General features: G+C 39.9%; 4 protein-coding genes across 9 annotated transcripts in view; 3 read left to right on the forward strand and 1 right to left on the reverse strand.

Annotated features, from left to right (window-relative positions):
* VSNL1 (visinin like 1) overlaps positions 1-13,705 on the forward strand; it is a 103,012-nt gene extending 89,307 nt beyond the window's left edge. Inside the window, exons 3-4 of the mRNA XM_042446986.1 lie at positions 11,391-11,606; positions 12,634-13,705. Of these exons, the coding sequence (XP_042302920.1) occupies positions 11,391-11,606; positions 12,634-12,831 (414 nt within the window). The 3' untranslated portion in view covers positions 12,832-13,705. The remainder of the gene's footprint in view (positions 1-11,390; positions 11,607-12,633) is intronic.
* Positions 13,706-18,419: 4,714 nt separating this feature from the next.
* On the reverse strand, positions 18,420-77,890 carry SMC6 (structural maintenance of chromosomes 6). Of its 5 annotated transcripts, none has more exons than XM_042472152.1 (28): positions 77,834-77,889; positions 73,704-73,896; positions 70,378-70,544; positions 64,498-64,615; positions 62,279-62,384; positions 60,309-60,445; positions 58,650-58,711; positions 55,735-55,815; positions 55,293-55,394; positions 54,603-54,722; positions 54,396-54,494; positions 53,222-53,368; positions 52,881-52,969; positions 48,387-48,551; positions 47,687-47,865; positions 41,502-41,703; positions 39,140-39,254; positions 37,440-37,600; positions 37,187-37,322; positions 35,470-35,550; positions 33,082-33,252; positions 30,641-30,778; positions 29,035-29,180; positions 25,652-25,777; positions 23,497-23,602; positions 20,930-21,082; positions 19,496-19,593; positions 18,420-18,981 (listed from the first exon to the last, which is right to left on the reverse strand). In XM_042472152.1, the coding sequence occupies exons 3-28, from the start codon at positions 70,519-70,521 to the stop codon at positions 18,870-18,872; spliced, it is 3,294 nt and encodes a 1,097-aa protein (XP_042328086.1). In that variant the 5' UTR covers positions 70,522-70,544; positions 73,704-73,896; positions 77,834-77,889; the 3' UTR covers positions 18,420-18,869. The 5 variants fall into 5 exon arrangements, 4 of the variants coding, with proteins under 4 accessions (XP_042328086.1, XP_042328104.1, XP_042328095.1 ...); XM_042472170.1 differs by having other exon boundaries at positions 77,830-77,848; XM_042472161.1 differs by having other exon boundaries at positions 77,704-77,835.
* A 1,563-nt stretch (positions 77,891-79,453) lies between these two features.
* GEN1 (GEN1 Holliday junction 5' flap endonuclease) lies at positions 79,454-116,571 on the forward strand. 2 transcript variants are annotated; one of them, XM_042445571.1, is made up of 14 exons: positions 79,454-79,565; positions 87,724-87,909; positions 89,596-89,782; positions 90,359-90,535; positions 91,431-91,541; positions 94,465-94,538; positions 95,827-95,918; positions 96,456-96,606; positions 96,697-96,733; positions 96,833-96,913; positions 106,740-106,870; positions 109,949-110,010; positions 110,845-110,988; positions 111,636-116,571. In XM_042445571.1, the coding sequence occupies exons 2-14, from the start codon at positions 87,749-87,751 to the stop codon at positions 113,060-113,062; spliced, it is 2,835 nt and encodes a 944-aa protein (XP_042301505.1). In that variant the 5' UTR covers positions 79,454-79,565; positions 87,724-87,748; the 3' UTR covers positions 113,063-116,571. The 2 variants fall into 2 exon arrangements, with proteins under 2 accessions (XP_042301505.1, XP_042301504.1); XM_042445570.1 differs by lacking the exon at positions 79,454-79,565 and adding an exon at positions 84,947-85,057.
* Positions 116,572-132,054: 15,483 nt separating this feature from the next.
* MSGN1 (mesogenin 1) lies at positions 132,055-132,603 on the forward strand. The gene has a single exon (XM_042445578.1). It carries the CDS (start codon positions 132,055-132,057, stop codon positions 132,601-132,603), a length of 549 nt encoding a protein of 182 aa, XP_042301512.1.
* The last annotated feature ends 11,576 nt before the right edge of the window (positions 132,604-144,179 follow it).

The following is a 144,179-nucleotide window of genomic DNA, read 5'->3' on the forward strand; positions in this document are numbered from 1 at the left end:
TGCTTACCACAGTGAACCCACCACCACAACAAAACCAGTAATCCACAATAATCCAGTAGCAAATAACTCGGTTCAGCAATATCCATTTTGTGGAGAACATTTCGGGACACTTCCACGCATAGATCTTACTTTCAAGTTACATAGCCTTTCCCTTAGAACTACTTAAAAGTGAACTACTCCTGGATCCTTACAGATGCTTTTTTCACCCCTGTTTTTTTTTTTAAATTCTAGTTTAGGACCCTAAGTTGCTCTTACCTCTCAGCAGTTTCTCTGCTCCTTGGATACTACATAGCCATCAGCAGAGTTTTAAACAGAGCTATTCCATACAGTCACTGGGCTGGAGGAAAATCAAAGGTGAAATTGTCCATAATCCCCTTCGCTGCCCCCCCCATTGACGTCATATCAGAGTAATTGTTTCAGTGATAATACCCAGTGAGGCCACGGGTGAGAAGGTTCCCAATGCACTTGCCTGTGGGACTGCTGCGACTGCCTTCAGCCTCTCATTGTTCACATCTAATTAGAGAACCCTGCCATTCAAAATCAATTCATTTCCTGCTGGATAGTAACTAATTCTCTATTAGGGTGAGGGAAGAGATTATTCCTGTAAATTAGAACATTATTTAAAGCTGCTGTTACACCTGAGACCCAGTTATGGTCACAAACAATAAGCAAGCACACTATCTCAGCTACTTCAACCCTTTTTCTTAGTTTAAAGCCTCCCCCCACCTTAAAAAAGCAGCTATGTAGGGTCAGATTTCAATTGTGCATGGCTGATGACCTGAATACCTATACCTTCCCATCCTGCAAATGCAAAATATTCAGCAGCTGTTGCAAGACAAAGATTGTTCCAGGCTTTGTAAGAGGAAAGTCCTTTTCTTCCAATTAAGGAAACCCTGGGTACCCTTTACGTTTAGAGGTTTGCTCTAGGAAGGATTTACTTTTCTGTGGACTGTGAAGTCGAAGGCTTTCACGGCTAGCTTCCATAGTTTTTTGTGGGTTTTTCAGTCTATGTGGCCATGTTCTACAAGAGTTTATTCCTGATGTTTCACCGGCATCTGTGGCTGGCATCTTCTCTGAAGCCACAGATGCTGGCGAAACATCAGGAATAAACTCTTTTAGAACATGGCCACATAGCCTGAAAAACCCACAAAAAACTTCCGTGGATTCATCCTATGGCAGATCTCTGTGTTTAAACTAAGGGCTCCTGCTATATGATTAACTCTGCCTACACAGTTGCAGGCCTTTAAATGCTACCTATCATAGTGGGATAAAAGATAGTATGGCATAGTGGTTTGCGTGTTGGACTGTGATTCTAGAGTCCATGATTTAATTCCCAGCTCAACCATAAAATCCACTGGGTGACTTTGGGCAAGTCACATGCTCTCAGCCTCGAGGGAAGGCAATACTACCTACCATAGTAGGATAAACCTCCAGCAAAGTGCAACTACAAAGTGCTGCTGTAACATTTAAGGCGTACTTCCTCCATTTTAAATAATGCATATATACCTGCATGTATTTGCATATGTATTTATGCAAACCTAGGATTAAGCAATCTTATTCTACTCAGAATAAGACTTTGGGAGTCAAGGTAAAAATAACAAAAGCAATTTATAATACAGAGAGTATCTTATTCTACTCAGAATAAGAGACTCTCTGTATTATAAATTGCTTTTGTTATTTTTACCTTGACTCCCAAAGCCATTTGCTGGGACCTGGAGTTGAGAGCAGGAGATTGCTGTTCAAGGAAAGACCAAAAAAACCCTCCTGTTCCAATACAGGCAAACCCCACCACAATTCTAAATCCTGTCCCATTGCCCCAAAACTAGTTTTACTGTTCTTAAAGACATTCCTTTCTTTTTAGATGGTACATTGATGTGTTGCAGGAGGCAGAGATGGAGTCACTGCCTCCTGTGTGTGAGATAACGGGAAGAAGAGAGATGATTCTTCACAGATGTAATTACCACCACCACCCCGATCTATATATATATATGTGTGTGTGTGTGTGTGTGTGTGTGTGTGTGTGTGTGTGTGTGTGTATTAAAAATACTTTCTCTAAGGAGCTGAAGGCTCTTCTCCATGGCTATTTACTCACCTAGTTTTATCATCATAACAGCTCTCTGAAGCAGGTAAGCCTGAGAATGTGTGGCATTACATTCATCTAGTGAGCTTCATCATTGACACTAGGCAGCCCCACCAGTCATACTCCAGTACTGTTAATCCCAGTACAGCTAAGGAGCCTGTGAGAGCTCTGATGTGGTTGAATTACAGCCCCCATGATCCCTGTCCACTGGTCAAGCTGACCGAGGATGATAGGAGTTGGAATGCCGCAACATGAAGATCCCACAAATTGGCCAGCCCTAAGAGCTGTGTCGTGAAGGCTTTCAGTCAGGTTGGTGCCATAGGTCCTTCTTAAAACTCTTGGTTTAAAAACAACTTAATTTTAGTACATTTACTCCTCAGTTCTTTGAAGAGGCACATGTATAAATCAAAGAGGTTTTTTATTAATTAGCCCAACCAGTTTTTAATCTCAATGTTGATTCCTGCATTTGCCATTTTCTTTAAAGTAACCTACTTCTGAGGCTTGTGTTTTGTTGATCATTAGTATTCTAGAAGAGACCTATTTACCTAAATAGAGGGTTCAGGATTTCTCATTAGTTAGACAGAGATTGGCAAAGCACGAGGCTGGAGCTGCATGTGGACCCCTTAGGCTCTTTTTGCAGAGTGTGGCCCCATACAGACTGCCAAAATAAAGCTGCTTCAGGTCTCTTTGGAGGTATGTTATTTAAATGATGCATGGGTCCTAAGAATCCGGAAGCTGCACCAAAGCTGCACTCCAGTGTTTAGGAAAGGAGTGTGGCTTTGGCGCGACCTCCGGACTCTTAGGATGCATGCATCATTTAAACGCATACCTCTAGTCCAAAGTGACCCGAATCAGCTTTATTTTGGCCCATCTGTATGGGGCCAGTATGTAGTATTATGATTGGACTAGGGCCAGGGGTCCAATCCCTGCTTTGACATGGCAACATGCCATGCAAACTTGAGTGAGTCCAACTCCCTGAAAGCCCTATCACACTACCATGTTATAGTGCTGTTATTCCACTTTAACTGTCATGGCAACATCATATACATTCCTGGGATCTGAAGTTTAGGGAGACACGTTTCAAATTCTCAGCCTGAGAACTCATCTTGTGCCTCTGACCAAACCACAAACCCCAGGATTCCACAGGAAGTTGCCATGGTGGTTAAAGTGGAATAATAGCACTGTATAACAGCGTAGTGTGATATGGCCCTTAGCTTCCAAGGAAGGCAAAGGCAACCCCCCTTTGAAAACCCTATGATAGGTTCACCATAAGAAACAACTTGAAGGCTCTCAACAACAACATGGTTCTTTTCGGCGCCTGTGACCCAATATGTTTCCCCTTTTCAGACCCTCAAAAAGGGATTGAATTCCCTCCCCTGTAGCTTTTTCAGATTGGCCTAAAGAAGCAGAAGTTTGCACGATTGTAGTTCCTTGAGGTTTTCCTGGATTTTGCTGGTTCTTGTTGCTTTTGTGTCCCCTTGTTCCATTCTTTGCAAGGGAGAGGACTTTCTGTAGCAATTCAATGGATCTACAGTATGATTCTTCCAAATCTTTTGCTTTTATTTAACTAGGCCTAGGGCATTGCTTGCTGAAGTGGACTATGGTTTAAAAGGAAAGTTTCACCGATTCACCACAGCAGTATAATAATAACAAAAAACTTTTTAAAAGGGAAGATTTTCTTCTGCATATGTCTCAGAATTTGAAAACGAAAGTACCACAAACATAGTCTGAGAGGACAGAAAGATGGTTTGGGTATTTTATTTTATTTTTCTTTAAAAGCAACAACAACAAATAACATCCTGAAAACTATAGCAATAAATACTAAAACTTCCCAATAATTTTGCTTTGTTTGGGCAAAAGCCTCCAGGAGAGGCAGTTCTTGAAGCGTTTAAGATGGGAGGAACCCTCTTTTCAAATCCAGGAGTGGACTTATGGTCATTCCCCAGGTTGGTTGGTTTGTTTTCATTTTAAGGCAGTCTGTGCAGACCCCAGAAGGTTCTAGATACAGAAAGCCGGCCCCCAGACCTGCCAGACTTGCCTACAACAGTATAGACTGTTACATTTTGTCTTTGGCCCTAACAAATAAGAGTGGTACATGTATTTATTTATTGTTGACATAGGAAGCAGGGTGGAAAAGGTACTGTTTTCCCAGCATGGAAGTGATGCAGTAGGATCAGTGTGTCTGCTTTTCTTGTATTTGTTAAATACAATTACAGACAAAGGACTTGCTTGATAGAACAGGTGAGGATCCAAATTAATTTAGGTTAGAGCTAAGGAACATGTAGTCCTTTGGACGTTGTTGGAACACAACTCCCATAATCCCCAATCATTGGTTACACGTAGATCTGATGGGACCTTGAGGGTGACAGCTACCACACCGGGCTGTGTGCCCTCACATAATTTCCAACTTCATGGCAACCCAAAGATAAACCTATCATGGGTTTTCTAGCCAAGATGTGTTGTGGTGGGGGGAGATGTGTTGCTTTCTTCTGAGACTGAGAAAACATCACTTGCCCAAGGTCACCATGTTGTTTTCCATGTGTGAGCACAGATTTGAACCCTGGTCTTCCTTCCAGTTTAAGCCAAACCACTACACCATATTGGCTGTCATGACATTTATTGATAGCAAGATCCATGTGCATATCACAACAGCCATCAAGACAGAAGTATAGATTTCCTCGCAAGGAGAGCCCATGCTGATGAAGCTTGTCTCAGATATCACAGGCACAGGTCAACAGTTTTAGAAGAGTCAGGTATCATCTGCCTACAGCATGTAGTTTAAATTTACAGAATGTGAGCCTTAACATTTTGACAGTTTTCCTCCAGTAAAAAAACAATCAATGATGGTGAACCATCTTTGTATTCCTACACGGATAGACATTTAATAGTTTTAGCATTAAGCAAACCCACTGAATACCCTCCAGCATTTCATGGATGAAAACTGAGACACGTAGTCAAACCACATCATAATGTCCAATAATATCTAAACAATTACACCTTTATTGGACCAACCAAAACACACAATTACATGTTGCAAGCTTTTGAAGTCACACTGGCTTCTTCATCAGGCAAACAGGAGAAAGAAATGCAAATGGACATTAAATTTCCTTGACTTTGTAAATCTACCAGTGACCACATGGCCAAAGGCGGAGGTGCCAGCCTGCAGATAGCCCTCCTTACCATCTGAACTAAGACCAGAAACAGAAAATGCAGGCCTGTGTCTTACAGCTTCTACAATTCTATGATTCTATCCCTTCCCACCAGCTCATTAACTAATTATTACTGTCTCACAATACATTAAAAATTTCCTTCATACATAAAATTTTACAAAACGACAGACTCTACACACACACACACACACACACACACAGCCTATTCTGTATACCTTTTTGTTTGCTATTGTTTGATTTTTGCTCTAGGTTTATGAATCAGCTGTGAGATAATAAAAAACAAACCAGCCTTGGAAATTTTGATTATCCCTGAAACTCAAAGAGGGCATTATACATTACAAGTGCATCAGTACGAACAAGGATAGATATTTCCCTGTCCTCTGTGCCAGCTGATCATCCACCTTAATGTTATTCCACAAGAGCCATGGTCACTAATTAACAAGCTTAGATGACAGATGAGAAGTCATTAAAAACAACAACCCTAAAATCCATACCCAAACATTTGCAGAAACATGGCAAGCATCCTCTGAGAGGCAGCAGCATATTGTCACATGCTATTGAGGACCAGACGTACTTTTGTTTTAATTGTGGAATCAGCGACGGCTTTGGTATTTTTTTTTAATGTAATGGGGGAGTTTCAATGGACTGAAGTGCATGCTAAAAGGAAAATTCGTTCTTCCCTTGACAGCCATAACAGTAATAATGTTAAGCACAGCAAAGTGTTTGGGTAATCTTCCATAGGTGCAGATTGCTGGTACGGAGCATTTTGAGGGAGATTATGGTTTGAGACTGCTCCCTGGAACAATCTCAGTTTTCACAAAATGAAATTTAATATTATTTTTTTTAAAAAAAAAAACACTGATGCTGATAAAACAAATAAAATTTTCAGCTGACCCACAGTATTACCTATATACCATCCTTTCCCAAACTGATCCCGATGAGTTGGGACAGGAAAGCCTACCATCCCTAATTGGGAATTGGTGGGTGTTGTAGTCCATCTTGTCTGGAGGGCCCAGAGTTAGGGAATGCTGTTTTGGCCTACCTTTGCCATAGTTACAGTGTGGTTTGACAACTTCCCTGTGTTCTGCTACATTTTCTGAAGTGGATCTGGGGAAAGGCAGCTCCTGAAAAGAGCAATTGGAAAATATTGACCTCTAGGATGCCAAGGGGGACAGCCACTTTACATACTTAAAGACCTAAATCCATGGAGAGGCTGTAGCCAAAAATGCTGTACATATTTAAGTTCCTGCCTGCCATATAGTACTTGTTTATGGAAAGAGTGATGCCTCTGTGTATCAGCTTTCTGCAGTGCTTCCTGGGATTCAAAGACTTTCTTTTCCCCTTTCTGTTAAAACTTGTGAGGGAAACCTTCATGTACGAAATAACTGTAACTGGAAATATCTTGCATCGATTTGACCCTGTTCATACAGCCAGGAATGGACTCAGAGGTCTTGTGCAGGTCTATGACAGTAATAAAAATAAACTGAACTAGTCTCCGAACTGATAATCTCATTTTGGTGTGATTATGACACTTGTCAAGAGCAAAAACTCTTTCAGCTTTTCATCAGCCACCTGAATGAAGCTGCCTTGTGTTGGATTCTACAGTATTATGAAAGTACTGAGAAGTGTAAAAGCATTTGCCCCTTCAGTGCATTGCACATGGAGCAAGAATAGCTGAGCCCCAAATAAACTCTACCCTATGTTTATCTGATATGTAAGGCCCTAAAAGCACCAGCTGCCATCTGATCTTGGAAACTAAGTATGGTTAGTAGTTGGGTGGGAGACGGCCAAGGAATACCAGGTGCTTCAGGCTGTATTTAAGAGGAAGATGCTGACAAAACAATTTCTGAGTATTCCTTGCATAAGAAAACCTGAGACATTCATGGGATCACTATACATTGACACATTACTTGAAGGCACATACACACTGCTCAGAGCATAATCTTTCTTTTTAAAAAAAAACCCCAATTCTGCCTCTGTAACTCAGAACTGGCGCCAGGCAGCATCCTCTATGAACACATGATTCACCTGACTTTCTTTGTCTCTGTGAAGCAATTGAACCTTTCAGGCATACCTGATACACCTCCACGATATGAATATTTCTCCTCCACAGTCATAGAATCATAGAATTGGAAGAGACATTAAGGACCATCCATTCCAAGCCCTTGCCATGCAGGAATACACAATCAAAGCACTCCCAACACATGGCTGTCCAGCCTCTGTTTGAAAACCTCCAGAGTAGGAGAGAGTGTGTTTCACTGTCAAACAGCTCTTACTGTCAGGGAATTTTTCCTAATGTTGAGGTGGAATTCTCTTTTTCCTGTACCTTGAATCTATTGCTCCATGTCCTATTCTCTGGAACAGCAGAAAACAAGCTTGTTCCATCTTCAGTATGGCATCCCCTCAAATATTTAAACAGGGCTATCATATCACCTCTTAACCGTCTCTCTTCCAGGAGTAACACACCCAACTCCCTAAGGCACTTCTCATAGGGCTTATTTTCCAGATCCTTCACCATTTTGGTCGCCTTTCAACTCACTTGAAAGTTGTAAGATCAGAGTCATGGATCATGCAGAGACACAGGAGGGAGCAACTTAAAACTTTTTTTAAAAGCATGTACACCCTACTTTTCCTTTACATAGTTTTCCTCTGGATAGACATACTTCTTGTTTTTGCCTACCTTCTGATCAGCTTTGACCTATGGAGATCCTATAAAAGAGGGACCTCCAAGAGCCCCCATTAGCAACAGCCCAGTTCAATAAACATGTCATTAATCTGCACAGTCTCTCCATGACGTAGATTGGGCTGAAAGGTCATACAGTGGGTGCTGCATAGGTGAATGGGAATTTGAACAAAAGCACCCACACTCCTAGTTCAAACAGTAACCACTACACCTCACTGGTCCAGGTTTGCATGGCCAACAGTTTATACTGTATATTGAGCAGCAGTCTTATTCCCACCCCACCCAGAGGAAAACGGTATACTTGCATCCTCCTGACAATGCATTCACGATGTCAAGCTGAATTTTCTAGTTTCCTATATGTCTACATATTAACTAACCAATGTGTGCTCTTCCAACCTTTGTGGCAAACCCCATGTCTTATTATTGGGACTTCTGCCTTATGCACTCTTCTTTGGGTGGTTAACCTGTCTTTCTTGCCCTTTCAGATTTATACTGCTGCTATGGATCTTGTTCCCCCTGCTTTCATTCTCTTAGCAGATATAAACAGGTTTCAGACTTGCTTTTTTAAACGCCACCCAGTCTTTCAGCTCCCTCTGTCTTCCCTGCCCCATAGTCTTGTGTTCTCACCCTCTCCTCTGTTTGGATGCAGCCATGGCTTACTGATCTTGGCTCAGTGCTGCTCCACAACCTTGCCCACCCCACCTTTGCATCTGGGATAGCCTTCAATAAGATGCGTTGTTGTTGTTGTTGTTATTGTTGTTGTTGTGTGCCTTTGAGTCATTTCTGACTTACGGCAATCATAAAGTGAACCTATCATGGGGATTTCTTGGCAATATTTGTTCAGAGGAGGTTCACCATTGCCTTTCCGAGGCAGAGAGAGTGTGACTTGTCCAGGGTCACCCAGTGGGTTTTATGGCCAAGCTGGGACTTGAACCCTGGTCTCCAGAGTCATAGTCCAACACTCAAACCAATAACGCCTTTTATTTATCCATTAATAACATCCCATCTTTGGGGGGAAATTTTGCTCTCAGCCCTTCCAGGAAGCCACCAAAGACATTCTGCTAACCAGGCCAAAGTTTTTAACATTTTACCAATGCAATAGAAATTTGGAAATCATTATAGTAACTGGAGCAGCAACCGGACCAGCTCTGTCAGACAGACAGCAGCCTGTTCTCTGGGAAGAACAGGGACAACTTCCAGTACTAAAATTGTCCCGGCCTCAGGTTATTCACTGAACAAAGGAATATATTTCAGGCAGGCTTAATCTGAGCAAGCATTGTTGTGTGCAGTATATATAGCACCTGTTTCAAAAAGGGAGGTTAGGAATTTTTGAAAGGAAAAGGGATAGAAATAAGTGAGGGATTATATTGAAAAGACTATTTTTTCTGCAGTTATCTGAATTTGAAGATTGTTCTTTCATGTCTTAGCAATATTTATCCACTCTAATAGTAATAATGCTTACTTCAAATGGCATGTGTGTGTGTGTGTGTGTGTGTGTGTGTGTGTAAGTGCCTTCAGGTCACTTGTTGACTTACAGCAACCCCATCAATTTCATAGGAGTTTCTTAGGGAAGGAATACGCAGAGGTGATTTTGCCAATCCATTCCTGTGAAATATTAGTTTACAGCACCTGGTATTCATTGGTGGTCTCCCATCCAACTACTAACCAGGGCTGGCCCTGGTTAGCTCCCAAGATCAGATAGGATCTTGTGCATTTAGGATATCTAGGCCAGTATTGTACTTATTTTAAAATTAAGCGTGGACAGCTTGTGGGATGTGGCCCATATATATTAGATTAGCAGCCTTTGAACCCTCTCTTCATGATGAAAAAATGTTCCAAAAAGGGTAGAAGGGGAGTGCTGCTCTTGGAAACCTTTGTGATGTTCTCCTCTAAAATAAGGCACACATAATACAGACCCAAAAGGTATATTGTGTTTTGTTGGTTTGTGTTGTTTTAGTATATGTTTTTGTGAAATTCAATAAAAATTATACGCACACACACAAATAAAACAAGGTACACAGCTTGACTTTCATGAGTTTTAAAAGAAAACATTATTGCTAACTTCCTTTTAAAAAATATTGAACAACATTTTTGGATTCAACTTCCTGTTTTACATAAAATGACAAATATTGTGAAACGTATTGTTTTAAAAACTGAAGCCAATTAAAGGACACATAATTAGATGGAATCTGACATATTAAGTAACCACACTTGTCAAGCAACTACACACCAAATCACAAACATTTCATGTGGGTTAGAGTCCACTGTTACAAGATAAAGCTTAATAGCTGCTATTATGCTAATTCCAAATATGTCCACATGATATCCCATATTGTTTCATCCCTAGCCAAGATCATTTTCTTTCATGACTCTTTCAGTACAATCATATATCAAAATATACACATACTGTAGATCAATCACATACTAAGCTGTGCCTTTAGTCTGGGATATTCCCTCTGCTTAACTATTACTTGAGAGCATCTTCATCCTGGAATATCTTTCACATTTTCATAGGGGAAACATCTTTCCTTCCACTCAAATAATTTTTGTGACATATATTTGGGTTTCATTACCCACCTCTCCAATTAGGCTTTTAGCATGTTAAAATGAACAGTTTCTGCTCTATGTTGTTATTATAATCATGCCTTCACACAAAAAATCATTTAAATGTTGGGCAGTTAGATCCATATTAAATAGTAAAAAGACAAGAGCATGAACAGAATGCTGTTGTTGTTGTTATGTGCCTTCAAGTCGTTTGCGACTTATGGTGATCTTAAGGCAAAGCTATCACAGGGTTTTCTGGGGCTAAGAGTGTGACTTGCCAAAGGTCGTCCTGTGACCTTCTTTGGCTGAGAGGGGAATCGAACCCTGGTCTCCAGAGTCATAGTCCAGTGTTTAAACCACTACACCTTGCACTCAGAATGAGACTAGACAAGGATAAATTGCAAAGAAGAATAAATATAAATTTATACCCCTTGGTTAGCAGATATTTAGGCAACCGTGAAATTCAATGCTACAGAAGGTCAAACAGACACACAGTAGTCTTCATCTCACAAATGGACAATTTCACAGTTATTAGAATTCATAGCTAAGGCAAGGAACAAAAAAATAAATGAAGGCCAATATGTCTCATGCTTCCTGGCATGGGCTGACAGCTGCTGGAAATAGCTAAGTCAGTCTGATTTATAATATTATAAATTCTGCAGACACTTCATAGAATTAGAGCCAAGATGTCATCTTCAAAGAGATCCAAGGCTAGAGACTTTAGACTTAGAAATTGTTTCATGGAAGACACTTCAGTTACAAAAGTGTCAAATGGACAGTGAACTAAACTACTAAAAAAAGGGAGAGAGTCACGTAATAAAGGCTGGGTGCTTCAGGGTTAGGATATAGATAGAAAATGGTCTTGTGGTAGAATTGTATTGACTTATATTTGTATTTGTCTTCAATTTTTCAGTTTTTCCCATATGGAGATGCTTCGAAGTTTGCCCAGCATGCGTTCAGAACCTTTGATAAGAATGGCGACGGAACCATCGACTTCAGAGAGTTCATTTGCGCACTCTCCATCACTTCCAGAGGCAGTTTTGAACAGAAACTAAACTGGGCCTTCAATATGTATGACTTAGACGGAGATGGAAAAATCACAAGGGTAGAGATGCTGGAAATTATAGAGGTGAGATTAAAAGTGTTCTTTCACATGCTTATGTAACTCTTCCATATTGTGCAGTTAGCAAAACTTGAAACCACTTTAATTTCCATGGCTTCCCCCTGCAACATCTTAGGGTTTGCCTCTGGCTTGGAACTTCAAATATGCCTCCCTAAACTGCAAATCCCAGTATTGCACAGCAGGTAGTCATGGAAGGTAAAGTGGAATCATAGCACTTTAATTGAAATAAAAACAAGAAAGGAAAAGGTTGTTTATTTGGATGTTGCACATTGTTGCATGTTTGGCAGGGGACTCTGTGTTACTAATATTATTATCTTAATTTATTTATTATGGCTGAAATCCTGTTGGGTGGTTATGAATGAATGCATAACCTAGAATCATTTCTAGGTCTATCTCTGGGATAATGCTGGCATCCCTACCTGTGAATGTTGTCCAAGGCCTAAAATCCACTCTACTGGTGTCCACACTCCACCTGGAAATAGTGGTCTCCAGAAAACTTTGGATACTATTGCAACAACAGCAAAATCTGCCCTGTGAACATAACACTATGTGACTTGGCCTTCATCAGTGCGGTAACCCATAGTCATCACACACTATTTACAGTCTTTACAAATACCTCCAGTTGCTCAAATGCATTGCCTTCTGTGAAATGCCCAAGCTACATTGGAGAACAGGAGGAAATGCTCATATAAAATGGTCAAAAGCTTATGGAAGCTGTATAGCAAAATGTAATCAGTTTGGAATTATGCCTGGATATAGCTGTTCACTCATTCAGAATGTGTTTCATATTCACTAAGGGAATATACTTCATTTCCCAATTGAAATGCATTGAACTTAGAAATACTTAACCTTGCCTGGATTGTGCGGTAAGGTTAAATACGCTATCCTGACCCCATTTACCTGGGGATAAGACTGGCTCAGCTAACAATACAGCTTACTTATGAACCAATACGTATAGTCTGCATGTTACGTTTCTCAAAGTCTAAGACTAATTCTGGTGGACCTCACACAAATCTTCCTTTTCTCTTTCAAGGCCATTTATAAAATGGTGGGCACAGTGATCATGATGAAAATGAACGAAGATGGCCTCACACCGGAGCAACGAGTAGACAAGATTTTCAGCAAAATGGATAAGAACAAAGATGACCAGATCACACTGGATGAATTCAAAGAAGCTGCAAAGAGCGACCCTTCCATCGTATTACTCCTGCAGTGTGACATTCAGAAATGAGGAGCTCATGTAAAATGCTTTCATGGACTGCACAGAAGTTTCAATGTTCCATTCGGTTTGCAGCTATTTCCACACACACACACACACATACATACACACACACAAACACAAAACAAACAAACAAAAATTGCTTGGACTACCTATCAATGGACTTGCTTCTTGTGTTTGAAACACTTGTGTGCATGAGAATGTCAATTGCTAAAGAATTTTAAAAGTATATATTATAAAAATAATAATAATAATTATGCCACGATGTGATGTGTGCAACGTCATTTCATAAGTCCTATTCCTCTGATGCCTGTGCAGCATTGCCATGCTGCAGTGAATTATACTATTTATTGTTCATGTTTTACTGATGCTAGCTATATGTCTCTTAAACTGGGTAATGTTAGTGACACTGAAACCCCATGATAGTGTAAAACCGTTCATTAGCAAATCTGTCACCATTCTGCTGTATAGTAGTAGTGGACAGACCAAGGGAAGCGCTTCAGTTCATTAAGTGTCTGATCCAGACATGTGCTTGTATTGTCGGTGAATATAAATGTACTTCATTTGCATGACTTTTAGGTTTGCCTTAATTCTTACCTCATTTGCATCCTTTCTATCGGGAAAACAGAAGAAGAAGAAGAGCTATGTCAGAGGAATGAAGTATAAGACAAAACTTGGGAGAAAAGCCAATCCTGTTAAAGTGTTCCCTCAGTGAAAGCCAACATATAAATATATATAATATAAATATATACAAAACACATTTAAAATACTGTTTTACTGGAAGTTTAAAATGTTTTGTTGGGAGTGTATTACTTTCTGCTTGAAATTTTCATAAGCTTCCAAAGAGGTTGAGATCAATGTCCCAAAATAAATTTATAACATTTGACTTCTCATTTGTTATATTATTTCACATGAGGATCTTGGGAGTCTTGGGAATAAAAGAGAAGATGTCTGAAACTATGATGTACCAAAGAGCTGTGAAGGGAACTTCAATTTATTTGCTGAGAACTTTTACACTCATATCCCTCATTTTGAGACCCTACCCCTTCCCACAGCAATATTTCCTATCTCACAGAAGTTCTAGCGTCGCTTAGGGTCACCATACGTTGGAAACAACGTGGAGGCAAACAACAACAACCAAAAGGAAAGAGGACTATGGTTGAAATTTAACTGCTCATGCGGCAATAAAAGCAATCAAATCTAAACGTAAGTACATCAGTGTAACTGGATTGTTAATATTCTAACAGTGGATTTTATTCAAAAGCTATTTCCCTCCAAAGAGTGCACTATATACAGTGGGCCCTTGGTATCTGCTGAGGATTGGTTCCAGGACTTCCTATGGCAGTGATGGTGAACCTATGGCACGCATGCCAGAGGTGGCACTGTGGGCATGCATGCTGTAGCCCTATCACAGAGTTTGCCAGAGTTTCTTACTAGAAAGCCAGAAGGACGTGGCACTTTGCAATAAATAAGTGGGGTCTGGGTTGCAGTTTGGGCACTCAGTCTGTAAAGGTTCACCATCACTGCCCTATGGAAACCAAAATCCATGGATGCTCAAGTCGCATTATATATAATGGGGAAATACAAATTGCCAAAATCAAGGTTAGCTCTCTCTCTCTCTCTCTCTGTGTGTGTGTATATATATATAATATATATATGAAATATTTTCAAGCCGTAGATGATTGAATCTGTGGATAAAGAATCCATTAATATAGAGGGCCAATACACCAGATTATGTTTTAAGCTATTCATTTAGTCTTTCCATATGCATCTGCAAGATCGGGGGCGGGGGGGGGGGGAGACAAAAATATTGATGAAGAATGCAAAGCCACTCTCATTAATAATCTGTTATTTAGTGTTACACTCATCATGACAGCTGCTACAGATTAATTTTACAGTTGTTAAAGATACCCAGATCTATTTATAAAATTGCATATAGTGCCAGATGGAAGCATTGGCTAAGGAGATGATAACTTTGAGTTTCAGATTACATAGGGTCTCTAAGGGCCAAACAAAACTCTACTGTATACACATATGTGTAGTATATAGTTGTAATATTATGGGGCCTCTGGAAGTTGATACAGATTAAGTTGCCTCCACTCTGATTCCATCTCACAGGTTGCAGACTTTCACTGGGAAGTACAGGCTCTACCCTTGAATTAGTTTTTACACAAATTCTTCAATTACCAGTATCAGGGATGATGGACTCTGACCGGGCATATGATACTACCACATTGCTGAAGCTAAGAAGACCTGGGCTCCTGTCAGTGACTTAGTTGGAGAGTGCTTATGGGAACTCCAAGCATGCCACCAAGAATTCCAAGATCAAAAAACATCAAAAGATGTAACAACTATTTTATAAATCAAGCCAGTTATCCTAAATTTCAGATGCAAATAAAGGTATTCTTAGGCACTCTGATGGACTCATAGGTAACAGTGTGCAATGTTCCTATTAACTCCAAGGTGGGGTATTCAAGGGCAGTGGGGAAGGGCCTCCCTTTCAGAAAAGGCCATAACTTTCATAGAAGCTGCATACTCTGCATGAAACAGGTTCCAGTTTCCATTCCTGGCATCTCCAAGTAGGATTGGGAAAGAAGGCTATCGGAAACGCTAGAGAGCCACCAAAGTAAGTGCAGAAAATCCTCACAGCCCAATTAAAAACTAGCTAGAAACCTGTTTTAAAAGGCATTACAATAATCTAACCTGGAAAGGTATGCAGGTCTGGACTACTTCCAACCTATAAACCCCAATTCCGCTGCATCTAGAACATGATTACTTGCGGGTTCTTCTTCATGGTCTCTGTGTCTCACACAAATAGGTTTCACATCTTCTCAGAGACCCAGAGAGCTGAATAGCTTGGTGGAAGGAAACCCCATCCTTCCCTATCTACTGCACATATCCAAGAACACCAGGCTACTCCCCAGTTTCTCTTTGGCCGCCGACAGAGTGATTTCTTTCTGAGTGGTTGAGTTGCTTCCTTCTTTTCCACTTTATCTTCTTATCTTTTTTATTCTTTATTTTCTCTTATCCAACTAACAAAAAAACCCACTTACTCTACTCTGAGGATCAGATCATCTCCGCTCTGCTCTTTTCATGGCCCTCAACCTCTCTATTTAAGCTTTGGTCCACCTGTGGACAAAAGGTTTCTTTGTCCGAGGAAACATTTGAAGAACATTTGATTTAACAAAATGCTATTTGCAGAGACTTCACTTCTCAAGCTTTAAAGAACTGAGTTTTGTGACTTAAGCTTTACTGTTAGCAGTCACTTCAGCTCACAAACCAGGCTGCCAGCAAGCTTTTCTGCACCCACAACTGCATCCAAATCTCATATAGACTCTGTTGCCCATCAGAAATCTATGATGACTTCTTTACCGAAAATGACCTCCTCAATACTGACACTGAACTTATTACTGCAAATCAGAGGCAGTACAGGGTATACTCACACTATACTATTACAGTGGTATATTTCACTTATTGTCATGGCGACATCCATTGTAATCCTGGGATTTGCAGTTTAGCAGATATTAATTCTCAGCCAGAGCGCTCCTCTAGCGTCTCAGCAGACTACAAATCCCAGGCTTTCATAAGATGCAGTCATGGCTGATAAAGTGAAATCTTACTAGTATTACAATGCATTCTTCTCCATCAAGCACTCATGGCTCACCTACTGGTTGTTTTTGTTACAAATCTATATTCTTATTTAGAAATGTGTAAAAACAAGAACAGTGAACCCTTGATATCCAATGTGGTTTAGTTCCAGGACACCCCATGTATATCAAAATCTGAGGATGTTCAGGTCCCATTATATACAATGGATACTAAAATGGTGCCCCTTATAATAAATGGCAAAATACATAGAATATTTTCAAGCCATGGATGCTTGAATCTGTGGATAAAGAATCCATGGATATGGTGGGCCAACTGTGTATGGAGAACATTAGGAGTCAAACCATCATGGTGATAGGCCTACCAAAAGTCATCATTCGGTTGTTTTAATCTGATAATAAGGATTCCCAGTTATCAAATAAAACTCTATAATGTTGGCATACCCTAACACTCCCCCAGCTGAATATGAGGTGTTCATATTTAATATCTAGTGTTGACTATGACTGGAAGTCATGGGTACCTGATATATGTTTCTGGGGCTCATAATGACCCAAGGAGGTTAAAAGCCACCAGTGGTGGGTCACTTGAGTTAGGGCATGCCAGGCCTAGATAGAAGGGCAAGCACCTTGGGTTATGCCAAACATGACAGTTCCCCCCACCTGCCTATTTTGCATTTCCTATGACAAAGGATACAAAGAAAATAAAAGGAAAACATTTGTCAAGATGAACAGAGACCAGACCCCATTTTGCCTTTTTGAAGTTAACCTAAATTTCCTCTGTCTGTCCATGTCAAAGGTTTGTTTTAGGTTCTATCAATACAATTGACATCTTGGTGCTAAAAATCAGTTTTATGGTATGTTTGTCCATTCCCGGGGGGGTGGGGGAATCAAAGCTTTTTCCAAACCTTTGGGGGTACGCAAACACATGCCCTGAGGGAAGGTTTGTGCATGTGTGTGTACGTGTGTGTGTGTATCTTGCAAGCCAACATTTTAAAGGAGACATTATCATTGCTGGTGAGACTTTCCAAGCTTCTCACCTTCTGGGGTAATACTGCAGGGATGAGCAATATTGGTGAGGTTCAACAACGTACTCTAGGCTTTAAAGGGCAACATCCATTCATATACGCTCCGCTAAGTGTGGTACTGGTGTTCTAAACTGAGGTAGGGTAGGTACCAATTGTACAACTGACTTCAACACACTGATTCTATAAGAGAGAAAACCCTGGCAAAATCGATTTATAATCTGAGGTCTGCTTGCTTGCACTATGGCCGCTATTTAATCTGTACTCCAAAAGCACAGTTGGGGAAGCTGACTTGAGTGATATATACTGTAAGACTAGTGTGTGTCAAACAATATACCTGCAGAGTTCCTTTAACAGAGCAGAAGGTCCACAACACACTGCAGAAATAATCCACTTTGAGGCTACTGGAACTGCCCTGGCTCAGTGCTAGGGAATCCTGGGAATTGTAGTTTATTGTGATACCAGAGCTATCTATGAGAGAGAAAATTCAATGTTTCACAGAACTACAGTCCCTAGAAGTCCCTAGCAAAAGCCATTATAGGACCAAAACACACTGGCTTAATAAGTCTCACAGAACTACAGTTCTCAGAAGTCCTTAACATTGAGCCAAGACAGTTAAATTATTTTTATCATTACATTTTCTTTATAAAGCATTATAAACTTGCTGTGCAATGTGTTGTTAAAGTGGTCCCTAAGAGGTCTGCTCTGAGGCGACGGGACAGAGGTCCATTCTGAGGCCCCAAATAAAGAAAAAGCCATTACAATACAATTCTCTAGAACTGAGCCAGAGCAGTTAAAGCAGTCTCAAGGTGGATTATTTCTCCAGTGTGTTTTGGACCAAAGATAACTGGGCTAAGGCATCAGACTAGAACCCACAAGATGCCTACTGTATACATTTATTTTTTTGCACTGATGTGGCGACAACCACAAATGTCATTAAACCAAAAGATAGTGAAAGAATTATGAACAAGAATTTTGTTTTTGCTGAAACTGTTTTATTGTATCAAAAAGTTCCAAAATATTATCTAAGCTTTATTTTGTTACCTTACTTTGTCATACTTAAAGAATAAAAAAATAAGAAAAATTTTTTATAACTCTTCAAAATATATTTCTATTCCATTCTTTGCAAGAGCAAAACAGCAGCTTCAGTTAAGAGGAGCTGCTAGTGCAACACAATATGTTTACTGCTGCAGTTCACCAAAATAGTTTTGGACACTTCCAGCAATAAAATGCAATTTTATCTGTGTTTAAATCTTGGGAACTGCAATAGGAAAGAAAGGCACAAGTACATGAGGAGAATTACAAAGACTTAGATTTCATTAACTCCAACAGGACATAAGAATATGTTGGAACTACTGTACATATTAAACAGATACATAACAATATGAACAAACTGATCAGGTGCTGTGCATTGCTAAGGCACTCACTCTTCATCTTCTCCTTCATCACCTTTATGATGGAAATTCAGAGTGGTTTGCCCCCTCTCTGGATCTGACATCCGGAGGATTCGAACAAGCTTGCTGGATGGCAATGAACTAGATACAAAAAAAGAGGCAATGTAGTCATGGCTTCTCCATACAATATTTTTACATTTAAATCATGCCAATTCTACAGTTAGAGCTTAGCTAGAAGGGACTAGGTACAAGAATTAAATTATAAATGTAACTGAAAGTAGGGATTTTTTTTGTATCACAATTCTGCCTTTGACTTTCCTTTCAGGAAATAAAAATGATATTTCCAGCATAAACACTTATTAAAGCATCAAATTAGCTTCTCTACTTTTTTGGGGGGGCAGTTTGAGTTTTTCTTTTTGACATCACAGGTCTCCCAGTAAGCCTCTGAGATTCAAGCTTAAAATTAAGAACAAAGAAACAAAAGTGTATTTTACCTTGCACACAAGGACAGTAAAAAGAGAGAAAACACCTGTATTAATATCCCTTGACAATTCAAAATACAAACAGCTGCTTTTGATGCCCTATAAACTTAAGACCCACATATGGCTTTTATTTCCACTCTATTTTAAAAGCTCTAATATTCAAAACAGATTACCTCATGTTCTGTGGGGTAATAAAAATAAATTGCCGGTGACTCTGAGAATTTGCCATCTGAAGCAGCATGTCCATTGAAATTCTCCTGTTAACCATGTCCTTAAAGATATCAAAAGATGCAATATGTCAATGTATTTTCATAAACACATTTTATTCTAATTTAATAACACAATGCCATGCCTTAGGTGAGAGTTGAGAGAGAATGAAATGACGTGCACTGTTGTGTTCAAAACGTATTCCAACACCATTCCCTTTTAATCCATTCATTCTCTAGCAACCTATAAACTAAACATTTTACTTTTTGGCTGTTACCATTAGTTCTGACATTTTTTACTTCCACTCTTGAGAAACACTTTCCTGTTGTTAAGAATGGGCAAATACTAAGTTTCTGGTTGTAGCAGTGTAACATCATATTAAAAGCAACTAGAAGAAAGCTTTCACTTCTTGAATATATCACCACCTCCCTCCACCTCCTAGTGGAAAATGAGCTCAGTTTCTACCTTCTTCAAAGAGGGAGCATTGGTGGTATAGTGGTTGTGTTGGTAGTATAGTGGTTAGCATAGCTGCCTTCCAAAGAGAGGGAGATCTTTTGCCCTCATAGACTGAGCCCAAAATAACAATCCATTACACAACAGAACAAAACTGGTTAAAAATCAGCTGGCTTGCTAGACTAAAGAACAGAACAGGGCAGTGTAAAATGCAAGAGGATATCATTGTCAGGCCCTGCCCTGTCTAAGACCTCCTTTCTCCAAGGTGAACAGTCAGTCAAGATTTGTGTATGTGGGACAGGAAAAAAAACGGTGTGAGCTTACAATGTACCAAAAATTAGACCACACACACCATCCCAGATTATGACACTCCACCTCACGTTATCGTCATTCTTTGCAGTAGCTTCTTTCAAGCACTGGATTTTGACGTGAATCCTCACTTTATCATGAGACTTGAAAGTGTATTCAGACGCTTAAGCACATGTCCTGTACAACAAATGTTTTCTCCCTTGAATCTAAAAATCTATTTCTTCTTGAATCTCCACTCCACTCAGGCAGCCTTAAACAGATTACTATCACAACCTAACATACATGCTATTAAGCAACATTGTAAAGGCATTTGTAGTTCTCAATACTGTAATAATTTCCAAGAAATATTAATTTGCAAAACAGCTCCATGGTAGCTTATTATTTTAAAAGGCAATGTTGTTAATGCACATTTCATTATGTTATTCTTTTATTTTTCTGTATATTTTGTTAGTTTAATAAAACTAGTTTTGTGGACTGCTTTTTTTTAAGCAAAAGGAGTAAGGTAGATACTGAACTACTAAGGTAGTAGTATTCTTCCCTGAAAACTAATACATTTTATTTCATATTTCTCTTAAAAACTGGTAAATGATTAACCATTCAGTAATTATACAAGTGTTAACAAATTCAGCAAACTATACCATATATACGTCAAATTCATCCAAGCATCTGAAAGGAGATTCTGCAATGGACCAGAGTGAAAGGATGAAGCAAACTGTAGAGAAGGAACGTTCACCTCCAGATAAAGATTTCATATCATCTAGAGCAGCCTTGTTTGCTTCCCCAGGCTGGACCTTAAGGAGATAGAGAAATCAAACTGAAACAACAAAATAACTAATAAATAAATAAATACATACATATCCTGGAAAAGACAAGATTTCCCTAACAAATGCTTGAATTCAAGAAAATAAGTATCAAACTTTACTGTGAAGGTTCCTTCTGTTTATGAAGATTCCTCCCAACAATTTCTGGAGCTAGGGCTTCTAGGGCAAGAATAGGCTTGTTTGCTTATATTCTATGGTCTTCCTCAAGAGTCTAATATGGGAAATAAAGTGCGGAAGGATGCTAAAAATTAACCACCATAGTAAAATTCTTCTGCTCTTTGGATGCCTCCACTGTCTCCTTCCTTGCTATCCATTTTAACCCTCTCTCTTTCTCTGTATCTGCATGCATACATGAGGTGGCCTAATGGTGTATGGTATTGGGATTTATCTTTCTACTAATACTCTACAACAAGCTCCAGAATACTTTACAAAGTTTTCCTTCTATAGCAGTTTACAGGACTTACCACTATTTGGCATTATCTGTAGGACATTGGGGTTTCATGTGCAGGCAAAGACTCAACTATTAGAGGGAGCCTGTCTTTTCTTCCCCATATAGCTCAATGGAGGATCCTATCTGGCTTTAGGTCCCCTTCTGCTGATTGTTGTCAGTATAGCATCTTTAGTTACCGATTTCCAAAGCCTGCTTGTAACGCAATTAGATGTAGGCTGAGTTTTTTAAAAAAACCTCTAAAAACTGGTATAAAGCTGGAGAACCAAAGTCTACCTGCTCAATGAAGTATATAGAGGGAAGATGTTACTTCCTCCTAGGATAATCAGAAGCTTCTAGATGTCCTGACATCATAAGAAGATGGAATTAACCATTTCAGGATGGCCTCCACAGTGAGGACAGGTTGCATACTTGTTACTGTAGTTCTTCCAGTGGCCATCTGTATACTTATAGAAATGGGTTATCTGTGCTTGCTAATTGCACCATTTGGAACCTTCTAGAGTTGTTATGCAAGTTTTCTGGTCATAAGTGCATGCACTCGCTTGGTGCCTTATAGAGCTCTTCCTGCGAATTTCTCTCAGCTCCATGGATACCACAACACCGGCACCCAAGGAGCTGAGGAGAAGCAAGACATGATAAGGGGAGGATGGGCAGTGTTCAGGAGTTTATAGATGACCACTTGAAGAACTGAAGTTACAGGTATGCAACCTGTCCTCCTTCATCAAGGTTTCTGTGATGCACACAAATAGCAGATAGCAAGCCACAAGATGGGACAGTCATGCAGATTCACCAAATGATATTTCAAACATGAGAACACTGCCCTCCCAAAGGCAGCATCAGTTCTGGTTCAAGTGTCCAGTCTGTAATAGGAAATAAAAGTCAGAGGTTGTGACCACACCGCAGTTCAGCAGACATAATCTAATGGTATGCCACTCAGGAAGGCAGAAGATGCAGCTACTGCTCTAGTCAAGTGTCCATAGAGGTTCCTTCCTGACCAGTTCATAAGCTAGGTGGACTGCAAAAACTATCTATTATGAAAAACATTGTGCTAAAACCATCAGCCCTCATTTTGAAGAACAACAGAAAATGAAAGTCTCTGGCTCATAGGGGAACCCAAAGTCCTATGACACAGAAGGCTAAAGCTCATCTAATGTCCAATGAGTGAAGAGGTCTCTCCAAATTGGATGTTGGATTTTGCATGAAGGCAGAACAAGACAATATCTTTGTTGACATGAAAGGAAGAAACAACTTTTGGTAAAAACGAAATTTAAGCTCAGTCTTATCCCAGTGGAAGCCTAAGTAGGGTTGCTCAACCCAGAGAGCCCAAAGCTCCCCAACTCTCCTGACAAAGATTATGACTACCAAGAAGGTCACACGAAGTCATAATTTTCTAGGGTTTCCAAGATAACTGGGACAATATCAATTCAAGAATTTGTGCAGGGATTGGTCCTGAAATTGGCAGATGCAAGTTCCAATAACTCTTCATCAGGGGAACCTGGAAACATGATGGTCTTCTGTTAATCTAGAAAGAAGAGGGGATGGCAGTGACATAGCATTTGAGAGATGAAAGGGAGATGCCCTTTTCGAGAGGAAGAGAAGGAACTTGAGAACAGCTGGAAGTGGAGCAGGAATTGGAGAACATTCTTAGTCCAACACAAAGGATAAGAATTTCCTCTATTTGTAGGTGTAAGAACAGTGGGTGTAAGGTCTATGTGCTGCCTTGATGAGCGCTTGAACAGTACTTGGTAGGCATGTTAGAGGAATAACCTCCATGAAGTCTATCTGAGAGTTCCCAGATTTAGATGCAGCACCCATCCCTTGTGAATGATGAGAAGATAGTCAGGATCTGATTTGCTGCCAATAATTCAAGAAAAATGTTTGATTCCGTAATCAAATAGTAAAAAGCAATCAACAAAGAAAATGGAAGATTACTTACAGTAATTGAGAGTTTTTCATTCTTGTGGTCAAATTTCATTTTTCCAGAAAATGATCTTTGACTTAGCAGGGAGTGAAAGTAGCACTTGCATCGCACTGTAAGGAATCTTTAGAATGAAAACATTAAAGTTACCAATGGAAACTGGAAATATATTTACAATGTTATGGGTAGGGGGTCTACTTCTTAAACAACAATTTAGAGGTACTCAATTTTTCAGTTTTATTCAATAAACTAAAAAAAGTTCAATTTCTGCATCTGCTCCAAAAGGATGTTATTATATCAAGGTATAATGAGACATCACTTGCTCGTGTAAGCAGCACCTTCATGGGGAAGCGTTTCAATAACTAGTTCCCCATTTCATCCAAACAAGGGAACAATGGTTACTAGTGTAAGCCAGGGTATTAATTTAATACTGTATGTTAACTTCTTTCAAAGCTAGTAACTGTTACCCAATTCCAACCATGTTAGAAAACATGGTTACAAGTTTCCTGATATGTTTGCTTGCGCCGCAAATGGATAAACGAAAGATCTATAATATGTGCAGGCAAAAGGCTCGCCATCCTGTTTAGGATAGCTACCTAATCATTATGAAACCTGTCCTACTGCAATTGCAACCTTGTTTCAAATGACTATATAAAACCAGTTTACTCCTTTACATCACACAACATTTATCTGAAGAGCTACATGTCAGTGGTAATATTTTTTGAAGAACAACAGTAATGAAAACATTTAGCCTCCATAAATTTACAGAGAGAAATGTAGCAGGACGGAGCTACACAGTGGCCACCCTAGTGTTGGTGTTACCCAGTGTGGGTGCCTGGTGCTGCTGGGGGGACAACACCCTGGTGCTTTGGCTTGCTTGACCCAGAGTGTTAGGGTAGAGAGGAAAGGAAGAAGGTGCGTAGGCTCACTCCTCTTTCTCTGCCACTGTGGTCCCTTTGAGAGCCTCAGCAGCAGAGAAGTGGCGGACCCTGGCAGCAGTTCTGCATGCCCCCTCACAGCAGGTGGAGGGACCAATCAGTATCTACCCTCTTTTGAGGTGTCACCTTGTGTACGCCACACCCCAACATGCCATCAGTGGAGCCACTCCATACAATATTATAAGCCATTCAGGTTTCCATCTGCATTTCTCATAAGAGATTATCACATGGGGAAAAGAGGGCGTAAAGTGGAGAGCTCCCATCTTTACGCAGTCATTATCGTGTCACACTTATCCCATCCATCTCCCATCAGTGAAGTGGAATGGTCCTGTCACTTTGTATTAACAGGAATTTCCATTAATACAAAGTGACGAGGGCCATTCCACTTCACTGATGGGAGAAGGACGGAATAAGCGTGACATCGTCTGATAATCTTCATGCAACTGCACAACAAGGATGGGAGTGATCGGCTTCCTCTCCTCTTTTTCCCCATGTGATAATCTCCATAGTTTCTTTTGGGACTACTAGTAAAGCTGTGAAATTTCAAAGGCTAAAATTATACACTCTGTCTCAACAACAACAAAAACCTCTCCTTGTAGCATGGAGGAATGGAAGGAAAATAAGCTCCCAGTATGGGATGTCATACCACAACAGCATTTACACACAGTATCTTAACAGTTGACATCTAGTACTTCAGCTTATTCAGTAGAGCTCCTGGCAAAATGTATAAGATATTTGAACAGCAATGATATCCCACAACCAAAAGCATAAAAGTACTTTTGTTTTCTGATTCGTCAAACTGGTTCTTTTTAACACGAAGCAGAAAAAAACACCAAATATGTTATCAAGGAACAAGAGTTCTCTACTATCAATGGGCTAGAGTGTTATGTTTTGTTTTAAAGTATATGCTCCCTGTGCCTCTGCCCCAGGCCTTCCCCAAAAGTTCCTGGATTCAACCAAAAATGTGTTGTTGGTGTTGTTTTAAAAAAGCTTGTTTTTCACCATAAAATGGGAAATCGTTGTTCCTGGGGGTCGCAAGATATAAGTGGACTGTGCTTCATAAACCAGATGAAGAATCCAAATGTACAAGTGGAAGTGATTTTCATTTGTAATTTTCAGTTAATCTTCATCCATAAATGGTGGGAAAATGATGCAGTCTAGACCACCATGGGGAATTAAATTGAACCCATGCATAACATGGTTGTCCACTATTCTAGCAAACACATAACACTTACCTTCTAAAATTCTCATAAGCTTTGAATCTCTCAACCATCACCTCGTCCACTAATCTAATGAATTTCTTCAGACCTTTGACTTTCCTTTCTGCAGTCTGATATTTTTCTTTTGCTTCTTGAAGTTGCCTGCATGTTAATAACAGGTGTCAAGAATATTTAGCTTCAAATTATTATTTACATATTAAGGTACCCTAAAGAGCCTTGTTGCAACACCAAAAAAAAGTCTCTCTAGCTTGGACAATGTGAGATGGAGTACCGGGGACTACAAAATGAGGACATTAGCCAAAATGATAATGTTCATCATCGTCGTCGTCGTCATCAACGCTATCAAGTGTAACAGCTACTTGTCTGCATGACTTTAAGTGGAGGGGGGGATGATCAAATATATTAATAACAGCAAAATATAACTTCATATTCAGAGGAAATTTCTAACAATAGGACTACTGACCATGACTGTTTTTGATTCCTAAAACACTTGGATAGCAACTGATAGAGATCAAGAATGACTAACTAGTTCAGAGGTGGTCAGCTTCCATGGGTTAGGGCCACATCCTCCCCTACAAGATCCTAGAGGCCATCCTTGAGTGGAGTTTTTATGCCTCCATCCTATCTGAAATTTTTTTGGACCAACCTCCATCCCCAAAAAATTCCCCAGCCTGCAGAGGATACAACTGGTCATACTGTTGAACCCAAACTGCTCCCACTATCCGATTTAAGCCCTACGGGACTTTTTTCACAAATGAAAATTCCTATTTTTCACAGCTGATTCCTATTTTTAAAAAAAATAGGGAAGAGCCTAATATATGCTGGAGCAGGTGAGAAAAGGGGGAAATAGTCAGTTATGCTTGGAGGACTTCGACTCATGGTGACCCTGTGGATGAGACTTCTTCAAGTCCCACTGTCCTCAACCACTCTGTTCAGGTACTACAAGGCCAGGCTTCTTGACCAGTCTACTACTGATTTCCTGACTGCAGTCTCTGTTTTGATGAAGATTTGATCTAAGATATAGGAACTCTTTGACTAGTTCAATTTTCTCAGTGTCTAGGATGAATCTTCTGTGATCTTCTGTGGTCATTATTTTTTATTTTTAATATTCAGCTTTAATCCAACCTTGGAACTTTTGTCCATCACCTTCTTAAGTAACTGCTCCAGGTCTCTGTTGGTATTTACTAGTACTATTGTGTTGTCTGTGTATCTTAGGGTTGTTGATGTTCCTTCCTCCTATCTTCACTCCTCCTGCCTTGGAGTCTAAGCCTGCTCTGCACTCTGCATATGGTTTTTTTCTGCATAGAACTTGAACAAATAGGGTGATAAAATGCAGCCTTGTCTGACCCCTTTGCTGACTGAGAACCATTGTGTTTCTCCATATTCTGTTCTGATGGCTGCCTCTTCTCCTCAGTACAGACTCCGCATCAAGGCAATCAGATGTTGTGGCACACCCATTTCTCTTAATGCAATTAATCACTTTTCATGATCTATGCAGTCAAAGGCTCCCCTGATGAAGAGTTATTGGAACTTGCATCTGCCAATTTCAGGACCAATCCCTGCACAAATTCTTGAATCAATAAAGCATATGCAGATTTTCTTCTGGAATTCCCTGGTATGCTCCATTATCCAACATATGTCTGCTATGAAATCTTTTGTGTCTCCTTTTTTATGGATAAGTATATATATTGCTCATTTCCAGTCTGTGCACCACTACTTTGTTTTTCATATTTGTTGGCAGATTTAAAGCTGAACTTGATTCTCTCTCTGTAAATTGCAGCGGTTGAACAGGTATGGCATCTGTTCCTGGTGATTTAATCTTTTCAACTGCTTTTAGAGTGGCTTCCACTTCATTTTGGCCTTTTCAGTGGTGGCCCCACAGATGTGGAATGATCTACCCGAGGAGCTCCATCTGACAACCCCCCTAGAAACATTCAAAAAGAGGGTAAAACTCTTTTTTGTCAAGCCTTCCCCCCTGAAGAATGAAGTTATCTACCCTGTTGCCATCGATTCCCTGCTTACCATTGAAGGCGAATGATTGTGATTAGAGTTCTGTAATTGTATGGTTTTATTATGGGATTTTATCCTTTTATGAAATGTCTGTATGGTTTTAATTGTCTGTACACCGCTTTGATTTGTGGAAAAGTGGTATATAAATAAAATTTATTATTATTATTATTATTATTTTCCAAAATTTGAGGTTCATCTTCATAAATGTCTTCTTCCTATGCATCACTCATCCTTTCACATTTTTATGTAGCACTTTTGTGTATTCTTTCTATCTTTTTAAAATTTCATCATGGTCATGTATTATGCTCCTCTTCTGATCATAAATCACCCCATCCTTGTTTTGAATTTCTCTCTGAATTCTTGGATTTTGTAAACAAGGTCTCTTGATCTTCCTTTTTTGTTGTTGGCTATTTCTCTGTATTGATTGGTGTAATTCTCTTTATTCTTACATACTAAATGTTGGGCTGTAACATTCAAGGTTCTGATGGTGTTTCTGTCTCCCCCTCCTTTTTCTTCTTTCCTTAACTGCTTGAAGCATTTCGTCTGACATTCATTGAAGGACTGGGATGTGGGAGCTACTAGCCATTTATTGGTGAATTTTTTTGCGAGTGGTAAGGGTCAGAATTTTTGGGAACTTCAAAATCAGCACTGAATGCCAAATGACATTTGCAGATCACACTGTGCCAATTCCAGGACTAGATGAAGTCTTAGTTTGGAGTGTATCGTCATAAATTTCTTCTTCCTATGCACCATTCATCCAATGGATTCTTCCTAACTGCGTCTTCATATTCAGTGGAAGCAAGGAATTGTTTTATATAAGCATTCTCTATTGTCCCTCAACTGCCAGAAGACAATTTGAAAAATATTTTAAAATACAACCATTAAAACAAATTGTCCACCAGAGTCAAGGCAAACCGGGATTTTACAGGCTTCCAGAACCGAGTCAGTACCATAAAAGAATATTAAAACACTCCTGTTTTAATTCATCACAAAAGGGAGGACATTGAGAACTCCAACTCTGATCTGACACATTCATATAGATTGGAAATCTTTCACATATTTTTACTGTTTGGGTTTTTCATGTCAGGGCCAACACCTAGAAACGCAAATCTAAAAGCAGTTGCAAAATATATTACCTATCAATATTAGTCAAAAAACCTGCCAGTGCATTTAGTTACCATAAAGATAAGGCCCTTTCAATCTTATCCAGCCCTGTATTTCTGCTACACGGAAATATTTTAACATTCTAAGAATACTTATCTACCAAGAACCTAACAGTGATACCCCCAGGATTTTATTATCTATATCAATAGTATCAAATGAATAGAAATTAAAGAAAGAAGAGTGCATAGCTTCTTATTCCTTCTTACCCCACCATTTATATTTACCTTATTATTTCTTCTCTATCTCCAGTACGCTGTCTTTCTGAATTTATTTTTTCTTTCAAGCGATTCATTTCTGTAACAAGACTTTTATAGGTTCTATTTACTTCTATTCGTTCTGGATGGATTTTTGATGCCTTTGCAATCAATTCCTAATGAACATGTTAAAATGTGGCAAAGATTACTTCCCTTTCATTCTGTACATTTTGCCTGAAAGCTGTATAACATTATTTTTAGAAATCCACATTATTTAAACACCTCCAATCTGTAAAGAACAGAGTTTTTTCCCTCCTGCAGTTCCTAGAATAATATTTAATGAGAAATAATTTACTTATTCTCTGACAGTAATCCATTCGACTGTCCAGAATAAACCAGCATTCTCTCCATGAGAGCTTACCTAAAGTCACACAGTAAGTTCACAGTTAAGACCAGATTTAAACTCTGGTTCACAGCTTACACTATTGGCTACTACAAATATTCTCTATTCTGCACCATGAAGAAATTAATATGTCTTCATCCTCAGAGAAAAGCTAATGCAAACATAAGATAAACTAAGTTAATACCTGTATAATTTAAACTCAAAGCACAAATATAAAGCGCCTGGCTGAAGATTCTTATGATACAGGTTGACGCATCCCTCCTTCAGAAATCTGAAAACTTACAAAACCCTAAACTTTTTGCTACTAGCCGTCCACTTCTGCCTCAACGTAGCAGTTGCAGCACTCCTGCTTGTTTGTCTCTCAGACCCCCAAGCCACAGTTTGAGACTTAGGCTTGAAACAGATGGGCAGACGGAGGCGGCTTCCAACCCCTCCGTGGGGCAAGGCATTTACAAGACACATGCCCCAAAGTGCTTGGAAGCTGCCTCGGTGCCACCTATGGTGCAGCTCTTTTCCACTCCTTGCCGCAGTCTATTTGGCCAGACCCCAAATGGTGATCGGGCTCGGAGAAGCTTATGGCTACTTCTTCCTGTCTGTCTGTTTAGCCCCTTAAACACCATAATATTCACCTGTGATAGTTTTGTGTATTTCTATACAGGTTTTTTGTTTTTGTTTTTGCAGAAAAAGCTGTTTCTTATCCAGTAAAACCTAAAATTAGGCACAGCTATGTAAAATTTGCATGTAGTTGATTTACATAGAAAACATTTTTTACAGACTTAAGAGCATTTTCTATGCAGAAAATAATATTTTTATGCAGATATATTTTCTGTGTAGAAAGTGCTATTTTCTTTGTGAAACATAAATATGCTAATTGTATCCAGAATAAATCCCAAATAAGGATCAAAAACTAGCTCTCACTTCAATTGAGCAATCTGCAAAAACTCTGATATGCTTCTACTCTCATCAACAGGGTACTCATGCAACACTAAACAAACCATTTGACCAACAAATCTGAAAGGGGAATGAATCCTGCTAGCACACAAGCAATGCATTCTGAAACTATGTCCTAATCACCATGATTCATTAGCTTGTGCTAATGAAAATCAGCTCCAGAAAAGTCTAAAGAGATGTAAATAGAAGCAAACAAGTCTACTTACACATACACACACACACATCATTTAGTGGACATTTTACTAATAAATAAAAATACATCAAATTAAAGAGATGAATTACCTCTAATTCTTTCTCTTTGGCAGCTAGATCTTTTTTACGCTTATTTATTGACTCCACGTGTGCTTTCTCTTTGTCTTCATAATGTCTCAAATTATTTTTACATTGTTGCAGTTCACAATCAGCTTCATTTGATCTTTCCTGTTAAGAACAATTTAATATGAAATGTATACTATTTTGTTAACATCCAAATGGTACTCAAAGTATTAATGACTTAAGTTCAGTTATTCATACAATTACATATCTAATACAACTACTGTAAACAGGGGTAACAAGTGTAGCTGTTGTTATTGCTGTGCCTCCAAGACATTTTTGACTTACGGCAGCCCTAAAGTGAAACTATGGCCCGGGACAGGCGGGCTCTTTGTGGCGTGACGGCAACGCAACTAGAGTTAGGGACCACACAGCAACCACATGGTCCCTAACCCTGGCACATTCTGGCGGCGCTATAATGGCGGTGCCCTGTGTACATGGGCGCCATCATTATGATGTAACGGACGCATAACATCTACACATCGCACAGTGCCAGTTACATCATGAGTGCGCCATTGGCGCACTCACAACATAACTATGGCAGAGGAAAAAGAACGCAGTTTTTCCAGATTCTTTTTCTTCCTGAGTGAAGCCGTGCAGTTTGGCGGCTGTAGCTTCCCTCCGGAGGAAATTAGGCTGCCGCCAGCCTGGACTTACCAACAAGTATGTACCGGGCGTATCACAGTTTTTTTTTGCTAAGTTTCTTCCTAAGGGGCTTGCCATTGCTATATTCTTATATCTATTAGAAAATGAAATGATCAACAACAAAAACTATAATAGCTTTTGGTATCATAAATACTGCCAAAATAAACTATTATACTGATCTGGGCAACTCTGCTGAGGGTATTATAAGGGCCTGAGCAAAAGGGGCAGGAAAAGGTGTCTCAATTCTGTTCTTTCCAAAAGCGGATTGAAACCCCACTGTCCACCAGGCCTGCTCCCAAGGCAAGCCGAATACGCATGGCCTGACCGCATGGCGCAGCATCAAGCCATGCCACTGGATTTTTTGTCTCCTCAGCATGAATGTGCACTGTCCTACAAACACACTACCTGCAATTTCCAAGTACCTCCCATGTCCATCCAAATGCCATCCCACTGGATGGCCACACCTTTGACCAGCCACACAGTCATACATGTGATGCTCTGCCTGTACAGGACATTGGTGCGAACAATCATGGAAGTCTCCTATAGATGCCACCTTCACACTCCTTCACTCCATGCACCTAAGTTGTAATTAAATCCATTGGAGTTCCCGCACTTTCATTTTTTTGCTTTGCTGCAGTGCTGCACAGGCGTCCTGCAGGCAGAAAAATGAATATTTTCCGAGCTAAGCTGGAGTATCCCGCTTCTTTTTACTCCAGTTTTTAGCCACGGAGTGCAACTTTGTTTCAGTTTCCACCTGCTTTAAAGGCATGCATCAAGTAAACACCTGTTTCATGCCCATGGTCCAAGTTCTACAGGGACTGAAAATAAAATGTTGCTATATTTTATTCAGGGGAAACTGGATTTAGTTTTAATTTAGATTTACCACAATTAACAAAGCCTATGATAAAGAAGCTTCGTTTTACTAAATCTTTTTTACACCTGCCCAACCCCCTTTCTCTTTGCCCTCTATCAGTTTTAGAGGTCTATGCATATTAAACATTCTAACAAGAGTCAAAAACCATCTATACACATCATCATAAGATCATAGCTAAGTATGTCCTTTAAATCCTTAGTCAAAAATTTTTTCCCCGACCCAGGCATTTTTTGACCCAGGCAGGCCAGAATACTGAATAAAAATCATTTTAGTTAAAGATGCAATGCACAGGAATACATTTAACAGTTAACTGAGGAGTAAAGCAGATGGTCAGGAAGAAGTTTACAGCGCTTTATAAATAAAGGTTAATAATAAGTGGCTTCCAGCTACTCTGGCCACAACTGGGCTGGGACTACAGAAACCACATGGCCCGCTTCCAAAGCAGGCCACTGCCACAGGTCTCAAACCGCACCAGCCAGGAGTCAGTCTAAACCGACTCTTTTTTGCAATGGTAGTGGGTTCATTTTTGAGATGTCAGAGTTGCTTCCGGAAGCTTTAGGGCCGTGCGTCATCTAAATGCCATGTCCTCAAAGCAGCTGGAAGTCACCTCTTTTGGCCTGTGTTTTCCGGGCCCGAATTAACCTGTACATTATGGGTTTTGGAGTTTGGCTCCACAGAAGGCTGTACAGTACTGAATTAATTTATTTCACATTTTCAATTTTCTGATACTGAGCCACTGAGCCACAAATAAGTCATACCACTAGCACAGGATGCAACAACCACTCAATTTAAAAATGCAGTCTGTTTTATTCACACTTTTAAAATCCTCAAAACTAATGTTTATCTTTCACATATAACTGTGTGTGTTCGTGCGTATGTGCTTGTGTAGTACCTTGAATGGAACTGCTTCTTCTTGCATTTGAAGGATTTTTTCTTTAATTGCTACCAATTTCTGTTCTGCCTCTTGCTGAACAAATCTCAGTTCCTCCATTTTCTTCTTCTGGGCATTTGTAGTCTCCTTAACAGCTTCCATCCTCAGCCTGTTACTTTTTATTTCTTCCTCCTATAAAAATACTTCCAAGTTATTTTCAAACTCCTCTGAACTGCTGGTCATGAAATTGGGTTTCAATTGATCCAAGACAATATCACTTTTAATAAAGATGTGTCATAAAGGACATAGCAAAGGGAGTATAGGATGTATCTTCCACAACCCCACTAGTGAATCTAGTAATCTTTTTCCACCATTTTATGCCACAAGACACCAGCCTAAACAATTAGGCCAAAGGTGTCATAGCTGAAAATGTGTGTAAACTATTTCTGTTCTAGATTGTAAGTAAAGTACTGTTAGTAATTTATTCAATATAAGCAGATGTGTTTGTTGCTTTTGTTGTTAACATAGTAAGGATGAATTCCTACATGTGACACAGGGGCTTACATCTGTGCATACAACTTTAGGAAATGTGGCAGTTCCAAGACTAATAGCTTTATTGAAACATGTCCTTTTGTGGTGCCTAGTCTACCAAAGTTAATATCACATTAAAATGTCAGTCCGTGAGTTACTATAAGTTTATTTTTTAAACTCGTCTATACATTTGTTTGGACATAAGAGATCCACAGTAGATTACAATACAGTTTTACCTCATGAGGCAAATAATTATTTTAGAACTCTAGTGAAAGACTTTCTGCAGCTTTCACTAATTGATAACTTCTATTTCACTTCACTTCATGAGAAACTGAGAAAAGTCTGTTTCAAAATTTCAGCTGACAAAAGGCTCCTCTAAGGATAACTTCATGTAAATACTATAAGAAGAGTATGCTGTGCTATATTTTAATCTACCTTACTCTGGCTGGCTCATAAACTTTCTGTTTCACAAAATGCAACAGTGCCAAGGCAAAAGTTAGATGTTATTTTACAAAAGAGTAATGAGGAATTGGTATTTGACTGTGTCATTCTTGAATAACTCAGAGCAGCAGTCCAGAAAGTTGGGTTATTCCCTGTGTGCCAGCAGAACACAGGGATCACCAAGCCCAAAATTCTATTCTGTTAGTAACTACTAATGCCTGCACCTTCCTCTGATATTTTCCAGTCTGCCACAATCCTATTTTATACTATCCTGTCTGCAAATTAACTACAGTTGCCCCCCCTTATCCACATTTTTTTATCTACAGATTCCAACATCCACAGCTTGAAAATATTCCAAAATCTTTTTTTACCATATGCCTTTTTTAAAGCTGGCGATCGAGAGTTTACTCTCTTTAAAAGAACTAGTGATACAGGCTCTGAATTGCTGCTGCTAGCTTTCTGGAAAACTCTCTTTAAGGCTTTATCTGTTTTTGCCTTAGAGATTTGTGGTCATCTCGCCTTGAGATATCAATTTATTGTCTGTAGCCGGGAGCTGCTGGGGTCAGTTCTCTTCTCTCACCACTTCCTCAGTGTTTGTTTTCTCTCTTTTTTCAATGTGCTTTATCACTAACATGTTTCCGTCTATTTTGGATAAACCTTTCCTTTTTTTTTGGAGATTCACCCTTTATTTTAACTTATCTGTGCTGAAGGGTTGAAAAACAGGTCTTACTGGCTGGTAGGAAATTAATAAACAGAGTGCAGGAACCAACAATTACTAACTGTATAGAATTCCTGCAATATTCTCCCGGCACATGGGGAAAACCCCACTTTGTTTTTAAAGCAAGAAAACATGTAAGTTAAAAAGAAAGAGAATAAATATATCAATAATATAAAAGTATACTGCCTACAAGATGCACAGAGTAGAAAAAAACCTTTTTAACTTGGTACCAAAAGGATGATTATGTTGGCCCACAAAGGTCTGACTAGAAAGAGTATTCCATAGAGGGTGGTTCACAAACAAACAAAACCCTCTTTCATATCTCTCTTAGAGCAGGTACTCTGATAAAAGTCCCAGTTATTGATATCAGATGCCATACTGATATACAGTGGGCCCTCCCCTTACATGGGGTATCTGTTCTGAACACACACACCCCGCATAAGGGAAAATCTGTGTATGCTCACGCCTCATAGAAAATGGGGCGCACGCACGCACCATTGTTTATACTGCCGCGCAACTTCTGCATAAGCAGGAAGTCACGTATAGTGTGCCCACATTTGACACTGACCCACTGTATGATATAAAAACTAGGTACTTGCTCAACAGCCATAAATGAACCCTGATACTCAGAATTCTTATTAAACTTAATAAAAATTACATTCTACTCTCAACATACACAGCATTATAATACAGATGTTATAAAGAAATACAATCCTTACCAAGGTAGAGATGACCACTGACTGATGTTCTTCAACATTCTCAAGATCCTTAATTTCTAAATTTATTTTTCTTATATTTACCTAAAAGAACCATTAAAATAAACTTTAGGGGGGGGGAAGCACATACTGGACACAAAATAAACATTTAGAGTTCAATTCTATCGAAATATAATACAGTAGGGACTCAATAAAAATAACCCATGTGCCCACAAGTTACATATACAGATTACACTGGTAATGTTTGGGATTAAAAAATCAGAAAAGCCTCTAAAAATGTCAATACTGCTTATTGGAAAAAGGAAAGCTGAAGTCTAATTATATGATCTGAGACTTAACAAAGATTTAAGACCTCTTGGTGTAATGGAGCTATAAAGACAGCACACGTCATTCTTGATGTATGCCTATAGCATTTTCCAATACCAGAACATCAGAAATGATATTGTTGGAGGAGGCATTTCTGCCCAAATCAAGGATGGAAAATCTGTGGGCCTCGAGATATGAGAGTACAGTTTCCATAAATCATAGCTAGCATGACCCATGATAAGGGAATGATGTGAACAATTTAGCATTTGGAAGGCCACATTTTCCTCATCCCTAAATATAGCCCAGGCCTGGTTCATACAGAGACATCTGAATTATGGGTTTGTTTGTTTTTAAATGGCAAATGATTTGCACATTATTTCTCCTCATGGTAGTACGTTAGTGTGTAGGTGAATAAGATTAAAATGTACAATGGTAAAACCTAGTAGGTGAAGTAATATTCTTCTAAGTTTTGCACTTAGAATTCATGAAAATATGAGTCACACTTCAATGTTCAATTAAGAATTGCCCATATGAAACCATAAAACATTGCCAAAAATCACACAAATCTGAAAAACAAAAGCTATTTTGGGGCTTCTCTATCTTGGAATTATGAGGTTCCTGGGTAAGTTCCCTAAGGAAGTTCTATACGTTACCCTCATGTATAAGTCGAGGGCAGATTTTTGGGGCCAAAATTATGGATTTTGATATGACCCATGGATAAGTCAAGGGCAAAACTTAGAGGCATATAACAAAGGACCTAAAGGATGAAACAAAAGAAAACAATGCCAAAGAACTTTAAAAATTCCAGCAGGCATAAATGTTTGTGCTTATATTAAAGGCTAGGTGGATAAGAAAATAGGAAGTGGGTTAGGCCAATTCTTCTAAAACAAGATTAAACACCAGAGGATGAATCCTTTAATAAAAAGAGTTAAAGTAATTACATTGACCTGTAGCTAAGTTGAATCAGATATTTTAGGTCAATTTTTTGACTGAAATTTCTAGACTTATACATGAATATATACAGTACTTTTATCAGCAAGCCCAAGAACACTCTGCACAAAGCAGCTTCCAACCTAGGGAAAAAGACACTATGTAGTGCCTGAGTCAGATGAAAAGCACCACATCTCAATGACCCTATTTTAAAACAATAAACATTTCAGGAGTTTATTAGCAAAGGTGCCAAACTTGCCTAAATCTCCAATATAACAAAATCAAAGAAAATCACTATGAATAATCTATTGACTCCTCAACTTCTTTTAAGCTGTTCCTTTGACATTTTATTGGCAGACCCCCCACACCACCACCCTGTTACCTCTGGCATACTGCTTAATGCACATATCATACAAGTTTACTCTTTCACATTCCTATACATCAGCTTTCAATACTACATATACATTTTCTATGTTTTTCCCACCTGTATGTCTTTTTGATGATGATAATGATTTGTAAGGAGACGATTGTTCTCTTTCACATCTTTCTCAATATGATGTACTTGTTGTTCTAATGTTGACATATAAATTCGTTTCTTTTCAAGTTCTTCCTCCAAGTGCCTGAAATAAACAAAACACTTCAAAAAACAACTTTTATAATAAAATTCAAAAAAGTGGAATTGGGTCCAGCATTCTGATATGTCTTACAGAGAAAGCTGGCAATTAGTTGAGGCTAACCTTATGTCTCCTTCCACATCTCGGCTGAGAAATCTGGGCCGAGTATATTCAGATGAATAGTACCGCCTTTCAAACACCTGATCACCTTCACCGGTAAAAGCTTCTCTACAATTTTTGGGAGGCTTGTTTTGTTGCATAACTCTACGGGCTTCAGCATTATTCTAGGGGAGAAAAAGAGAACCATAACCAAATCATCTTATCTAGTCATGTGATATTTAGAACTAAGATTTACAAAGGAACTTAATCTGAATTTTTAGCCATTCCAGCACTCTCCTATCTGAATTTGTTTTTATGCAAGGGACTCATTTTCTGGCAAAATCTTCTCCCACAATCACAAGCATTTACCTCTTCCCTCTTCCCCCACCTAAGACAAAACGAGAGCTGTTACAGATAAGCCAAGTCAGACTTCAAGGTACGTCTTACCATATGAGGCAAACCAGCAAGCTGTTCCCTTAAAGCCTAACCACTATCAAGTCCTCGCTTGTTAGCATTATTGTGTAGCTTCAACTAGTTTCCAACGCTAAGGCAAACCTATCACAGTGTTTTCTTGGCATGATTGTGCAGAGCAGGTTTGCCTTTGCCTTCCTCTGAGGCTGAAGGAATGTGATTTGCAGAGACCTGAACCCCCATCTCCTGAGTCACAATCTAATGCTCCAACTACTACACTACACGGCTCTCAGTTTGCACCAATGTAATTAGTTAGCCCAAGAATCTTATATCATTTCAAATTATTCCTCTCATAGGGCTTGTTCCCACTTTGAAATACAGCGAATTGGCATTCAGTGTAAATGATCCTCGTTCCCATTTGAAACCGGTTCCTGTCGCAATCTGATCAAATCCTGTCGTGATGAAGTGAAGCAAAGGCAAAAAAGCCAGTGTTTCCAGAGAGTACTTTGGTTTTTTTTTTATTGCATGAATTACATATTACTTGTTACATCATTTCTAGAGAGTACTTTGAAAGCGGTCGTTTTCAGATGACTCGATTGTGAAGCGAGTTCCATAAGTGGGAACGACAGATCAGAACTGGGACAAATAGCAGAGGGATGTTTACCATCCCTCCTCATTCTTTGACAAATCCACCATCCCCCCCCCAGGCTGCTGTTGAACATGTGTTTTTTTAAATAAAATAAAATAAATTGAATGTATATTCTATTGATTGCTTTTGCAACTACTTGCACAGGCATGTAGTTGCAAAAGCAATCAATTGAATTTTTGATGAATTTATCTTTTAAAAAAAAAGACCACTGCCATGCTTGGCTTGGGCAATCCAAGCATGGCTGGACTCCGGAGGGGGCCCCTGGGGGTCGCCCTCTCCCCTGCCATGCTTGGATCAAGCCTGTGGGTCCTCCTTCTCCAGGACTTGCCTTCCATGTCAGCCCCCCCAGGCTTGTAAGTCCGGGCTGCTGCTTACATCACTAATGAAGGACATATATTTTGTAGTAGGGCAACTAGTGGGAATGACAACCATGCCACAAAAAGCAGCAATTTAATTGGGATAAGAAAAAAAACACTTTCATAGTGGGAACAAGGGACCTTTTGCACTTGAATTCCAAACCGCAGCGAGGAATGGATTTAGATCGATTTAAACTGCAAGTGGGAATGACCTTGTATAGTAACATCATGTAGCCTAACAATGGATGAATTTAATTATCATAACGATGTTCTGTAAGCGTTCTATACAGGTAAAAGTTAAATCTTACTTTTATCAGCAGGACTGTTTCTATACCCCTCATGTCAATCAAACAATTGGCTACTATTGCATTATCGAAGTCTAATGCTGTCAGGACTGATGGGAAGTTAGGATGAACAACAGCCCTGCAAAAGAGTTAAAGCAGTAATATATATAGATATATATATACACACACACACACACACACACACACTATAAAACTTGAGACAGTGTAACAAAATAAGTCATGCAAAAGATGACAGAAGGCACAACTGCAGAACTTTTAATTAGTTTTAAAAGCAGAAAATTATCCATTATAAGTGTACATTGGGCTGTATCCAATAACACCAGCGAAGACTGTACTAACATTTTCAGGACAATCCTTGGAATAATGGAGGCCTCTTGTAATGGAACAGAATTTCCCAATTTCAGTTCTCCATCTCACATCTTGTAGACTTTTACTCTGAAATATCTCCCAATTAATCCAGCCAGCTGATTTCCTAGTAAACAGTGGCAGCCAGTGGCTCTGAGGTTAGTGGGCCAGCAAATCTGCTCTGGGAATTACTCCAATTTTTTAAAAATCCATTAAAGATGCTTAAGTTTATTCCATACACAGTCGACCCTTCATATACATAAGGGTTCTGTTCTGGATTCCACCACCACCACACCGCCATGGATGCCAAAAACCATAGGAACTCAAACCCCACCCATTTTAATGGTGTGTGCTGTGTGTGTGGCTGTGGCAACATGGCCACATGCACACACTGCTATTAGTGGGAATGGGGAGGGGGCATGCGTGGATGCTCAAATCCACGGATGGCAAACTCGCAGCTGGGGCAGGCAGATCCATCACCTTGGGGAGGTTTCCTAAAGTGTGGATTAAAAAACCAGAGTAGGCTTACAATCCACTGACATCAGAGCCACTATTCACTCATGGCTGCAGAAGTATAAAGTTAATTAAGCAAGCCAACTTAATTTGTACTTTCCAGACTACATCACGTTTCCTTTGAACAACTACAACAATTACAATCCTCAAACTACAATTTAGCCAGATGCGTAACAGGTTTAGTAAATACAACTGTCTGTCTAACTTAAAACAAGTTAACTTAAATAATTTTAATTTTAAATTTGTAAACACAGGTAATAAGAAAAAATGTCAGTTCTCAAAATGGAGGAATGTTAGTAGAGGAGTCTTTCGGGGATCTCTACCAGGACTGGTGCTTTTTAAATTGTTCATAAATAATTTGGAATTAGGACTGAGTAGTGAGGCAGCCAAGTTTGCTGATGACACTAAATTATTTAAGGCAGTTAGAACAAAACAGATTGTAGGGAGTTCGAAGTAGATCTCAAAAAACTGGGAGAATGGGAAGTAAAGGAGGAAATGAAATATAAAGTAACCAAATGTAAAAAGAGAGGCACACTGGAGCCAAAAATCACATACATACTAATGGGATCTGAGCTGGCAGTGATTGACAAAGTAAGGGATTTGGGTTTGTGGTAAACAGAGCGATGAAATTGTTGCTTGATTGTGCAGCTGCTGTAAAAAGGCAATTGAAAAAAGATTTGAAAATAAATTGCCACTATCACACTGCTCAAAAACCCACAAAGAAACAAAAAAGATGGCCAGAAGTCCACTTATGATTTTTTAAAATAATATGATTTATATTTCCCGCCTCTCCCTGCAGATCGAGGTGGGATTACAACATAGAATAAAACTACAAAATACAAACAGTCACATTATAGTGTCCCCTTACAACCCCCATCATTACATAATAATAAAACACAAGATGGTTTTCTTTCTTTTTAAAAAATGTTTAACAGTACTGGGGGAGCGCTTGAAATTGTTGAAAAAGTGAACAGCTGTTCCTCAAGACTTCAAGCAGAGGCATATTTACAGGGGGAGGAGGCAGAAAAAGGGTGATCTGTAGGGATCCCAAACCTTGGGTTTTTGGGGAGGAGACTGCATGCAGCTATAGAGTAGCACAGTCTTGAAATACACCTTTGGTTTGATGAAACTTGACTCTTTCTTTCTTTCTTACATAAATGTTAACAGACTAAAACGGCCACTTGAGAACTGACAGAAAGAAACGGATTAATGATTGCAGCTTTAGTCACTGTGCTTGAATAATTAATTTGCAAGTAAAATGCCAATAAAAAAAAATCAGGGAATTATTTTTATTTTACAAAATTGAGTATTTGAAAGTATTTAATCCCCTTATATTGAATTATTAATAGCAGTGGCAATTCAAATACAAAACTAGCTGAGTATGGAGCTCATTCAGTCAAAATCACTTTATAACCCCTAACTGTAACACAGAATAACATTTGCCATAATATCAATCAAAACACATACAAAAGCAATGTTCTAGGCCACACGTGCTTGATGCACTTACCTTGACCTTGTGTCATAAACATTAGTCCGAAATCTACTAACAATAATTTGAGGACGAGAACCAGGCTGGCAGAACTTGGACATCAATGCCTGTAACACTCTTTCATCTTTATGATTATCACAGCAAAATGCCAGAGACAGACTTTTTAAACAGGACTCAACAGCCAGAGCAAGGTCAGCATCTTTCAAATGAATAAAAGCACCTAAATGCAAGAATTGATATTCAGCATATAAAACATGTATTAAATTCAACTATTAAAGTTATGCAGACTATTGTTCTTAACTTCTCTCAAGTGAAAACACCATAGAAAAGGCAGCCCCTGAGAGCAAACATCCCCTTTGCCAAAGTTCCACTAATACCACCAAACCGAGAACAATGATGTGTAATACAGGGGTACTTTCGGATAAAAGACGAAATACCCCAGGTTTGAAGAAATTTTTCGGAGTACGAAAAAATCCCTAGGAAAACTTTGTTTCCGGTTACGAAATGGGTTTTTTTTACTTTTTTTGTTTTTTTTTTCGGGTTACGAAAAAACTATTGGTGCTTTTTTTTTTTTTTTCTTCGGCTTTTTTTTTTCCCGCACGGAATCGCGGGCTTTTTTTTCTCCCTCCCGCTCGTCTGTTTTTTCCTCTTCTTATTTTTTTTTTCTTTCTCTTTTTTTGTGTTTGTGTCCCCCCAATTTTAGCCGCCTGATGGCAAATTTTCGGCTGTACGAAGAGGCCTTTTTCGGAGTTTACGAACGGTGCCACGGAACGAATTTAATTTTAGTAACACGAGGCACATAGGTAGAATATTAGAATAACATGCATATATTGAAAAAATAAAATAAAATAAAAGGCTGATCTGGATATTTGAAAGCTGTTCTTAAGAACTAATGGTAGCTTTGGACAGATCTTCATTGGCACCTGGAGACACCAGCTCTCATCTATAGGTCCTGCACTGGTATTTAATATTTTTTTTTTAATGTACCAATTGCTTAAATATTATTACAACCAATCCAATTTAGCAGTGTGAAACAACAGATGCAATGCTAATCTAAGGTGAGCTTTACCTAAAATGGTGCACTTAATAATTTGTAAGTTAAAGAAAGACCTTCAGAATTACAAACAGCCTGCCATTTCAAATACATACTAGTTAAACTTGCATTTCCCTTTATGGCCACATTATTTTGTGAATTAAAAAGCCATTTTACTGTATACATGTTCAAATTCTTTCCTGTGGAATCTTCACGCTGCCTGGCCCTCGTGGCTGGCAAGATTCCTTTTTAGATTTCAGTTTTCGGAGGGAAGAAAAGCAAGCAAGCACTACTAGATTTAATCCCCTCCCCCACTACCATTCCCCTTTCCTTGTGGGTCATGCTTATTTAGATTGTCAATCTGAGGGAAGGGAACGGTCAAATTAACGATTGTAAACTGCTCTGGGAGCCTTTTTGGTTAAGAGTAGGGTATAAACACGTCAATAAAGACAATGAAGAATGAATGAATGAGTAATGTGTGTCCCTCCACCTCCTCAGGGGTTAGGGAAGAGCCACCCGCAAAAAGGGAAAAATGTGCAAATAAGGCATGGGAGGAGCCAAAAGCAGTGTCTGTGTATGCCCCCCTCCCAGATTCCTTTTTCAATGCCTCTGAGGCAAGCTCTTGAGGCATCGGAGGAAGGAGAGAAAAATGGCATGCAATGCAAGTCCCCTACCTTACTTCGGATGTCCCGACAGCTTGCTTGAAGTCTTTGAAGACATTGTAAGGGAGGAGGGAGAATGCACACCTTCTCTCGCTACTCCCTGAATAGGGATGCCATAAACCCGTGCAGGCGTGCCAAACCCGCTTTTGGGGGTGCTGGCACGGTCACGGTCCGGTTTTGTGCCAAAACTGGGTCTGCCCCCTGCACCACCTCCCGCCCCCATGCGCGCTTCTTTATGGCCGCGGCTGCTCATGCAGCCGCTGGCCACCACTTCCGCTCCTTTCCTCCTCCACTCCTCCTCCTCCTCCTATCTCCTCTCTCTCCCGGCCCCCTGCACGCTCCCTCTGGCCGCGGCCAGCCCATGCAGCTGGCCAGTCAGCCAGCCGCCTCCACCTCCTTCTCCAACCTCCTCCTCCTCCCCCAGGCGTCCCCCTGCCTTTCAGGGCCACGCGTGCTGCTTGGCCCCCTCCCCACTCCTCCTCCTCTTTGCCTCCTCCGCGGCGACCCTGGCCCTTGCCGCGCGCAGCCTAAAATAGGAGCTGGCCCCTTAAGGAGGCAAAGCCGCTCAAAAAGGAGGAGGAAAGAGCAGAGCGGAGAGGACTCTGGGCCAAGGGAGGGGAAAGGGCTCTTTGTCTTGCCCTAACCCTCCCTTCAAGACCAGGCCTCTGTGTAAGACGAATGAGTGAGCTCTGACTTAAACCCAGAGCTGAAGAACCGAAAGAACCAAGGAATTGTGCTTTAAAAACATAGCTAAAGGAACAAACAAGATGGTTTCCGCGCAAAGCACTGATGTGACGAAGGTATTTGGCAACCGGGCGAGGAAAGTCTGAAACTTGGAAGCTGAAGCGGGGTGCCGTCCAGGTGTGACGACATGACCGGGAAGAACCTTCTCTCCTGAGTCGCCATGATGAGGAACTGACAGGACAATGGAGAACTTTGAACAGAACGAGTTGCTTTGAACACGGACTGATCTGAACAACCTGTCTGTCCTCCCAGAAGAAAATTGAGTAATGGGCTGCAATATTGCAAGACTTCAGCAGCCAAGAGCCAGAGAGAAGAAAAAGTATAAAGAACCAGGACTTTCATCTCCATTTTTTGTTGGCACCAACCGCGCGCAACGGTGTCATCCCCAGCCTTCGAGAACAACTGATCAATGTTCGGCGGCGGAAGGAAAGTGTGTGTTGAGTATTGTATGAATGTGTGAGTGAAAGAGCTCTTGATAATCAATTGTTTGTGTTACTTGTGTGATTCAATAAATGTTACATATCATGGTTGTTTAAAAACCAAATTTGGTGTTCCATCTTTTTTCTCAGCCTTGCTGTGAATAGGTCTACGGAGGGAGAGGTTCTCATTACAACACGCTCTTCAGGATAACAGGTTGCCCTTACAATCTGCAAAATCTGCACTTGCCAGGGCCCGCACCAGGGCTAATGAGGAGACTTCCTCCTCAGAGTCTGAGGCTGAACAGCCCGCCCCTTCTCCAGGCCGGAGCCTGTGAGGGCTGGCAGGGGCGGCTGGTTTCCAGCCCCAGTCTGCCCCCATTGGCCAGCCAGGCTCCGAAGGAGAGCTCCTCCTCTGTTGGGCCGGGCTGCAGCCAGAGGGAAGGAAAGGGCCATTTCCTTTGCTCTTTTTGGCACAAGGAGAGAGGAAGAGAGAGAGGAGGAGTGGTGCCATTTACAGTTTTATTTTTTTGGTTAAGTGTGCTGTTTTTTAAAGTGTTTTTTTCCCCAATTTATTTAATTTTTAATTAAATGTATTTTAAAGTGTATTTTTTTTCCAGTATTTATTTTAATTAAATGTATTTTTTAAAGTGTTTTGTTTTCCCCAGTATTTATTTTAAATTAATGTAATTTTTAAAAGATGTATTTTTCAGTATTTTGTAATATTTTTTAAAGTGTTTTTTTTTTTTCCCAGTATTTATTTTAAATTAAATGTATTTTTTAAAGTGTATTTTTTTTCCAGTATTTTATTTTAATTAAATATGGTATTTTTTAAAGTGTATTTTTTCCAGTATTTTTATTAATTAAAATTAAATTATTTTTTAAAAGTTATTTTTTTTTCCCAGATTTATTTAATTATTAATGTATTTTAAAGGTATTTTTCCATTTTCTCCCCCAGTTTTATTTAATTTTTAAATTAATATAGTTTTTTAAAAAAGGTGTAATTTTCCCAGTAATTTAATTATTAATTAATGTAATTTATTAAAGTGTTTTTTATTTTTCCCAAGTATTATATTTGAAAAATTAAAATTTAATTATTTTAAAAGTTGTTAAATTTTTTATTTTTTTCCAGTATTATTATATAATTAAATTTATTTTAAAGTAGTATTTTTTTTATATGTAATTTTAATTAAATTATTTTTTAAAAGTGTATATTTTTCCAGTATTTATTTTTTTATTAATGTTTTTTATAAAATGATTTTAGTTTTTATTTGAATTAAAATGTAATTTTTTAAAAAAGTGTATTTATATTTTTTAAAATTAAATTATTTTTTAAATATTTTTTCCCAGTATTATTTATTTTTTAATTAAATGTTATATTTTTTAAAAGTTATTTTTTCCAGTTATTTATTATAATAATTATGTATCTTTTTAAAGTTATTTTTTTTTGCATATTGAATTTTCTTTTCTATAGTGTTATTTTTTTAAAAGTGTAATTTTTGATCAAATTCCTAAGAAACATGTATTTATATATTTACAATTTTTTTTAAAAATCAGATTTTTTTTTTTTTTTTTTCAACGTGTCCCTCCATTTTTTAATAAAAAAATGTGCCCTACAATTTGGAAAATGTTTGTCCAAGGAAAGGCTCTTTTCCCTTAAGCCAAGACAAAACGCCAAAATCCCTTTAGGCTGGAAGGTGGACACAGGCAAAGGAAAAAGGCCCTCGCTTCATGGCAAAGCCGTCCGGGGGAGGGGGGGAAATCTCGGGGGCAAGGGCCAAATCAAGGTGCTGGACCGATTGGAACCGCCCAAAACCTAGGAAATTTATGATGCAACTTACCACCTCTTATTCTACTTTTTCTCCATAAGGCTTAAAAAGAGTTTCATACTAGACTGCAATCATTTGTTAAAAAACTAGAGTAGTATTTAAGAAAAAACAACAAAGATCACATAATCTCGGACGGAAATCTGTCACCTCTGCGTTTAATAGTAACAATGTTCCCATGGAACAAGACATAACAGCGGGTTGACTTGATCTTTCTGCCATGGCTGCACTGAACATTAATTAACTGTAAAAAGAAACTCTGAGCAAAGCTTTATGTTGTGTGAACGTCATTTTGCAACAGAACTGTCACCCATAGAGAAGATAGATGACCTCAACTCATAATCCGCTGGGGCGGGAACAATCCCGGTTTTTTGACCCTTAGAGGGGCCGTCCTACAAACGGTTTTCCTCCTCTTGTCCCAAGTGCATTTTAAGCTGTATTTTTTAATTTTTTTAAAAACTGTATTTTAAAAAAAAGAAAAAAAAATTAAAAACAGTGCCATTTTAAAAGTGGGCCCTTTTCTTTCCCTGTATATTTTTTGGATGGTTTTTTAAAAATTGCTACCAGGCCTCCCGTTTGGTTGTGACACTGCCCTGGTGGGTTGCCTGATGCTGCTGCATGGTGACTTCTATTGATATCCGCCCCGACCTCATTCCCTGCATGGCCAATGTCAGCTGCTCTGATTTTTACAAACTCATGTGCAGTGAAAAAAAATCAAAGTCCCTTTACTAAGTACACACTTCTGAGACGTAGAGTTGGTGCAAGAAACCTGAAACGACAAATCCACTTCTTGTGAATCCACCTTGACATGTTCAGTATGCATAGCCATGTTAAACCATGCTAAGTGTTAAACTCAAGGGGTTTGATTATGGAATAAGCCTCTGAAATATGCAAGAGGCCATGTTAAGTAAAGCCACGTGAAGTGCCCAAATGTGCTGTTGTATGTGTTTTGGAATGGAGGGGGGTGGTTTGGGCAGAAAAGGAAGTCCATTTCCGCCATCCGTCTAGGAATAATGCCCAAATGTCCTCCATTTTGATCATGCCTAAGAAACATGCATTTATATTAACATTTTTTAAAAAGCATCAATTTTTTCGCATGTCCTCCATTTTTATAAAATGTGTCCTACATTTGAAAAGGTTGTCCTACATTTGTCCCGGTTTGGAGGTCCTGACTTATGGCAACCCTACCTCTGAGAGACCTTGCCTGATGTCTCTGAGGCATCGAGGAAGGGGAGAGAATTGTGTGCGCACCCTTCTCAGCTGCTCCTGGGTTCCTCCCCCCCTGCTCTAAGGGGAAAAGCCTGGGAAGGAGGAGGAGTGCGCACACACACAGCATGACTCTCACAAGTAATCAAATTCTGGAGTGTCAAAGGAGCAAAAGTGGAGGGATGACTGTAGTTTCTTTTAGCTAATCAGAATTAATGCCTATCTACAACTCTGAGAGAGAACTGCAAGCTTTCTATAATGATGAATTAAGACCAAGAGCTGGATGTCAATCTCAAAAACATAAGCAATTGATTACCTAAAGGTCCTACTGGTTTGGATGTAAATTGCCCCTGCTGATGAGCCCGTTCAATTTCTTCACAAAGAGCTGGCATATAGTGTCCAAATCTTTTTAGTCTGTTTGTTTTACTCTCCTTTAACTCTTTCAGCTGTTGTACTTGAAAATCCATGCTTCGTTTCAGTTCATGTTGTTCCTTCCTATAAAACAAATGAAATCGCACTACTGAAATATTATGCATTATTAAAAGACCAATTCCATTTCTAAAGGCAGAAGTCTGTTATAAACAAAACTGAGTAATTTGTGTCAGCTATATCTGTCAGTAACATCCCCAAGTCAGATTCCAAAGCATTCATTACTAAGAACCATCACACACACACACACACACACACACACACACGGGTGCCCTTATTCTCCAGTGCTAATTTCTAAAATTGCTTTGATTTGAAATAAACTGTGTATCATAAAGGCAGACACCCCCTTTACCTTTGCAGAGAAACGGTCAAGGAATCAAAAGAAACCTTTGCCTTTTCAAAACTTCAGAAGGGAAGCCACTGGAGAATACCCCTTACAGCAGATAGCAGCATTCATGTAGTACCTCTTAATCCACAGGAGAACTGTGTTACTTAAGCAGGGATATCTTTTTAAAAAACAATAGTTTTGATAAGAAGTTCATGACACAAATTAAATAATCAAACTCAATTACATCTATTAAACTTACTTAAGCCTATCAGAATCTTCCCTGTATGTACATATAGCATGCTGAAACTGTTTTATCTGGTGAGCAATTGATTCATCTTGACCATGAAGTGTCTTTAGCTGTTCTTTCAAGTTGTCGATTCTTTTCTGTTTTTCCAGCCTTTCAGGTTCTGAAATCTGCTCCGCACTGTAATATTACACATATTATTTTGTTTGAGAAATTAACTGGCAAACTATTTAGAGATACAAAGACATAAACATTAACATAAATGCACAGTATACATGGCCATATCTAGTGCAATATACTTTTTCTTTGGCATACTTTTCTTGTACACAATAAACTAGTAAAATGACACCATTAGCTGGCCATCGTTTCACATTTCCACCTTAAACAGCGTAGCTAAAAAAAGTCAGTTTTTAAAACGCAATTTACATATACAGCACGATTCACACAGTTAGAACAGCAAACAGCCTTTATACAAACAAGGAGCAGCAACCTTTTTCACAATTAGCAGATTGGTGTTAGAATGCACTGTCCTAGTATACCATATGAAAAGGTACTTTCCTCTAGTGTCATTACAAATCATACTCTAGCTCAGTGATGGTGAACATTTTAGAGACTGAGTGCCCAAACTCAGTGGCATTCCTGCACCAGATGTCATCAGGTGCCGGGGGACAGGACTTCTGGGGGCAGGACATCTCCCTTCCAGATTCGGGATTTCTGGGGGAGGTTCTTCTGCCTTCTGGCAGCGGGACTTACAGGGGGAAACCCCAAGGCACACTCTCTCAGCCTCAGGCTAGCTATAGCAAACCCACCTCTGATGAAACTTGCCAAGAAAACTCTATGATAGTTTCAGTTTAGGGCTGCCATAAGTCAGAAACTTGAAGGCACAGTTTCAATTTAGGGCTGCCATAAGTCAGAAACAACTTGAAGGCACCACACACAAGCCACGCTCTCTCAGCCTCAGGGGATAGCAACGGAAATCCTCCTCTGACAAAGCTTGCCCCATAATAGTTTCACCTTAGGGTCGCCAGGAACAAACAAACAAACAGCTTCATTTATATACCGCTTCATACTGAACTAACAGTGTCTAAGGGTTTACAACTGTAAGCTAATTGCCCCCAACAAGCTGGGTACTCATTTTAGTGACCACCTTGGAAGGATGCAAGCCTGAGTCAAGCTTGAGCCCTTTTGCTGGGATTTAACTCACAACCTTAAGGTTTTGAGTGAGTGGCTGCAGTACAGGCATTTAACCACTGCGCCACCAGGGCTCCCAATAGAATGCACTGTCTTGAGGGCACACAAATACACACCCAAGACAACTCTCTCAGGCCTCAGGCTACCAATAGCAACCCCCCCCCCCCCCGACAAAACTTGCCAAGAAAACTCCATGATAGTTTCACCTTAGGGTTGTCATAAGTTGGAAATGACTTGAAGGCATAACAAACAAGTCACGCTCTCTCAGCCTCGGAGGATGACAATAGAAATCCCCCTCTGACAAAGCTTGCCCCATGATAGTTTCACCTTAGGGTTGCGAGGAACTGGTGCTTGGAAGGGAGGGAGGGTCCTCTGGGTCCATAAGTTGGAAACAACTTGGAGACAAGCATAATAAAGCACAGATGGCACAGCACAATAACAAGAACAAAGAGAGCCAACAGTTTGGGTATGCGACTCTGGAGACCAGGTCTCGAATCCCAGTTCACCCATGAAACCCACTTGGAGAACTTGGGCTAATCGCACTCTCAGTCTCAGGGGAAGGCAATGGCAAACCTCTTCTGACGAACCTTGCCAAGAAAACCCCATGGAATATTTCTATGCTGGGGGGCCATTACCCTTGTTCTATTATTTTCTGACTTAGCCAGTCTGAATGATTTGCCTGCCTTAAATGTATTCTGCCACTATAGTTACTAGGCAATTCTCCAGAGGACATTTGCAATGAACCCTTGGTACCCACTGGTGTTTGGTTCCAAGACCACCACCACCCCACCATGGATACCAAAATCTGTGGATGCTCAAGTTCCATTAAATACAATGGAATAGTAAAATGGTGTTCCTTATATAAAAAGGCAAAATCAAGGTTTGCATTTTGGAATTTACATATTTTTGGATATTTTCAAACCATTGATGCTTGAATCCATGGTTATGGAGGGATGGTTGTACTTCCAAGAGGAAGCTATTGGTACAAATGCCCCATTGTCAGTTTGTGCAAACATCCACAGTGACACTGTCCATCTGTATTATTATATGGTTATGAAGAACAGTGTGAGAAGGCTTGTGTCCAGTGAACTACCCCCAATTCATCTGTAGTCCACAGTCCCAGCACTATTTAAGACTGACAGTGTGGTCCTGCTTTTGTCCCAATGAGCTGGTATTTGTGGTGATACAGCCATAGAATGGCTTCAATACAGACATCCCCTATTTCTAAAAGGGACGGACTGAACCAGCATTGGAGGAAGAGAGCATTTAATACCAAGTCTCATGTTCTTTGTGTACTATCTGGGGCTACTAACAAAGGATGAATCTACCAGGTAAGACAACTGTGGTCATGAAATAAGAATAACCATGTTAGCTCATCGGTTAATCTCTAAATCATTTTCCCTAGAAGATACAATGAGTTACAATTTTGAAAGGTGCAGCCATGCTACCGTGCCACAGTGGAAATAAAGAGTTCTGAGGCACCTTGAAAACTATTAAATTTACTGTTGCATGACCTTGTGAACTATTACCGTATTTTCTGGCATATAAGACGACTTTCTAACCCTGAAAAATCTTCTCAAATGTTTGGGGGGGGGGGTCTTATACGCCAGGTGCAGAAACTTCCGAGCTAGACTGGTCACCACATATGGTGGGGGGAGCTGAAAAACGGCCGCGGAGCTCTGCTCTGGGCCCCACAACAAACTCCAGCTCCCAGAACTCCATAGCAAAGAGCCAGACCTAGAGTTAACGCGCTGCCAAACCTCTTTATTTCTCCAGTGTGGATGCAGCCACAGTTCTCCTCCTCCTCCTCCTCTGTCTCCCCCTGGATCCCAGCCTCCATTTCATGCTCCTATGCTCCTTGGGTTCACAGCAGCAGCGGAGCAATGCAAAGCTCGCAGCTGCACCATTTTTCAAGCAAGGCAAAGCAATGCAAGGCAATGGGGAAAGCGGAGCCCGAGCGGCTGGGGAGTCTTCTTTTTTTCCCTGCCAGGTCCTGAAAGGGGGGTAAAGAAAAAGAGGCCTGGCTTTCTTTCTTTCTCTTAAAGTATCCTTCTCTGGCCCTTCTCTCACTCACTCACATAGAAGGAAAACCAAGAGATAGGGAAAGGGGGGAAAGGAAGGAGAAAGAGTGGATCTTTTATTTTTAAACCCCCGAGTGAGTTTTGTGGTGCTGCAAGGACCCACCTCAATGGCGCGAAATGAGGATTTTGCACTAGAAAGGGAGGAAAGGAAGGCTGCATCCACACTGGAGAAATATCCCAGTTCGGTACTGCTTTAACTGCCCTGGCTCAAGGCTATGGAATTCTGGGAGCTGGAGTTTGTTGTGGGGTCCACTCTGGGCCCACAACAAACTCCAACTCCCAGAATTTCATAGCCTTGAGCCAGAAAAAAAGTTAAAGTGGTGCCAAACCAGGTAATTTCTCCAGTGTGGATGCAGCCCAAGTGTGCTGAGGGGGAAAAGACACCCCTCTCTGAGGCATCTCTTAGCCTTAGCATGCGTTGGAAGAGGGGTAGTCTTATATGCCAAATATATGCCAAACTCTAACTTTTAAAAGGAAAAGTTGGAAGTCATCTTATACACCCAGTCGTCCTATACACCGGAAAATACGGTATTTATTACTGTATTTTGTTTATTGCACTTATACCCTGCCTTTGTCCCTAAATTGGATCCCAGGCAGCTACAGTGGTACCCTGGGTTACGAAAATAATCCGTTCCGCGGCGCCCTTCGTAACTCGAAATCTTTCGCTAGCCGAAAAAGCCATAGGCGCTAGCGCTGGAAGCCGCGATTCCGTGTGAAAAAGCGCCGAAAAGCACCAAAAATTTTTTTCGTAAGCCGAAAAAAAAAACGTAACCCGGAACAGTTTTTTCCTATAGAATTTTTTCGTATCCCAGAAATTTCGTAACGCAGTGCTTTCGTATCCCGGGGTACCACTGTATAGCCAATTTTATGAGAGCATAAGGTACACAGGTTGGAGTTGTAGATAGTGAAGATGGAGGGACAGTAATTGAAGAAAGTACTGACAGTGCAAATTGCATTAATGCCAATCATTTGCAAAACTGTTGCTTATAATCAAATATCCTGCCATTAAGTAGCTCAGATTGTATTTTTCATTATTGGTATTATTTAAAACATTTAATGAAGTTATGTATTTGAACAGAATTTAGACATAACTTAGAGGGAAGGAATGAACATCTCTTTAGAAGTTCACACAACACTGATGGAAGAAAAGTCTTTATTGTGTGATCTACGCAGTAAGATTTTGGGACCCATCTGACACAAACCAGTGAAATACTAATTTAGAAAGAGAAAATATTACCTATTTTTCAGTTCCTCAATTTTTTGGCCAAGCTGTTCATGGTCTTTTACCAATCGTTTCAGTTCAGCTTGAGATCGATTATGTGCTGCCTGAACAACAACAAAAAGATTCATGTTAAAAACTAACCACAGTGAGCTTACCGAGAACACTGACACAATTGAAGTAAACTACATTTAATCATGGGACTTTTTAAAGTACACTTTCACACTAGTTCAGACTACACAATAATAATGACAAAAGAACTGAACATCAGAAAAGCTTTGTACAATACAGAAGCCTGTCTAAGACATTACTCTCTCTTTGCACACAGCATTTTAAGACTGAACTTATCATCCACAAACCTCTGCATCATAGTATGCTTTTCTTTTCGCTGTCACATCTGTTTTTAAAGCAGTACATATAGGTTGCAGAGTTTGAGCTTCTTCAGTTATCTTTTCTAGCTTGTCTTGTATAGTTTTCTGTTTTTCTTCTGCTACATTTACACGATCCTGAAAAATAAACAGAAAAATAACACAAATCAGCAAATCTCATTACACCAAGGAATTAACATGAATCTTAAAGGAGGAGAACCCAATCCAAAAAAAGTTTTTTTATGCTGAAATCCCACTAAAATTACTAAAACAAGTTGGTCAAGTTTTTGTTAACTGGAATTACACAAAAGGAAAATAGGATTTAATCTCAAATATACCTTGCTATCCGTACAATCCTCCATTCTAGATTTACTTAAACTGCACTGAAATCTGTATCTGAACCTGACATAAACAGGTCAGCTGTCTAGGACAATGGGTTTTCCAGCCTCAAACTCTCTTTAGATATACAAGGAATCTATCAATGACAGGCAAGCAATATGACAGGCCTCTTGATGCCAGGCCTGGTAAAAACAGCAGAAGTCTGCCCTTCTTCCCATATCTGGTTAAGGATAAGTTAGCCTCTCCTGCTGCTATGTTTCAGACTTTGTCAAAGTGATGCTGATCAGAATTTGCTTGTTTGACCCTGACAGTTGTTTACAAGCAATTGGTCATGTGAATTTGTGATCATTAAAAATCAAACATAAATCTAATGATCACTTGGCCAAATATTTTAGTGTAATAACAAACTATGGACTCCTTTCTACAGAGTGACAAAATCGTTCTTATTCATTAGGTTCTGTGCAACGTAGCTCCAAACTGAGAAGACATCCAGATATTTACTTCTTTGTATCCAAATACCTTATTTTCCTTATGCAAGATACTTGCATTTAGCTACAAACACTCATTGAAATGCATATTTAATACCTGTGCAATCAGGTTCTTCTTCTTGTGGTCTTTTAGAATACGACCTGATAAACTTTGCAGACAGCTGACAAATAAATACTGATAATTAAGAAAAAGCTGTTCTATAGATTAAGGATGTGGTCTGAGTGGGGGAAACCAAATCTAAAAGACTAATCATACAGTTACACTTCTTAAAAGACGGATTATATTGCTTCACTTGAGAATCAAAGCAATTTAAGTTTGGAAGAAGAAAAGTATGTACCTTCCATTCTTTCACTTTCTCAACAAACTTCTCAGTCCTTGCTTCCTGACCATCAATATCATCTCTGATTTTTTTCATGTCATCTTCAGTATCTCTTACCTTAAATATAATACCAAGATCATCACACAGTAAATAATATCAGTACAAAATCAAAATTAAATTACACTGCATTGCTTTAAGTAGTAGATAGTGGAATACAGTGATTACCATTATCCAAGCCGTTTGGTTCTGTAACTCCGTTAACTCATTTTGCATTTCACTCAAAGCAGCAATACTTCTATAGCGTTCCTCTTTCTCCAAAAACTTCTTCCTAAGTTCTTCAAGAAACTTTTTTTACAAAGATGATGAAGAGAAATGGCAGCAAAAGGGATATTATGATACTTTTCAAAGTTTAATAGCAGCAAAACTGTTCAGGAACACTTAATGTCAATTGATATAAGGAAGTAGCAATACAAGCTGTAACAATATGTTAATAAAAATGAATGCATCCAATAAAAAAGCATTTGGCCCAATTCATATGTTAAAAGTCATAGTTTTAAAAAGGAGCTGTTCATTCCTCATTTCATCTCTTGTTCTTCCCTCACTTCCTATGACAATCAATCTGGCTAGTACAGAGCCCTTAAAACAGTTTTCTAGTATGGCTATCACAAGAAACTGTAGCTTAAGAAACCAGCTAACCATCACTAAAGCTGGGTGTGTAAAGTGTAAAGGAAATGGACAATAATGAAAGAGCATGTGCACACAGAGATTATTTCCAAACACAATAAAACATGATCTAACATTACTGATTTTACAATGAATTGGGCTTTAATTTTTTGTAAAAAAATGCACCTGAATTAACTGAATTTTAACTTTCTAGTATATTAAGATTACAAATTACATGAAAATGTTTCATACCTCCCCTCCTTGTTCAACCTGATCACTTGTTCTAGATTTGGTTGTCACTATGTATGAATAAGCTTCTTTCATCTGTTCCAGCTGTGTTGCTTTCATAAAGAACTATTTCAAGAAACATCAAGTTCATGTGTTAAATCTTCTTTCAAAATTAAGGGCACAATCATTTTAGTTGTTGTTCAGTAAAACCCCACTTTCTTTACCAACACCCAAACTCAAAATGTGCAGGTAGGTTCACAAAGCAGCAGCACGGGACTCTCCCAGGAATTCTGCACATGATTCCTAGATCGCCCATCTAGCCCTTTACTATTCCACTACTTGAAAATTGGGTATGGATTGCCTTCACAAACTTCCTGCTTCTCATACTGGTCTGTCATGCTTCCTCTGCACAAGAATAAATGACATGTTATAAGTACAGACTCTACTATATAGTACTTTTGATTACCTTGTATTTATCAATTTCATTTTTAGACTGCAAGAATTGTTTGCTCATTTCCTGGGTAAGGACAGACACGGGATTATCTACCTGCAAGGACAACAATATATATATCATATATTTAGTGTATATATATTAAAAAGTAGCCAAAACACATAACAAACTATAAGAAGTGTAAGTTATCAAACCTGAAAAGTTTGCTGGTACACCCTGTCTAACTACTCTCACCTGACTCCTCTGACAAGTAGGGATGGCTAAACAAATTATCCGCCAATCCATCATTTATTTTTGTTGTTAACTGCCTTCGATTCGATCTCAACTCATGGCGACCCTGTGGATAAGACACCTCCAAAACTCCCTGTCCTCCACTGTTCTGCTTAGTTCCTGCAAATTCATACCCGTGACCTCCTTAATAGAGCCCATCCATCTAGCATGTGGTCTTCCTTTGTTTCTACTTCCCTCCACTTTTCTCAGCATTATTGTTTCTTCTAATAAGTCCTCTCTTCTCATGATGTGTCCAAAATACGACAGCCTAAGTTTTGTTCATTTTGGCTTGCAGGGAGATTTCTGGCTTGATCTGCTCTAGGACCCATTTGTTTGTCTTTTTGGTCATCCACAGAATTCCCAGCACTCTTCTCCAGCACCACATCTCAAATGAATTTATTTTCTTCCTATCTTCTTTCTTAACCGTCCAGCTCTCACATCCATACATGGTAATAGGGAATACAATGGCTTGTATGATTCTGACTTTTGTGCTGAACTAGTTGTATATCTTTGCATTTTAGAATCTTATGTATCTAGTTCTTTCATAGCTACCGTCCCCATTCTTAATCTTCTGATTTCCTGACAGCAGTCTCTGTTTCTATCAATGTTTGATCCCAGGTATAAGGATTCTTCTACTATTTCTATTTCTTCACTGCCTAGGTTGAAAATGTGTAGATTTTCCGTGGTCATTATTTTTGTTTTCTTTATGTTCAACAGTAAGCTTGCCTTTTCATTTTCTTCCTTGATCTTTCTCGGTAGTTGTTCCAGGTCTATGAGATTATCTGCTAGTACTATGATGTCATCTGCCTATTTCATATTCCTTCCTACTATTTTCATTCCTTCTGCTTCTGTGTCCAAGCCTGCTTTTCTTATAATATATTCTGCCTACAAGCTGAACAGGTAGGGTGATAAGATGCAATCTTGTCTGACCCCTTTGCCAACTGGGAACCATTCTGTTTTCCCATGTTCTGTTCTGTTCTGAGTACAGATTCCTCAACAGGACTATCAGATATGTTGGCATTCCCATGTCTTTAAGGGTGCTGCACAGCCTTTCATGATCTATGCAATCAAAGGCTTTAATATACTCTATAAAGCACATAATTTGTTTGTTTCATGCTGATCTTCTTTTGGAATTTCTTGTTGTACTTCATTAGCCATCGTAAGTTTGCAATGTACAGTGGACCCTTGTCATACGCTGGGGTTTGGTTCCAAGATCCCCCGTGTATAACAAAATCCGTGTATGCTCAAGTCCCATTAAGTATAATGACATAGCAAAATGGTATCCCTAATAAAAAATGGAACATCAAGGTAAATTTATACTTTTTTTTAACATTTTCAAACTGTGTATGCTTGAATCCGTGTATAAAAAATCCGTGTATAAGAAGGGCCGACTGTAGTCCTGGATGCCACTTCCTTTCCTGAAACCTGTCTGAACCTCTGGGATTTCTCTCTCCTTGTATGGTGGGAGTCTATGCTGCAAAATTCTGAGCATAATTTTGCTTGTGTGGGAGATTAGTGCTATGGTCCTATTGGCGGGTTATAAACTGCTGCTTTGAGGCGGTCTGCCGCCGCCGCCATTTGCTCCGTGCGGAAGCCGCAGCAGCCACACCGCGCGGCTCCCACACGGACCGAAAAAGAAGCTCCAAAATGGAGCTTCTTTAAGCGGCGCCTCTGTGACGTCACGAGGCTCCAGGGACGCATTCGCAACGTCACAGACGCTGCGACACGTTCGGATGCACAGCGTCCGATACGTAAAGATGGCGCCAGCCGTGTGGAACGGCCGGTGCCATATTGTATTAGAGCCAGGGGCGTCTAGAAGAGACGCCCCTTTTTAAAAATGGGACGTCCTGCGGACGTCCCCAATGGCAGTTTGTAACCCGCCATAGTTGCTGCAGTGTTTGTGTCTTCTTTTTTGTGGATGGGAATGTATATTGATCGTTTCCAATTTGTTGGCCATCATTTGGTTTTCCATATCTGTTGACATATATTGGGTAGCACTACAGTTGACTGTCAATGTGGACTGCAGCAGTTCAACTGGAGAAACCAAGTAGCAATAATCAAAAACAGTAAGCGATGGCACCCTGAGAACCCTGGCTTATGGTATATCCAAACAAGCTAAACATTTGAATGTCCAGTTACTTGAGATTTAGAAATTATTCTCCACACTCGTAGCAGATACCAATGTTCTGACAATTTTAAAGTGCCTCAAATTTAATTGTCATTCATCAATTATATCCCATCTTTGAATTAGTAATTAGTACAATACAGAGTTTGTAAAACTGTATTGTCTTCTTTCACTGCTGTATGTTACTTTAAGTCTTTTAAGAGGCATTCACAACCAACTTCTGAATCAGCGGTCACAAGATTTCTAATTGGTGGGTAGGTTGTGGCAGTTATCTATTGTTTGTTTTAATTCAAATGTAAAGTCCACATAACCACACGCTACAATTCAAAAAGCTAAACAGTGCCCACTCCTTTTGTAAGGTATGACATGAAAAGATGTTTTGAGGAGTTGTAATGGAGATGCAGTTCAAGGTTCAGAAGACCTACTAACTGCATGCTCTCTCTAAGTGGATATAGGCTCTTAAGCAATAGATATCAAGTCCTTATTTGCTATTGTTGAAAACTATTTCTACACAGACTGCACTATGCTGAATTACCTGGATGTTGAAATGATCCAGGATTGCAGTAAGTTCCTCCTTCTTTGTAGAAACCATGACACCTGAACATATGAAATAATAATAAACTAGAATCAGAGTTAAAGTTACATTGGCGCAGCACAGAGTGCCAAAAAGAGGCACCAGGGAGGCACCTCTTCTTGCTCCGCAGCAACGCCATAGCAACCAAATTGCACAGCGCTGCTGAGCAGCAAGAAAGGACACTGCATGGCTGGCACAGCATCGCTGCGCGCACCATCTTCATGGTGCAGCACAGCTGCAGCGCGCCCATGATGTGCTAGGGTTGGGGCATGTACACGCCCCCGCCCTGCCCCTGAGCAACCCTAGCACATCATGGGCATGCTGCAAACGGCCCATCTGTACCGGGCCATTATATCTTTAATGTTGAACGGGTTCTTCACACTTTGCCCCATGAAGACAAAGCTGAGCTTTCACAAGTGTTCTGTTGCCAAAAGTACTATCTGCGAGGTCTGAGATTTTAGTCCCGTTGTTTCTGCTCTCACCTGACTCCTCTGATATCAGTTTAACATAAAATTACACTTTCTTCTACTAAATTCAGGTGGGATGTGCTGATAATTTTGAAAGCAAAACAGCCCAACAGAAAGCAAAAGGTAAGTAAATCTACATACTTAGGTGAGTGGAGATTCGCCTAAGTGTATTTTAAAAAGAAATCTACAACCAGCCAGAGAGAAAAACTCCAGTAACTATGCATACATGAAAGAGTAGAGAATAAATACAAAAGTGAGGACTCAGTTCAGACCAGCTGCACCTCCCACATTTAGACTACTGGAGCAAATTAGTGTGCTGGCTCTTGGTTATTTGTGTAGGGAGAAGGAGGCAAGAGGCAGGAAAAGATGTAGCCAAACCTTGGTCTGGTCCAGAATTTCAATGTTTTCAAACAGTATTTTATGCCCATGATGGTTTGTAACATGTTCTGCTACTGCTCAAACACTGCAGACTGTGCCAGCCAGAAAAATCAGCAGAAATTCTGGACCAGGCCAACCCGTACCATGTCAGGATGCACAGGGATGCAATTGAAATCCACAAACACCTGGACAATTTCAACAGGGAAGAGGAAACCCTTAAAGTAAACAAGGTTTGGCTACCACTCCTGAAAAATAGCAAGATCAAGACTTAACAAATGCAAACAAGAAATCTTCCAGCAGACAATGAGCACTAATCAAGCAGACACTAATCTTTTGTTGACCCTCCTACCCTGAGGCCTGCCATTAACAACGGAACAATACACATGCAAATTACTCCTGCCTTTCTAGGTCACACAATATATATACCCAACTCCTTTCCAGGCAAGTATTCTCTGAAGATACCAGCCACAGATGCTGGCGAAATGTCAGGAAGAAAATCTTCTAGAACATGGCCACATAGCCCGAAAAACCCACAAAACTGCTGGAAAAGAAGTTAGAAAACTGGAAAGAGGAACTTCAGATGAGATTAGACAGATGTGAATTTGGAAAACAGACATGAAGGAAAACAACCCAGAAAAACTTCACAGGAGGAAGGCAAAGAGGAAAAAAGGAAGGGCAGGGTGGGCAGAAAAAGTAAAAAGTAGCTTCTTTGTCAAATGTTTTGTTAACTGAGGTATGCCTGTATTTTTAAAATGAAAGTAATCTATCACCAAACCTGTACTGCTTTTCAGTTTGTAACTCCGATGTCCTTCCGAGGATATGTGCTGATTTACAATGATAGAACTGCCATAATGTTCTGGTTTAAATGCATCTTCACCTCTGTTTTGGAGAGTGATTGTAATATCTGCAGAACTAGAGCACATTATAAAATACAAAAAGAAATGTGTACACACATGTTCTGTGCCTGTGTGAAGTCTATTTTGAGAAGAATTTTGGAGGGAGCCCACTGAATCACATGCTTAAGGGACACAGTTTTACTCCTCAGCCAGAAGCAAGCTAAACAATGCAATCCCACACATCTATGCAAAAGATCCACTCAGTTCCAGGTAAGTGGATAGAGAACTGCAGTCTAAATTGAACTGAAGTCCTAGACTTTATCGTGGAAATGCTGCCGAAATGGGGAGGAGTGTACCTTGCATCATACCTGCAAGATATGGTACCTGTAAGGTATTGTCAAGGTAGGAAGGAGCATATCATCCATCATACTTACAATGTGGACAAACTGTATTTTCTGACAAGACTTTAAAAAGGGTTGGGAAACATGTGCTCCTCTCAATGTTGTTAGGCTGCAACTCCCTACTAGCTAGAAAAGCAAGTAGTGAGAAATTACAAAAGCTGCAGTCCAACTACATCTGGAAGGCCATAACTCCACTTTTGCCCTAGAGAAAGCAAGAAACAGGGCTTGTGAAAATTTTATTTTAAGACAACTCTTCAATTTAATTAGGTTGGTGAACATTGATCTGAAAGAGAAACTCTATCATATCAAGAAAAGAAGAAGTAAGGCAAGAAATTAATTTAAAAACAACCAAAATATCCTGAAATAGTGAGCTCATTTTTAAATTCTTTTAAAGTCTTAATCTGTCTAGATATGATAAACTGACAGGGGAAGGCAGCATAATTTAGAAGCATAGGCGCATTATAGACGGGCCTAAGCGGCGCTGTTGTTGCGCCGTGAATACGCGCGAAGGGCGGCGCTTCCGGATGAGCCTTGCCCCTCGCGCGTATTCCGTACGTCAAGATGGCGGCGCCCTATATGGATGGGCGCGGCCATCTTGACGTAACGGACACTGTGCGTCCGGACGTCCAAACCCGGAAGAGACGTCGCTAGCGCACGCTTTGGCACTTGCGACGTCTCTTCCGGGTTGCCGGAAGGAGCGCGATTTTCACGCTCCTTTTTTACAGCGCGGGGGAGTCGTGCGGTTTGGCAGCAGCGGCTTCCCTGCGCTGCAACCGGCAGTGGCCCAAGACCGCCCCTTTTGGACGGTCTGTAACGGGCCATAGTTAGGCAACTTCTGGAGGCTGGGGACCATACTGGCACACTCTGCACCCACATGTTGCACTTTCCCTAAAGCTGCTGAATGTATCACTTCAGCTGCAACAAAAATGTGCTTCCTCCATTCTATATCAAAATCCATGAGTGGCTGGTGCGTGGGGTTGGGCAAATGAATATTGCTTCTGCCAAGATTTTGAGTATTATAGGCCCAATACATACCTTATTGAAGGTCTGGAGTGGCAACGGCATTTTTTTCCTCCACAGGGAAGCCGCAGCCGCCAAACCACATGGCTTCCCTGCGGAGGAAATAGAACCCACAAAAAGCGGGTTCTTTTTCTGCCGTGCCAGTTACGTCAGAATGCGCCAATGGCGCACTCATGATGTAACTAGTGCAACACAACATGCGGACACTATGAGTCCGTTACGTGATAATGGCGATGCCTGTGTACACGGGGCGCTATTATGCTGCCGCCAGTATGTGCTAGGGTTAGGGACCGTGCAGTTGGTGTGTGGTCCCGTAACCCTAGCATGGCGCAAGCATGGCGCTTTAGAGCTGTCTCTACCTTGCCATAGTCTCATTCTCCCCAGCACACTGACTTCTAAAAGAAGTGTATGATTTTGGATATGAGCAGAAAGTTCCACCCCATCTCTTGCTCTTGCCCAGTCAGCTCCAAGACAGGATATTTATCTACCTCTGACCATCTTTCACAAAACATTTCAAGGATGAGCCTCGATTAGTCATTATGGCTTTTCCTCCAAGGCCAACAATAAGGGCAGTGAGCACAGCGCTTTTCCCACCTGAAAAAAGTGAACAAAGTCTTAACATTCTGAAACTATTTTAAACTCAGTTGTACTTCTCTTGAATTTGTTTAAGCTTCTTACAAAGCTACAAGGCTTGCAACTGCCTAAATGAAAGAATAATAAATAACTCTAAGATCAACACATTTTCCCATGGGGAACCAAGTTGGTGGTTGTTATAAGTTCCTATGAAGTTAATTTTACTTTCTCCTTCAAAGTTTGTTGCATAAGATATGGCCAAAATTCTGCATTTTTTACAGCAATATAACTTATTACCAGAAATTAAAAGTGTGTATTGTGCATGCATTTGAAATATACGATAATGATATCATCAGCTGAAAAATAAAAACAGATTACTTTTAACTACGATTCTTCAAGTGCTCATCTGTGCATCCACACATATGACTTTCCATCCTGGTACAAAATCTCATTCAGAAAGTGCTAGAGGTGAAATTTTGGAAGGCAGCACCATCCCATTCTAAACATCTACGGTAAATGTATTTCCTCCACAAAGCAGCAATGATGACAAGGGGATGATCACATGGAAAGACTATTTTTGAGCCTGTACAGACCGGCCAAAATAAAGCTGCTTCAGGTCACTTTGGAGGTATGCTGTTTAAATGATGCATGTGTTCTAAGAGGCCAGAAGCCGCGCCAAAGCCATGCTCCAGTTCTAAGGACTGGAGTGCAGCTTTTGGCCTCTTAAGATGTGTGTGTCATTTAAAAAGTATACCTCCAAAGTGACCCAAAGCAGCTTTATTTTGTCCTGTCTGTATGGACCCATTGTTAAGTTACTGACAATTCGTGTATCTCATAGGTGAGGGTGGTCGTGGTGGCAACCCAATGGGAAAAAATCACCACAATGGCATATGCTCACCTTTTCTGCACAAGAGATAAAGGGCATTGCAGATTGTCTACAAAGGAGCAGGAGGTAGAGTTAGCCCCAAACTCTCAGCTAAAAAACATTTTGAATGAGGTTTCAACTTATATTTGATGGACTGAAACCATGATGATGAAGAAACTGTTGTTGGCCTGGGATTCCCCCCCCCCTCCCCTCAAACATACCAGTGAGCTTTCTTCACATCTACCCCAATAGCTGAGGCTATGAGAAGGCTCTAACCTAAGCAATAAAGAAATTTGTTCTATAGGTAGCTATAGGAAAATAATGGGAGCCACAGCTTGTCCTTTGCTCAGGTCTGTAAGGAAAACATTGCCTTCCCAGTAAAATGAGCTTTGAACCCCAGCATACTAATGCAAAAGGAGCCATGTATGAGTTGAGATTAATCCGCAAACTACCCTGTCTGCTGTACAGCAGAAGAAATAAAAAGCCATGTGGCAGATGTTTGCACGAACCTGAGACACTTTCTGCATGAGCCATTGAGCAGCGGCGGATAATTGCCAGGTCAGAGAGGGGTGGGCTCTGGAGGGCTGCTCCTCATTTCTATCTCCCCATCCCCCCCCCAAAAAAAAAACTTTGGGTGACAATTTTATTTTGTGTCACCTTAGAATCATATAGAGTTGGAAGAGATCACAAGGGCCATCCAGTCCAACCCCCTGCCATGCAGGAAATCTAAATCAAAGCATCCACTGTTGAACAGCCCTTACTCTCAGGAAGTTCCTCCTAATGTTGAGATGGAATCTCTTTTCCTGTAGCTTGCACCCATTGTTCCAGGTCCTAGTCTCTAGAGCAGCAGAAAACAAGCTTGCACCCTCCTCAATATGACATCCCTTCAAATATTTGAACAGGGCTATCATATCACTTCTTAAAATTCTCTTCTCCAGACTAAACATTCCCAGCTCCCTGAATCTTTCCTCATAGGGCATGGTTTCCAGACCCTTCACCATTATAGTCACCCTCCTTTGGACATGCTCTCGTTTCTCAATGTCCTTGAAAATACCCATTAGCACACACAGACATGCTTATAGTCCCTGGATGTTGCTACTGGCCTTTTTGATGCATTGGGGCATTTCACTCTCCTTTATCTAAATTTTAATATTGTTCCACATAAAAGTGACTGAAGTGATATATATACCAATGAATACACAAGCAACATGTTAGGGCAAGAATGCAAGGCTGATCCTATGATCTTGCTTATAATGAATGAAAACTTACTTCCATTGTTTCCAACCAAAAAATTGACATTGGATCCAAACTCAAAGGGGCCCAGCATGGAATGGCACATGAAGTTCCTTAGTTTGATACTTTCAATTATTCCAACGTCTCCTGAGGCCTACAGAAGCATTATAAAAATATGGCAATTATATTTTTCAGTACTAAAAATGTTATCCTTTATCTTTTGTACACATGATAGAAAAGTCAGGCTGTCTCACACTGATGCAGTTGAAAATGACTATAAATTGACAACAAACTTTTAGGTGGTTGCAGGATTTTTTACTAACAGAAAAGCTTGCACAACTACCAGAATATGTTTGAAAGTAATGTAGGCGTGTTTATATTATACAGTGGAAAGGATGAATTCATGAAACTAATGAGATAACTTCTGCCAGTCATTTAGCACACCAGGCACAAAGAGAAGTATCACATTTTCTGAAAAATCATTCCATTATGTCATTTGTTAATTAAATAAAATATTTCATCCCCCACCTTATATCATAAAATCACTGTCCCTGATTCTTATATACCACTACCAACGAGCCTACACAGACCAAATGTGACATCCACTGCCTTCACACCTGGGAGGCAAGCCACCAGGCCATTCAACACAAACACAACACTGTTCCTAATAAAATAACAGCTAATGACTGGAAGTAACTCAACCCTGCCTAAGGAATTATTGCCTTCTTTGTAGGAACAATATTGTTCTTTCATGAGAACATTCTTTGTGATAGCAGAGAAACTATGATCCTAGAATACTACCATCATATATGTGAAGCTTTTTTTCCCCAAATATCTTTCTGCCTCTTGCTCTTCTAGCTTAACTAGTCACCCCTAACTCATGGATCTGAGATCTGTGATGTCAAAAATCTACGGAGGGGGCAACCTCAACTATTTTCAATGGGGCGGGTGCCTGGCGCACACACACAGAGAGCACACCCCATTCAAGCCTATGGGGCTTGAATATGTGCAAGCCTCCATTTTCATGGGAGGGGGTCCAGAATGGGTCCCCTATCAAAACAGAGCTAACTGTACTTTGAATTTAACACTCCTGTAAAAGCTTATTTCACCAAGAACAGATCCACAACTTTAGTTAATTAGGGATATAAACATGAAAATACACTGGACACTTCCCAAACCTTTGCTGACTCTTTATGTTGTTGTTGTTAACGGCCCTTGAGTGGGCCCGGACTCAGGCAACCCTGTGGATGAGACATCTCCAAAAACCCGTCCTCCACTGCTCTACTTAGGTCCTGTAGAATCAGGCCCATGACCTCCCTGATTGAGTTTATCCATTTGGGGTGTGATCTTCCTCTTTTTCTACTGCCTCCTACCTTCCCTAGCATTGTCTTTTCTGCCTTCTTATGATGTGGCCAAAGTACAACAGACTCAGTTTCTTCATCCAGGGACAGTTCAGGCTTGATCTATTCAAGGACCAATTTGTTTGTCTTTTTGACTGTCCGTGGTGTCTTCAGCACTCTTCTCCAGGACCACATCTCAAATGAATTTTCTTTTTAGATGCTTTTTTCACTGTCCAGCTCACACACTTGTTTATTGTGATGAAGAATACAGTGACTTGAATGACCCTAACTTTAGTGCTCTTTGTATATTTTCTGCATAAAAGTTGATCTGGCCCTAGCTCACCTTTCCCTTCAAATGACAGTGGCATAATATCTTATCTTGCAGGAAAATACAGAGAAAAAATCTGAAATTCTAGACAAGACATGAGCCCCACCATAAACCTACAAAATGATGTGGACCCTGTAACAATACAGGGTATATCCAAAACTTTGCTAATATAAAACTAAGGCTTTTTGTATCTGAAAATTGGCAAATAGCTAAATATTGCAATTTTACATACTAAATAATTTATGAATGAAAGATTTTGTGTTGCTGTAAAATTTATCGGGATTTAAAGAGGAAAAAAAGATCAGATACCTAGGAATCTGGCTGACAAAGGATAACTTGAAATTGTATGATAATAATTACTGTAAGGTTTGGAATAATATAAAGGAGAATCTCAGGAGATGGAATTTGCTTAATTTATCATTATTAGGCAGAATTGCGGCCATAAAAATGGCAGTCTTGCCAAAATTAATGTTCTTATTCCAAAATCTCCCGATAGTTATAAATGAAAAAAATCTTTAAGGAATGGGACAGTGAATTAAAGAAATTTATCTGGAGGGGGCAGAGACCCAGAATAAATTGGATGGTCCTAAAAGACGAAAGGGCAAGAGGTGGTTATGGGTTGCCTCACCTAAAGGTTTATTATTGGGCATGTTCTTTAATATGGTTACAGACATGGATTAAATTAGAGGATTATGCATTATTAGACCTAGAAGGGGTGCAATTGAGGTTTGGATGGCATGCATATTTATGCTATGGAAAATTGGACAAAAATCGAGATTTTAATAACCATCCAATTAGAAAATCATTATTAGAGACCTGGAAAAAGATTTATAAATTATTTTATTTTCATTTACCATTGTGGACCTCCCCCCAAGAAGCTTTTTTTGGTAGATGGCACATACAAAAAAGATGGCTGACATATAAAAATTTGCTAGAGGCAGATACGCAAGGAGTGCGCAAAATAAAGCAAAAGGATACCTTGGGGGAAGGGGGCTTCGAACTAACGTGGTTCAATTATATTCAGTTAAGTCAAAGAGCAAAAACAGACATTAAGACAGTGGGGATAGAAAAAGATCTAAATGAGTTAGACAAGATCCTGTGGCAACCAGACAAACATAAGATTGCAAAACTTTATAAGCTAATTTTGAACAGAGTCTTAGAACATAACACAATAAAGGACTACATGATCAAATGGTCCAAGGATCTAGGGTCTGTAATAAACTATGATGAATGGCAAAAGACATGGTTGAGAACAAATAAATTCACAGTGGGTCAGAGTTTGAAGGAGAACCATCTAAAAATAATGAACAGATGGTATACTACACCATGGAAGCTGAAAAAAATGTATAAGTCTAGTGAAGGGCTATGCTGGAAATGTAATCAACAAAAAGGGACATTGTACCATATGTGGTGGGGATGTACAGAAATAAAGAAATTTTGGAAGACTATACACGATTCTCTACAAAAGATCTTAGGTTTCAACTTCCAAATGGACCCCAAACTATATCTTCTCAACATAACTACAGCACTGAATAAGGAGGAAGCTAAGTTTTGGAAAATTACCCTGTATCTTGTTACTGCAGCCAGGGTAGAAATAGCTAGACTCTGGAAAGTTAAGGAGATCCCCTCGTGGGAAAGTTGGATGCTTAAGGTAAATGAGTACAGGGAGCTGGACAGAATGACCTGTATGGTACAAAACCGAGATGGAAAGAAGAGAAGAGAGATATGGGAAAAAGTGTTGGAAAATATGGGAGGGGAATGGGATATTAATGTTTCATTAATCAATATCTGAAACAGATTTAAAGTGGCATTTGAGACCACATTGTCTTCTTAAGGTAAATAGAGAATCCAGAATCCCCTAATATGTATCTCCTTTTTATCTTTCTTTCCCTTATGGATAGTGCAATCCAGAAATTTGAAGAAAAGAATCGACAAGTTTTACTTTCCCTTCGATTTCATGTGGTATCACAGGAATGCCTTTTTTATATTAGGAGGTTTATCTTCTAGAGGAGAATATGAAGGATTAGGATTGGTAAAAGGAAATGTGTGGTAAACGCTCTTCTAAATAGAAAGTGCAGGATAACTCTACGTGGTAAACAATGAGGTTAGAAGCAGAACATCACTTTCTATTGCACAAAGAGATCAATAAATCATATTAAGCAAAAGGAAAAATTGTCAATAAGTGAGGATTGGATATTTGTTATCAATGAGAAGTTTGGTTTGTGTTTTTTTTACTTTAATGATGAACAGAGAGTTACGACACTTCAAATAATGAGGTAAAATAAACAAAAGGTAACGGGAGAACCTCTAGGAAGATAGAGAAAAAAAAGAGTAGGAAGTCAGTGTTGACTCTTTGGAACTAAGTCCATACAAACTTCTGTTTTATTGTAGGAGGCATTATGGAAGTATTATATTGTAAGATTTATAAGTATGGAAATTGAAACATGTTCTTTTAATACAAAATGTATTCTTTTATTTGAAAACTGTTAATAAAGATTAATTAAAAAAATAAAAATAAAATTAGGTTAGGTTTCTTTGAACATAAGTAATGCATACAAGGGGGTATCCAAAAGTTTTAATTATCATAAAGAAGTTATAGAGATATTTACATGAAACTTTTTGTGCATAATCAGTGTCATTGTCATGCATACTTGTGCAAATATCAAATGTCTGTATAAAGTAGTTTTCTTTCCACAGGCTATAGAAGACATCAACCTGCATGATGAACAAAACGTTGTGGCATGATCAGCAAAGGCATCTGTCTCCTGGCTGACAATGCACCTGTCCATACGGCCCAAGCATCCGTTTTCGCCACCCACCGGTTAGGCTATGAACTTTTGCAGCATCCACCTTATTTGCCAGATCTTGCACCAAGCGACTTCTTCCACTTTCCCGTGATGAAGAAACCACTTCGTGGTCAGCGATTTGATGACAGAGAAGATCATTTTCGAAGTGGAACAATGGTTTTTGAGCAAAGCGGAGGACTTCTACAAAGAGGGCTTGAAACAGGTGAAGAAACGCTGGCAAAAATGTGTGACTCTGCAGGGAGACTACGTGGAGAAGAACTAACTTTGACCATTGCAAGTGACTATTGTATGTTTTTTATTTCATGATGATAATTAAAACTTTTGGATACCCCCTCGTACATTCCAATTTCTCCCAAAATTTCAATTGGTTTTGTGTGTGTGTGTGTGTGTGAGGGAAAAATATTCCCAGAGGCTTGAAAATTTCTGGACATTCTATGTTTCTAGAGCAAAATAGAGTAGACTAACTGATGCAACCACTGAATGTTAAGTAAACACTTATGTACATCTCACTGCATTACTGGACCTACACTAAACAGGACTAACAATTAGATATTAGCCTGTTTTAAAACTAAAAATTGAGTTCCTGCACTGTACTACAGTTTGCTTATAAGATTTAAAGCCTTAAATGGGTTTACACTGAGCTTGAAACAAAGCTGTTTGGTAACACTGAAAGTTATCTAATTATAGATCGACTTATGACTGCATAATGTTGAAGTGTACCACGTTCGTATTGTCAGAAGAGGAGCAGAGATGTAGCTGTGTTATCAGGATCACTATGCAAGCAGAGCCAGCAACATGGCTATGACATGTGTCCCAATGCACAATGGAACATCTTCTGTGGTACCCTGTTGTACATCATTGCAATTCACTAGCATGGTTGCATACTTTATCAGTGATAAAGCTTCATCATGAAGTTATACACTGTAGCCCTAATACAGGATCTTGGCCTTTGTTTATAAGCTGATTTTGACACAACTTAGGCTTGCATAACAGTCCTTGCAGAACTACGGATTAGTTTTATTTCCTTTTCAGAACTGAGTTTAAGTCTAGGCTTCTGGGAAGACTTCAAAACCACAGTATAGGAGGGGGGAAAATACAGCAGGAATTGCCCTCCAATTACTGCCTTACAACTCCCATCAAACATAGCTGGACAAGTGCAGTTTCAGTTCAACAACATCTGACCCTTTTCTACCTAATAAAATACCTACAGGATTAGTCTACAAGGATTCAATTCCTAACACTTAATGATCATGGTTAACTTATTTTAACATTGGCTAATGATCAATAAATTAAACAAATGGGGAAGGCTTACTTTGAAATGCATAAAGATGTAACACTTTCTTACTGGGATTTCCCCCTTTTCTTATACAATTATAATTAATTACATTTTTTTTCTTTCTAGGATAATTGTAAAAATAATGTTGCAGCACTTATAACTTACCATCTGTGAGTTAATACTGGTATCGCTCTGAAGCTGTGACAATTCTTCTTCATTAGGATCATCGTCAGAATCCTCTCCAAATTCTTGTCTTGATCTTTTGCTGGATGCTGGTGTTGAAAAGCTTCCTTCTTTCCTTTTTGCCATAACTACTAATGAATCAGATCAAACTAAAAAAAGAGGGAAAATCTCATTCAGTGCACACTTGAATGGTGAAACCATGTTTTAAGTCCTAGCCATTTCAATGTGATAAATGTAAGCATATGCTAAATAATTCAAAGGACCGGTTAAGATTTATCAAGTCCTTTATTGCTCAGGTTCAAGCTATCTGAAGGACCTCTCGTATGACACCCACATCAAGGTTTTGAGATCTAGAAATTCCTAGAGGTGTTCTCTCATGTAAAAAAAAAAATAGTATTTTTTTTTAATTTGCGGTTTTTCCAACCCCAGCAAATGTGGAGGGTCCACCGTATTGGAAAGACCATATCAATTTATATAAACCAGAGTATACATTGAGGTCTGCAGGGGAGAGCTTTCTCACAATCCCACAGTTGGTGAGGATGCAGATGAAAGCCTTCTTTGCGGCTGCTCCCAGGCCATGAAAATCCCTTCCATGAGGGACCAGATGGCCCTTCCACCTGTCTTACTGCTGATAGGTGAAGATATCTTTATTTAGGCAGGCTTTTGAAATTTATCTATGAAGTTGCAATGTGTGAACTGCTGTGATTGTGTGTGTGAGAATCTTTTTATTGAATCTGTGTTTTAAATATGTTTTAGGTGTTTTAGTCCTTTAGCTGTTTCAATCATGCTTTTTAATAATGTTTAATTCCTTTTTAACTTTTGTAAATTTAATATTTTAATTGGATTTTTTTAAAAATTATTGTAAAGCCACCTTGAATCCCATTCTGGGAGAAAAGCAGACTAACATTGCAATAAATAAAATAATACGTATTATAGTCTATTTCTGATTTAGTAAGGGAATTAGGTCAAGCACCACGCAACTGAATCCACCAATAAACACATCCAGCTGTCCAGTGTAAGTGTTACCTTGCGATGAGTTTTCTGAAATGAGTGAACTGGAAAAAAATTTCACTGCTCTCAATAATGTGATGAATGTAGGGATGCTTGATTTAAATCTCATATTCAAACACCTTCAAAGCTTTATATGAAAATTATTTTATTGGGATATTTGTAATAAATTAAAGTGAACAGCATATACTTTTCTTTAACAAAAAATGAAGATACTAGTTACCCCTCAACAAAAGAGCAGTATAACTGATAATATAAGGCCTGATACAGACAAGCCAAATTAAAGCTGCGTCAAGTCACTTTGGCGGTATGCTGTTTAAATGATACATGTGTCCTAAGAGTCCAGAAGCCGCACCAAAGCCACATTCCAGTCCTAAGGACTGGAGTGCAGCTTTGGTGCAGCTTCCAGACTCTTAGGACACATGCATCATTGAAACACCATACCTCCAAAGTGACCTGAGGCAGCTTGATTTTGGCCTGTCTGTATAGGACCTAAGATACCAAGTACTGCCCTCTTTCAGTATTTGTGCTTAAAAATAGTGTTCTTGCAGGTGTAGTCATTTTCTCAGTCTGCACAACTTATCAGTTCCATTTCAAGCTGGAAAAGATCTGATTCAGTACTACTAATTGAACATTCTGTTTCACTACACAGCAGATGTGGTTCTGTGGAGACAGGGAGTTTGTAATGTCTTGGCTACTTGTAGTTGTGATTGAGAAGCAGGAGATTTTGAGAAATAGAAACAAGCCCAATAGTGCATTCATTTATTAGTCTCTTCTTCTGAGTGCTAAGGTTTGTCAATCCTACATTTAGACCCACATAATTGATTGCAATAGTCTAGTTAACTGTGAATAAATGTATGTGTGGGTGGAAAAGTTTCCATGGAAAAATCTGGAATTTTCTCTGGAAATCTTTCCATGACATACCAGATCCAAAAGGAGTTAAAGTTAGAAGAGAGAGATAAGTGATAGAAGACCAAGGGTTGGAAACGTGAGGCCTGCGTGATTTTAAATTGCTTTCTGTTCTAATGTCATATTCAAAGGTAGCTGTGCTGCCTATGCAACAAAATAAAACATAATCCACAAAAGAGTGATGTCTTTAATGGACAACCAATAAGTAAGAACTAGGACTTAACCCTTGGAGGTTTCTGCCTCCAACAACGGTAAAAATTTTAAAAGAAACTTTTAAAAGAAAGCTTTTAAAGAATGGTCTGGGGTGTTATATTGTTTTAATATATTTTACACATTTTTATCTTTTTAAAGTTTGCAATACTTTAGCTTGGAATCTGTTTTAATTATTGTACTAATTCAATTTGGTTTTAATGTACTATTTTTGTATGGTTTTGTTTTTAATGTAAGCCGCCCTGGGAGAATGGCGGGGGATAAATAAATATAATAATAATAATAATAATAATACTTCTTTAGAATTATAATTAGCTGAGTTTAACTTTTACAGCACCTAAAAATGCGATTTTCTTACCCTCTTTTAAAACTCCCCTTACTTTTCTAAGGGGTTTTCTTCTTAGAGCAACTTCAATAATTGCAAGAAGTAAAAGAAAACAAAAGGGCTTAGGAACAGCAATGAACTGTAAAGAAGATGACATCTAATAAACAGTAAACAAAATATGTTTACAGTGGTGCCCCGGGTTACGAAAATAATTCGTTCCGCCGCCGCTTTCGTAACCCGAAAGGCTTCATAAGCCGAAAAAGCCATAGGCGCTAATGGGGAAAAGCCGCGATTTGGTGTGAAATAGCGCCGAAAAGCACCAAAAAAATTTTCGTAACCCGAAAAAACATTCGTAACCCAGAACAGTTTTTTTAAATAGATTTTTTTCGTAACCCGGAAATTTCATAAGGCGGCGCATTCGTATCCCGGGGTACCACTGTACTTTTGAAGAGCATGAGAACTCCCATGTATCAGCAAAACAACAGATAAACAGATGACTCATTGTTCCTGCACTGACTTTAATACAAACGAATTTAATTGCTTTGGAAAGAGGCTAAGGCATGCTTCCCTGTTTCAGGAGGCCTTGGGGGCAATAAAGAGTGTGAAAGGATGGTTGGGTTTGCCAGCTATGATGCAGGTACCTTGAAACCAGGACCAAAGGCAGTTTACATCCAATTAGAAATGAGGACCAACTAAAAACTATTCGTACAATTTCTTTTTTTAAAAAAATGCTGTTTAAAAACGCAAGCATCGTAACAGTGTAAAACAGGAATGAAACATGTGTGTTATGTGCTGCCCGTGGTTTCTGTACCAAAGACAACGCAGTTCCCTTTCTTCTGCATGTGGGCATACTCACAAATAAGCATCAAGGCTTTTGTTGAAGGACCAAAACATGCCAAACAGCTACTGGGCAGCAGCAGTTGTGACACCGGTGGAGAATCTCTCAGAGGCAACGGTAGCGCTGCTAACGCTTGTTAATACTCTGCAGGAGGAGTCGCAGTAAGCCTCATTTCAATGTCTTTACAATGAAAACCCTATGATGAGACAATCTGAAATGAAACAAAGACAGTGCAAAATAATAATAATAATAATAATAACAACAACAACGAAATTCCCAGGTCAGGAGGCACTGAACAAACTATTGTGGTACAAGAAGTATGTACAGTGGATACATGTTGGTCTCAACACAGTCCCTTCCTGTCCGACCAGCAGTTGACAATGCACTCCAGTCCACCTATCAGAGTCTGCCACCACTTTATTGCCTTTCATGGTCAGAACCCACAAGAGAGTGGGTTTAGGACTCTCCACACATTACTACTACCTCAGTAGCTGTGGCTTAATCTGCTCACAGTTCAGCCAAACCAGCACAATAAATCCAAAGCCTGAGGCTGCTGGCGAGCACATGTTCCTAATCTTACTCATATTCTGCTGTTTAGAAGCCTCCCAGGCCAGAAGCCAGGCAGACCTTGCTGCTTTTTTAGGCCTTCTCTCAGAATCATCTAGAAGGCTATCACTCCCATTTTATCACAGAGGGCTGCACAACACACTATAGGAATGTGGGATTTGAGAAGCATGAATCGGCAAAGCTAGATGTCATATAAAGCAAGAAAAGGAACATATAAACATTACAATACTTGGGGGGGATGAGCTAAAGGGGACAGGAATGAGATATTTTGAATCAGATGATTAAAATCAGATGATTAAACAGTATTTTACTCAGGAAAATCCAAGAAGAAATGGGGAGGCATTAATAGCAAGGAGAGATGTAGCAAGAGCAGCCAAAAGAATGTAATGCAAAGTCTGACTGAATCGTGTGAACAAGACCTCTGGGAAAACCTATCACTATGATAGAAGTTTATGCTGCAATTACAGAGGTAGAAGAAGAAGAAATTGAACAATTCTGTGCTGGAGACTAGGAGGAAATTGATCAAAAATTCTTGTTAATCGTAGGGGACTGGAATACAAAAATGGGAAAGGGAGCAGAATCAGGGATTTTAAAAGGAAAATTTGGCCTAGGTTCAAGAAACCAAGCAGGAAATTGAGGGCCCAAACAGACAGGACAAAACAAAGCTGCTTCAGGTCACTTTGGAGGTATGCTGCTTAAATGATGCATGCGTCCTAAGAGGCTGAAAGCCGCGCCAAAGCCACACTCCACGCCTAAGGACTGGAAGACAGCTTTGGCACAGCTTCTGGCCTCTTAAGATGCATGTGTCATTTAAACAGCATACCTCCAAAGGGACCCAAGCGGCTTTGTTTTGGCCTGTCTGTTCAGGTCCTGACTGACAGAATTTTGTTCGCCCAAAACACATTCTTCAAAGAAGCATTTGTATACATGGACACCACATGATGGCCAATACAGAAATCAAACAGACCACATAACTGGAAGCAGAAGACAGAGAGGCTCCATGGCCTTTGCAAAAACAAGGCCAGGAGCAGTTTGTGGCACAGATTTAGAACTAGTAACAGTAGAAGTTAGAGCGAAGCTGAAGAAGAACATAAACCAGGGCAGGGAATAGTCATGATTTGGGGGGTTATTCCTTGTCTCACTATGGAGTACATTATATTTTCTTAATGTTACTCCTACTTCTATAAATACCTCTTACTCCTACACCCCACCACTGAGGAAAAGCCCCGGTTGCCTTGCAAGGCTGGTGTGTGTATGTGTTTCTAAGTGTGTCTCTCCTTGCCTCCCAGTACCTTCTCCAGTGCAATATAATAAAAAATCATTTTGTTATTTCCATATACAATATAATAACAGGAATAAGGAGTGACAAATATCTTTTGTTATTCCTTATTCCTACTCCTATAAAAACCTCTTACTTCTTTACTCCTTACTACTACTACTCCCCAGCCCTGCACTGGGCAACCAAGGCCAAAGCCTTAGCTGCTCATCCAGGTCTTCTCTCAACCTTCTCCTCAGCACCATTTTCTAGAAGAGCGATCCCCAAACTGTACTCTTTAAGAGATGTTGGACTTCATCTCCCAGAAGCCTCAGCCACATTGGCCAACAGTCTGGGATTCTGAGAGTCCAAAACCTCTTAAAGGGCACAGTTTGGGGCCCACTCTTCTAGAAGGTTCTTCCTTCTCCTTCTGGTCTTCTATTCACCAGTGATATAAACTCTCCTTGCAAGCTAAACCTAACATACACATAAATTCAACCCTTTGTCATCTGAGAGAAGGCGCTGATAAATGGAGGAACCCCATTTATCACCATCTCTTACATTTTCCCCCTCCACTTTTCAGGGCCTTGGCCTCCTTTTAGGCTGGGGATGACAGGAACTGAATCCAGTTCCATTTCTGGAGGGCCACAGGTTCTTTCTTGACCTCCGTCTCAGATCCAAAACACACTGCAGAAGCAACCCAGTTTGAGGCTGCTTTAACTGCCCAGGTTCAGTGCTAGAGGATTCTGAGAACTGTGGTGTTTGTCAGGGACACTGAGCCTTCTCTGTTGGTGCCGCAATAAGCTACAATTCCCAGGATTCCCGAGCACGGAGCCAGGGCAGTTAAAGCGGCCTCAAACTGGGTTATTTCGGCAGCGTGGACGCTTGTAAGTTTCTCGTTCATGGGGTCAAAAGCAATCTGCAAAAGTAGACGTTAATAAGAACAAATAATAACAATGATAATAAATATTATATAATATATATAATATATAAAATAAATTTTATATATATTAAAATATACAGTATATTATTATTATATAATACTTAATATATATAGTAACATGTAATATATATATATATATAAAACATTAAGATTATATAATATATGATATATAATATTAATATTATTATATAATATATATCTTAGTTATTATAATGTATAATATGTCTATCTATCTATATAAACTAATATATATAATATTAACATAATATACAATATTATTAGTACATAATATATGTATATATAAAATATCTACTATTACAATATATATATATTATATAATATTAAAGATATAAAATTAACATTATTATAATATATATTATATATAATTATTATTTATTATTACTATAATATCTATAATATATATAATAATATATATCTAATAATATATTTTATAAATGTATTATTACTATATATCCATATAATATATTATTAATATTATTAAATAATATATCTATATATTATTATTAAATATATCTATATATTATTAACATTATTAAATAATATATCTATAATATATAACATAACATTGTAATATAATATATATGTGTGTTTTCTATACATATTAGATATTATATTATAGATATATATGTGTGTGTGCTTTATATATATATTATAGATATATATGTGTGTTTATATATATATATATATATATATTAGATATTATGTTATAGATATATATATGTGTTATATATATATATATATATATATATATATTTAGATAATATAATATTATTGATATATATATATGTTTTATATATATATATATATATATTATAATATTATAGATATATATGTGTGTGTGTTTTATATATATATATATATATATATATATTAGATATTATAATATTATAGATATTATATATAATATCTATGTAAAATAACTATTAATATTTACTATTGTTGTTGTTGCTGTTGTTGTTATTCCTATGCTGCACCCACAAAGGGCCACAAATCTGATCCCTGAGGGAGGGAGGGAGGGAGGGAGGGAGGGAGAAGCAGAAGCTACCCAGTCTCTCCCAGTGCCTTCCTTCCTTCTTCCCTAGTTGTTCCAACCTCCTCCTCCTCCTCCTCCTCCTCATAAATATACTCATAATAACCGAAAGCGAAACCATAGGGGCAGAAGTTGCGGAGGAGGAGGAGGAGGAAGAAGAACGGGACCCTGGGTTAGGAGACTTTTATTTTGTAAACAATACCTGCAAAGGGTCAGCGCGAGCTCCAGGCGCTAGTGGAGCCTCCTCCTCCTCCTCGCGCCAGCCCAGGCAGCAACAGAAACCAAAACCTCGGCGCCCGCCAATAACAAGCCACAGAACAACACTCACTCACCACCGGCCTCCCATCGTCTGAGCGCGCGCTTTCTTCTTCCAGCCCCAACCAGCCACTGCGCATGCGCAGCTCTCGATCCCGCGATGCCCCTTGGTTCTTGGTTCCCTCCCACATTTCCTGACTCTGAGGTTGTTTTGTGAATGAATACAGTACAAACAAACAAACACTGCAGCCAGCAATAATAATAATAATAACAACAACAACAACAACCCAGTTTGGAGACTGCTTCAACTGTCTTGGCTCAATGCTAGGCAATCCCCTAGAGACTGTAGTTTTGTCAGACATTGAGTCTTCTCTCTGGCTGCCTCCACACTGGGGAAATAACCCGGTTTGGCATCGCTTTAACTGCCCTGGCTGAAGGCTATGGAATTCTGGGAGTTGGAGTTTGTTGTGGGCCCAGAGCGGAGGCCCACAACAAATTCCAACTCCCAGAATTCCATAGCCTTCAGCCAGAGACAGAGTTAAAGCAGGGCCAAACCGGGTTATTTCCCCAGTGTGGATGCAACCCCAGTCAGAGAGAGAGTCAGCTCTGGTGCAACAATAAACTATAAGTCCTAGGATTCCCTAGCACGAGCCAGGGCAGCTAAAGCGGTCTCAAACTGGATTGTTATTGCAGTGTGTTTTGGATCCAAGGGTTCGATTGCCACCTAGGCCATGGAAACCCACTGGGAGACCCTTGGGCAAGTCACACTCTCTCAGCATCCTCAGGGGAAGAATTCAAAGATATAGCCGTGTTAGTCTGTAGAATCAGTACCTAGACAGACCTTGTGGCAGCTTTGAGACTGAAAGATAGAAGTTGGCAGCATGAGCTTTCATACACTTCAGTCTACTTCCTCAGATGCATTTAGATATGATAATAATGTAGAGTGTTGATTAATAGTAATGTAGAGGCCTTGTATCACCTTTGAGACTCACTGAAAGAAAGAAGTTGGCAGCATGAGCTTTCTTAGGCTTAAATAAATGCATCTGAGAAAGTAGACTGAGGCCCAGGAAAGCTCATGCTGCCAACTTCTTTCTTTCAGTGAGTCTCAAAGGTGCCACAATACCTCTCTACGTCCTCAGGGGAAGACAATGGCAAAACCTGCTCTCTTGCCACGAAAACCCCCATGATAGGTGTGTATGTGTTTGTGTGCTTTCAAATCAGTGGTCCCCAAACTGTGCCCCTTAAAAGAGCTTTTGGACTTCAGCTCCCAGAAGCCTCAGCCATGTTGGCCAATAACTTGGGATTCTGGGAGTTGAAGTCCAAAACCCTTAAACACACCATTTGTAAGGCGACAATATACTGTATAAAAAGATAATAATAAAGAGCCGCTCTTGCCTCTACTCTCTATGGTCTAGGCTAGGCGCTCTTGCTTCTTAACTCTATGGCGGCTGGGATTTATTGCTACTGTATAAAGATGATAAAGAGCCGCTCTTGCCTCTACGCTCTATGGTCTAGCCGCTCTTACCCCTTAACTCTATGGTGGGGGGAATGAGAGGCTTTTTGCGTGGGCTGTCGTCTAACTAGGAACCAGAAGTGTTGTGAAAACGCTATAGAGCCCGAACCCCTTTGGAGGCCGCTCCCTCTCCAAAGAGTCCGAACGTTGCCGTGTCGCGCATGCGCAGTTGGGCCCGCGAAATACAAAATGGGGCTGTTTTCCTTGCCTTGCTTTCCTACATTAATAATAATGGGAGCAGCCAGAGTTTCCTGACTCTGGGTTGTTCTGTGGCAGCAGCCAGGACGCAAAGACAGGTTTGGTTTCTTTTCCTTTTAAAGGCTTTTAAAACCCATAAGTTATTAGGTTGCATGGAGTTTCTCCCTAGTTCCATTGCACTGCAGAGATAATGCGGTTTCGCATCGCTTTAATGCCTCAGCAAACTACAAATCCCAGGATTCTGTGTCAAACTGCATTATTATTATTGTTATTATTATTATTATTTCCACAGTGCAGAGGCACATGGGATATGGATGATGTAGCTTCATCCTATGGGCTTTGTAGTTTTATAGGGTCTTTAAGCCTTTTCTGCCAAATGAAACTACAAATCCTCACAAAACTACAAATCCCAGGATTCCATAGCATTGAGCCAGGACAGTTGAAGGGGTGTCAAACTGCATTAATTCTGCACAGATACACTATCTTGTGTCCACACTGCAGAAACAACCCAGTTTGACACCTCTTTAACTGCCCTGGCTCAGTACTATGGAATTCTGGGACCTGCAGTTTTGTGAGACACTTGTTCTTCTCTGTCAGAGAGCTCTGGTGCTGCAACGAACTACAATCCCCAGGATCCCTTAGCACTGAGCCTGCGCAGTTAAAGCAGTCTCAAACTGGATTATTTCTGCAGTGTGGATGCAGCCTCTGTGAGGTGACTGTGTTAACAGGTAACAGGATAACTATGAAAGGAAACAAAATAGGACAATCCTAAATCTCTTGAAGGCTATCCAGTATTAGGATGATTTGTAAATCAAGGCTGCAGCCCTATGAAACCGGATGAACTTGTGGCCCTCTGATTGTTATTGACTTTAACTCCCATCACCCCATGACCCAGCATAGCCAATGGTGAGGGATGCTGGGAGTTGTAATCCAGCTAGTCTAAAGGGCTTCATGATTCGTGTCCCTAATATATGCACTTGTAAATCCCATTTAATTCAGCAGGATTAATGCACACCAAAAGGGCTGCATTGAGAAAGTGCACTCACAACGCTTATTTTAAATTTTATCTGTTGAAGCAGACTCACACTATAGAAATAAAGCAGCTTGACACCACTTTAAGTGCTGTAGCTCCATCCTATGGAATCCTGGGATTTGTAGTTATACAGGGTCTTTGGCCTTCTTGGCCAAAGAGTGCTGCTGGTGCCTCACAAAACTACAAATCCCAGGATTCTATAGGAAGTCCTGAGTGATGTCAAACTGCATTATTTCTACAGTGTAGGTGCATGCAGATTTTTCTGTGATGATTCCTTCTGAACCAACATTTCTGACTTATGGCAGCCAGAGTGGTGTAGTGGTTTGAGGGTTGGACTATATTTCTGGACACCAGAGTTTGAGTCCCTGTTCACTCATGGAAACCCTCTGGGTGACCTTGGGCAAGTCACACACTCTCTCAGCCTCAGAAGAAAGCAAAAACAACCGCCTCTGAACAAATTATGCTGAGAAAACCCTGCAATAAGGTTGCTTTAGGGTCAGTTGGAAACAACTTGAAGGCACACATCATCAGCAACAAGGGCCTGTTACAGACTGCCAAAATAAAGCTGCTTTGGGTCTCTTTGGAGGTATGCTGGAAGCTGCACCAAAGCTGCACTCTGGTGCTTAGGAATGGAGTGTGGCTTTGGCGCGACCTCCGGACTCTTAGGACCCATGCATCACTTAAATAGCATACCTTCAAAGAGACCCAAAGCAGCTTTATTTTGGCAGTCTGTAACAGGCCAAGGTGATCCTATCATGGGATTTTCTTGGCAAGACTTGTTCAGTAGGAAGCAAAGCTGTAGGGGAAGGCGTAGGAAAAGAGGAAAACCACATTCCTCAATCAAGGAAGCCATGGCCCTAAGTCTGAAAGACCTGACCAGGGCTGTACGAATGAGAGACCTGGAGATCTCTCATTCATAGGGTCTTCATAAGTCGAAGTCAACTTGACGACAGTTAACAACAACAACAACATCCTTATTCTGTGATCAGTGAGCCTTAGGTGACTTTAAAAGGGAGTAAAATATATTCATAGAAGACAATTCTGAAGGGAGATTCTGTATTTGGTTATGGCATGCCTCTCAACCCAGAGGTGCCTAGTGGTTTGCATGTCTGATACAGTGAATCTGCTGCAGGCTTTAATTCAGATATTAAAGGAGCTATCCAAGGTCCCAAACCTCATCGCCAATATTGTTTCAACACCTTTAAATTCGCACTATAATGCTAGTCCATTGACATTCTGTGAACAAATACCAAGAGAGGGCTATTGCTTTCAGATCCTGTTTTTTAACTTCTTCAATATGTCGGGATGACCAGGGTGGGAAGGAGATTATTTCTAGAATAGATTAAGTGAGGAGTCTTTGGCCTTATAGATGTTGCGCTCAACACCCACTGTCCTTTGTCATTGACCATACTGCTTTGGGAACTGATGAGAATTGTAGCCCAAACATGCTGAGGGTCAAATTCCCCCACTAGGACAAGATGGACATTTTGTTTAGTAGTACGTACTTACATTATGAGCACCTCTGAGACTATGGAAAGTATCTGTGGGCCTAAACAGATGGCCAGGATATCACAGGCCATCCCTGTGGTATCCTGCAGGTGGTTTCCACCTGAGTCAATCCACCTGGGTGTTCACATGCCCACCTGCTGCCACACCATTGATCTGCCACTGCACCCATCCCAAAGGCCCTTGGCATAGCCCATAAAGGCGGAAACGGCGTGCCTAGCTAAACCTACATTGCCAGATGCCCCCTTCCAACGCCAGAGGCTACAGCCTTTGGGACGGACACAGTGGCAGGTAAGGGGCACACAGGATCATCTGGTCTGCTGGCTATTGCTGCAGAACATCCAAGAAATTCAGTGACAAACAGCAGGTCATTTTGGACTGGATTAATGCTGCTTTGGACTGGGATCAGTCTGGGACTGTTAGATCAGTGTCCAGACCAGCCGATCCTGGTCTGGGGCTAATGGCCTGTGTCGTCCTGACAGGACAACACCAGGCCAGAGGTGGGGAACATGGGCCTTTATGCCCTGTTTCCTGTGGCACAGTAATTAAAAGCAGGATAGTAATTTCCAGGTAGCATTCTAAACCAATAAAATTGTGAAGCTAGTTAGTATGTGGTATGGTCCAAAACTCTCCCTTGTGTCTTAAAGTAAAGAAGATGAGGTAGCTTGAACTTTAGATATTTTCATCCAAGTGCATAGTTGTATTTGTGGAATTATTACTTCCTTATTGTAGGAGATATCATTGTTGTTTCTATTCGTTTTCCTAAATACTGTCGTATATTGTAGACAGTTGAGCAAAGAGGACTGTGCAGACATTAGCACAAATATTTAAATCAAAATGGATAATGATGACTGGTGATAGCATGCCATATTCTGTCCGGAGCATTTCGCTTTTTACGAAGAGCTGGTGTCCCAATGGTGTTAAATGAGATATTTTGGAAAATCCATACATGCTTTTTTCTCAAAGAAACCACCTGGATGCATGTCCTACTAAATTCATCGCACATGCATACATTCCCATTGTTTGGTTGTAGTCCTTCACACCTGGGGCTGGCAACATCTGACTGTACTTCTGGACTGCAACTCCTATCGCCCCTATCCGACATAATCAATGGTGGAGAATTACAAGAACTGGAGTCCAACAGCTTCTGGAAGGCCACAAGTTGCCCACCTCTGTTCATCCTTCTTATTTCTGTGCAGGCAAGCATAGGATTGCAATATAAGGTTACAGTTCTTTGCTTGCTAACTGATGGGCCAAGGAAAACAATGAGACATTATTCCAAGTAAAATGTACAAAATTGCACTTACATGTGCACACAGGGGCACCTACAACCACCTAATCCCTCTAACTTGCCACAGAGAATTTGAGATTAAATGGCCCTTGCTAAGGCATTTATGTTGTTAAACAAAAGTACATATGTGAGATCATTTAGCAGAATTCTGCCTTAACTGTTCAGAGAGCCTTAGCATTCATACTTGCTTTGTAAATTTAGCACAAACTGGTGAAACTTGGAGAAGCTGGGGAAAGTACAACATTCAGGATTGATGCCAATTCACCACCAGTGAGTAGGGTTGCTTTCTTTTTTGTTAGATCTAATGTTGTATAGGTAAGACTCCATTAGATGGCACTGTTTCCATCTTTTGGCTCAAAAGGATTAATTGTAGTGTTTTTTTGGTTTTTTCCTTCCTACTTTTGATTTTCGATTCACCTGGCCAAATTTCAGTTTACTAAATGTGCAATTTGATTTTCTGTATAGCAAGAGTTGGCACTGTTTCCGTCTTAAAGATATCTACTTGGAAACAAGTCCTTTTAATTTCACTATGTGAATTGAGTTTGTGTGGGATACTGGATTGCAGCTCCCATTATTACTTACCTTTATCTATAAGGGCTCGGGCTGATGGGAGCTGTATTCCAGCAACATGTAGAGGGCCACCAGTTGTCTAGCCTGTCTTAATGTCAATTGGATGATTTATTCCATACTTATGGGTCCACATAAAAATGCAGTTTATGTGCACACGCATACACACACACAGTAAATGCATATTTACAAGCAACCTATTTTACATGCATGCTGCAGAGTTCGAGTTTTCTGAAGGTCCATAGATACATAAGAAGAGCTATGTTGGATCAAGCAAAAAAAGATCTCTTTACTAGTTCAGAATTTCCCTCTCACATTGTGTAAGTACTGCCTGTGGAAATACAAAGGGAGTAGGCCTTGTGTACTTTGGTCCTTCAGCAACTGATACTAGAGGAATGGGGGCCTTGTGGCTTTCTAGAACCTAAGGGACTCCAACAACCTTTTTTTTGTTCAACTTTGGCCATGCTGACTTGGACTGATAGGAGTTGCAATCCCACAGTATCTGAATCCCACATATTTCCTGTAATGTTGTGTGACCTGTTGCCTCTGATACTGCAGGTCATCTGTATTCATTGTGGCCAATAAGTTTTGATAGTGTTATTTGTTCCATCCTCTTTTAAAGCAAGTGAGTACCATCATATATAATGGGAATGAGTGCCATAGCTTATTTTCTGTATGAATTTCCATGATTAGCTCATGGAACTGTTAGCCATTGTTTCTGTCTATGACATTGGTGGATAACGGACAGATATGCATTTGCTAACATAGGCAGGCTTCCATATGGCACAACATAGCTTTATTGTTCCACATGTGGAACCATATAGCTGGGAATTCAATGCCACTGTCTCTTACTACTGAGCTGCTGTAGCCTCCTGCTCCTGCTGCCCTTCTATAACTGGTTGAAAATGAGGGAGTGAGTATCTGGATATGTCCCCATAGTCAGCTGCAGAATGATTACTTAATCTGTTGAGATGCATTAGAGTCCTCTCAGCAAATGATTTAATATTTCTGTGCCTGGCTACAGAGACATAACAAGATGCTTACTGAATCACCATCCCTCATTCACACACTCTCCACCAGGTTCAGAATGGCTGCAGCAACTCTTCACTAAATCCAGGGACATGGGCTTTGGTCAGTGCAGAAGGAGGAAGGGAATGCTAAACTCCGAATCAAGCTAAAAATGGCATTTGCAGGTGTGTGAATGTATTCAAGTCACCTATTGACCCCATGAATTCAATAGTGTTTTCTTAGGTAAGGTTGTTTGTTTGTTTTGCTAGTTCCTTCCTCTGAAATGTAGCCTACAGCACCTGGTATTCGTTAGCAGTCTCTCATCCAAGTACTGTACCAACCAGAGCTGACCCTTCATAGCTTCCTATGGGATCTGGTGCATTTAAGGTATTTGGGTCTGTTATTTGCAGACAGACTTTTACAGTAGACGTTTGCCACCTTATGATATTAACTAGAGGCCAACCATAATGTGTGAAGGAAGTAACCCATCATGATATAAAATCTTGCATGACACCTAAGGATAGTTTTTGTTTATTTGTTATTAGCTATAAAGAAGACCAAATGAATAACAATAAAAAATGAGGTATTGGATAGAGTAGGTTTTTTGGTCAAATGTTTCAGTTGCCATCGTTTCCAGAATGTCCCAGATGATGCTTTACATTTGTGATCCTTGGCCTTCTACTCCCATCACCCTTAGCCAGCACAGTCAGTGATGTGAGGTTATGGGGTTTTTAATCCATCAACTTTTGTCCAATGGCCAGTAGTCTGTTTTTAATCCAGTATCTGGCATCCTTTTGGTTAGTCCCAACTAGAGTAACATCAAATCACTTGTTAAATGTTGATTCAATAAATAAGTAAATTGCATTGAGTCAATAAGTTTACTTTGCTTAGAACTAACAGCTAGATATAGGCTTATGTAGAATAAAAAGGTGTAAGGGAACCCAGTAGCATCTTTGAGATTAAATGGGGAAAATACATTTCTACCATAAACTTACTTGGATTGCAGTACATTTCATCAAAGCAGACTGTCGTCCACATAAGCTTATGCTGGAAATTTATTTCCCCCAGTTAGTCTCAAAGATGCCACTTGATTTCTTTTTATACTAAAAGAGACTCAGAGGACTCTCTCTTCCGAGTTTAATAGGAGAGACTCTCAGGTAAGTGTGTATAGGATTGCAGCTTTAATTTACTTTAATTACAGTTCTGAGATTCTGTGTGTGAAAATGAAATTGTGTTTTTAAATTCAATCTCATTCTGTTTGAATTTTTTAAAAGGCTGGAATGAAGAAAAATAACCAGAAGAATTTCAGTGATCTTATACTTGGAGGAGAGACCACTAGGGCACTTAGCACAGGAGAATGGCAAAGAAGAAAGGGGTGTTAATTTAGGCTGGGGATGAAGAGAGGAAAATAACACCAGGATGGATGGAACATGAAAGGCAAAACGTGAGAAGAATAGGAAGGTGTTAGAAAGGAAAAACCACAAATAGAAAGGATAGTCACAAGGAAGGGGAGGGGCAGAAATAAATTAAGGCTCTCATCCTGTGCAGATTTACCTGGGAGTCGACTCCATTGAATATAATGGGATTTATGCATGAATAAGTGTGCCTAGGATGGTGCTGAAATTAATGAATGAAAAGTAAGCAGTGGGCTGCCTGTTTAGGAGCTTGTTTTACATTTCAAAAATATGTGCCCTAAATTTGGTTTGCTCTAGGTGACAAATGTTAATTATGAAAAGTAGCAGTAGTGTAGGGCCAGAAATCCTGTTTTATAAATGTAGTCCAGATGTTGAAGGAAGATAGGTGCGTGCGTCTACCACTGATACCTTTATTATCATCTGGAAGATGTATATGCAGTATTCCTTTTCCAATATGAGATGATTCACACATTACAACCTTGAAACAAAATGCAATTAAACAATATATGAAATAAGAAACAGGGGAATAAACAGTGTCAAGTAAAAACAGTGGGCATATTTTAAAGTCTATTAAAAACTGCTTAGAACTACCAGGGCTTTAAAAATGTCAAAGGGGGCATGCTAGAGAAATGGAGCCAGTGCAAGGAAAGCCTTGTTTCTTATGCCCACCAACATAATGTATAGATAGAATTGTTATATGGGAGCTGGCTCCCTCTGATCTTAGGGGCACTGATAGGTTGATATTGGCTGCAGCTGCACTGCAGAAATAATCCAGTTTGACACTGCATTAACTGCCGTGGCTCCATTCTGTGCTATCCCGGGAATAGTAGTTTGCTGTGGCACAGAGCTCTGACATAAAAGGCTAAATGTCTCATAAAACTATAAATCCCAGAATTCCATAGCATGGAGCCATGGCAGTTAAAGTGGTGGCAAACTGGATTATTTCTGCAGTGCAGGTGAAGCCATTGCTATAATTGGTTCTTCAGATGATCTGGTGTCAAGCTGCATAGCATCTTAAAGATGACAACTGTTGCTTTAAATTGGACGCCCAAAGACAATGGTAATTAGTAGAGATGATACAGAACTGGTTATGTTTTTAACTTCTAGCAGTACTGTAGTGGTTTTACGTCTTGGGGCGTTCAGACCATTTTTATTAAAGGTTTCCATTTACAGTGAGTGCAGTCCCAAAAATGGGCCAGAAAGCAGGCTGGAATGGATCCAAATGATCATTACATTAACAGATAAATTAAGTAAAGAATACTTATGTCATTTCATAATGCTATATCCTGGATGTTTTAAACATGTTTTTAATGGCACTGCAACCCATGTAGGTTCAGGCTCTCATCCTTATAATATCCATTATCTAAAAGTCTTGCTGGTTGTAATTTAAGGTTCATTACCAGAGCCCTCAAATGTATTTATGTTGATCTTTGCAGGCAACGTGTCTGAATATTTGGAGTCATGGGAGTGACTAATCTGTGGCAGATCCTGGAACCTGTAAAACAGCATGTTCCCCTCCACAATCTTAAGGGGAAGACATTAGCTGTGGATTTAAGTCTCTGGGTGTGTGAAGCACAAACAGTTAAAAAGATGATGGGAATAGTCACAAAACCTCATCTTAGGTAGGTAAAATGATTGTAACTAATATGGATTACCTGTAAAACAAGTTGCCTACTTTATGTAGTAGAATAATGTGGACATTGGATTTATCTTCCCTCCCCCTTCTCCCAGAATATGGAAAATTACTTTTTAAAAGTAATTTGTTATCTAACTCATTACAATGTCCTCAGACAGTATTGTGTTGCATTTAGCATTACAAAAATAAGCTTTGAGACATTTTCCACATTTCTTGCTACAATCAGCCCTCTGGTTTGGAGTGTCCATGGCTAGCGCCACCCCATAGAAGTGAATGGCAGCACATGCATGCAGGCATGCCAATGCAGACATGCACATGTCACCATCCAAGACTTAGGGTCCATACAGACAGGCCAAAATAAGGCTGCTTCGGGTCACTTTGGAGGTATGCTGTTTAAATGACACACACATCTTAAGAGGCTAGAAGCTGCACCAAAGCTGCACTCCAGTCCTTACAACTGGAACATGGCTTTGGTGTGGCTTCCGGCCTCTTAGGACGCATACATCATTTAAACAGCATACCTCCAAAGTGACCTGAAGCAGCTTTATTTTGGCCTGTCTGTATGGGCTCTTATATGTATTTGAGATCCTGCAGTATTTTGGATCCATGAAGTGGTGATGGTTGAGAACTGAAATGGAAGACTGACTTTATTGTTTTATAAAATACATGCTTACACTTGTGGTAGTGTTGTGTCTACAGATTGTTGCTAACCTATGGCAATCTCAAGACAAACTGATAATGGGATTTTGTTGGCAAGACTTGTTCAAAGGGGCTTTGCCTCTAAGCTGAGGGAGTGTAACTTACCCACAGTCACCCAGCGGGGTTCTGTAATCGAGTGAGGATTTGAGCCCTGGTCTCTTGGACTTGTTAAATGACCTAAAATATTGGGGGGGGGGGGGTTGTCGTCCCAGAATAGCATCCGAAAAGTAATTTGAATAAAAAATGAGCAAACATTGTATGTTACATGGCTGCAAAGTAGTGCTGGTAGCAATTTTTGCAAAAAGGCACATGTCATACCAACGTTTATTTTAAAAACTTTTGGATTTGTTCTCATTTGCTTTTAATGAAAAAGCTTTAGTGAAAAAGTTGTGAAGCTAGTGTGAGAGCTGTAAAAATGTGTTAATGTGTTTAAGTTAATAATTGGGGGGGGGGGACAATGAAAATTTTAAGCATGAAAATAAATGAATCAGCCCTATATGGGTTACTGATGTCTAGTATGGGAGGTATCAGTTGATATTGATTAATTTATTTTTGTTACATGTATAAGATATAGGAAGTAAGGAATAAAGAAAGGAGCATAGTTAAAAGTGGATTGCTCTGGTGCATCCCCGCCAATACTTGCAGGGCAGCTGGTGATGCAATGAGTCTGTTCAGAGTTAGCCTGAACTTGAAAAGAGCTATTCAAGTTGTTGAACTGTAACCTCAAAATAGATTCAGTGCTTTGGATCGCTACATTAAAGTTCAGGCTAAATCCCTGAACAGACTAATTGCATCACTGTCATGAAAGTCAAGGTTCTTGAGACAGAGAAGCCACTAGCCACCACTGTCCCTTTGTGAAAATGTGCTTGCTTATGCATGCACCACAATAAATATTTAGTTAACATTCTGTTAACAATTGGTGTCTGCCAGCAATCATCTTGCACAAAAATGACTTCACTCTCTTATATTACAGGAATCTTTTCTTTCGGCTCTCTTTTTTAACACTGATGGATATCCATCTGGTGTTTGTAATGGAAGGAGACCCTCCAAAATTGAAAGCAAACACAATGGAGAAGAGGACAGAGATTCGCTTTGGACCATCTAAGAAGTCTAGGACTGCAAGAACAGGGAGATCTCGTTTTAAGTCTTTACTGAAAGAGGTAACTTGTCATGGTTGGTGGTAAGGCTGAGTCAACCTTGGAGCCTTGGGATCAAACTCACAACTTTGAGGCTGCAATACTGGCATTTAACCATTGTGCCACCAAGGCTCACAGCAACAAATAAGTGCAAGGTGACTGAAAAAAGGAGCAGTTTATTGTAGAATTCTTTAAAAGGGTAAATCTTTGCCTAGCATCTGCTTGATACTGGTGCCCTGGAAAGGTTACAAAGTTCATTTAGCACTCAGAATATACTCTGTAGGTTTTTATCACTGTAAATTGTTTAAGGCAGGAAGTGAGACCCATGTGGCCCAATACATGCTGTTGGACTTTAAGCCCTAGCAATCCTAGCCAGCACAGCCAATTGAGGAATGGTGGGAGTGGCAGACCAATGACATCTGGAGGGCTGCAGGATTTCCATCCTGCCCTACAGTGTTTTCTCTTTAAATATAGGTTTAGGGATCTGTGATGCTTTACTCTGAAGAACGTTTGGTGGCAGTATCTTTCAACCACCGTCCCCCAAAATGACTCATGCTTTAGCTCTTATTGCTTCTTCTCTTGACCTTTTTGCTTCCTCAGTGCCTTGAGATGCTGGAGTGCTTAGGAGTCCCTTGGGTTCAAGCAGCTGGTGAAGCAGAGGCCATGTGTGCTTACCTAAATGCCAGTGGCTTTGTGGACGGCTGCATCACGAACGATGGTGATGCCTTCCTTTATGGTGCTCTAACAGTTTACCGGAATTTTACTATGAACATAAAGGTAAATCCCTGGGGCTGTGGCAAAATGTGCTTCCTTTGGATTAAACAGAACAAAACTAAACTTGATAGGCTGAACAATATACTGCTGCTATTCTTCTCTTTTTTTGTGGAGCAGGGGGAGACTTCATATCATTTTGGATTCATTGAGTATGGGAGTAAGAGCCATTACTCAGTGGATCTTACATTTGAATAGACTTGTCTGAAATTGTAAGTCTTAGCAGTACTGTGTAATAGCACTGTAAAACAATAAACCCTCCTAGGCTACAGTTTGGCATTATTTCAGGAGTAGGTGGTTGTGTTATCTTAGATGTCACTGGATTGAGGTTTTAGCAGTGGTAGCTAAAATAGCCCATTAGTAAGGGTTGCTAGGAGCTGCAAGTAAATAATATCTGAAGGGCTAGGTGTGTGTGTCCCCCACCCCCCATGGCATGTGAAATATGAATGAAAAATGAGGAGCTGGCCTCTACATGTGCTGCAATTTCTATATGGTTCTGAGCAAAGCCTCATCTGCCAGTTCCCCCATCCACACAGCAGTCAATGGCTGCCCTGTGGCCATGTTTAGTGGTGATGTTACTTTTTTCTTTCCTTCTTTGCTTTGTTTTTGTTTGAGCAGAGAAAGCTTATTCAGTTCTCACTGAATAAATGTAGAAAGCAGCCATTATTAATGCTTTGGGTTACAGCTTTAATCAGAGCTGGGGGGGTGGTGGAATACTGTACTACTTCTTTTTTTGGCCTATAGCTTCCAGAATCTCCCAGCCTGCACAGGCCCTGGTTGTACAGACCTGAAGATTGTGGGAGTTGTAGCCCAAAAGTGTAACATTTCCAACCTTGATTAATGCCATACTCAAGATGATTCCATTGCAGATATAATTGCCATCTTGTTATATTTTTTACAGGACCCACATGTTGACTGCTATTCAATATCAGCTATTGAGAAAAAACTAGGATTCAGCAGAGAGTCTCTGATTGGATTGGCCATTCTGCTTGGCTGTGATTATCTCCCTAAGGTAAAGAGGCAGAGCAAAACAGGAATGTAAATGGGGTTTTTATTATGTGCCTTCAAGTCATTTCTGACTTATGGCAACCTGAAGTAAACCTACCATAGGTTTTCTTTTGAAAAAAATATAGAGGTGGCATTTACCATTGCCATCCTCTTGAAGCCAAGAGGATGTGAGTTGCTCAGGGTCACTCAATGGATGTCCATGGCTGGATTCAAATTCTGCTCTTCCAATGTCCTGGTCCAACACTCAAACCACTGCACCACACTAACTCTCAGCATAATATAACTGCTCTTGGTGTTTTTTCTGTCAGCCACTAACAGATTCTAGAGTAGGGTGGGGGGAAATGTGGCCTTTCAGATCTTTTGGCCTAAAGTCTTCATTGGCCCCAGCCTGCACATGATAAAAAGGATTGTGGGAGTTGTAGTTCAATTTATCTCTTCCCTGCCAATGAGACTTGCATTAATATGCAATGCACTCCCTGAAGGAGAAAAGAAAATCTTCCCCATGTGCTAAATATGAAGTTTAGCCCTATTAGTAGGTCACATTGAATCATGGTATTCTACCAAACCTTAAATCAGGAGTGCACAATGTATGGCTCGATAGATGTGGTTGAACAATCATTCCATCACCCTTTCTCCTGCAGCCCAATAATACCTGGAAGGTTTTGGTTGGGTTGCAACTATTCTGCCTTAAAAGTTTCAGCCTTCTGCCACTCATATTTAAAGTTGCCATTGTGTCCTGGCAGCTTCTAACAGTGATAACTGCAGGTGGCTGGTGAGGATTACCACAGTTTCCCAATTCTGTTCCTCTTCTCCATAAACAAATCATTCTTCAGTGGTGTCAACTTCATTTTCTGATGTTATTTGTACCTTAAAGATATCAATACACTGTATTGTTTGATAGCTTTGTTTTTGCTTTCAGCTGGCAAATACTGCAATGCAGGAATAGCATGTCCTACTGCAACATCCTTATGTGTCTCCTTGATATTTTTGTTTCTTTGTTTAGCTGATGCAGCTGTCTAAATAAAAATGTTCCAGTGTTTTGCTGCCTGCTTTCCATTTCAAAATATCATCAACCTTATCTAACCTGCTGCTTCCCATCCATTTTGCTCAGCTTGGTTTTGGTGTTTTATCTGCTGACATATCTTGGTCCAAGTATAGTTAACAATTCTATCCGGCCTGCTCCTGTATGAAAAGTGAGCTAAGCAGTTAATAGATTTTCAAATACCCCTGTTTTGTAAGAGGTGTAATATCTGAGAGACCATTCTGTAATGTGATTAATTTCAGAAGCATGCTGGGGCGAGGGATTTTCTTTGCTGTTATAATTCTTTGCACATTCTCTTAATAGTCACCTGTCGACTAGTAATGAATAGCACTTTTGTTAGCGGTGCATCTCTCCAGCTATCAGCTTGCCTTTGCTAGAGGATGTTCACTTTTCAATATCTAATCTGTATTTGTTGCACGTTTGGGTTTTCTGCCTGAGTTTTAACTTCACAAAAGGTCTAGGGTTCCCTGTTTCTCTGCCTGACTCTTAGAAGCCCTAGACGACCCAGTCCTCGGTGAGGGATTTTGCAAGGCACAGTACAATATATTCAAAGGGCAAAGGTCACAGCCTCAAAGGATGACATGAATGAACCTTGAAATCCGAATTCATGCCCATCAAGTTGTTATGGTTGCTTCTTTCTCATCAGTGCTTTACAAATCCCAGGTACCTACAGTCCACTGCCTCATGCTTCTGATGTCAAAGAAATGACTTTGGTTTCTTTGGATAACAGTTCTGATTGTATCTTTCAGATGTAGCTGACCACTACTTTCCTGTATATGTGTATCCATCTAAATCAGGGATGGGAATCATGTAATCTTTTAAATGTTATTGGACTGCAGCTCTCAGGGGCCCTAGCCAACATAGGCACTGGTGAGGAATGCTGGGACCTGCATTTCAGTAATGTCTGGAGGATTGCATGATTACCTCTTGTGTTTTTACTTCAGTGTGTTGGTGCACACTGCCCACTAAACTTCATCAGTCGTTACATTTGTATACAGCCTAATTCCTCTGGTGCCAGACTTAATTCCGTAGTCACCTTCCTTATGATTATGTCAATGCAGTTCATATATTTGAAAATGGCAAAGCTAGTGGTTTCACACAAATTTGTTACAGTACAAAATGAACTGCAGTCTTGCTTGAAGAAGCGGAGGTGTTGTATAATTTCTTGGGGGACATGCATTTTACTCATTTTGATTAGGAACTGACTTTTTTACAAAACTGGAAGTGACAGATACATCAAAGACATCCAATAGGCCAGAGAAAGAACCCCAAATTTGGTTGGTGGTTTCTTTCTCTGGCCTATTGGGTTGGGTAGCAAAACCTGAAAACTGGCTGCAACTATAGAGCAAAGCTCTGTGGTTTGTTTAGCCCAGATATGGGCAGCCCTCTGGCTACATGTGGCCCAGTGTGCATTTTTGTGCCCCCCTCCACATTTGGTGGTATTGCACCAAATTTCAGCTGTGTGACACTTTTAAAAAAAATGGTTATTGTTTTTTACACATTTCCCTGGCATATTTTGTTTTAGCTTTAAAGCCAGGTTTCTGAGAAACCACAAGTAAAAGAAACCACATATCGTTGCCACTATACTGCTCAGGCGGGTTTGCAGCCTGCAGAAGGACCCAGGGGGTGAAATTGGTGCCGGAAACCACTAAAATTGCCCTATCTGGTTTAGCAGCTCCAAATGCCTGTGGGAGCAAGTGGGCAGTGTGCCTCATTGCACTTTAATGCAGTAACACATACACACACCTTCATCAGGCTTATCATTATGTCCAAGCATACCTATTGCAAAAACAAAGGTATGTTTCCGCTGCAGCGGTTTACAGGGTGCTGTTATACATTTATCTGGACTGCTTCACTCTTTTTAATATTCTGTTTTCTCTAAAAGGGTGTCCCTGGAGTTGGAAAAGAACAGGCTTTAAGACTGATTAGCACTTTGGGAGAACAGAGTTTACTGCAAAGGTATAATTTATCTTGTCTTCTAAATTCAGCCATCTTTTCTGAACAAGTAGTTTCAAAGAATAAGTAGTTTCCAAGCTTTAGAATTTAACAAATGTGATTTATTCCTCAAACTATACTGTTTAATTGGGAAGCTACTTAATGGGAATAATGGGTATTATAAACCAGTTAGTTAGTTAAATCTTTTAAAGCTCCATTCTCCAAAGATATTTCCAGCACATGGCCACAGGGCTAAAAATATAAAATAAAAGGAAGAAGGTTTGAGGAAGTATAAGGAGAAAAGCAACCTCATGCACCCACACTTAAATGTAATGGCATAGTTATGGTCATGACCAGTTGGAATTGAAACTGTTCAGGAAGAGGAAGAATTACACTATGCTGGTGTTTTGGCTGAGATATTAGGGTGGCTCTGCTTCCCACTTCTTCTGAAGCTTCATGAATTCCTTTATAAATTTTAAACATATTTTCATGGTGTATCTTTTTGTAAGATATAATTTTATTGATACATTTATTTAGCAGAGCTCACATCATGTTATGATTTTATTTCAAAGCTAACCTCCTAATTTATTGGAACATATCTGCATTGGTTTATTTACCATATGTCCCAATTTTGGAGAGATAATGAGATATAAATAAAGTTAATAGTAAGTTGATAATATAAGTGTAGCATGTATGTTCAGACCATTCTCTGGGCTAACATTATATATATGTGTGTGATCTTCAGAGCTTGACAAAGCTAGTTTTCTGGACTATAGCTCTCAGAATGCCCTAGCCAGTGTGGCTAGTGAACAGCTTTTCCAAGCTCTGCCAATGTTTTCCTCTTCTTGGAATCTGAAAACCAGCTTTCTGTTTTACTATTTCATGCTGCTAGAAAGGATCCAGTTGCTTTGAAACATTCAATGCTCGGTAAAATTCATAAATGCAAATCCTTGTAATATATCAGGGGCAGCCAAAGCACAGCTCATGGACTATATGGTAATCTCCAAGGCGTCTGAGGACTCCACAACACTCCAGGAGAGACTAGGTAGTAACCTGGAAATTATTTTGATTTTGAATTTTGATAAAGGTTTAGAAAATTTAGGGATGAGAAGCATAGCAGAAGAAGGGGGATAGCTCTGATTTCCCATGGTGGTCCAACATAGCCCTCAGCTCCTGACAGTTGCTCACCCCTATAATACAGTACATGTACAAGAGAAGATTTATAAGTTAGGCTGTATGTAATACAGATGTGAACTATATTGTTTGAGCAGCCAATTATTTGTGATATACTCGTGATTTAATTTTGTTTTAGGTTTGAGCACTGGAAAGGCCACTTCCAGTCCAGTAATATCCCACCCATACAGCATAAAAAGTTGGCTCACTGTGCTGTTTGCCACCATCCAGGTAAGTCAGTCTATAACTTTTAAAAAGCAATACAGAGAAGAACAGTGTACAATAGCTTCCCCTTAAATTTATACAGAAAGTGGCATAAGAAGAGATTAACTTGAGCAGCCACTGACTAATAAATGAGAAGTGATCAGCAATGTATTTTCTCTCTAAAGAAAGATATAAGCTTCTTGCCAAAGCAACATGGTAGGGACAACTTTATAAGTATAATCTGTATGTAAGTATAATGTGTATATATTGGATGATATAGCCTACCATTTTGCTGCTCTTTGGTTAGCTGTGTTTCATCCTGTAAATAGTAGTTCTATGACTCAATCTTTAATATGACATTTGGTCCAATAGAGGTTGATTCAAATGTTGTGGTAAACTGTGATGTAGTATTGTTTCAAAGAGCCTTGGGATTATGTCCTTTCCTCCCCCCACCCAACTTTGCATATGATATTCAAACTCTGGTTTCTGAGGAATTTAAAAGAATGCAACTCTCCATTTCAACATGTGTATTTTACCTGTTGTCTTGCTCCCATTTCCCTGTAGGATCTTCCAAAGAACATGGGCAAACTGGGTGTCATCTCTGTGGCACTGTGGGGTATTGTGAACCCCATGATGCTGAGTACTGCTGTCCTTGTGACTGGCATGCTTCTGAGAGACACTGGAGAGCCAACTCAGTGGAGGAAGCTGTCAGAAAGTAGGTGTGCTTCTATCTGCTCCTAATTTCTTGGGGAATCTGTACAATATTCTCATGTTCACCTGACTAACATGTACACTTTATTTGCAGAAAAGCCATAGCATGTGAAGGCTTTCCATTTCCTGAGGTAATTTAAACACCCCCTTCCCCCTACAAGGCAAATGCATTCTTAGAATTTTCTTATCTAAACACCTGCTTCTTTTACCTTTTCTGTCTCCCTGTCAAGGTTATCAGAGAGTATCTCATCAGCAAAGACAAACTGATGAAGCTAAATGAGTGTCAAAGGCCAAACTTACTCACCTTTCAGGTACAGAAAAAAAGATACCAACTTTTACTGGCTAAAGTGGTGTCCCTTCAGGCCTCTTTATAGGTGATGAATCATAGAATTGTAGAGTTAGGAGAGACCACAAGGGCCACCCAGTCGAATCCCCTGCCATGCAGGAAACCATAATCAAAGCATCCCCAACAGATGGCCATCCATCCTCTGTTTAAAGACTTCCAGGAAAGGAGACTCCATCACGCTCCAAGGAGTGTGTTTCACTGTTGAATAGCTCTTACTGTCAGAAAGTTCCTTCTAATGTTGAGGTGGAACCTCTGTTCCTGGAGCTTGCATCCATTGTTCCGTGTTCTAGTCTCTGGAGCAGCAGTTATACTCAAGGCTTGGAAACATTAATTTTATTGGACTATGACTCCCAAATTCTGTAATCCAAAACTGTATAATTTCTAAGCTCTGGTTATACTTGGCATTTCATCTGTTAAAAGAATCTTGGTATAAATAGGAGTCTTTTAAGGAAATAATTGATGCACAAAAATACTAGTGCTGAATTGCATGGTTTTAAAAATGTGCATTAGTTAATTGTGCCTCTAATCATTGTAAAGAGAAACTACAGCACCTTCAAAGCATACAAAAATAAAAAGGGTTCAGCACAGTTCTGCCACATAAAGCACTTTGAAAGCCCATTGATTTCAATAGCAGAAAAACACACGCTTAGCTGATATCCATTGACCTCAGTGGTTCTTTATTTTGGTCTGGCCATACTGCAGAATTAATGCAGTTTGACACCACTTTAACTGTCACTGCTCCATCCTGTGGAATCCTGGGATTTGTAGTTTGTTCTGCCTGCAGAGTTCTCCAATTAGAGAAAATGAAATATCTCACAAAACCTCCAGACCAAAAATTCTATAGCATGGCAGTTGAAGCAGTGTCAAACTGCATTAATTCTGCGGTGTAGTGTAATGATACTGTAGTGTAATGATCTGCTGCCCGAAACACACCTCTTCACCTTGACTAATGGCATAGCCACCCCTGGTTGAAACTGCTAAGGAAACTATTTAGGAAAGATTTTCCTCATGTCTAATATTTTTAAAGTGTTCTTCACATATCTGTCCTAAAGGGATGGCTTATCACAATTTATTTATACTGTATCTTTATATCTTTCCATCTTCTGGATAAGTGTGCTCACTCTTTTATATAGGGGGCCCAAAGTCCTGAGACAGGAGAGTAAAAATAAAAAATAGCAGCTGCCATGGCTTGGTATAGGAAGGGATAAAATATATCCTCTTACTATTGTATTTCAAGAAGTGCTTCATTTGTACACACAGTGTTACTTCTCTAGTCCCTGTTAATGGTTAGTATTGCTGTGCCAATATCCTAAACTCCATATTAAGAACTAAATATCAGTTTTGCTTTGGGGCTTAATCCCAGATATGTGGCCATAGGCAAGAAGCCTTTGGCTGCAATAATTATACACTTACCAGAGAGTAAGTGCCACTGGATGTAATGGGGTTTGCTTCTGAGTAGACATATTTAGGCTTACATTGTCGTTATTTTTATTACTATTATTTTATTTACTTATACCCTGCCTTACTCCCAATGTGGTGGCTAAGAGCAAATTTTAAACAATTCCAAAGCATTAAAAAAGGTATAGATATAATTTTTTTAAACAATTAAAAAGTTAAAGCAATTACACATTAAAAATACTAAAATGTATTAAAAACTATGTGTTAGCTGTGGAAATAACTGAAAGTATCTACTGCTTTGGAATTTATATTGTACAGGTCAAGTTGGATGAAGAAAATTATGGGGAGTGCTAAGTTTTAAAGTGGGGGAAAATGATGTGAAAATGAAAAAAAAGAGGGAGCAACAGAATCCGTGTAGTATAGTGGTTGAAATGTCAGATTAAGTGGAGTTACACATGACACTTACTGCATGACCTTGGACCAAACATTCTCTCTTGACCTAAAATACATCAGTGACTTGTTGTGAATAACAATAAAATGGAGGTTCAGAAGAAATGTGTAGGCCATTCTAATCTCCCTAGATCAGTGGTTCTCAACCTTACTAACGCTGTGACCCTTTAATACAGTTAATTGATTTTTTTACTACCAGGGATAGGGAGAGGTGGCTGTAGAATTCAAAGGATGCAGAAGGCTGCCTTCACTTGAGAGACCACTGGTCCATCTAGTCCAGTAATTATCAACCTTCCTAATTCTGCAACCTTTAAGACAGTCCCTCATGTTGTGGTGACCCCTAACCATAAAATTGCGGTGTCTCAGTTCCTAAGACCATTGGAATTATGTGTTTTCTGCTGGTCTTAGGCGACCCCTGTAAAAATAATAATAGGATTTATTTATATGCCGCCCAATCATATTCTGCTAAGGAAGCAGGGACGTTGGAAGAGCTGCTGCCTGGAGAGTCACATCCTAGGCTTTTCAGTTTCCAGCTCCAGGGATCCAGAATGCCTTCCCTCCCCACACCAAGGACATCCATTTGCCCAGCCCTCTGTCTAAATATGGTTAACCTGGGGCCATGAAGGTGCTGAATTCCCCCCCCCCCCCCACTGGATTCATCCACTGGAGCGATCCTCAGCAGGCAAGAATAATAGTCCATTGGATGGAGCCATGCAATTCCCGTGGAATCATAATGTTGTAACTGTGTTGTGTGAAAGGGCTCCAGGTGAAGGGATTAAACAGCTCAACTGTGCTCATCTACAGGTTTTTATCTAGCAATGGCTGCCCCCGAATTAAAAAATAATTAAGAGGTGGGGAGCCCTATGGTTTCTGAAGGGACACAAAATTTCACCTAAATGGAGGGCATATGTTGTTCTCTCTGAACATCTAATACTCCAAGAGAAGCACAACCAACTGTATTTGTAAACACAAAAATGAAGAAACAAAAGAGAAAGAAGCAGAATAATTTCCAATGTTCTGATTTTTATTAATTTTGCATTATGGTTGTTATGTCTATTTGCCAAGTTTGGTTTGGCAAGTTTTAAAATCATAAGTTTAATTAGATTCCTATGAATCTCCTGAACAACCTAACAAGTGGCCCCTGCCGGATGCCCAGAGGAAGGCGAAAAACCTCCAGGGTCCCAGGCCAATCTGCCCTGGAGGAAAATTCCTTCCCGGCCCCAAAAGTGGCGACCAGTGTTACCCTGGGCATGTCGACAAGAGCCTTCCTTCTGCAAGCAAAGGGTGAAGCTCCCTCCTTCCATCTCTCCATGTAGAAGACATGCTGGCATCTTCCAGGGTCCATCCTCATCATCAAGGAAAAGCCATCCTGTCTGGACAGCATCATGTTTCTTCTGAATTTTATTTTAAATTTAGTAAACAGTGCTGCTGCTCTATCTAATGATATCTTAGGAAGAAGGATTTTTTTTTAAAAAAAAATGGGTCAGCAAATTCTTACTGGAGTAACACTTTGCAGTGAGTAAAATCCAGTATCTTGCTATACTCCGTTTCCAAATGGTAAGAGTTTTTTCCTATTTGGATCTCTGAAGACCTTGTAGCATTTCTTCTTGCGAAAGTGGGCTTCAGATTTTTAAAAATTTTCTATATATATATCTTTTCTTAATTTTCTTTCAGAGGCTTGTCATTCTCTGCTAAATTCAGCTTGGCAGGTTTTTACAACAGTAAGGATCACTGAGGTCTTCCATAAACTCAATCTAGAAAATGATGACATTGAAAAAGGCAAAGACTTCTCATAGCCTGGATCGATCAACAATCAGAATGGAGATTGCATTCAAGGAATCAGAAGCAGACTAGGACTGGGAAGGGCAGATATGAAAGAACTAGACAAGATCATCAAATGCAAAGCTATAATACTGAACACTAAAGTAAGGATCTCCTATACCATTGTATTTCTCATCGCCCTGTATGAATGTGGGAGATGGACAGTGAAGAGAGGTGATAGAAAATCAATTCATTTCAGATGTTGTTCTGGAGAGGAGTGCTAAGGATACCATGGATGGTCATGAAGACATGAATAGGGGAACATACCAAGTCTGAACCCTCCCTAGAAGCCAGGATGGGCAAACTAAAGCTGTCGTATTTTGGTCACATTATGAAAAGGCATGACTCACTACAGAAGACAATAATGCTTGGAATGGTAGAGGATAGGAGAAAAAAAGGTGGAACACATACCAGATGGATAGACTAAAGAGGCTGCGTCTTAGAGCCTCAAAGAACTGTGCAGAGTGGTTGAGGATGGAGGGGCTTGGAGACTGCTTCATTCAAAGGGTTACCCTGAGTCAATGTCGACTTGAAGGCAGTTAACAACAACAGTAACCAAATACATTAATTTTCCAAACATCCTAACAGGTGGACGCTGCTGGATGCCCAGAGGAAGGCGAAAAACCTCCAGGATCTCAGGCCAATCTGCCCTGGAGGAAAATTCCTTCCCGACCCCAAAAGTGGCGGTCAGTGCTACCCTGGGCATATCAGCAAGGACCACAGACCACCAACCTCCCAGCTCTTGCTCAGGCCAAACATATTCCTTCTTACCTTAAGGCACACAGAATAAGCCTTTTTCTGCATCGACAGGGTTCATTTCTGGACATCACTTATCTTATGTCAGTTTCCTTGAATTTGAATGTCTCCAGAAATTTTAGAATCAAAACATTTTCTTTACTTTTTAGTGAGTGACATTATGCTGCATTCAGCTATTCCCAGCTTCAGTCCTTCTGTTATCACCAAAATCTGCAAGATGGAGGTGAAGAATCATCAATGCACAGATGTTGGTTTGCAGAAAAACTGAAGGAAGGTGGCTGGGACTAGAAGTGAAGTGGAGAATACTCACCTGGAGGACTAAATCGATCTGGACAGCATTTGGTATTAAGGAATACTCACGTTTTTGGAAGCAAGGTTCCCTCCCTGTAATGAAGCCAACCAAACTGGTGGCTCTAATAGGTTCATAGCTTCAACTGTTCATATCTACCAGCCATGAGGAGGGTTTCATGAAGCTTCACTTGATTGGAGCCCTCTCTTATACGTTTATCACATTGAGGCTGATTTCAACCTTAAAGAGAGATTAAATCATTCCACAAATGATGTGGAAATGGCAACTAATTGCATGAATGATTATCACACACAATTGCACAAATAAATTGATAAGAGAAATGCACTGTTGCTGAAATCTCGAACATAAAAAAGATGTGCATTATGGCTTCTTTGTGACCACTTTAATGGCAGGTTTTGTGTGATGTCATATGAAATCATTACACGTAGTTATGTGATTTTTCCATAATATTCATGGGATAAACTCCCAATCACTTTCATGTGATAAACCCCTTACTTATACCAGCCACCAAGCAAACCAGGCTTTGTAGATGGTTTGGAAGAAGTGAATTGAAAGGAAAGAAGTTGTGGTGAGAGAGATCACAAAGGTAATAAGAAGGAAGACAGTTTTGAAGAAATGTAGAAATGCGTTTTTACTGGCATGGAGTCCAGTCAAAGCTAGGCTGGTGGTTATTGTCCTTAACCATTGTGATGCATTTTGGGGGCGAAATTTTCATTGATCTTGCAAATAATTTCCAGTAATTTTTTCATAGGTTTCTGGGCAAAGTTCCTTCCCTGGTAATGAAGCCAACCTAGCTGGAGAATCTGAAGGTGTACAACTTCAGCCATTTGTATCTTCTGGATGGATGAGACTTTCTCAAAAGGGAGATACTGAAGGCACAATTTCAAACCGTTCCAGTGAGAAAGACAAACGGGAGGTGTCTCAAGAAACCAGGATGAATGACTAAGAAACTTTCAAATGAGCTAAGTTTTAAACGGAACATGTACAAGAAATGGAAAAAGGGGGAAATCATGAAAAAAGGAATTCAAAGAAATAGCAGGCATGTGTAAAGTCAGAAAATCTAAAGCACAGAATGAATTCAGGCTTGCTAGAGAGGTAAAAAAGAATAAAAAGGACTTTTTTGGATATGTCCGCAGCAAAAGGAAGAAGAAGGCAATGGTAGGGCCACTGCATGGAGAAGATGGCAAAATGCTAACGGGACAGAGAAAAGGCAGAATTACTCAACACCTTTGTGCCTCAGTCTTCTCAGAAAAGGAAAAGGGTGCTCAACCTGAGGATAAAGGAACAGAGGACAGAATAGGGGAATTTCAGCACAGAATAAGTAAAGAGATAGTACAGGAATATCTGGTTAATCTAAACGAATATAAGTCTCCAGGACCAGATGAACTACATCCAAGAGTATTAAAAGAACTGGCAAATGTAATATCGGAGCCATTGGCAATCATATTTGAAAACTCCTGGAGAACAGGAGAAGTCCCAGCAGACTGGAGGAGGGCAAACGTTGTCCCCATCTTCAAAAAGGGGAAAAAAGAGGATCCCAACAATTATCGTCCAGTTAGTCTGATGTCTATACCAGGAAAGATTCTAGAGCAGATTTCCTGCATGGCAGGGGGGTTGGACTGGATGGCCCTTGTGGTGTCTTCCAACTCTACAATTCTATGATTCTAGCCATAAGGAGAATTTCATTCAGCTTCACTTGACTGGAGTAATCTCTTAAATTATGCAGACCAGCAAGGAAAGAAGAAGTGAGTCCAAAAGAAAGGAGTCATGGGTCACAAATAAAACTCTGCCACTGAAGACAAGTTGGTACCCAAGGCCAAAAATCCTGCAAACCACGCTTCCCTTCCCAGAAGGAAGGCTAAAATAACAAAGACTTGAAATAACCAGCCATTACCTGACACGCATCAGCAGTTAACTGTCTCATCGTGGGTACCTTACAACAGCCTTAACTACCATAGAACAATAAGCGCATCACAATGGAAGTCAAGGAGCATCATCCATGCTCTGTCCAGTCAAAGCTAGGCTGGTAGTTATGGTTAACCATTCTGATGCATTTGGGGTGGGGTGGGAGCAAAAGTTTCATAGATCTCACAAATATTTTCCTGTCATTTTTTGATAGGTTTATGTGTTCCATCTTCAACATATCCTCAGCTATGAAATGTTTTGTTTCCTCAAATATCTTTCCAAGTCCTGTTAACACAGGAGATATGAGAACTCCTAAAAAATGAACAGCCCCCACCACAAAATGGCTTGAGCTTGTACCAAGTGATGTCTTGCAGTGTTTTAGTAAATGCGATGTTGTTGTCTGCTTGACCTTGCCATGTTTCCATCTTCCCTGTTTGCTAGAGGTGGCATATTCACAAATCAAGCGCGGCTGTTACATGGGATCAATCCAACAAAAGGGGCTGGCGGACGAATACTTACCTGTGTGTTAACAGACATTCCCATCAGCTACTTTGTCTCATTGGATGTAGCATAGGTCTTGAGCCAGCACAAAGTGGGGGAAGAGAAGAGAACAACAAGCCATCCCACCACCCCAGGAAAGAGATGTGTAGTACCTCCTGCTGCTGTGTGGACTTGCTGCTTGCTACTTGCATGCTCCACCTCGCCTGGTGGACTGCTAGCCCTCCTGCCAGGATCAGACCCCAGGTACCCATCCATGAACACCCGTTCCCCTTGCGAAGGGGATAAAGGCTGGGTGCCTGCTGCGGCAGGCCTGCCACTGGCGGGCCCACCACCAAAGGGGGATGACACTAAAGGGGCTTTGCCCCTTTGAGGGAGCTGTTTCAGGGGGGACAAGGACAAGGACCAGTTAATTTGGCTGTTAGGGAAGGCTATATTTTAATATATTTTAATGTAATTAATTTTACCATATTTTGATTAATTTAACTGTATTTAGTTAAGGTAAGGAGATGAATTTTTACTTATGTATTTGTTATGTAATTGATTATGCATTTTTGTAAACCGCCTTGATCTGTTGGAAAGGCAGTATATAAATAAAAATTATTATTATTATCATCATCGTCATCATCATTGAACATTAACTATTAGTGAGTGATTGCATGGAGAAGAGCCCAGAGGAAGGGATCCTGCTGAGGCTTCCCGTCCTGGCCCTGGTAATCAGAGATGGCATAGACTCCTCCCTCCCTCCCTGCCTTCCCCCAGGAGCACAAGACATGGCCTACAGATGTGGTTCTTGTTCCAGATGGAAATTTAGGAAGCCTGGGTTAGGGATGATGTGGTTGCTTCTTCTGGCTGACTATTTTCTTCGAGTCTTTCTTCCAACGTTGCCTAGAAATGCCTTCAGGGCTTCTGGTCCTGGTGCTGATCTTGGCTGATAAGTCCGCCATCCTGCTCCCCCAACAGCCCTCCTGCCCTGGCCCTTGCACTCTCTGGCCCTCCGGGGACCAAAGCAGCCCAGTCCAGCCCAGACGCCTTGACGGCGTCTCCCTCCCAAGCGCAGTGAGACAAAGAGAGTAAGAGGAGAAGGAAGAGGAAGAGGAGGAAGATGAAAAGGAAGAAAGAGGAGGAGGAAGAAGTTGATGATGAAGAGGAGGAGGAAGGAGGTAGAAGATGGAGGAGGAGGAGGAGTAAAAGAGGAAGGGAAGAAGTAGGAGAGGAGGAAGAAGAGGAGGGGGAGGAAGAGAAAGATGAAGAAGAAGAAGAGATGGAGGAGGAGGAGGAGGAGGAAGAACTCTTATAAAATCAGCATACTTTTTTTTAAAAAGTTTTTATGAACCTCAGTTTTGCAGACCTGTGTAATTGATAGGTCAACCAACCAAATCATAACCGGGGCTGACCCAATTTAGCTTCCAAGATAAAAATGCTGGACCTTAAAGAAAGGAATGGTTCTTGTCCAACAGTTCATTGATTCAAAGCACTGGCTCCCAAACTTTGGTCCTTCAGGTGTTTTGGACTTCAGCTCCCAGAAGCCCCCCAGATGGTTTGGATGAAGTTCAGGGATTCTGGGAGCAGAAGTTCAAAACATCTGGAGGACCAAAGTTTGGGAATTATTTATTCAAAGGATGATCACTAGGAGGCATCCAAAAACAAGCTACATAGGACACAAAAATGCTTTCATGGACATCATTCTACTTTATGCCAATGAGAAGACCTTCAACCATGATCAGAACTGGCTTTGGAAAGTTCTAGATCAGTGGTTCGCAACCTTCCTAATGCTGCAACCCTTTAATATAGTTTCTCATGTTGTGGTGACCCCCAACCATAAAATTGTGGTGTCTTGGTTCCTAAGACCATTGGAAATATGTCTTTTCCAGTGGTCTTAGGTGACTTGTGTGAAAGGGTCGCGACCAAAGAGGTCACGACCCACAGGTTGAGAACCACTGCCCTAGATGAAGGATGAGATAAACATGTAACAAGCGCAGAAGAAGAAGACTGCAATGGCTTCATTTTAAACTATTCATGAGAATCCTATGCTGCGCTACTCTGATGTTGTTTCTATGTGCTTCCAGGTCACTTTTGCTTTATGGCAATCCTAAGGTGAACCTGTCCAAGGGTTTTCTTGGCATCTTTCTTCAGAGGGGTTTTGACATTGCTTTCTTCTTGAGGCTGAGAGATTGTGTGTTGCGCAAGGTCACTCAGTTGGTTTTTATGTTCAAGCATGGATTTCAACCCTGGTCTTCCAATGTTGTAGTCCAATTCCTAACCACCACCCCACACTGGCACTCACTCGTAAGTAGATCATATTAAATCAAAAGGACTTACTTACAGGATTTGTATAGGATTGCAACTTAGGTAGACCTCACAAAACCGCTTCTTCAGTTTCTAATTCCTTGGGCTTTCAGTCCTTCTGACTTGAGTGTTTCAATAGGCTGTTCTGCCATCTTGAAATGACAAGTAATGATTTTTTTCCAAGGGAAGTGCACTGATCTTCACAGTAGTGTTACTGGAGCTAACTGTAACCCATCAGCTTCATAGATCTGAACTTTAAAAGTTTTACAGAGAATATAGCCACCACAAAAGAGTGGTGAATTTGAACTGTACTTAAAACTTGACAGTCACATTTAAAAATGTTTCAATTCCATGTTTTAAACAGAGATTTGCTTCTGAGAAAATGGATTGGACCAAGCATTATGCTTGTGAGAAACTGTGTGCCCTTCTGACAAACTATGACATGAACAAAAGGAGGCTTGGCCAGACTGACCCTCAGCAACTACAGGCACTACGGTAATACAATGTACAAAGTCATTAAAATACACTTTCTGTTTCTCTTCACATCTGTCACTGGAGGAAATGTTATTCTAGATAGCTTTTTGAAAGTGCAAAATAGTTTTTCTTTTCCAGCTGCCCTTCAGCCATACATCACCTTTATACTGTACAAAGTTTAAGCCAGCTTTATATTTCTGACAATGTTGTACAAAGTGAATTGAGTATACACATGCACACACACAACCACATTCTCTGTATCACTCAATGACGTTGCTTGGTTCTTAACATTAGCAATAGCATTTACATTTCTATATCATTTCAGTCTGTAAGCCAATTGCCCCCAACAAGCAGGGTACTACTACTACTACTATTATTATTATTATTATTATTATTATTATTATTATTACTTATTTTACCAACTATGGAAGGATGAGTCAAACTGCTTTCACTGCTCCAGTGAAGATTATCTGTGGACATGCACACAAAAATGTGGTCTGGATACAAATAATTCCAGCACAAAGAACATCTACTAAATTAGTGGAAACTGTTAAATCAACACTTACATAAGTTACCTTTGATTCCATGGGTCTACTCTAGTTTAGGATAGTTTGAATTTTAGTCTTATACATTAAGTTCTTTCAGCTCTGGGAATGTGCGTAAACATACTGCTTTTGAACTGATGAGAATTTGATAAGTAGGTTGCAGCATATATTTTTTTACTTATAAAAATAACAATAAAATATTTTTTTTTAATTTTTATCTTGGCTCTCCAATAGGATCGTGGCATGATATTTTTTTTTAAATCCACTAATGGATTTTAGTGGGCCCTATATCTCCAAGCATTCTTGTGGGATGTTAGTTTATGGGTAGTTCCTTGCAATGATACCAGCAGGACACTGAGTTATAAAGTATAATTAGAATTACTTCAAGAAAAAGGCACTTTTTCTTGGGGTAGAAGGCAGTTGTAGCTGGTGGATCCCTTGGCAGTGAGGAGGGAGCCACCAGGTGTCCCTATGCAAGATAAAGCTGCTGGTGCTATTTTGATAGCAGCTCAGCCATGGTTTAGGGGTACATTTTGAAATATACATAGCCAACATGAAAATCCCTATAGCAGTGCGCCTAGGAAGAGTCTTAAAAATGCAAGTATTGGTATTGGTCCACAACAACATTCCAGGGGTCCTTTCACACTGCAGTTTGTGACTCCATCCTATGGAATCCTGGATTTGTACTTAATGAAGCTCTAGAGGACCTCTCTGAGAATTCTGAATGGCCCTCCATGAACTGCAAACATAAATGTGAACCAATCTGAAACAGTGGTTTGAGTGTTTAATTAGGACTCTGGGAGATAAGGGTTTGAACCCCCACTTGGCCATGGAAACCTATGTGGACAGGTCCCACTTTTTCATCCTCAGAGGAAGGCAATGACAACCTTCCCCTCTGGACAAATCTTGGCAACCATACCCAGTGACAGGTTACTGTGTTAGGCTCCCCATATAGGTCAGATAGCCAACTGTGGAATCATAGCACTATAATTATGTAGTGTGAAATGGTCCTAGTTCTAGAAGGTTTCATCTTTTAAAAAGAACAAGTCTTTTGTAGTGCTAATAGATCTTAATTGGGCATTTGAGGGCCAGTCACCCCAAATATCTTTAGATTGCAGCAAGAATCGTTTATCCAGTATGTGATTAGTGAGAAAACTATTTATCTCCAGATAGCTTGAGAATCGTAGCTAAATTCAGAGGAAACATGGATCTAATGCTGGAGGCTGGTAGATGATGCCAAATTCCAGTGCTTCAGTACTGTCAGCCCTGACTCCACTACACTACTGGGTTTAGTGCTGCCAAGACTGTTCCAGCAGTGGCCCAACACATATTGATCCTTTTTGGGCATGTGCATTAGTGTCAACCTGGGCTTGGGCCCAGGGTATCTGGAGGACCGCCTCTCTCCGTATAATCCGTCCCGCACACTCAGATCATCAGGGCAGCTATTGTTAAGAGTTCCAGAGGGGAAATATATTTCCACCTCTAGGAGGGCCTTTTCCATCTCGGCCCCCAACCTCTGGAACTCGCTGCCCTTCGAGCTCCGCTCAGCCACTTCCCTAGCCCAATTTAAGAAGGGGCTAAAAACCTACTTATTCGAGCAGGCCTACCCCTGACCAGAATATTTCCTAACCCCCCCCCCCTTTGTCAGCACTGTTTCGCTGGCATGAATTTTATTATTTTTATTGAACTGTTTTTAACTAATTTTGTATAGCTCCATTGTTGTATTGTTGTATAATTGCTGTACACCGCCCTGATTCTAAGAAGGGCGGTATATAAATAAAATTGTTATTATTATTTATTTATTATCCTGAATATGTGGATTGTTCATGCCTTGCACGCTGACCGCACAGCACTGTCTGGAAGCACTCTAAGTTGCTTTCTCCCTACAGAGTCTGGAAGAACCCCTGGAAGAGGCCAAAAAATAGGAGTGTGAAATTTGTGACTTTCCTTATGTTGTCAGATTGCAACTTCCATTATCGCTCACCATTGCTATCACTGGCAAGGGTTGATGAGAATCCAGCAGTACCTGGAGGGCAACACAATTCCCCAAAAATGTGATTTTATTGTAGTCACCTTTACTCCATTGCATCAACTCCCCAAGCATATGGGAACTGAATTTCTGCAATAATCCCATCAACGGCTGGATATAGAATCATAGAGTTGGAAGAGACCACAAGGGCCATCCAGTCCAACCCCCTGACATGCAGGAAATCTCAATCTCAGTCACATAATATGTGTATGAAACTGTAGTGAAATGATGTGGCTGACCAGGCACGAAGGAGACACAAGGTTTCTTTGTCTACGTAGCAGCCATATGGAAGAATGCTGTGGGGAAAGAGACCCCCTGTAACTGGGTGTGTCAGGGCAAGGGCTTTATGCACCTGAAATGGTGCAGTTCATGCCGATCTTTTGCAAATGAGTTTTCTCCTCCCCACCCCACTTTCTCAAGTTACCATGTTATTTTAAGTTACTAAGCCACTTTGAATTCCATTTTGGGAGAGAGGTGGGATATAAATCAAATAAACATTTTTGTTTGTTTCCTTTTGTTTCACAGGATAGTCAAAACACGGACTAAAAATGGAATTCCTTGCTTTGAAATTGAATGGCAAAAGCCAGGTTGGTGTCACTCACTCTTCATGTTGTAGGGAAGGGGTCTGGGACCCTGTGGACCTCCAGATGTTTTGGCCTGTAATTTTCATGAGCCCCACCTAGCATAAACCATGAAAGGAATCATGGGAGTTGGAAGTCTGAAAAACTTGAAAGATCAAAGTTTCTCCACCCCTCTATAAGTCTATCATGCTGTTCTATTTAAAATATAGGAACATGACATCTTTTAAACTACGGCTGTTGGTCATGATGGAATGTGTTTGAGATGTGACATAGGAAATGTTTACACTATCTGGATAGTAAAAGTACCTTAAAAAGAAATGGCTTTGAATGTCTGCTGTGATGCAAATGTGGATTTTCCTTCTTTCCACTCCATAATGCTGCTGTTCCAGCAATAGATCAGAGCCAAGCAACTCTGGACAATCCAGAGACCCTGAACCCTGCAGAGGCTGCAGGAGGCCTTGAAATAAGCAAAAAGTTTAAACACTGCATCTTGTTTACAGGCAAAACTACCACTCCTAGATGCTTCCAGCATAACAAGAACTTTTATTTTATTGCTTTTTTCCTTGAGGGGGGGGCACTGAGGTGTTCTTGGGACCCACAAAAACAGCCTTTTGGGAGCCATTTCCAGCCAATAAGGTACTCTGTGCCCACCCCTGCAGCAAAGCCTGTCTCGGTTCCTTTCTGGTTATGGAGGAAGGGTGGCCCAATGGTGAGGAACACTGTTGGCATATACAAGACTCCTAATTCTATGTCTGACATTTCCAGCACATGTCTGAGAATGTCATAATCTAGTCTGACAAGATGTATGATGTCATCTGTGTCCCTTATTTATTTCTCCAGAGCACTATGCTGTAGGTGATGATCAACCTGAAGAGCCCTTTATGACAACAATAGAAGAGGCCATGTTATTTCAAGCTGCATACCCAGAAGTGGTTGCCCTGTATCAAATGCAGAAACTAGACATTGGCAAGGAGAAAAAGAAGGGTAGGCTTGAAGCTTTAATTCCCCTTCCTCCCATTTTGTGTTCAGTAGACATTGTTCTATTGTTGCATGGATGCAGCCATTGTTCTACAGTGGTCTATGTATTTCAGTCAGCAGAAAATTACAGTGGAGCTAATTTCTCTAGTTCTTAATTAGCTGCAGTGGTATAATGATAAATTTTGAAGTGCTATTGTGGTTATCCCATGGCCATGCCAACATCCTGAATATGTGCCTCCAATAACAATCCAAGCAGTCAGGCACCACTGTGTTGATATGTATCTGCAAACCAATTCTAGCCATTTTCACTTTCACCAGAAGGTCTTTTGTAAAGCTAATGGTTATGAATTGCCTATCCAAGAATAAACCAAATTATTTTCCATTACAAAGCAGGTATAGTTGACAATGATATATTAATACTGGAGAAAAACCACCCCATCAGCTATCATGAAGACCTCAGTTAAACTCAAAAGAAAGAAGCCTGGGTAGTGTGGCAGATTATAGGTTTATCCCTGCTAATAAAGTTATCCTAACGCTCCAGTATGCTGAACCTAGGCTTCATGATACTAGTGCTTGCTTGTACTTGGAATCAAAAACAAATTGTTTCTTTTGTCTTCATCCCAGAGATGTGTTTTTCTTTGTTGTCTTATCAGGGAAGAAAACTAAACTCAAAGAAAAAGAATGCTTAGCAAGTGACAGTGAAGTTGCCAATCTCTTTTCTCAGCTGAACTTGGAATCTGCATATGAAACCTTTCCCTGCAAAGATGAAAAGTCTGAATTTGAACCTGTTTCTGCTTTCACAATACTTCCAGAGAAGGGCTCTGAATCTCAGAGCTCACATGTAGCCTCACAGCGTTCTACACCAGTTGGTCAAAGTCAGAACCCCTCACCTACCTCACTCATAACTGCTTCACAAAACACCAAGGAGGAATGCAATCTGGGTGGTCCTGTGAACTCACAGGCAGAATTTCCTAAAGAGTCTGCAGCTTTTCCTGCCTCTCCTGCAATTGCCAATCTACAGTTAAGTGGCATTGATTGGGAAGGAACATCCTTCAATGTTTCTCCAAAACAAGTTGATGTTGCCTGTTATTTGGAGTCTGAGTCTCACGTGTGTACTAATTCTATCAGGCCACATTCCCTGATGTGCTGTGAATTAGCCAAAACCATCATGCCTTCTTCAGATTCTGTACAATATAATCCAGATCTACTCAGCAGTGCAGATTGTGCTGCTTCAGGCAATGAGCTTCCTAAAAGTCAAAGTGATGTATCTTTAAAAGAAGAGGCCATTCTAGAGCCTTCCATCTTAGAAGCTTTTTCCAAGGCTGCAGACACAGCTCGGTTAAGTGCTTTGCAAACGGTAGAACAAATAAAGGGAACTGTTAGCCTCAGAGAAGCATTTTCATCTCTTTCATTTCAGCTAAATGACAGCACTCAGAAAGCAGAAAAGTATTCAAGGAGGTTTGATTCACAAAGCAATAAAGAGATGCTCAAAAGTTCCAAAAACCCAGTCAAGGCAGAAGAGAGACTTATTGATTCAGACACTTGTGCTTCGGTAGGCCTATGCCATGAAACGCTAGGACTGACTTGCTTGGAAAACAAACCACAAGCATTGCCTCTCAGATCAACGGAAGGCATAGATCACTGTCAAGTTAGAAAAAATTCCAGGCCACCCATTCTCAAAAGCTCACTGAAGAAGAGTGTGTGCCAGAATAGTTATTCTAGTGAAGACAGTGACAGTGAAAATATGAAAGACAGGAGGAAAGGTCACAGGATGCCAAGGTGGCAAAAGAAGTGTGACTTGGTTAAGTCAAAGAACAAATACATTGACAAAATGGGAGTCAGCCAGCTGGTGCAAGAAATGCAGCAAAGGAGAGAAGAACCTGAGCCTAAAGCCCCTGGGATGGGGTTCTCAGTGATAGAGCAGCCCACTGTACCTATTCCCAATCCTCCAAGACTCATAGAATGTAAACCTAGAGGATCTAATCCTCCCCTAGAAGAGAGTGGAAGTGAATCTGATGGGTCGACCAATAGTCCCCTGCCTCTGTCAGAAAGACTGAAACTCAGACTGCAGAACAGTTAAGAAGCCATCCCATTTCACTATTCTGGGTTTTTCTTAAATTACCATCTGTTCCTTCATACTTTTAGTGGGCTCAGTAGATAAATGTTCAAATAACAGTCTTGGAGCCCTTCCGCACTGCTCAACTATAGCATCATGATTCCACATTTTAACTGCCATGGTTCTATCCTATGGATTCCTGAGTGAGTTTTATGTTTAGAGAAGAGTATTTAGGCTTCTCAGCCAAAGAGCTCTTATGGTGCCATTGGCCAAACTACCAACACCATGATTCTATAGAATGTAGTCATGGCAGTTAAAATATAATCATAATGTTACAATTGTGTACTGTGAAAGTTGCTTAAAGTCAAGAGAGGCACCTTAAAAATGGCATGCAACTTCTAAGTCCTTTTTTATGGTCCCAAGTTTCCTCCTCCCATCAAAAAGAAAAGAAACCCTGCTAAAATTCAGCACAAACAAACCACTGAGAGCCCTTTTAAAAAGCAAGACATGTTTTCTTTAAATGGGTTTTCATGGTTTGCTGCAGGGCTTTTACCAATTTGCAATCCAAATTTGATTGCAACACTTTACTGCTATGTTTTAGTTGGGGCTTTCAGACCACAAGGGGTCTCAGTAATACAGAACTAGTTCTCTGTCTTTCTGATGTGGCAGAATGGATTTCCACTTCAGGCTACTAGATAACCACTTTCGAATACTTCTGCATGTAAAGAACTCCCTGCAAATAGAAGCCTAACATAGCAGGGTGGAAGATTCTGTCCTAGCACTTTCTTGCCTGTCTGTTTGCAGGGAGTTTTCGAAACAACAGAGCATTAAACAGATTCTTCAACTTGAAACTGGAGGATCATTTTATCACCTCATTCTTTTGCACATGGAGACCAGTTCTTGTAAAGATGCAATCCACACTTTGGCAACATGATGCTAGGGGAAAAAAAATCAAAGGAATAAATGTATGGGACACATACAACTAAAATATGACATCTTGGTTACTGATCCAATGGCATGTGTCACAGCAGAGCCCAAATCACCCTATTTATTCATCTTCAGACCCTCTTTTCCTTCCTCACTTTCAGAAAAATTCATCTCTAGCCAATCACATCCAACTCTTTTGACTGTCAGTATGTGCTGTGGTTAAGTCAAATTTACTGCTGTCTAGTATCTATTTTTTGTTCCAGGATTAGGACGCCAAGTAAATCAGTATCAACTGAGTGGATTAGTCTCACATGCTGACTTTATTTTTAAATTGCTACATCAGTGTTTTATCTTTTCTGTTGATTTTGGTGAGTGTTGCAACCCCAGGCCTTTGATTTTAACAATAATTCCCGATATAAAAGGTCAAATCAAAGAATGAATTAAGTTTAGATGGCACTGTGTAATACTGCAAGTAATCCAACTCTTTTTTACTGAAATTCTAAATACATTTGCCTGCAAACAAATCCTGCTGATTTCATTTGGACTTATTTTCATACTAGTGTATTTAGGGATTGCAGTTTTTGTCTCCACCATGCAGTCCTAGACATGTTTCCTCACAAGTAAATCGATATAGTATTCTGGCCTGAGATAAGTATTTTCAAACTACCAGTAGTTCTCAGCATAGAATTTACCATACATGTTTCCACTGATTATACAGGTACTTGCATCTACTGGATTAGCATAACAATGCATTAATTTGTCATTGTCAATGTTGTCTTAAAATTGTACCTTCAAATATACTTTTAACCAAGGACAAAGTGGTAGTACAGGCTGAGTTTCCCTTATCCAGAGTCCCAAAAGCCAAAATACTCCAAAAGTCTTAACTTTTTTCATGTGTGACTAAGATAGTGACACCTTTGCTTTCTGATGGTTCAGTGTACACAAACTTTCTTCCATGCACAAAATGATTTTAGAAAACTGTATAAGATTACCTTCAGGCTATGTGTATAAGGTGTATATGTATATGAAACCTCCCCTCTCCAAGGCATTATGTATGTATAGGCAGATGCAGGTATCCAAAAAATAAAAAATCCCAAACACTTCTGGTCCCAAGCATTTTTGATAAGGACACTTGACCTATACCATAAATGGAATATTATGTTAAATGAAGAAAGGGCACATAAGAGCATTTGCAACATAATTCTATACATGTTTTCTCAAGTATAAGTGTTGTTATGTGACTACCGGCACTAGGTAAATGTCTCTTCAGACAGCAGCCACTTTTAACATGATTAATGTGTTCCCCATAGGTTTTCTCTGGTGCTGAATATAGACTTTTACCCTTACTGTGTTCAGATGAGGCAGTGTCTGTAATTTAGTTATACAGATCACATTATAACATGAAGCCATGGCAAAGCCCTGTTAGTTTAACCAATGCAGAATTGGAATGACCACCCCATAGCTCACCGTTGATTATAATAATTTTAAGGTGTAATTCATGCCTAGTTTCCAAAATAGAAAGAATTAAGAAGACAACATTGTTTATATAATTGTAGTTTCTTGGGAACAGGAAATTGTTCATGTTTGTTATGAGTGTTAAAATACTGTACTTTTATTTTTAAAAAGGGGAAAGTATGACATGTTAACCTCACAGAGGGCACTGAAAGACCAGAGCTATCACTTTTTTTAGACTATTAATTAATTTTTAGATTATTAATTATTAACGAGTAAAGCCACATTTCCAAGCTCTGTGAAAAACCAGGATTAAGGGCACAATCTGCAAAATAAATCTTCACAGTATGTGTTCAAATTACTTAATTATAAGAGATTTAAGTAGGTATTTGTGTCTCTCTTTGAAACAGGTTGCCTTAAAACTGCTTAACCCTGACTATGCCATGCCCTATGTTTACAAAGCCAGTCCCAGGACAAATAGACTTGTTTCTTTTGGTTGTGTTTTCGTATCCATAGTCTGAAATGTCACAGCCCAGAAGCAATTATACCTGCTTAGCAGTTGCTTGAAACTAGGAGAAGACTTTGCAGGCCATCTCTGTCTCAGGAAGACAGTCAAACAGGGTAGTACCACAAGTAGTAATACAGTACTGTACTAAACACTTAGTTCATACCATTCCTAGTCTCTGTTTTCTGACATAAAAGATCTCTTCTGACAATCCATGGCCCAAACCTTTCTGCCACTTGCTTATATGTGCAACTGCTTTGCCATGGAAGTTCTTGCTCATCTAATAATTGTGAATATTACCCTTTCTTGTAAATCAGAACACTGTTGGCAGTTGAATATAGCTATGTAGACTTGCACATAAAGTGTAGACTTGCAAATAAAAACTCATGTTATTTTCAGTGCCTAGGGCTGCATGACTTCCCCATATGAACCTGCCAGATCCCTAAGATCTACAGAGGAAGGCTTTCTCCCATTCCTCCATCATCACAGGATTGCTTGGTGAGAACACAAGAGAGGGCCTTCTCTGTGGCTGCTCCCACCTTTCTATGGGAGGCTAGGCTGGCTCCCTCCCTGCTCTCTTTTTATTGTCAGGCAACAACTTTTTTTCCGAGCATGCTTTTAATATTAAAATGGCACCCAGGAAGGCTTCTTATTGGGGTGTTTGTTTTGGCATGTTTTAAATGGTTTTACAATTTAGTATTTTAGAATAATTTTTAATTTAGTATTTTAAACCATTTTACATTTTTGACTTGTTTTAAAAGTGATATTTTAATTGTGCTTTAAAACTGTACTGTTTTATTGTTTTTAAGCATCTTTTGTGAGCCGTCCTTGGTCCAATGTCAGAGAAAGGTGACATATAAAAATAAATAAAAATTCTTGTACTTTCTTAAACACACTTCACTGCTGTACTGTTATTCCATCCCTAAGGAAACCTGGTGATTCCAAACGTCTCATAACAGCAAATTGCAGAGTTGCTTGGGATTAACATGTAAATTTAGGGCTATAACCATTGCAAAATTTCCATTTCCTCAGGAACGGAATGCAAGATCAGGGAAAGTACAGGGAATCTGTCCGCTGTATCACCAGAGCACCCAAAATCCTTCTCCACAGGGACAGAAAACTACTCTGCTTCCATTTCTATCAGGCAGGCTGCAGAAACAAAGGCTAGAAATTCTGATACTTCTACAAGGGTTGTTCTGGATTTCTGTCTGTAAAATTACTGTGTCACAATTCTTACATAGACCACAATCCCATTTCCAATGGTTCTCAAATGGTGGAGCAGAGCCCCTGGGAGGCACAAGAGATGCTCAAGCGGAGCGCAAGACTCGGAAGCTGTGATCCCTCCTCCTCTTCCCAAACTTTTTATGTGTAAGATTTACATATGTGTTGAGTTCAATACTGAATTTACTTACATAAGCTATTCTAAATTGACCCATGTTATTCCTGTATAAAATGTTAAAATATGAATATACATGAATGTGCAAATGAAAATACACAATGAAATAAACAAAATATTTTTATTCATATACTACACCAAGTGGGGGCTATGCATTGTCTGCTTTTGGATGTAAAGGGAGGTTCCCAAGGATTTCAGGCTTATAATAAACAGGGTAGTAATAAAGCTTTGTCTTTCCTCACCATCATGTAGATGTTACCTACCTGTATATGTACAGTAGATAGTAATTATAACACTTAGTGTTATACAAAGAAGTTCAAGTTTTCTACAGGCTTATTACAGCTTTTCTCAGAAGCCCTACGTTGCAGTTGTTTTAATGTAGAAAGACTGATGTGAAGGAATGTTATGTCATATACTGCTACCATTTGCACTGTCACTTTTATAGCAGGAGTGGGAATCAGATATCATACAACTCCCAGCAGCCCCAGCTAATAGAGCCAACTGTGAAGAATGATGAGAGATGCAGTCCAACAACATCTAGGGGACTATATAATTTCCAACTCTGTCTAATGCTGTATAGCTATGCACAAGTTCACTGTCTTCAGGACAGACCTACTGTAAGCTTAAATGTCATAGATCTGTTAAGGTGTTTGGGAGGATGTCCAGAAGTGTGTAAGACATTTCCTTGTGCCTGCAGAAATCTTCTGTGTCTAAGTATAACATGAGATGCTCCTATGAGCCTGAACATTTGTAAACGTTGATCCCAATATCATGCATACTGGTTTGGTTTCATATGTAAAAATTAAGGGTGATAGACCGTGTTTCATGTTGTTGAGCAAATTAGGAAGATGTGGCAACCGTGTTTACACAATATGTTAGTGGGTTTGTAAAAGCTTTGATTGCATGTTGCCTTTGAACCCAAAAGGATGGATTTCCTTAGCTGAATTAAAATACCAATATAGAAATATAAATCAAAACAAATCTGTTAGTCCTAACGGTGCCCCTAGACCAGTGGTTCTCAAATAATGCTGTGTCCCTTTAATACAGTTCCTCATGTTGGTGACTCCCAACCACAAAATTAGCGGTGTCTCGGTTCCTAAGACCATTGGAAATACGTGTTTTCTGATAGTCTTAAGAGACTCCTGTGAAAGGGTTGTCCAACCCCCAAAGGTGTCGCGACCCACAAGTTAAGAACCACTGCACTAGACTGAACAGCTGTTGTGACTAAACAAATAAAGTCTTGTTTCACCTGGTAAGCTAGATGACAGAATTCCTGAATCAATTGTTAACAAATCTGTAGGTCCTGCTGTTTGTGAGAGAGAGCAAGAGAAAGATTATGAAAAGCTTTATGATTTGTTGTTGTTGTTGTTGTGGATCTGTGTTTTTGCTATTTGACATAAAGGTAAGCCTATTCAAAATGAGCTTATAGGTGCATGAGCATGACACATTTAAACCACCTCAGAAATACAAAGTATTCCTTTCCTAAAGTGCAAAGTGCTAAATCTACCACTATGTTTTACTGTTTCAGCAGTAGCACTTAGCCTATAACAGATCTAGTAATATTGCTAACTGCAGCTTCCTTTCATCTGTCGATGTAAAATGGCAGAGCTTCACACCTCCTTAGACATGAAAAGATTTTTACCTTGACTCGGAATAACAGCTCTCATTAATCTCACCGTGAGCTTTCCACATTTTATCCCAGTGGTGCTAATGTTAAAAGTTCTCAGCGACGGTTTCAGGATTGTCTCCTGTTATAATGAGGAGCTGTTGTGAAAGTTCTCTTTAAAGAGATTATCGTGGGATGTTTTTTCCCCACTCCAACGAAGTGTGATCAACCCAGTTTTTAAAGCAAAGACGATTTCTTTATTCTTAAAAAAGCATCCAACATATGTCCTAATTACAGTTCTCTTCCAAATGCTTTTATAAAATTGAAAATGTTTGGCAGGCAGCAAATTAGTTGCTCTTGACTTATCTTCACATTTGCTGACAACATCTAAAGCTAATGAAGGCTTCTGTACAATTAAGACAAAAATTAACAAGAACCAATTTTTCAAATACAGCATTCCCACAATTACCCGGGGCACAAATCCACATGTTTATGGAGTAAACTGTCCTACTGTCATTGAAGTGAGCTATAAAAAAGGGATCAAAATGGATAATTCCCAATTAAACTGGTCAGGGCAGCCCCATTAGGTTGTCAGTTCTCAGCCCTGAGGGTTACAGTTGGTGCATGAAGAGCTACTGGAGAAAGTTGCTGTTGAAAAGTAATTAGTTGAACTTACAGCATTATTGTGATAACATGATTAATACTCATCCCCAATTTGTCATCCTTCATTGCAGTTAACATTGTGGATGGGGACCATCAGGAGACTAAACCATTGTGGCCTACCATCCTTATAGTTGGCATAGGCTGGTGCCACACTCCAGAATTAATACATCTTGACACCACTTTAACTGTCATGGCCCCTGAAATGTGTAGTTTGTTGTGGCACCAGAGTGCTCTGACAGGGAAGGTTAAATATCTCACACAACTACAGATCCCAGAATTACATAGCACTGACACATGGCAATTAAAGCCACGTCAGATAGCATTAATTCTGCAGTGTAGATGCTTCCACCGCCAATGGTGAGGGTTAGTGGAAACAGAAGATCAAAATCAAGAGGACCTTGTGACCCTCATCCCTCTTCCAGGCCGAGATGCTTCTGCTGGGAACCTATTTTCAAGCATGGGTTGAGTTGGAGTCCTGATAGTACAATAGCCCCTGGGATTTATGTCACTGACTGTTATGTTGGCAGGAGGCCACAGTAGTGTCTACATGCATGGTAAAGTTAGAAGGAACTATGGTTGCTGCTTGAAATTAACAAGGGGGAATCTCAGAAACAGCACGGTTTCCTAGAAAGCATAGCCTTATCCCAGAGTCATGACTGGATCAAAGGGAAGAATGGCACACTGAATTGCCCCATGTTGCAAGAAAATATCCAAGATCCGGTGGGGTCATTTCCATGAAAGAATTGCATCTGTCAGCAGAACTGGTATGTGTATGTGATTCTCTCACCCCACTACATTTCTTGTTCCCCTTCAAAATCTGCAGTAGAGGACTGGAAAACATCTGGAGCAGGTTTTCAGCTGGCAGAGAAGGTGGAAGGGGAGTAAGTTTTAGGCATTAGCGTGATAATGGATTTAGACCAGTAGTTTTCAATTGCATGAGAACATGCACACATTTCTTTAACCTGCAAGACTGAAACATATCTACAGCTTTAATCTAGTTTGTAAAACAACCTTAGCTAATTAGATGTCAGTATTTGTTTCTTAAAAAAACAATGGGAGGCAGTGGAAGCTACAAAATCTTTATAATGCTTCATTGGCATTGCAGAAATAGGTAATACTTTGGATATTATATTATAGTACCTGTTTCTCCAATGGCATTGATGCATTATAATGATTTTGTAACATATACACCACTCCACATTTGTGTGTGTGTGTGTAATCTTTCCCACCTGCATGTGTGTGTAATCTTTCCTGTCAGTGACATAAACCCAAAGGGCTATTGTACCATCAAGATTCTTTAACTCAGGCCATGCTATATGAATACAGACACACACACTCATATATATTCTGATATACACTCATCCCTCCACATTCCCTGGAGTTAGGGGCACAGGACCCCTATGAATGTGGGAAAACCACAAATAACAAACACACTATGTTTTGACCAATGCAACTCTGTGGTCAACATCTGCCAGACATTGACCATAGAATTGTGATGGAGCAGCTACAAATATCTAGTGGAGTGTTCTCTCTAGAAATCTCTAGGTCCTTCAGTGCAACTTTTGGTTAAAGTTGACCATACAGTTGCACTGGAGGACCTAGATATTCCTAGAGAGAACATATTAATAAAATCCATGAATAATTAAATCCACAAAAGTCAAAGCTGCAAATATGGAGGGATGAGTGCATATATATATATATATATATATATATATAATTTTCTTCTTTATGATATACAGTGGTATTTTAAATATTCAGCTCCCTCTTCAGCAACTAAATGTAATTTTCTACTAATTGATAAGTCATCACTTGGCCAATTTAGAGGTAAACATTTCTTAATAGACTCACAACTCTGTCCAACACAATTGGGAAGATAACAAAATCAGAATGGCTGGTAAATATGTTGTCTTTGGCCTTTTCTTTTCCAGCCTGTTCAGCCTAATTAGAGCATTTGACACCAAGATGTTAACGGAGGATTTGTTGCCTTCTGAACTGTGCCAGGTGACTTGCATTTTGGAGATTGACAGATGTGTCGCCTTTGATCTTTTAACTATCCCCCATCCCTTCTTTGTATTTGCTTTGTTTTGAATCCAGAGGAAAAGTATGAAGAGAAACATTTTTTTTCCAAGAAGGACCCCAAAAACCTCCTTCAATCTTCATTTGCTAGAACATAAGCATATACATCAGAAAGGGAAAAAAATGCAGTCCTATCAGAAGTAAGACTGCAATTGGAGTCTTATCATGTATGACAGAGCTTATTTCTGCATAATTAGGCATGCATAAGATTGTGCAGAGAACCTGCAAATCATGTACACAGTCTCAACTATTATCTTCTCCTTCTACAGTGGGGCCTTGGTATCTACTGAGGTTTGGTTCCAGGACCTCCCATGGATACCAAAATCCATGGATACTCAAGTCCCAATACAGCCAATGGCATAGTAAAATAGTGTCTCTTCCATAAAATGGCAAAAACAAAGTTTGCTTGGAGGATTTTTTTGGGCAGAGGATATTTTCAAGCTGTGGATGGTTGAATCCGTGGATGTAGAATCACAGTTCTCTTATTCCCAAAAGGTTAGAAATGAAATCACACAGACAGATACATCAGTCTTCTAGAGATCAAAATTCAATAGCAACGGAAGTGTTCCTGCTGAAAAACAAACATGAATGAGTGCTGCAGGGCTGAAAAGTCCAGGAATTGCAGTACAGTCAGTCTTCCACATCCACTGATTGTATGCCATTGTCTGATAAATATGTGCATCAAAGCCTGACAGATGATGTCAGGGAAACTGGAACCGAGCCTTGGTTCTTTCCTTCTTCCTTCCATTGCCAGTACTGATATTTAGTGACTGCAGTTTGTAGTTCAAGTTCCTACAAGTGAAAAGCTGCAGAGTGAGTGGGTAAAAAGCAAAAAGTAGCCAGGTATAGGAATCCTTTCCCTGATGGCACAGAGTGAGAGCAAGATATCATATATATGTATACACACACACACACACACACACACTACTTTTTGGAGCAACTTTTTGCAGGATTCCCAGGGAGCTATAATCTAAGAAAGCTAACTTTTCCAGAATATTGACATATCAGGCCAAAAGCCTTTTCTAAACCAGCATACTGTTCCCACAGTTTAAGATGTGCTGTCTGTCATTTGTACACAATCACAAACTTCAGCCTGGCCCAGATTTTAGTAACACAAACAAGTTGTCTTGGAGGATCACAGGAGAGATGACACCAAGAATTACAACAGCAGTTGGGAAATACTGAGCCCTCCAAGTGTCAATCTCCCATAAGCCTTAGCTGAAATGGATAATGGCAAGAGATTGTGGGAGCTGTAGTCCAATATATTTGGAAAGCCAAACCTCTGGAAAAGTCCTTGACCTAGAAGATTTACAGAAATTTGTAGTATGTCAGTGATACTATTGCTGTTCCTATACTAGAAGCTTGTACAAGAAGGCCTAGTTGACATCCATTTTGGGGCCCAGCATGCAAATTCAAGAACCATTCTTGACAGTCCAGCAGATTCTATATGTGTAACTTGGGATCATATCACATGTGGATTTTAAACTGCACTATTAGTAAGAGAATATGCCTTTGGCAGTACCTATTGTACAAGGTTACCTCCAACCCATTGCTGCTGTGACTCTGAAGCATTGCTAGAAGGCATCTTTTCATTGAAAAAAGAAACTGTCAATAAAGCCCATCATTCTGGCATCCCATTACTCAACAGGTGCAGTCTGCATCAGTCCTGATATTGAGCAGATACATGGTGTCAGTCTTCTCCTTCCCCCACCCTCCCCCACCTTCTCACTGTTTTTGTTTCTTTTTCTCGCAACCTTTTCTTCACTTTCTACTACTAGTACTACTAAAAAAAACCATTCCCATAACTCTGGATTGTTATGGATACAGCGTAGGGCAGGCAGGTGGGGTTAAGAGGGAATGAGGAAGAGACCATGCTGGGACCATCAATGAAATAAAAAGCCACAATCATGCTATTGAAGAAAGGTGTGGTAGTAAAAGCTCCAAAACTGATGTATCTTTTAATAACATGATTGCGGAAAGAACGAGGTGAGTTTGAGGCTCATATGGTAAAGTCCTTGTTCTTCCCAGTTCCTGATACACATTGTCAATTCTGGAATCCATTTCAGAACGGCATTTCTAGAACCCTTCAACTTCTAGAACACATCCAGACATTCCAGCAGATTCTGTATGTGGAATTTGGTTTTGCTTGTACCTTCCTTCTTGGATGACATGAACTTCAGGAAACCTAGAAGCCTATCACCATTGAATCATAGGAGAATTTGATCGGTCATTTATTATTTTTCATCTACCTGCAAAACACCTGCAAAGATATACAGCATACCTTTAATTGTCAGCTTATTCATTAAAGATTTCCCTTACAATTAAAAACTGTCTCATCTATCAAATAATGCTTTAGTTGATTCATTCATTCATTAAACCAATTAAAGTCTGCAGCTCCAGTTTCAGTCCCTTGCTGACATGCTTCACATTTCAGCCATGAGATCTAGAAAGCAATCCATATTTAGGCAGTACATTGCAGGGCCTAAGAACATTTATACAAGTACTTTCACCATTTTGGCTGGCAGAAGTCATGAAGCAATGAGAGGTATCAAACAAAAATAAGCTCAAGACCTGGCTAGATGCCAAAGTCTGATGGCACAGGGTGAGAACAAGAGAGCCTTTTTCAATATATCTATCTGTTCAAACTGAGGGAAGGCCTGCTAGTCTCCATATCCAAAAGCAGTATCTAATTGGATCTTCATCAATGCCCAGCTTCCAGGCTAGTACCTTATGATTTAGTGGGTAATCTCAGTAAGAGCTGGTAGCTTCCATGTCAGTGGGGAGGTGATTCTAAGCCAGATTTTATCTATCTTTGAAAGAGCTTCTCAAAGTGCTGAATCTAATTGGGAATGTGTTTCAGCACTTGGAAAGCTCCTTTAAAACTTGGATTTGGCATGGGATTCACCACTTCGCTTGGCACAGGAGCCACTGGCTGCCATTGAATAATCTCCTGGCTGGACAGATCTGTGGTGTCCTGTTCTGTTTTTCATGTGATACAGGAACAAGGAACTAGTATTTGATTCACAAGCATTGAGTCCTGCAGTGCTTCCTTCCAGTTCCCATGGTATATAGTGGATTTGCTTCACATTTTGGGAACATCCAGCTTCCATTTACTAAATATCAAGAAGAATACACAGTATAGCCCCCGAACTAGGTAGTGCATCTTAGACTAGCCAATTAAAACTGAGCAACGTGCTCTTTAAGAAGCTATTTCAGCTTAACGGTTGAAATGAATGGGTGACAAAATGGGAGTCCAGACACACAAGAAAGATGATGAAAACCATCATTTACACACATGCACACACAGGTCCTTGTATTTGACCCACAAGCATTCACTCACATTATTCAAGCAGTGCTTCCTTCCCCAAAGTAGAATGATACCAAGGATATTGGTTGGAAGGGTGTGAACAACCTTAGCTCATGACTGAAAACACGTTGTTCATTAGATCCATTTTAGAAGTCTATTTTAATGCAAACATTTCTGTTAATGAACTTGAGAACACTTCTATCAAGCCAAAACAGCTTGTCATTTTCCTTAATGCAGCTGACAGGATTGTCTCTGAGTTGCAGTGATGGTGCGTGTGTGTGTGTGTGTGTGCACACGCGCGCACATTAAAGAAAATATTGTTATTCTGAACATAACCTTGATCAAAATGAAATGTCAGGGTAAAAACTCTGATGAGCAGCAAACAAAGAGGTATGCTTAAATAACATCTGAATACCAAAATCTCTGTTTTGTAAAGTTAACTTTGGGGTTTGTGGTGCTGTGAAGATGTCTAAACTTTGTTGTTGTACAAAAACATCAAATATAGTGCCTTTTTTGCATCAGTGAGAACTGTAGAACATTGGCACATTATATGCAAAGAAAGCAGGAATCACAGCTACTTGATAGGTTTACAATTTTCCTATTCCTGTAACTTTCCAACATCATATATATGTAGCAGAAAATGTGCATGCAGGATCTGTGTAAGGGTTGCTCATTGGAAATGACTTGAAGTCACACAACAACAACAACAACATGTGCAAGTTTGTAAATTGATTCCCCCAAGCCTGCACTATGCTTAGTTGAGCAATATGATGGGCTTCCCAAACAACTAGTGATGAAAAACTAGGGGGACACAGGCTGAAAGTTTTTGTCAACAGAATTAAACCCCATGAAGGGTAGATTCACTCACATTATTCAAGCAAAGATTCAACTATTCTCACCCTCTCTCCTTGGATACCAAAGCCTCAACCTAACTTCCACACATCTGAAGGAAGAGCAGTAGCTCATCAAAATAAAATATTTATTTGTTTCTTATTTCATAAACAGCTTCATCCAAGTTGTTGTTAAGTATAGTTGAGTGTCATGGATTTGAGTGGTTTGGACACATGCTTAGCTTCTCCCATAGAACGTCAAAGTGCTTAACTTTGGCTGGATCATGCCCTGTGTGCATTGCTTCTAAATAGGTCATTTGACATTTTGATACAGACAGAGAGATAGGGAAGGAGGATGGTTTCTATTATAAGCACTTTCACCCATCAGTGAGTCATTTCAGTGAGATTGGTTCACTGAAAAATGTTTTTGTTATTGTATGTTTTTAACATTGTGGAATATTTGGATTCTTTTATCAACAAATACATGTGCCTCAATAAATAATAACTTTGGGTTGGGCTCAGATTTAGGATGCATCTGCACTGTAGAAATAATGCGGTTTGCCATCACTTTAACTGCCATGACTTCATCCTACAGATTCCTGGGATTTGTAATGTGGTGGGGCACCAACACTCTTTGGCAGAGGAGGCTAAAGAACCTGTAAAACTACAAATCCCAGGATTCCATAGGATGGAGCTACAATGCTTAAAATGGTGTCAAACTGCATTATTTCTACAGTGCAGATGCCCCCTGGCCATATGTAGTCAACCTGCTGAAATGAATTGGGCTTAAGTCCCACTGATTTCAGTAGATCTACACTAAAGTATGACTCAGTCTGGATCTAGCCTGTAGAATGTACACAGATTTAAGACTATGCATTTCAGATTTCTAAAACATGAATATAAGAGTAAACCTTTCAATTTTATTTAAAATTTTGGTTGAGGAGAACTGTCCATGCGGTGGGAAGAAATCCTCATTTCTGATCTCTTTCTCTTTTCCTTTAGCTGAGATGAGAAGCAAACATTAAAGACCAACCACACAGCATACTCTCCTTTCAACTTCTGTTAACAGGGGTATTAAAAAGGCCCTCCCCAATATCAGCTGGAAAACACCAAGTCATAAAATCTGTACTTAAAAGGTAGGTAGGTGTAAATTCCGCACATGAGCCTGTTTTCATATAGGAAGCCAGTTGATTAGAGGCCAGTTGTCATAACGAATTGGGAAGCTGCTGTCACATCTCAGTCCGTTGGGATTGCCACTTCGGGGAGGATCAAATGTTCACCATGGAAGGGCTTTAAAGAGAGCTTATTGGCCCTGATATGAATGTGTGATCAGAGAACACAGTGCCTGCAGAGGACTCCACTTAGATCAGTAAGTTTCATTTGCATGGAGCTTGTTGTGAGCTCGGGATGCTAATTAGATACATCATTACCTTTTTAGATCCACTTATAAGTGCACACCATTAAAACTGTTCGCCCAGATTGATTGATCAACTGTTGGTCTTCAGATAGAAAACTGGGAAGTAAGTTGTGAGTATATTTGTACTTTTGAGGTAACCAGGTCACCACAAAAGAGAGAGACATTTTCTCTTGGTCTTATAAAAAGCAGTCTTATGAAAAGTGGTCTTAACTGGAAAATCTTCAATTCCCTCCATTCCAAAATGCCCCACAAAAACACACACATTCTAACTGATCACATCAGCATACAGGGCTGGATGCCAACAACTGCTACAAGAACTCATGGTAGCATTGCACCACAGTGTTGGTTGTGTGAACTGGGTTATGGGTAGCTGCATTACATCAAGGGTCAGAGAATCATGTGGCCCTCCAGATGGTCCAACAGCCTTTGCCAACTTAGCCAGTGATGAGGGCTGCTGGGAGTTGTTGTTCACTGGGGAGGGGGTCATATGTCTGCCATGCCTACACAAAGTAAATAATCAAGGTTTGTCCAGTTCTCTTTCTTTGCTGAAGTTAAGTGGGCATATGGACCTGACTCTTGTTTTTACGGAAGACTGAATTTGTAAGCTGTATTGTATTCTGTATTTCTGTATTTTATAAACTCTGTCGTTACCCGCCTCAATCCCCAAAACAGAAGAGGCGGGATATAAATAAATATTTTATTTATTTATTTATTTATTTATTTATTTATTTATTTATTTGCTACTCTGAATGTCCCAAAATAAAAAGCTGAACTTCCATCAAAAAGAAGTACAAAACAAAATGTCCACTAGCAGGGGAAGGCACATGCCACAGTCCTGCACATGGTATGTCTGGTTTGCTTGTCCCACTGAGATCAACAAGAGTCCATTACAAACACTTTATGCCTCTTTAATTTCAGTGTGACTTTTGTGAGACTTTCTTTAGATAGAAGCCACTATCTCTGTGTAAAACATGTGTCATCCTGCAGTATGTATGTATGTATGTATGTATGTAAGTTTTTAAGGGATTTATATTCTGCCTGTCTTCCAGAATGGGATTCAAGGTGGTTAATCAGTAATTCACCATTAGTCCAATGTTTTCAATCTCTAGTTTTAATCAGTCACTAACCATACTAGCCAGAAGTGTCAGGGTTAAATGGAACAGCAGCTAAAGAGACACCCAAAATAAAATAACTGTGAGCACAGCCAGTATTCACAAATTTTGCCTTACTTAGCCATTGGTATATACCTGATAATATTATTAATAATATTTAATAATGAGAAACGAGCATAACATCCCCTGCTAACTTTGAACTCTGATTTCTGATTCCTGCTGAGTTTCAGTTCTGATTTCTTGTGGATATTCTTTACAAACTGTAGTTTATTTAGGACAAGACTGTCAAGCTATCAACAGAGGCAAACTGCATGGATTACAGAATTTTGATGCTGAAGTAACTCTATGAGTTTCTAATTGGTTTCTTAAGCCAATCCAAGGGCTCACTTACACTATGAAATAACCCGTGTAGAACCTGGATTTTTTCATTGGAATTTATATTGGCCCTGACTGCACTTGGTGCAATTTGCAGACGTGCTGCAAAAATACCCATTTAACCTGGCACCAGGCCCCTTACCACTTATTTTTTTGGGTCCCACAACAATCCAGATCTTTGGTAATGAGACTGCACTACTGGATCAATCTGGATTGGGTGGACTGTTTCCTCCTTCCTCTTCTCCTGGCCCCCGCTTGCCACCACCGCTGCATCCCTCCTCCTGCTCCCCTTGGTATTCCTCCTTCAGAAAGACATCGTGGTGCAGTGGTTTGAGTGTCGAGCTACGACTCTGGAGACTAGGGTTTGAATCCTGGCTCAGCAATGTAAACCCAGTGGGTGACCTTGGGCAAGTCACACTCTCTCAGACTCAGAGGATGGCAATGGCAACCCCCCGCTGAAGAAACTTGCCAAGAAAAACCCATGGTAGGTTCGCCTTATGTTCACCGAAGTCAGAAATGACTTAAAGGCACACAACAACAACAATAAGGAGCCCTCCCACAGACCACCTGCCCCCCCCCCCGGGCCTTCCAGCCATGACCCACCAAGTGGGTGAAGGGGGCCTATTCAGACAGCAAGTGTGAATGGACAACAACAACAAAAATGCAATCATGGCAAACATAGTGAGAGCTATGAGCCTGATCGATTCAGGATGGTATCGCCGAGGAGATCTCCAATCTCCTCAATACAAAATTGTAAGAGTGAAAGGGCCCCAAGATGTCAATTTTGATCTTCGAGACCTCAACAATTTGTGACCTGGGTAATTTACTTCTCCCATATGAACTTTCTCTTGGAAACTTTGCTCCCAGTCTCTTCCCTCACCTGTCGTTCTGCACAAGGTGGAGAAGGTAGGTAGAGGTGACAGGGCTTTCTTGGTGACCATACTGAGACTGTGGATCATGCAGCCAAGGAGATTAATATTGCTCCATTCCCAAATGGCACACAATTAAAAACAACTGAGTTTTGAGGGATTTATGTAACTAATTTCTGGTGTTCCATTTTGGTCTTCAGACTTGTTGATATAATTTGTCTTATGTTGTTCACTGGTTCTTCAAGTGACAGTTTCTCTTTTTAATTGGTCTAGGTCTCTTTGAGTCAAAATGTAGGGGCTAAAACATTTTAGAACAGAATAGAAAGGAGCTAAATATGTTTTTTAAAAAAATATGTTATTGAATTTATTTAGTAGGCATAGGTCAGAATTTTATCAAGGTTGAAGGGGCTAAAGTAACTCTGCCATTGTCCTAGGTAAGAAGTGCAGTGAGCCAGCATGGTATAGTGGTTTAAATACTGGACTAAGGGTGCATCTGTATTGTAGAAATAAAACAATTTGACACCACTTTAAATGCCATGGCTCCATCCTATGGAATTCTGGGGTTTGTAGTTTTGGAAGGCACCAACACTCTTTGGCAAAGAAGGCTGAAGACTTTGGAAAACTACAAATCCTAGAATTGCGAGAGATGGAGCTACAGCACTTAAAATGGGGTCAAACTGCAATATGACATCCCTTCAAGTATTTAAACAGGGAGGGAGCCAGTGGGATACCAGAATTCAAATGCCTACTCAGCTATGGAAACCCACTCAGTGACCCTATGATAAATTGGAAGTGACTTGAAGGTACACAACAATGACTTGATTGAATCCAGGACCTTCTGCATGCAGAACATATGCTATAATATTGAGCTCTGGCCCTTCCCCTTTTATGAGGAAAGTACCCATTTTGTTGCATGTTTGATAAGAAAATTGTGATTCTTCTTCTTGGCATCATTGGAAGAGAAATCAGTTTAACAGATTCCAGTACTTTTGTTTGTTTGTTTTAGTCTCTTCTACATCCTTCTCCTCCTCCACCATCATCGTCATGATCTATACCATACATTTTCCCCAAAATCAGAACTGAAAGCAATTTGAAGATTAAAACAAGTACAATGCAGCTAAAATATGCAAAGGATAAACACTAAAATGAAATTAAACTATGAACAACACTAAAAACAGTTTTAAACATACAATTAAAACCGTACAATTAAAAGTCTTTTCCTTCAAATCTTCAGCTCTCAAAAGCCTTCCCAAAATGTGACCAAGGGACTTGTTATAAGCAGTGAATGAAGACTAAACGTTTACCTACAGATGGCTGAATAAATTACTCGAGTGAAAAATACACCTATCATTCAGGCAGAAAATGCCATCACCTTTTTTCAGTGTGTCATTGCGCATACCTATGATATTAGCTCCATAACTCAACAACCTTCAGCATTATTAGATTACTGAAATGACAAAAGGGGTCTTCCTCTCAGATTTTTTATGAGATCAAGGGAAACAGAATGATTAAAGGTAGACATTTGTCTCTAAACAAATACTTTAAAAATATATGTAAAAGTCATGACTTTGGATTCTTAGGTTTTCTAGATTCCCTAGGAGAAAAAGCCCACACAAATCTGTATCCTAATTTTCACCATGAGATATTAGGTGATTTCATTTTTCATTGTTAGTCCCAACTATGGTAGGCTCACTGAATCAATGGAATCTGGGACATCAACCTTTAAGTAAGCTCCGCTGAGTCAATGGTTATATTCTAGTGGGGACTAAGAACTAGATTTGGGCTGATCATTCTATTGGTAAATTATACAAATGGGCAATATTTATGTGATTTTACCTCCTAGTTGCATAATTTACAATGACAAATATTAGATAAGCCTTTTTAAAAGGTTTGCTTTTGAATTTCTTTTTTAAAAAATTGAACGTTCAGCATAATGAACATCTCATTGTTCAGAAAGTTTACATTCCGAAAGGTTCAGAAATATGACCCAAGGTCTGTAATACTGGGCACTGAACCTGTGGCCTGTTATCTCTGTTACTTTTCCTGCTGCCAGCTATTCCCTGGGGCACTTTTAAATGAAGATAAGAAAGGTTCAATTGGTTTTGTAACAAGAATGATAATCTCCCCCCCCCCTTCCTTCATTGATTCACTGTTGCCTGTTACTTGGCTTAAATGGGTTTTAGCCAAAGGTTGGTAATTATCATAAGGAAGAAAGTAACACGCCAGGGAGTTCATTTTCCATGTTGATGCTTGCATTCGTTTGAATTCCTCACACCCCAGCCCTGTTTCCCACTTTCTCACTTGTCATCTCACCATTCCTCCCTCTATCATAAAAGGGTCTCTCTCCCTAGACCAAGACCACAGACTTGGCTTGCAGGCGGCTGGCAGGAAATTATCTGTTGCTGCTGCTGTTTCTCCCCCAACCCACCCCTAAGTCTTTCCTATCAGGGAAAGACAAATTGCAAGATACTTTTGACAAGCATGGATGGGAGCATGGATTCAGAGAACCATCCTTTCTTTACTTCATGGGACTGGAAAAACTCTGCTGCACCAGGGCCTTTGGAGCTCAGCCAGAACTCGCCCCCTCTGAGCATCTCTCCATCTCCTTCCTCTGAATCCTACTCCTCTTCCCCGTATCCTTTGGTGATGGAGATGCCCTGTGCCAACAACCACAGCAGCATCAGCAGCATCAGGACTGACAGTGGTGCCAGCACCAGCAGCGGCAACAACTTGAGGGGCTGCCCCCTGATGGAGTTTCCTTCCATGTACCTTCCAAGCCCTGGCATCAAAGGCCAGAAGGGCTCCAAAGTCAGGATGTCACTTCAGCGCAGGAGAAAGGCCAGCGAAAGAGAGAAGCTGAGGATGAGGACCCTGGCAGAGGCCCTGCACACTCTCCGCAACTACCTGCCTCCGGTCTACAGCCAAAGGGGCCAACCCCTCACCAAGATACAGACGCTGAAATACACTATCAAGTACATCAGTGAGCTCACAGACCTGGTGAACAGTGTCAAGCAAGGTCAGATCCCTTGAAGACTTTCTGATGTTTTCCCAGCCAGAAAAGAACACAATCCTTCCCTCCCTCTCTCTGAATTTCTCAATTTTTCCTCCTCTTTCCTTTTTTCAAGGGGAAATTTTCCTTTGGACCCATTCAAAGAACAGTTTTGCTCTACCGACTATTCTGCAGGAATGTCCACAACTGTATGGTGAGAGGTCAGGAGGTTGTTGCTTATTTCTTGGGGCACAAAAAAGAAGGAATCCATGGGACCAGATCTGAATAAGAAATTATTATGACACTGTTGGCTCAGACTTGGACATACAGGTTATGATTCTGCCTGAGAATCTTCTCTCTCCAGTAATAATAATATTTCATCTGGTATGTTTTATAATGGCAAGATATCCCAAAATTCCTGCGTGTGTATATATGTATATATTTAATTATGTCTATTGGTTGGTGGGCACTTTATATTAGCAGAAGGAAAATATGTACGCTTAGTTGAATAGTTGATTCTTTATGGATCTCCTATAGTGCCTGGGGGTGAGTAAGACATTTAAGCATGTCTTTTCAATAAAATGCTGCTTCCATGTGAGTTATTTGTCCTATACCCATAATTTAAAAGATTGGATTCATGATGCTGAGTAATAATTTTTCTAACAGTTCTTAGTATTAGTATTTTGAAAATATCTATTGTCATCAAATTTGCTCATATTATTTGGTCATAATATGGAATGAACTGATCATGTTGCCTTTACTCTGTATACCTTTATTGCTTTGTAAATACAGAACAGCTTTTTTTAAAATGCCCATTGGACAAAGTTCCAAAACAAGGGTGTAGCAACAATCTGGAAGAGGAAACAATCTGGGTTTTGTTTTTTTGGGGTTTATTTTATTTTGGTTTTTAAGCAGGAGTAGTAGATGGTTATAAAACATACCTTTTGGACTGTAACCTCCATAGTCCCCAGACAGCATAGACACTGGCTGTGACTGTGGTCCAAAAAAGTGACATAATTTCCAAGCCCTGTACATGCAACTCAGCAAAATTGAAGCTTTGTCTCACTGACAGATATGGCATGGAAAGTTCCCTTGATCTCAGAGAGGGTATATCACAAGCTATTTTTGCCTGATTATATCCATCAAACAAAGCACATGTTTCTCAGGTCCACAGATGAGATTTATGGGCTGCTGAAAACATGACACCTACACCAAAATTGTGTCTGTGTATTATCAAATGTGATCATCATGCCTTTGAGTGGTTTCTCAGTGTGTTCATATGCAGCAATAAACATGTGTGTCAAGGGCCTATACAAGCACCTAATGGAACGTTACAGACATTTCTTATACAAAATGACTTTTTCAGATAGGAAATGTGTCCTGTTTGACACATTCCCAGGTTTGGGCAGCTTTTTTCTTGTTTGTTTATTAGCATGTAAGATGAGCGTCTCCAGCATCTGCTGTTTATATATCTAAAATCTCATATCTAACCAGTGGGTGAAATCCAGATCTGTTAAACGCTAGTAACTGCTCTGCTGTTGCCTTCAATTAGCCCAGTGAGCACTGAGCAGGAGGTTAATGAGCAAGAGATCCCAAAATTATATCAACAGACAATATCATTGCATCCAAAGGAAAAGCTGCTTTGCCACTGTCTCTCAGCTAGCTTGGGTGGGTGGGGGTTGTCTGAAAGTTGTAATACATTAAATACCTTTTCCAAATTCTGGTTATAGGCTGAAAGCCAACACCTGTGGAGTCCACCAAACTGCACTATATTTCTTTTACTTGCATGGGTTCTAGAAAGATACAAACAGACCAGTACTCTTGATTTGTGGTATGTGTAAAAACCTGGGTTAGACTCCAGTGGTGTGGTTCATTGCCATCTCAATATCATTTTAAAAGCTTTGTTGTGCTGTTTTTAAAGTGCAGCCAACTCAGGCAGATGTGGTCAGCTGTAAACATGTCACTAATTCTTATGAAAGTATACATTTTTTAAGATTCTGTTTGATTTTATTGTAAGCAAAGATCTTGTGATTTGGTGCTAATCATTAATATTTTAAATAAACGTGTAGCTACATACTTACATACACAGCATACTTCAATAATTTTAATAACTTGTAAAAAAAGAGTTTTACAAAGCAGGGGGGGAAATCACTCTTGCTGATGTTATTGTGCATCTTCTACGTCATTTTTGACATGGCAACCCTAAGGTGAATTGGGTTTTCTTGGCAGGATTTGTTCAGAGGAGGTTTCCCCTTCCCTTCCTCTGAGGCTGAGAGAGTGTCCAAGGTCACCCAGTGAGTTTTAATGGCTGAGCATATATTTGAACCTTGGGCTGCATCCACACTGGAGAAATAACCTGGTTTCGCACTGCTTTAACTGCCCTGGCTCAAGGCTATGCAATTCTGGGAGTTGGAGTTTGTTGTGGGCCCAGAGCGGAACAAAGCTGGGTGTCCCAGTGTCCTAGTCCAATAATGAAAACCTTACACCATGGTGGCTTTCTAGTCATGTATATCACTAGTCATATACATATTAAAATATTGGAATCTTAGACAGAAATATATTCTGCTGTAAAGGCCCTTTCCATGTAGTAAGAAGAAAAAAAGAATGCCCTTTCAAACAGAGAGTAAAGATTTTGCATTGAAAAACATCTTGGTAAAAAAATTGTTCAGCATCACCTTACATATTTACATGGAAGCTAGAGGTTCTTTTCACCTGGGCTAAGAGTGACACCAAAATGTCCAAAAACATTCTTCTTAGTTGCTACCTCCCCCTTCTAACTAGTAACCTCTCTCTCCAAAAACAAGTTTGATTTTTCTGTTCCTAGGAAATGACTGAAGTTTTAATTCCCTGTAACTTTATGAGAATTAGTTCACAGGTCACCACACACTACACAGTGAAATAAAACATATGCAGGGTCAGTTTTGCATGAACTGATTTCACATGACCCCTGTCTGCTCTCTGGTAGCTAGCAATAACCATCACATCACTATTTTAAAAAAAGAAATCAGAGGAAGAAGGATGGTGCATTGCTGCAATGCTGATACAAATGGCAAAGACTAATAAAGTAATTTCACTTTTTCCTTTCCCTAGCATATGGCACATTATAGCTAAATGTGTTTTTAAATGTGTCTTGCATATTTATCAGAGAGGAAATCTAGATTCCATTATGAAAAGACAGTAGGAAATTGTTATGATGAAGAAAACAAATCCATGATTTTCTTGGTTTACATTTATTGGGACGTAGCATGACTAACAACCAGAGTCGCTTGCTTTTCTTTTTTCCATATCAATATATGGATCTGTCCCTTTATTGATTTATCTTTGTTTATTTACCTCCTCCTCCACCACTACCACTTTCATGTCCTCCTTATGGTTTCAGTTCTAAATATATCTCCTGGAAAGGAGCACCCTTTAGGCTGGGCACAGGAGTAAGTAAAGTGCTTCTCCTGCTATTTAATACAACCCCCCATCATAATTAATAAATGTTGGTTACTATGATGTACTTAAAAATAAACACCCAAGGAATGTTTTTACAGTTTGTTGTTAGTATGTGCCTTCAAGTCAAACCTGACTTATTGGGACCCTATGGTTTTCTTGGCAGGATTTATTCAGAGGATGGTCCTCAGAAGGGCAGCCAATAGAGCCTGGTATACACAGGATCTGGTGCCTTCATGCACAACCTTCAGAATTAATCTTGAACCAAACTAAGAAATAATTTATTTGTTTTATGGTTGAGACTTAAACCCTAGTGTCCCAGTGTTGTCTTTGTTATGTATCCCCCTTCGCCAGGACATTGCCATATGCAGTCAGCCCTCCTTGAAAATATTCTAATAAGTATAAATTCCAAATAGCAAATCTTGATTTTCCATTTTAGATAAGGGACACCATTTTACTATGCCATTGTATTTAATGGGACTCAAGCATCCACGGATATTGTTATCCACAGGAGGCCCTGGAACCAAACCCCAGAGGATAACAAGGGCCAACTCTATAGGAGTCCTATATGAGTATAGCTACACATAGATGCTAGAGATGGAGAAAGAGAGATTCTGCAGTTAAGCAGAATGAGGCTGCTTCCTCAAGCAGAAGTGCTTTGAACACTGGACTAGAACTCTGGAGACCAGAGTTTGAATTTCCACTCAGTCATAAGAAACCCACTGAGTGATTTTGAACAAGTCACACTCTCTCAGCTTCAGAGAAAGGCAAACTCACCTCTGGACAAATTCTGCCAAGAAAAACCTGCAATACCCAGTGATAGGGTTGCCTTAGGGTCACCATAAGTTGAAAATGATATGAAGGGCACACAACAAAAACCAAAGAGAGTCTGGATTGGAATGGCATTAAAATGCAACAAACAACTGGTTATATAACTGTCTTTGTGTGCCTTCAAGTCATTTCTAACTTTTGGTAGGCCTAATGTGAACCTATCATGGTAAGATTGGTTCAGAGGGCCTTTCCCCTCCTCTAAGGCTGAGAGAGTGTGAGTTGCCCAAGGCCACCCAATGTGTTTCCATGGCTGAGCAATGATTCAAACCTTGGTCTACAGAGTCAAAACTGAATGCTTAAACCACTATAACATGCTGACTCTCAAAGGGTCTTGAGAACTAGCATCTTCACCGCCATACTAACTGAGCAGCTAATTCGTTGTTATTGTATTTTTGTATTGCCAAGGATTGAGGGAAGTGTTGATGCGTTTTAATTTCTCCTACACCAAGCTAATTCAGCTGATCTAGGATAACTTTTTGCCCTCTATAGATTTTGGACTACAGCTTCCAGAATCTCAGCATTGGGCATGTTGGCTGGAGCATCTGAGAGTCAAAGTCCAAAATATCAGGAGGGCCAAAGGCTGAGCATCATTTGACTACATCCTATTGCCCCTTGACTTGAGTGGTGCAATTCTGCTGTTTCTCCTCAGATAGTAAAGTATTGTGGGTCAGGCCTGCTACAGTATGGGTGTGTTCACATAATGTCAGGGAGATAGGACTGCCATATCTCAGGGCCTGGTCCTGAGTCTCCAGTTTTCATAGGTAATCTCCAGGTGGAAGATAAGGATGCAAATTCTCCAGTTTTGGTTGCCTCAGATCCAGGAAAGGGCTGTGTGATAATCAAGATGATTTCCTCAAGAGGAAAAGACTGTGTGAAATCTCCATCTGAGCTATTAAAGCAAGTAGCTTGCTACAATTTGCAAGGCATAATTGATTTGTTGCTACAACTTCCAAAGACTCTTCAGAGGGTTTCTGTACTGTATTTACTTTGTTAGCTTCCTCTTTCCCTTTCAGTTTCAGGGGGGAAAATTTGCCAGAGACTGATTTTTTAGCATAAACTTTCCTGGGTCCAAAACACACTGCAGAAATAATCCAATTTGAAACTGCTTTAACGGTCCTGGCTCAGTGCTAGGGAATCCTGGGAACTGTGGTTTATCGTGACACCAGAGCTCTCTGACAGAGAAGGCTAAATGTCTCACAAAACTACAGTTCCCCAAATCCCCTAGCATTGAGTTGAAGCAGTCTCAAACTGGGTTATTTCTGCCATGTGTTTTGGACCTCAGGCGCATTACAGACCGCCCAGAACGGGTGGTCTACCGCCGCTGCCATTTTGCAGTGTGGCTCCTCCACGCTGCAAATAAGAAGTGTCAAAATGGTGCTTCTCTTTGCGTTGCGGTTGTGATGCCGCGAGCACCAATGGTGCATTTGCGGTGTTATATGCGCCGCGCTGACGTGCAGACGCAATGCGTCCGCTACGTCAAGATGGCGGCCCCCTTGTGGAACGGGTGCCACCATTTTGTATGGACTCAGTCCGTATTAGGGTTAGGGGCATCCAGAAGTGACGCCCTTTCTAACCCTAGTACAGACCCATCTGTAACGGGCCTCAGTTAGCAAATAGCTTCTTTAGATGCAATGGAGGCAAAAGCTCATGCTAAAATAAATCAGTTACTTTCAAATATTCCTACTCCCTATCCCTCCCCCCTGTGCTTTCATATATATATATATAGACTAATTGTGACTATTTCTGAAAAATGTTGGAATCCTAGGATATATCCACACTGTGCGATAACAGCTGTCTGATGCCACTTTAACTGCCATGGGTCAATCCTAGACTGTCTTAGTATTTGTACTTTGGAGAAGTACTTGGCATCTCCCAGTCCACTCCTGAACTATATGGTTTGAACTATTAACAGGAAATTACCTTAACAAACTATAAATCCCAGGATGCCATAGGAAGAAGCCTTGGCAGTTAAGATAGTATGAATACCCCATCACTGGGTAGCAAGGATGCATCGCAAGGCTCTTTCCTGTCTCTTAAGAGACATGATGTGCCTTTTATAAAATCATATTTATTCTTTAATCCTTTACTAAATTTTTGAAACATTATCTTGAGACAAAACCTCCTTTAATGACAAATATTAACTACACAAATATTTGTTCCAGTCTGTCACTGAAGTGTGCTATACTTTGTGAGACCTACTGGTGTGGATTTACCAATGGTATCCTCCAGAGGGAACCCCAGACCTCTTACAAATTGGTAATTTTCTCCTCCTCAAGCCAAGGAACTGCTGGGGGAGATGGATTTTCAACTCCCCACCCCTTTTAAATTTATTATGAACATCATTGACTACAGCAAACAAACTATCGCAAACACGGCTTGCTTTCTATCTGTTGGTTTTGCCTCCTGCATTTTTATCTGGGCTGAGCTTTGCTTCCCTCTGGATCTTAACTGTACAGCAGGGAACACCCTTTCAGAACTAGCATCCTTGCAAAAGATGCCTGCTAAATTATACATGATAATAATTAATAATTCTCCTCAGACAGTTTACATTTAATTATTGAATAATACAACAAAACCTTATTGATGATTACACCCTAGGCTTTTATTTATTTATGATGGCACTGTACATCTAGAATATAATGAACTGTTTTAATTTCCACATCCTTCTGACAAATCCCACAGTAGGGCGGGGAGAGATGGCTGTGATCCAGCAGAGTGCTCACTTTGTGTTTGTATGTCTTCAAATCACCTGTTGGCTTATGGCGACCCCATGAATTTCATAGGGCTTTGTTAGGGAAGGAATACTTCGAGGTGGTTTTGGCAGTTCCTTCCTCTAAAATATAACCTATAGTGCCTGGTATTCATTGGTGGTCTCCCTTCCATTTAATAACCAGGGGTGACCCTACTTAATTTCCAAGATCAAATGGGATCTGATGCCTTTAGGGTATCTAGGCCGGGGTAAGTTCTCATCTTACAAAGTGATTTTTGTCCTAGTTTGGGTAGGTGGGGATTCTGCGGTACTCTATTAGCATATGTGGGGTGACCTTCTCACCATCTTGTTTTGGATTAATTTCATTTCATTTGTCTTGTTATTTGTGTATAATTTTATATGTATATCTGCCTTTTCTTTAATAATCTCAAGGCAACATGTGTAGCCCAACTCCTCCCCACTTTATCCTCACAATGATCCTGTAAGGTAGGTCAGGCTCACTGAACCTGGATTTCCCAGATCTCAGCCCAGCACTTTAACCCTTATACAACACTAGCTTATAATATTTAAGCATCATATGCAATTACAGTATTTACATTGTTCTTAATATTCTTATCTTTTTTGTGCCTGTCTCTTAAACCAATTTTGTCACCAGCTTCATGAAGTCTTGTGAGTGATTCTACAAGTGTTTGTAAAACAGGACTCTCTATGTTCTGATTTTTTAAAAGAAAAATTAAAATAGTTAGTCCTTTACTGTATTTCAGGGTGTCATACAATAAAATCAATTTTATATGTTTGAAATATTAAGCAAGAAGATCCCGGAAGATTTCTATTTTCCTACAATCTGGAAGAACAACGATGTCTTCTCCCATTTCAAAATTGCACTCTTCAGATACTGTAGGACAGATTTCCTCACCTGGTGCACTCTAGATGATAGGGCTTGTAGCCCAATGTATCTGGATGGCAGATGGTTTGGGGAAGATTGCCCTAAGTGAGAAAAACTGTGAACCTGGGGAAGGGGAGACAAAATGGTCCCAATTTTCTCTAAGACATCTGCACAATATACTAACTACTACATTGAGAACTTTTATTGGTAGCACGTCTGGCTGGTTCTGGCTGGAATGTGATGCCTTCTATAATGGGATAATATAAACAACACAATGACAAAGAAAACAATGACAACAGGCAGAATTTTATGAAGGCGTGCCTCTAAATCGCAAGGAGAGATTGAAAAATCCAATCACAGATGACATTCATTTTCTGTGGATTGGTTTGCTATATAATGAGGCACAACCAAATGCTCCATGAAGGCTTCCTAGAATTTCCCAAGCAATGAAGCCGATGATGACTAGACAAAAGGAATTAGACGGCTGTGAAATCACTAACGGATGCAGTGCAGACTGAATAAAAAGAGAAATTGCTCATTGGCAATGGATACGCATGTGGCCTTAATGGATTGTGTGTGTTTTCTTCTTAATTGCCACTTTGACACTTCACTCATCAAGTTGTGCTTATGTTCAGCTAATTTACCTCTACTTCTATTGCTCTGGTTGCTGCAGTAATGAGGTGATATAAGTGAGACAAACTTTTCTTTTTCAGAGTTAGAACAGGATCAGCAAATTATTTTTAAAGTCTTTCTTCAAAACTATAGGGTTCTTGTTGTGTGTGTGTGTGTGTGTGTGTGTTGGGGGTGTTGCACTTGATTTCTTGGCATTATTTGCACCAATTTTCTGATCTAGTGGCAAATTTCTAGTATCATTCTTAGACAGAGCCAGGTCTACCCTTAGGCAAAGTGACACAGTCATCTCAGACAGCAGAATGTGAGTGTTACAAAAGGGCCAGAATTGCTGAAATATCCTAAAAGGCACCAGATGATCTTGGAAGCTAAGCAGGGTGAGCTCTGGTTAATGCTTGGATGGGAGACTGCCAATGAATACAAGGTGCTATCAGCTGTATTTCAGAGGAAGGCACTGATAAAACCACGTCTGAGTATTCCTTGCCTAAGAAAACTCTAAGACATTCATGAGGTTGGCAGGTGACTTGAAGGCACTTGCACACAAAAGGGCTGGAAATGGCTGGTTGTCGTGTTTGTGATTCTAGATTCCTTCCTTCCTTCCTTCCTTCCTTCCTTCCTTCCTTCCTTCCCACCTCATGTAGCAAAGCATCCTGGGTCACTATTAGTTTCAACATTAAGCCGACTTATGTCTTCAGGAATTAGAATTCAGCAGTTCCATAATATATGTACTGTATCCAGGAAGGAGCTGCTGTCATGTTACTATGCAAGGAAGCTGGCAAAGGGACTAATGCACAATGAGACCAATGAAAATCATGACAAATGTATATTGAAACACCAGCTAGAGAGTTCTGTTGTATTTTGGCCCTAATGCTTACCAAGACACTTGTTAGTGTCCTATTATGCATCTTCACAGTGCACTAAGAGTTTCTTAGCACCTGTTACGCATCTAGGTGTACCCACACTGTGGAATTAAAGCGGTTTGACACCACTTTAACTGCCATGACTCTATCCTACATTTGTAGTTTGGTGAAGTATTCAGCCTGGTCTGTGAGACCAGCCTGGTGTTTCACTAAACTACAAATCCCTGGATTTTGTAGGATCACTGTGGCACATAAAGTGGTGCCAAACTGCTTTAATTCTGCAGTGTAGATGCACCCACAATGTAGACAACGATATAAAACTCTGGCCAGTATTTTCTAAAACCAGAACTTGTAATTAATTGACTAATCAACTTGTAATTAATTTGCTTGATTTTATTTAGTGATTTCCTCTAACTAGATGCTCCAATTAATGCTGATGTTAAAAATATGCTTTAGAGAATTAGGTCATTAGGTCTTGTTTGCCGGGGGGGGGGGGAATGAGTGGCCTGGGGATTTGGAAGGGGTTTAGGGGTGCAAAAACAGCCCTGGGGTGCCCCATGTGATCCCAGGACCATGTTCTGTCCACTCTGGCTGTAGAGATTCCTAATTCTTCTGTACAGAATCAATTAGATATACTGATTCCCCTGTTCCAATTGCTGGATTCTGTTATATAATATACTGTTTTACAAACACAGCATGGCTGGAGATAGGGGGGAAAAATCCAGGGAAAAATCTTATTTCACAAGGGGCTTGTGAACACCACAGTTCTTTGGGAGCAGAAGCCTGTTGAATGAAATCAACAGAGGGAAAAACACCCACAGAGGGGGGAACATATACCTTGGCTGCTTTACTTGTTGGACTACAACTCCCAGGATCACCCAGACAGAGGGTTCAGGAAGTTGTAGTCCCCTAAAAGTAATTTTCCGGTGGGAAAGGTGATATGTTTATGGCAGCAAACTTTTATTCCTTTTAGAATGCAGCTCCTAGAATTCCCCAGCCAGGGGAATTCTGAGAGTTGTGGTCCAGAGAGAAAAACAGCCAATCTCTAGAAAAAAATTTAAAGGTGCCTTGTTTTAAAGAGAAAAGCAACAGTTTTTCCATTTTGCTGAATACACAATCTATCTCCACAGCTGTCTATCTGTGATATCACTTTGAAAAACGTCACTTAGAGCGGGAAATCACTAACAATTACAGAGATTTCTCAAGTCATGACAAGCATTCCACTGTCAATTGATTGAGTAATTTGGATAGAAGTAAACCGTATGGATTTTTCCCTCTTTATCATTTTTATGTATGTTGTCAACCTTTGAGTGTGGCCCCTTTGGCTTTATATCATGAGAAAAAGCATGGTATATTAAAGAGAAAAAAAACACGTTTTAAGCAGTGCATTTCCACAGGTTTAACATTATGGGTGTCTTCAGCTAAATCAATACTTCAAAATGAACACATTAAGCCTTAGAAACGGGTAACTTTAGGAGGCCAAGATATCAGATCCCAGCTTTAAAACCACCTCAAGATACAAGATGGAGGTGCCTCCCATTCCATAGACAGAACCTAACCAGAGGAGCAGCTGAATAATATTGCGATATTTCATATTTGGAGATAGCATGTTTTTGAGAGATCAGTGACCCTTAGGAACACTAAAGGTCAGGTTTTCAGGAAAAAAAGGAATAATTTTCTCCAGGCATGTGTACATCCAAGTAAACAAAACCATGAGTGCCTTTTCCTTCCCTCAAATAGTTCGCACTTTCTCTCAAAACCTGAGTCAAAGGATCTCTTTCCACTCAAAGCAGTAAGCCAATCTCTCTCTGCCTACCCCCTGTTGTGGTGCCAGCCAAACTGCTCCTCCATCTACCCATTCTAGAATATGCCAATCTAAGCACTGCTTTTGTTAAAACCATCAACCAGTCTGGAATCCCATTGTTGATTCCTAGTAGAAGTCATTCAGTCTTTGTTAACTAACCAGACAGCTTAGGGCTAGTTTTATGGTGTAAATATAGCTTCAGAATCTAACTGTTGCACACACAGCCCAGCCTACATACACACCCACACTCTGTGCATGTTCTGTGTTACCCTCAGATCTCTCTGTCTGAGTCATTCCAGCTTTCCACAGTCTCCTCTTTGGACAAGTAATTATAACCACACTGCAGCCCCTAAATCTCTGCTATCCCCTTTTCATATTTGCATTTCAGTTAGCTCTGTATGCCATGCATGCTTGGATTGCTGTCTTGTGCGTGCGATTGCACTTTGCATATTTTTCTAAAT

This window comes from Sceloporus undulatus, chromosome 1 (assembly GCF_019175285.1).
Source record: "Sceloporus undulatus isolate JIND9_A2432 ecotype Alabama chromosome 1, SceUnd_v1.1, whole genome shotgun sequence".
NCBI classification, from domain to species: Eukaryota; Metazoa; Chordata; class Lepidosauria; order Squamata; family Phrynosomatidae; genus Sceloporus; species Sceloporus undulatus.

Coding starts and splice junctions, on each gene's coding strand:
- SMC6 (XM_042472152.1), bottom strand. CDS start 70,521: ATGGCAAAAAGGAAAGAAGGAAGCTTTTCAACACCAGCATCCAGCAAA. Junction 60,446..62,278: donor TTTGTGAAAGATGGTCAGAG/GTAGATAAATAT, acceptor AATGTGCTCTAG/TTCTGCAGATATTACAATCA. Junction 37,601..39,139: donor AAACAGTCCTGCTGATAAAA/GTAAGATTTAAC, acceptor TTTCTCCCCTAG/AATAATGCTGAAGCCCGTAG.
- GEN1 (XM_042445571.1), top strand. CDS start 87,749: ATGGGAGTGACTAATCTGTGGCAGATCCTGGAACCTGTAAAACAGCAT. Junction 91,542..94,464: donor GCTGTGATTATCTCCCTAAG/GTAAAGAGGCAG, acceptor TTTCTCTAAAAG/GGTGTCCCTGGAGTTGGAAA. Junction 106,871..109,948: donor CAGCAACTACAGGCACTACG/GTAATACAATGT, acceptor TTTGTTTCACAG/GATAGTCAAAACACGGACTA.
- MSGN1 (XM_042445578.1), top strand. CDS start 132,055: ATGGATGGGAGCATGGATTCAGAGAACCATCCTTTCTTTACTTCATGG.